The sequence below is a fragment of the Sturnus vulgaris genome, chromosome 18 (assembly GCF_052056855.1).
Source record: "Sturnus vulgaris isolate bStuVul1 chromosome 18, bStuVul1.hap1, whole genome shotgun sequence".
Classification (NCBI taxonomy): domain Eukaryota; kingdom Metazoa; phylum Chordata; class Aves; order Passeriformes; family Sturnidae; genus Sturnus; species Sturnus vulgaris.
Window position 1 is genome coordinate 9,204,196 of NC_142260.1, and position 104,318 is coordinate 9,308,513.

The window sequence follows — 104,318 nt, forward strand, 5'->3', positions numbered from 1 at the left end:
CTCTTTCCTACATTTTCTTCAACAATGCAGTGGAATGCGTGCCCCTACAATCTTCCACCTGTCAGGCGTGATGAACTCTAAGGAAATATTTGACATATAATTAATATATATTAATTTAATAGATAAAATATATTTAAGATATAACTGTATATAAATAATATAGATGATAGTTAATAAACAATTACTATAATTATATAAATATATTATTTATATAATTTAATAATCTATAAAACGTAGCCCTTGTAACCTTAAATGCTGCCTGGTTTCACAGCTCTGATACATCAAGGCATGCAGCATAAAGAAGTTGGTCTGCTAGCCAGCCTTGGAGCTGCTGTATCAATTAACAGCTCACATTTCCTGAAAAGCTCTTCCATAGCCCTCAAACCTCTGGTTTGCTTAATTTATTACAAATTATTCCTGAACAAGCAACCCAAAGATCTGAGGACTTACAAAGAGAATTAACTTACATATTCTTCTACATTAACATTTTACCTTAATACCACTGCTTTGGGGCTTTATTTAACTCTCCCCCACCTACAAAAGGCAGAATATTACCAAATTTCTTCTTAGCAATACTGTGTAAAGCGGAACATTTATTAATTTATTGTGCTACTTTCCAGGCAAGCCAATATAATAGACAATGTTTGGGACTAGGTAATTTGTATTGTAGTTACCACATGTATTACCACCTAAAAATTCAGATACAGCAAATGGAACAAGACACTAATCTCAAACTTCGAGTATCAAATCTTTGAAAACAATAGCTTGTGTTTTTCTGGCGTTTTTCAGCTTCAAGTTTATTCCACATCTGTTACAGCAGAAAGTGGGATCTGGCCCAAGGACAACTTCTAATAAATCCTTTCCTTTGTTAGTAGAAACAATGTTATTCATCATACAACATATGCTCCTCTAATTATGTTTTTGAGCTAAAGTATTAATGACATTTTGGCCATATGTCTAGTTATCCTTCTCTGAATATGTTTGGGGATTTTTGATACATTTACATTATATAATGGTCAGCAAATATAATTAAAAGTTTGGGATTTCAATATCTCTTCTTTGCAGTAAAAAAGAAGCCAAATGTAGACCCATCCAATGATTTTGAGCAGTACTCAGCTACTTAAAATGATTTTTATGATTCTCCAATATTCCAACATTATGTATGTTTTTGAAGAATCAATTTTCCAATGGTGCACCTTTCTCAGGATAAGAACGAACAGAAATTTAAATGTTCACCTCTGTCTACCCTTGTAATTCTGACACAAATCCTTAGAGCATGGAGAAGTAAAATGGGATGGGACTCTGAAACAGAACATTTCAGTGGTTTTGAGGGAGAAGTAGATTTTGTAATCTGGTCAAAGCCAACAATGTCTTTGCAAATTCTTCCATGACTGAAGCGTGATATTGAAAAAGGAAATGCTCCTAATTATTTCCATGTTTCTTCTGAAAATTTCTAGTCAAGCAACACGAGTTTCAAGAGCCAAGAAACTACCAAGATATTCTATGGAATCTGCACATATGGATCATAATATAAATTTGGATTAGTATCACTCTAGCAATGAAAATAAATAGGCCATACTAAAAACATGTATAAAGCAAAAATTCAGCTTTTCCTTAAACCATCTGAGATGTGTATTGTGCTCGTTGCCTGCTTTTCTATTACATCCTCTGAATAAGCAGGGGGAACAATGTTACCTCTCTTCTTTCTTTTAGGGCTTTGTATTTAGCATGTGTGAAAAGTACTGGCTTTCAAGTCCTCAAAAATGAAATCTATTTGTTTGTGGGTCAGGTAGACACAAATGCTTCTGGAATTAATACGTGATAAAAGCTGCATCATGGCAGGTTTGCATTTGTCTTATGAGTGCCACTGCAAAGATTAGAAGCACCTCATTCCCCTGTGTCTTTCAAGTGTGCTCCCAACTAGCCCTGAAATACACAGTGAAAGCCAAACTCTTTTAAAATGCTTTCTGGAAAATAAATTGAGTTAAACACAAGTGTTAACACTTCTAGATTAAAGGATAGTGACCCACAAATGGGATCACTGCTGATTAAACCAGCGAGACCCACTTATAACCAGAATTCTCATCCACTAGGAAGAGGAGAAATTAGTTCCATACAGCCTAGTAAAAAAAAATAGCTTCTGACTCATAACAGTGTGGGTGGGATTTGAATGTGATCAATAGCACATTCCATCCCCAATAACCTGGATTATTTCATTTCCTTAAACAATCTCTCAATTTTCTGCTGCAGGCTAGCCCTTGAATTATCTTCCTCTTTAAAGCAGGATGCTTTTCCATTTTCTTTGAAAGGCAGACTTGTCGTGCTGCCAGGATGAGTGAGGGAGGAGGCTCCTGGAGCACATCACAGGCTGTGTGTGAGCAGGAGGTGAGAGCCATGCTCTGTCTCCTTTTTAACCAAAGAGAGAGGCAATGATGGGGGTGTGCTGACCTGCAGCAGCCAAAACAACCTCGAGGGTTTGAAGCTGCCTCTCCGGAGCTGAGCCACGCTGCTGGCCCCGTGCTCATCCTCACAGCACCCAGAGGCTGTGTCACAGTGGGGACAGCAGGCTCTGAAAAGGAACAAAATCGGCTGCTTTGCTTTTGTTCCCTTGCAGTCCATGCGAGGAGAGAGCAGGATCCAGCAGTTATCATCACCTGGCTTCACTCTCCCAATTCCTTTTATATCCACAGCTTCCTTCCTTCCTTCACCAGTGTTAGAAAATGTGTTCAAAGGCACCAAAATAAGCAATGCTGAGGGTGAGTTCGTGTTTGCAGGCTGTGCTGTGAATTGCTGAAGAAGAACTGAAGAAGAAAAGAACTGCACCAATAAAAATCCCTAGCTAGATTAAAGAACAAATTAAACACTCAGGTCATGCTTTCCAGTTTGGTAAAGTTTAAACATAAGAATTCTGATATCTCTGAACATTAAATCCAACACCTTGAGCTTGCAGACTAAACTTGCAGACTAAACCTGCCTTAATCCTGGAAGTGCAAAGTGACCACCTGTCAGTAAAACCACATCTTAAGCGTGGTGGATTTTGAGAAATTGAAAGAAAGAGTAAGAATTTTTTTTGTGCTCAGCATAAAAACTTCCAAGAGAATGAAAATACAAGACTTTCAATATTTTCTTGTTAAAGTATTATTGCACACCAACCAATATTTCCTTGAAATAATAACAGTTGTTACCCAGAATAGCAAAGTACATCTTCATTACTATAAGTATAAAAGAGGCATTTCTCCAGGCACTCATGAAAAATGCTTTTCTGATTTAAAAATGAAAATGGTCTTGTCAGTGGAATATCTGAAAAAAGTTATAAAGCAACCATATGAATTAGAAAGCATTATTCTTCAGCTCACAACTAGTGCTGTAAAATCAAAATCAAAATGGTAATAAAAAAACAAACAGAAAAGCATCTATATCCTTGGGAAGCTCAACTTTGTCCAAACAACACAGTGAAGATTCCTGTATTTCCAAGCTTTTTATTCCTGATGGGTAAGGCCAAACTGGGAGACCTATTTTCAGAATCAGAAACAAACTTGACCTAATTCTGTTAGCAGTCGATCAGTGCTGCCCTGAAATAAAATAAAGGTGTTGCCCAGACTTAACTGAAGGCCAGTGTTTCTAATGGTTCAAACAGCAGCTCTTTCATCACTCCTGATTATTTATGTGGAGAGGGAAAAATAAAACTCCCACTTTAATGACCTTTCTTTTTTGCTGTTTCTGTGTCCTTACCCTGAAATTCTGACTGAGCCATTGACTTCAGGGTGAGCAGGATCAAGCCTGGAATGAACAAAACCACTCAGTGGGCATGGAGGGAAACCTGTGGGAGTCTGAAACTCAATTTCTGTAGGATACTTCTGCTTAATGCATTTGAAACAATCAAATGTTGCTGCTGAAATCTCAGGAAATCTACAGTATTAACGAGAGTCACAATAATAATGACATCGTTTCGGTACAATTCATAATTTTCATCATAAACAAGGCAGCAGATGAATGGAACCCATCCAGACCCGTGCCCCATGCTAATCTGCAAGTTCAGGTAACACAAATGAGCACAGTTTCTTTCACATACTGGATAAAATGGAAATATTCAGATGTTCTTATCCTGAGATGTCCAGAATTTATTTCATACACTGATAAAATGGAAATATTCAGATGTCCATGTCCTCAGACGTGCAGAGCTTCTTTCACATACTGGATAAAATGGAAATATTCACATGTCCAGCGTTTCCTGGCTGGTGCAGGTGATGTTATTCCCTGAAGTGATGCTGCCATCTTGTGAGGGAAAGGCTTAAATCCACTTTTATTTTCGTTCCCAAGAAGTATCCACAGTGCCTGGAGGTGTGGGATACACAGGCCAGGAATGGCCAGGGATGGGAGCTGGACATTTGCCCTCCCTCCCCAAACCCAGCTCTGTTCACTGAGTGCAGAGGACAAGCAATCCTGTCCAGGAACTGGGAATTCCTCAGAGCAAACTCAGCCTTGGTGCAGCACAACATTCACATTGCAGTGGGACATTCAGAGCTGAGGGAACTTGCATTTCAGGTGGAAATGAAAGCAAAGGAACCACAGGCAGCTCATGTTAAAAGTTGGTGAACTCCAACTCCAACTTTCTTCTAAATTCCACTGTGCAGCTGGTACCTTGTGCTGCTAGATTGGAAAACCCAAGAAATTTTAAAATAATGTGTTTTGCATGGCCAGATATTCCAGCCATCCAGCAGTCCTTGATATTAGGGATCAAGGGACAGAGTACAGCTAAAGGGAACAAAGTAATTTCTCAAATTTTTCACCAAATAACAGACTAGATATTAATATAATAATAACAATATAATTAATATAATTTTATAACATTCCAATTATTATTCGAATTCCAATATAATAGCTTACATTTTTCTAAATCTCTATATTCTAATTCCCCATACTCTCATGCCAATGCACACACATCAGATTTCAAGACAAGAACTAGGACCACCTACAGCTGGGCTGAATTTAATAGCATGGGCTAAAGAGTCACTGACTGCTATTAAATCTAGAGTGAAATTTTCCAACAATGCTTTTACAGCTGAAAATGCCACTGCAAGTGTTGCATGCACTCAGCATGAATCTGTTTTGGAAAAGAATTAAAGTAGCTTTAATATGATCAAAATATTCTGACTTCATATTTGTGAATGGAATATTTAAATCTTCTATTTCCATGTTTATGATATGTAATGCAGAAAATACAATTTTATAATGCTTCATTTCTTGAAAGCAACTAGAAAACATATGGTATTCTAGAGTCTATGAGAAATGTCCTAAAATTAATTTTATTAGCATGCCTAAAGTTTTCCTGTCGCTAGAAAGAATCACCTGCTCTTCCTGGCTGTAAAATCCACGTCTTCCACATCAGGAACAGCCTCCTGCTATTGGGGTTTAGAGCTGTAGCTGTAAGCAGTGACCTCTCTGCTCTCCCAGTGTGTAAATTTGTCATGCTCCAAGAATTTATTTTAACAATCCCTTCATTCCAGGTGTTACTGCAATGAATCTGTTACTCTGCAGCTGGAGCAGCTGGTGAGGAGACAGTGCCCACCACTGCTGTCAGATTTTATTCCTGCTCTGTCCCAGTCTGCCACAGCTCTGGTTCTTCATTTATTCCTTTGGAAAAAGAGGATAAACCTCTGAGTAGCACAGCTATTCACACAAAAGTAAAATGTTTTGGTATCTCTGGAGGAAAGGACTACAGGCTCAATTATTGGACATTTTGGCACTTAGCAGTTGCAGAGTGTGTAATGTGTTCATCAGCTTGCATCACCACCCCAGCATGCATGTGTGAGCCAAAACCACCTTTCCCTCTCTCCCTCCCCTTCAGAAGGGGGGAAATTCTACTCCAGGCTTTCCAAAGAACAGTTCTTCACTGAGAAACTGTAAACCAGGCAATCTGAAAAGATATAGAATTACAAAATGTTTTTGTTGCTTGGTTTACCAGCGAGATCTGCTCCTTGGAATTGCTGGAGTGCACAGAATCAAGAGATATATTCTATTGCCTCCTCTGTAACACACGTTGCCTTTTATTCACTACAACAGTGTCCCTGAATTTTATTTTTAATTCAATATACTTAGAGAGCCTGGAGTCTCTAAACTCTATATTCAGTTATTTAATCTGAAATAAAAAGCCTAAAATAAATTGTGTTTAAGCAGAGATTAGAATATGTTGCGCTTCTCCATCTGCAAAACTGTTGTGGACTTGTGGGCAACAGCATCTGGATCCTTTGATGCTGCACAGGCTTGTGTTAATTCCTGTAAAGATGAATATTTCTGGCTGAGAAAGAAGTAGGTAAGGGCAGGGGAAAGGGTGATGTGACCCACATGTACAGGAGAGGGGACAGGATGATGTGACCCACATGTAGAGGCAAAATCAGCTCATTGTGTTTCCTGGTGCTGGTTACCCAGCTGACAAATCAAGCTTTTTTATTTGCTGGAGTCTGAGAATTCTTTGAAAAATGAACTCAGGAGATGCACCTCTTCCACTTGGAAAACAACTTCCCACTGCCAGCATTCCAATGTCCCTTCAAAGCCAAGGAGCTCTTGTTTTAATGTGATTTCTCTGTGTCTCACCTCAGAATGTTAATTTGCCCTCGGGCATTTCCCCTCTCCTACACACCTGAACTTATTTTGCTGCCTATTAAAAACCAAAGCAGCTGCATTAGAGCTGTGGAATAGAGAGGTCAGCTTTGTGAGGATGGTGTGTGCACACTGTTCTTCCTCCAAAACGTGAAAAGCCACAACACCCATCCAGCTGGGCAAGCAAGGACATCTCCAGAGGCAGCAAATGCCAATGGGGACTCAGGGACAGAGTCTGGGGTCACTGTGTCCCCACACCCAGCAGCCTCCTGCAAGGGCCAGGAACAGCTCTGATGACCTGGACAACACAAATCCTGCTCCAAACAATTCCAGAAGTTTGGGCACCACAACAAGAACCAAGAGGTCTGAACCCCTGAGCTGATCTGAGCTTCCTGTAAGAATTCCCATGTCAGAAAAACCTTTTCTTGGCAAGCAGTGAACATTCACAACTGTTTGAAGTGCAAAGGGACTGAAAAGACTCAGGTACTTCCAGAGTTACAAAACTCTACTTACTTTTTTGTTTTTTTCCTTCAAAGCCTTTTTTTCCTTTCTTTTGAAGGAGTGTCAGTCATGGCTACACGTTCATGGGGAAGATCTACAAAATATCTCCAGCTGAGCTGAGCCAAGAGTCCAAAATACCTGCAGGGAGATGATCATTCTCAGTATCTGCAACCAGCATGAATATTCAGATTTTAACTGCCTGAGTCATATTCTAACTGGACTTCTTTGTGCAAAAGTTCCACCAGCAAAATGAAAGATCACTTTCTCAAACCAGAGGAGTTCTTACCAAAAATTAAAAAAAATTTAGAATGAGGATGTTTCTAAGCATTTTTGAGTAATGCAATTCAGCAATAAAAATATCCATTTAAGTTAAGATATAGCTCCTGCTCAGCCAAACCATGACAAAATAGAGACATCTTGTTCCATCAGATTCACAGAGCACATCTTGAGAATATTGTGGTAAAAACTTTCTGTGCATTTATTATCTGATGTGTTATACATGATGAAACTGTTTTCAGCTGTTTATACGAGTATGGTAAAGGATGCAGAGTTCTAAGGATTTCCAGGACAGTTTCTGGAAAAAAAGATTATTTTCTGAAGGTAAGGATTTGGACCTGTGCAGGGTACAGTTGGCCCTCCCTCAAAAAAATTTAACCAAAATAATAAGAGCTTCACATGCAGGCATAGTTTAATGTATTGCAAACATCAATTAAAGAATGACTGCTTACTTGAACTGAGGTTTTAAAAGAGATATTTTCCTTTATAATGTCTACAATTGTCAATGCTACACACAACCAATATCACTACTTAAAAGAACATTATTGTCCAAAATGAGATTTAAGAAAAGCAACAGACGTAAAAGAAAGCAAAATACAAAGAAAAGTTGCCAAAATCAGACAATTTTTTTAACCACTAGGCTGCTCAAAAACATTGATTTCTAAAATAAATTAGCTTCACCTGAACTATTCATCATACTTAAGCTTGGACTGGACATTAAGCTACTTTCTCTTTATTAATTTCTTCTTTGGTTACCCTTCCTGGCTGCAGTAATTGTTTCTGCACAGCAAATAAACACAGGACAACACACACAGTGAAATAATCACAGAGGAGCCAAAAATTAATGAAGCTTTTTCATCACAAAAGTAAAGGAAAAAGGAATCCCAGATTGCTTGGAATTTTGGGGAATGCAGGATATCACTTGCAGAACTTCTCTGTAACAACAGGAAAACTTTATAAAGTGTAAGGCCCTCCATGCAGCAGGTCAGGAGACCAAAGCAGCAGTGCTGAGATGTTTTCTAGAATATCTGAATACCAAGTCCTTCAGTGCAAAGCAAAGCACTTTGAGCAGTTCACTAGGACCTAGAAAAGAGAGGGCAAAGTTAAGAGAAGAGCAGCCTGCCACTGCTCTCTGGGAGCTGGGCCTTCAGTATTTAAGGAGGTTACATCTGAAGGTTTAAAAATGAATATATTGGTGGTGCAGATTGCTAGATGAAGGACAAGGATCACGTTCCCTGCACACAAATGCAATATTGAATTTTAAACTAACATAGGGCTTTCTAGAAAATACCCAAGCAGAACTAAATAACTTTATTTCAATAACTGCATTATTTAAATCGAAACCTACTAGGAATTCTTTTGATGAAAAAGAAACTAAAAGAAACTTGCCATAAAAGATTATCAAGTAAAATATTTTCATAATACTTACATTCTTTTTGGACTAGTGTTATGTTTTTTAGTAGCCAGAACACACAGCATTTCTTTGACATACTCTGAACTCCTTTCAATCTGACAGACCCAAATCCCACGTCCAGTTCAACCTCCTGCCTCTCCTTTTCTCCTTTCCCAACACAACTGCACAAACAGAGATTTGCTTGGTGTTCCTTGAAAATAAAGACATTTTCAAAACATTCTAAACATAACCTACAGTAAATTATTGTAGGATTTCCCAGATGCCCAGAATGAACATGTCATGATACCAAGGACAATTCCTGCAGTATCAGAAAAGAACAGCACAGAGGTTTTCTATAATGCTGCCAAAATCCTTGCCTGTTTAGCTGACCTGTCTCTCCAATGACAGAACCTAACATTAACATTAAAACATACATGGTTGTTGAGCTTGAGTTACTCAGCTAGAACCTAATTAAACTATTCCCAGCTCAGAAATTAGAAAAAAGTGTATTTTTGTAAGACATCCTACCTGGCTGATGTTGTACCATGGAGCACAGAGGTCCCTGGGTGTTATTGTGCAGAAAGCTTGGGGATTTATCAGTGAGATAAATCAAGCATTCTTTATCTCTGCTACAGGTGTAATAATTTCAATATAAGGAGCACACTTCTTTACAATCCACTCACTACTGCACTGAAATAAATCAGCCCAAACAACTGCCAGTGAATCCATGTAAATTCATCCTTGTAGTTTGCTCAGCAGTGGAACACAAAGATGTTTTAGTCTTATTAAATTCCTGGTGGATTTGGGTTTTTTCCCACCTTGTTTTCTGGCACTGGATTCACGTCTGGTGTTCTGGAAAACTCAGCATCTGAATCACCTTTGCCTGTAAAGAAACAAAATTAATGTAGCAGAATCTGATCATAATATTAAATATTTATTACTTGGTGAAATCACGTTTTTCCCTCTCCTGTGTAAATACTACACTTGCAGGAAGATGTTTAACTGGTCCAAATATTTACACATGCTTAGAAAATAGGTGAAAATATCACCAGTAGCTTCTAGTGAGGAAAGCACTCATTATCATCACTTTTGAATTCAGCAAGGCAAACTGAGGCATTTCCCTGCTCAGTGAGGAGGTGGCTGAGGCTGCAGGATGTGAATGGTCTCTGCTTGCATTGCTCACTCTCCTGCTGAGCAATTTCCCTTCCCCATCTCACTGTCAGGTGCACTGAGAAACCTGACTTTTTTTTATAATTTTGAATATTGTGTTGATAATTTTTATTTTTTTTTGTTGGATATACTGAAGTAGATATAAATATTATTATGATGATGAGAATTAATATATATGTTTATTTTTAAAAGATTTTTTATAATGGTGTGAGATATATATAAAACACTTTTTTAGTTGTTTTACTTATTAGTGGTTAGTTTTGTTGGCTTTTTTTTGCTTTTACTTAGAATTGAAGTATTAGAGACAGATTTTTGTGTTTGGACTTAGTTGCTTATTCATTTCTATTTAAATTACAGAGAGTTTTCAGCACTTTTAGCTAACAAGCAAAAAGCGAGAAAATATTGGTGGATTTAGTTAGTTACCAGGTCTTTTAAAGTTTAATTATTTAATTAAAAACTAACAGCTACATTATTTATATTTTTGACCTAATGATTAAACATGTGACCTGCACTGAGGCATTTATTATCCAATTAAAAAAACTACTGCCTAAAACCAAGAAGAAGAAGGAGCAAGAAGGAAGAAGAGGCAATGCCTCCATCTTGTCCCACACCTATTCCTATATTCTAAAACCCCAAATTCCAAACCCTTCACCATGTGATATTACACACTTCTATTCAACTACACACCAGTGAATTCTGACTCCATCACTTAATTTTGGAAGCCTTTTACAATAGATTTTTTTAATCAAGCTCTCTCAATTATCACTGTCTAGTGCAGTACTAGGAAGAAGGTTTATTGCTTTTGCTTTCTGTCCTATAAAAGCACCTGGGGAAATGTTTTGGTTCTTCCCAGAAGGTCTTTGGGTACAAAAACAAAACCAAAAAGCAGCTGGACAGTGTCATGCCTGTTCTTTTAAAGATGATTTTCCTTCTATGATTAACACCAGGACTAGCCATGCATCTCCTCAGGCACACAGATTTTCTTTTATTTGTAGAGATCACATTTCATTTTCTCTTTTTCTCACTTTGTCTCTCATTATTTTCCAAACCTTTTGGATTTGTCTTTCACCTTGCCGTGTCCTTTTCTGGGAAGTTCTAACCTTCAAATTTAAATAATTTAAGCAAGTTTAGTTCCTTCTTCCAGGTTTAACTGGGAGGGCTCAGGAAAAGTGAGAAGTCTTGAAATTATTGTGAAAAATATCTAGTATACACAGATTTGCAAAATTTGCAAAATTAGAAGTGTCACAAATTGCATCATGCATGGTAAAGACTAATGTTCACATGCATCTATGTCATGCTGTTCCCACACTTCCCACACTTGAAATTTCCATATTTTCACGTGCTTGCTGACTATATGATCACTGAGCACAAGGAAACATAGTTAATGCACTGTTAGAGCATACTATTAAAATAAAAATGGTCTCCCTGCAGACCTTAAGAGATGTGAATCTGTTCACATCAACCCTCTTAGCATAGTGATAGAGGAAGGTCTAATTATGCTCTCAAGAAAACCTTAAGTTTCTGGTTGTTTTAATGAAATTAAGGCTTGTTATAAATTCAAAGGAGAAAGAACATCAACCTGCAGTTAACATTTCACAAAAGGATTCTAATGTCTAACTTCTTCTAATGTACAGATATATGCAGTGTACTGCCTGGGTTACTCTCAGTTTTGAAAACCAGAAATTTCCTTCTCTAGGTTCAAAAGAGCAGCACTCATCACTACTCTAATTATCTCAGGATTTGTACACTGGATACAAAACTCAACTATTTCAGCTGTAACAGTTGTGGACTTAGATGTTTGCTAAGCAGAAATAAACAATGCAAATAAGTAAAGGCACTTCCCTTTTAGAAATGTAAGAAAATGTAAAATGCTAATGAAATGTAAGTGGATAGTTCCAAATGATAAACCTCAGCTATTTCCAAGATTCAAGGCTGCAGCAACACTCAGATACACTGAAAACACCTCATGTACCTAAACATAAATTACAGACTGCTGCCATGTACTGAAGCAAATAGTCAAGGGAACAACAGGACCAAATATAACCATGGATTCAAAATATCAAACTGCTCACACCTCGGGGCTTTAGACAGATGAGGTGAGTACTGCAGAAGAAATAAGAATACTGCCTTCGGTTTGTATTTTACATCTCTCTTTAGTTCTGCCTGTGAATGTCCCCCAGGTATTGCAGTTTTAACCAGATTTTTTCACTCTGCATATTAGTACCAAACTAACTCTGGTTGAAACACCACCTTAGCTAACTAAAGTTTTACAACACAGCCCAGAAAAAAGGCATTCAGCAATCCAAGTGCACTGAGTGGCACCACTCTCACCCTTATGATGGACTTTAAATAACCAGTGCAGCACTAGTAACTACTCGGAAATCTCCATAAATAATCACTTTGATTGGAAATTTTTTAAAAATTGCACACCCACTTTAATTCTTTTCCCCTTCCTCAATTAAAAGAAAAAAAAAAAAACAGCTAAATATTTCATCCTGAGGCAGTGCCATGGTTTAAGCAGCCAAAGGACCAGAATCAGACTAACAGTGAGGCTTTGAGAATCGTTTCTCACAACGATTCTCACAAATTTATTTCCAAACATTAAATCACACAAGCATCTTCAAAACACCATTGCATGAACGTTATTTTTATTCAATACAACATAGGAATTCTTGGTTTCATGACCTGTTCAGGAAAAACTGCCCTGTCAGCGTTCAAGAGGCACTGTAAGAGTGCTGCTGCAGCCAAGGACAGTACAAAAGGACTCCCCTGTTAAATCTACTTTGGCTGTACAGAAACGTGGCAGTCAAAGGGGATAAATTCCTTGCATGTGGCAAGAACCACCATCCCAAGGCTGCTAAGAACATGGGTGTTATCATGAGGCACTCAGTGCAAGCTTCATTAACCTCTTCATGTCTGAAACGTGTACTACATGAGTGCTATCCTGGGTAAATTCGAAGACATGAAAATAAATAGCATGGGGATACAAAAAGCAGATTAACAAAATACAAACTACCCTGTCGGCCTGGCTCTGAAGGAAGAGGCTGAGGGAGTAGCCATAAAATAAGGAAGAACAGACTGAAGAATGGTCAGGGTATTAGCAGAAAATTTGCAGTTAGAAAAGAATGTTATCATCATGCTTTCATTTTTCTTAGAATTCAGAGGTCAGAAGAGATAAAAACCCCAAAAGACAAATGCAACTGCTTTTATTATCTTTGTTTATAACTTCTTAGGCAGTAGGGACAATAAGTCTCTGATGGTCTGAGGCTTGCATTTTCCCCATTTGAGAAACCCTCCCAGACTTAACAAGGAGAAATCTGCCACAGAGCCCAGAATCTGGGGTGCAGAGCAGGACAGGAGCTTTATTGTGTATGTAAATTTTCTTGTAGGTAAAAACAAACACAAAAAGTTTATGGATAACTCTTATCCTAGTAAAGAGCATTCCCATCAGCCAATCTGGGAGTTGGTATCCTGTGAGTATTTGCATTGCTGGTGGTATCAAAAGCACAGCTCTGTGTGCCTGTAAGAATTTAAAATTCTGGGCTGCACAACATCCCTCTTCTATTCCCATGAGGAACACAAAGGCAGCACCTATGCAAAGGCACACATTTCCAGCACAAGGAAGGGCACAGCCAATTCCCCCTGCCCAGCACTGTGGTAAATCCTGCAGTAGGCAGCCCCTGATGACATCCCTGAGCTGGCACTGAGACCCTGCTGATTCATGCATTCCATGGGTGCTCACCTTGTTAGTAACCAGCCAACCCCACAGCCCCAAGGAGCCTCTTCCTTTAACAGCTGCCTACAAAAGAACACTCTGCTGGAGACTTCAGCCTCAGGAGAGGGTTTGGATTCAGTCCAGATCATCTGGAATTCATCCCTACCTATGTGGACACCTCTGGAAGATGTGCTTACATCCAACAGGCCCAATTAGGAAGCCTGGCTTAAATCACAGATGAGAGGAAAATGGGTATGCACCTAACTCAAAACAGCCAGCACAATCCGTTGCAAAGAAGCAACAATATTGAGAGAAATCTACTTCCCATACTAACAGCAAACATGAGATTCAAATTGTGCAGCCAAGCCTTCCAAACCAAATGAAGAAACAACTGCTCTCCAGACACATCTATTCACAAAGGCAATGACAAGAAGCAGAGACAGTAGTTACAAATCTTTTTATTATTTATCCCAGGTTAATTCAGTTCAATCAGTAGATAAATTACAAACATTTGAAAGAAAAACTCCTTTAAAGAGAATTAAAATGTAACCAAAATTTTTGCATTTAGGAACTGCATTCTCTCAACACTCTCACCACCCATGCTTTGCCCTATTCTTTCACCCAGAGGAGCGACTCCCAGCACCACAGGATTACTTTATCAGTGTACACCCCACTGACAACTACTTACAGTCAGGCTGAATACAAACCACAACAGCCAGGAGCCAGCAGCATTTCCTTATATATGACCCAAGCAACACCAGAGCCAACTTGCTGGGAGATTTCCAAGAGCATTTCACCCACGTCAGGATGCTCTGTACACAAGTCCCTGCCCTGCCTGACTCAGCTGTGTCCACACTGGCATTCCCTGCATTTGTCCTGTGACAACATTCCCCCTGCCAGGGCTCTAGGGCTGGCAGCTGCTCTGGATTGGCAGCTGACATTTCAAATGCTATGTAAGACCTCTGGCAGCTCCCTTTGCTGCTGCCAAAGATAAAGCTGCATTCATTACTGCAAGGAAGAGCTCAGCAACTCCCTGAGCAAAGTGGCCCTCGGAGCCCCAGAAGGCTGCAGATGTTCAGGACACAGCACATTGCAAAACAAGGACAAAGTTGAGCCTGGAGAACCACAGAGCCAGCAGCTGGGTTCAGACCAAGCCTCCCCCAGCTCTGCACAGACTGCCTAAAAGATGCTTTAGGAAGGTCTCAGCACAGGCCCTGGCACAAGGAATGGCCCTCAGCAGTCCTAAAGCAGCTATAAAATAACCAGGTCCAACCCAGTACTCCTCAAAACAAAGTTCCTCCCATCATCAATGGAAGAAAATTACCCGAGAGCACAGAGCAGAGCAGAGAGGGGCGTCAAGCACTGAGAACAAGCACCGAGCAAGCAGAGATGGGGAGATGGGGACAGTCCCCTCCTGCTTGCCAGCCCTGCCCAGGAGAGGCTGGCAGGTATGCCCTGCTGGGCACTGCCGAGCCCAAAGGCACATCACATCAACATCCTGCTGCTACTCCATGCCATGACACTTGAGGCTTCCAAAAGGTGCCTTTTCTTCCCTCCTCTCAGTGCAGAATGGAGTGCAGCCCAGGCAGCTGTGAGCAACCTCTTCTCACTGATTATCATGACACCTTACAAAGAAAAGGTGATGAAAACATATTTCATCCAGGGGAAGGCCACCTAGGAACTTAAATGTGGGAGGATGGAATGTTCTCTATGTGCTAGGGCATGTTGAGGATGGGAAACCACTTCCTGCTTGCCCATAGAGCTGCAAGCAGCATAATGAGCACCCAGTGGAATACTAAATGCCACCAGGTGTAATCTGAAGGGTCACTGGGAACCCCTGGTGCAAACCGAACTGTTAAAACTGCCCAGGAGCCAAGGGCAGCTGTGAACACCTGACTGTCCCTACTGAGAGCTCCTGAGGGTGTCCTGAACCCAGGCTGCTCTGTGACTCCTGCACAGCCTCTTGTTCACTGCTGCCTTTGTGCAGGCAGTGTTAATTCAGTGTTTTTAATATACTGGCTGAGTCACTGCCACCTCTTTTGAACCTCTGAAGTAACTGAACCATGCTGGTGACTTCATTCCTGTCACGGTATGCATTCAAGGCAGCTCTCCTTCCTTGCTGCTTTCCCACAGGCAATCCTCTGCTGTGCAGAGATTCCTCACCCCCTGCCACCTCCCAGCCTTGGGTAACAGGGGAGCCCACACTCCAGAGAGGATGCATGCACTCCAGCAGGCTGCACATTTAAAAAGACAGCAGATTCCCAAGCTGCTGCACATGGTTCAGGTCCAGCAGTGCCAGCCTGGCCCCGTGACCAAGCCAGCAAATTCCATGTGAGATGCACTTGGAACTCACCAACCCCACATCTCTTTCCAAACTCATCACATGAAGTGGAACTTGGCCTGCTACCACACACATTGTGCTCCCAGTGGCACCAGGAAGGTTCTGACAAGTGCATCAAGAGGTCAAACACCCTGGAACTGTGTTTTGTTTAGGCTACTAATGCCAGAAACTGCTCTGCAGTCACAAGCACACAATGCTGAAAATTTTGAGCCAAGCTGGTAAAAGAACTCAGTGTTAATAAAGGAATACACGATCCTGCAAAACTCTCCACAGTACTTCTCTTTAAAACTGTAATTTGAGCTCCAACTCCTGTGGGAATTCATACATAAGATTAGTGCTATCATGGAAAAGAAAACTAACTTCCTAAGCTAGTATCTGAACACTCAGTGTCTTGAAACGAGAGTAATAAGATAATCTTTAACAAAAATGTCAATGAACCTTGGCTGCTGATTTATAATTAATTAAAAGAATCCTCTACTGGTTTTGATCAAAAAGATCTTGGCAAGAGATACCATGTCAGAGGAGAGAAAACAACTTGCCTGTTCATAAAGATTATGGCAGAAAACACTGCTTAAGAACTGTAGAACACAATGTTCAGCACTGAACATAAACAATTTTTTCCCTGATCTCATTATGTTTAATTTCACAGGGCTGCTTACCTACCTATTACAACCACAAGACCTGCAACATTGGTCCCTCTAAAACAAAATAATACTTTTTCTATAGTATATTCCCCACTTAATGTTTTAATTTTCCACTCCCTTCTCAACTCTTTGAAATTAATTCTTTACTTTCTAAAATTCTGCTTCAAAATACACATCTTCAGACACAAAAGTCTATATGGGGGTTTTAAAATATATGTCATAGAAAATAATTTTAAAATTTTTTATCTTTCAATTAGTATCTTGATTCCAGTACTTAATACATTCAAGAAACAGTCTAAAATACTAAAATATAAAGGCCTCTTAACAGATATATAAGAATTAAAAATAATCAGTGTTCTTTTTTCAAATACCTTAATTTGCTCTTTAGCATTTCATTATCTGTTTCATACTTAAGGAGCAAGGATCAAAGAGATTATTATCTAGTAAAAAGGGCATTTCAAGATGCAGAATTCCATAATTTTCTCTTTTTTACTTCTACTAATTCTATTTGTTCTTCCTATTAGCTCTTCCCTCCATCCATATAAAGGCTGAATTTACTCTTTTTTTTTTTTAGTTTTCCTTATAGAAAGGACTGAATGATGCAGGCAGATTTTCAGAGAAATACTCCAAAATTTGCTGTGAATTGGGGAAAAGTTCCCTGAGGAGGCTCAAACAGCAAAGCAGGCAGCAGCACAACGACCTGCTGGACTGTGACACGCTGAACTTTCACACAGCTCCCTCCCCTTCTGCCAGTGGATGTGGAATTGCCAAAGACTGAAGAGGGAAGAGCCCTGAGCTGTGCAGGGGAGCTCTGAGCCAACGCTGCATCAGCACTGGCTGCACTGCTGGCAAACCCTCAGTGCTGGGACTGAGCATGATGCTCAGCAGCTTGCCAAGGACTGCAAACTTCAGCTTTGGGGCTTTTGAGGGTTTGGGGATTTGGGGGCTTTTTAAGTTGGTTGGTGAGAGGGTTGGTTTTTTGGGTTTTTTTGTGTGTGTGGTCAGATTTTTCTGCTTGTTTTTTTGTTGTTGCTTTTTTTTTTTTTTTTTTTGTGGTTTTGTTTGGTTGGGTGTTTTCAGCAGGGCAGTACAGAAAAAATAACTAGCACTGCAATGCTGGCTCTACCTCTGAAACAAGACATGGATCTCCCACCGACAGCCTATTTGAAAAATCAAAACCAGGTGTTTCAGAGAAGACATCCCAAATCCATGGCATTAATCTACACCATCCTCTTTCCTTAGGCTTCCCATTTCAAACAGGTAGGGTAACATGACTTCAGGAAAGGCATCTGTTTACAGCATCTAACTGCACATGTGAAAGAGCTAGATGGCAGCAGTCCATTTCATTCTTCAAACTTTCTCCAAAACTTTATTAATCATTTGTCAAATCCTGGGACAAGATTCAGTGACTCCTTTCAGAGAAGGAGAAATGATTAGAGCACAACCTTTAAAGAGGTATCCCATTCCTACAGACTAATTTACAAGCTCAGCATGCTTTAAAATAGAGGTTTGCTATTTATTTTAGCACTCTGACAGGGCATAACTGTATTTCCATTAACCCAGTGCCTACATTAGTGTGACAAGCACTGTACTGACTGAAAACTGACACACTGCAGCACTTGTGACTGTCACTAATGTATCTCTGAGCAAGTTTGACAATCAACAGCCCAACAAATTTACCTGTACCTGTAAATCCAGCCTCAACTGTAGTCTGAGACATCAGTTTTTCTCCTTCACACTAAAAACAAGTTAAACCTGTGCTGTACTAAATCAGCCTTTATGTAAGGCCAGGATTCCCTTCATGAAACTCAAATACTGACTATTCCTCTTTAAGAAGTCTCACATAAAGAGATTAAATACTGTAGCATCCACAATTTACAAAAGCTCCTGGAGATTTAATTATTAACTAGAGATTATTACTCCATTAAAGATGTTTTATGCACACATGCTACAGTGGATGTTTGCACAGTTTTAAAGGTTGGCAGGAAGATCTAACAAAGTATTTCTTTAAAAAACAAACTCCTGATTCTTATCTAGTAGGCACATATTTGTGGTAGCTACCTCTTTATGTTAATAGAACAACATATTTCAAATAAAGTCATTGGGTTCTGTAGCTTTTCCCCTTGTTATGCACAAACAGCAGCAAAAAATAACCTATAAGAACATAACATTTTAGAGAATCAAAAAACTTTCCAGAGTAACATTTCTGAAAGTATCTTTCATGTATCTGCACATGTTGACATCATTTCTCACTTGTGTAGTTATACCTTCTCTCACACCTAGATGCTTACAAAAGTCCCCCTCAAAAAAAGCCTCAACTAAATCCCAAACCTTTTACTGCACAACACAGCTTATAAGTGTGACCAAAATACCTCTTTTCAGAAAGACACGAGTTCATTCATTTAATACTGCCTTTCCTATTAAAAACCCCACTATTTTAGGTATTTTTCTTCCTCTTGTAGAGGGGTAGCTCTACAACACCCTGTGCTTAACATAAACTAACATTAACAGCAAGGGACTCGCAGGTTCCTGTCTCAGTACTTGATTTTATCATATTAGAGCTCAAAGGTCTAAGATGAGGGGCTTTCAGGGGAAAAATATTCCAAACCCACGGGGCAAGAGCTCCTGTGCCAAAGAACCCTCTGACCTTACAAGATAAACAACTTGAACCCATTAAGTTATATAATGCAACACAGGTTAAAAATGCATTTAAAAACTGCTTTAAGTTTTTCAATGAGAGGGTTTCTGTGCTTGATTCAAGGAGCAAAAATTTTAAAGGACAAAAACAAACCACAACAAAGCCAGAATCATAGCATTTCCATAGTGTACTTGAAAGATGAGAACAACACTGATGTTATTCACAGAAATTAACATTTTGAAGCCTTTTTAGAAAGCATTAATATATCGTACTAATAGAAAAAACTAATAACATATCCTGATTCCAAAGCTGCCATTTATCTCTGACAAAGCAGAGAGGAACCTGAGAAGTTACATGCTTTGAACATGAAAATGGAGAAGAGATCACTTAATTTTATCGACTCTTCAGTAGTACAACGGGTTTCAAAAATTATCCCAAACCCCAAAACTTCATGGACACAAAACCAAAAACTATCCTCAGTACTGCATTTTTCCACAAGGGGACACCAAAATAGTAAAAAAAAAAAAGTTGTGCAGAAATGTACAGCTACCATATAGCATCGTTCATTAGCCAAGTAGAATGTTTTTCACCAACAAACTATTTTACAGTGAAGTAGGTATTAACTACTTTTCCTCCCGTGTGCGTTTTAGTCACTCTAGTGGTCTGGCTTTTGGTGTGTTTCAGTTGGCACAAAAAAACAGATATAGTTCAGCTTGTTGTGGACAAAAATCAGCAATGAAGCAACGCCACAGAAATAGCCTTTCTGCACTGCGTTTGGAAACGAGCTATTAATCTCGGATTTACAGCGAGCACACGCTGAACGTCATGGCATGACTTCAGTGAACAAACAGCTCCTGGGCACCAGGGAGGGCTCACAGGACAGCGGGGCCGCTCCAGCCTGGCACCAGCGCTACACAGGAGCGAGTGAATCCAGTGCACAGCCCCGTGTCCCTGCAGCCCGGGGCTGAGCGAGTGAATCCACTGCACAGGAGCGAATGAATCCCACCGCACAGTCCTGTGTCCCTGCAGCCCGGGCTGGGCAAGGGCGGCGGGGACAGTGCTGCGAGAGAACGGAGCCGTGCGATGGAGCCTGGCGTTCCGAGCGCACCCACGGCCGGCAACTACGAGCTCCGAGCCCCGCTCCGAGCGCACCCATGGCCGGGCGCTACGAGCTCCGAACCCTGCTCCGAGCGCACCCAGGGCCGGGCCGGCTCCGAGGCGCACCTGCGGCAGTGACCCGGGCGCGCTGCCTCCCTGCTCGCCCCCTGCTGCTCCATTTGTACGGACTTAATTAGCTCAGAAAACACATCTGAGACCATCCAGTCCGCCCCATGACCGAACACCACCGTGGCACGTCCAGTCTTTCCCTGAACTCTCCCACAGACGGTGCCCATTGCATTTATTGAGTCCCACTGCCCCGCAGGCCCGGCCGCCGCACGCCGCTCCGCATGGCAGGATAACGTGACAGGGAGCGCCGGCAGCCCGGCGCTACGGACGCCCCATGCGCGGCGCGGCTCTGGCCCGGCCGCCCGCCGAGGTTCCGCGCTGCGGCTCTGACACCGCCCCGCGTGCTCGGTGAGCACCGCGGGGCGGGGCTCGACTCGGTTCGGTTCGGTTCGGTTCAGTGTGGCCCGGCAGCAGCGGCTGCAGCAGGCCCAGGCCCGGCCCCAGAACGGCCAAGGCCGAAGGCGATGAGCGCGGCCGCACGCAGCCAGCCCGGGGTGGGGCGGATCTCGCGAGAACCGCGCCGGCGGCCATTTTGCCATGGATTGGCGGCGGGGCGGAGCCGCGGCGCTGCCCGCGGGAGCGGAGGAGGTGGAAGTGGAGGAAGAGGAGGAGGAGGTAGAAGAGGAAGAAGAGGAAAAGGAGGAGGAGAAGGGGGAGGATGAGCCGCGGGCGTCCCCCCGCCTCCCGCTGCTGCTGACGACGGCGCTCGGTTCAGCCTGCTGCGGGCTCCGTGCCGCGCCACCGGCCATGGTGCCCAGCGAGGAGAACCAGCTCGTCCCCAAAGAGGTGAGGCGGGAGGCGGAGGTGGCGGGTGCCAGGCCCGGGGCGCCGGCGCCGGTCGAGGAGGGAGTGGAGGAGGCCCGGGCCGGCCCGGCCTGGCTCGGCTCTGCTCACTCCCTGCGCGGCCCGGCGGGCCGGGCCCGTCTTTGTGCGGGGCCGGGGGTGTGATGGTGGTGCGCGGCTGACGGGGCCGGCCGGGGAGGAGGAGGAGGAGGAGGAGACCGGGGCTGAGCTGAGCCCGGGCGGCCCGAGGGCTGCACCTGTCCGTGCCGCGGCATGCGGGCAGCCCGGCCTGCGCGGCGGTGGGGCCGGGCCGGGCCGCTCCGGTGTCACCGGGCCGGAGGCAGCGCGGCCGCTCCTGCGGGGCTGCGGCCGAGGCCCCGCGCCGAGGGGCACTGCAGGGAGCCGGCCCGGCCGCCGGGCGAGTCTCGGCCTTGGGGCAGCGGCCGGGGCCGGCTGTGGGGCGGCTCTGGCAGGGCCCGCCGTGCGTGCCGGAGGGAATGGGTTGAGCGGCGGCTTGTTTCCTTTATTCTGGGCCCCTCATCTCTCCACTGCTGTAGGGAGAAGGGGACAGGCTTGTTTTTGGCCATAGGCTAGAGATAAGAGCCCGAGTGAAAGAGGAAGGCGAAGCCTCTGTCCTGCAGCGATAGGCGAATGACACGTGTCAAGTTGGAGCGATACTTGCAGGGGAAAGAGTTCGAGTGATGGCATGGAATGTTTGGAAACAGCTACTGGTAGAGGTAGTGTCAGCAGAAACTTTGTTTCCTGAGCAGGTACACTTACCCGTTTCGCCAACTTTCCTGATAGTTTTGCAGTTCTGCTAAATTTCTCAAACCCCTTCCGTTGTTTTTCATCAAACGTCGGTGTTTTGTTACATTTACCTGTCGTGTGTTCTCAGAGGAAGCTTTATCAGTAAGGGCTTCGTTTTTGTGGAGCTTAGCAAAATGAGGTGCTGGTCCTTAAATGGTATTCTTGAGTAGAGCTAGGAAGGCAATAACAGCAGTGAATATTAGAAACGTTTTTTGTGCAGGTAGTTGTGCGTGTAAACACAGGATATATGTAAGAAAAAGATAACTTCAACTTTACCTCGTTTCCTTTCTTAAAATACTAAGGTTTAAAGGACTACATTTTGTCCTTTTTGCAGGGAAGTGAAATCTCCAGAAACTTTAACAAAGAGATGGAATGTAGCAGCTCATATGGTTAAATATTAGCTTTTAACAAAAGTCTTCAAAAATATAAAACCAGGGACAGAAGATAGAGTAGCTGATATACTCAAAAATGCCATTTTAAAATAGTGGCAGCAGAAACATTGTGGCAGTAGCTGTAGTTAAGTAGAATAGACAAGGTATTAATAAAAGCAGCTAGCCAAGGCTGTGTCTTTAGTTATATGTATTAATAGTATCCCCCTTGGCTTTAGTGTTGTATTCAGAATATACTTATGATTCAGATGTGTATTTTTAACTGACTCACTGGACGAGGCTTTTGAATGCACTTTTATCTGTAGGGGGGGAAGTATGGGGAAAGGAAGATGAATATATGTGATTAGAGATACGGGTATCTTAAACAAACAGTGTGAAATCTATAAACTTTGTACATTGATAATGCTAGTGGGAGTTGTTTTTTCTCAGCAAGTTTTTTCAAGTTCTTTATTGTGTCTCTATGCAAAGTAAGTGAAACTGAACAGGATATTAATGAAATCAAATTGAGAAAGAAAACAGATGAACTATTTGTGTTAAGCCCATCTGGTTATATCTATATATATGTTGTAACAGAAGTTTATCTTCAACTTTTCCAGTGTTTTTCAGTATATCTCTTTTTTTTTAGCGATGGGGAGTTTTAATGACTGTTACACTGCAGCATTCCCATTAAGTCCTTCTGAGATTCATTAATAGTCCCATTGCAGAGAACACTGAGTTGTGGGTAAACAGAATTCTCCAGCTCTCTGAGTTTTCAACAGCCTGCTCCTAAATATTCCTATTATGCCCCTAGGAGCAGTTGGAGGCAAAGCAGATCGTTTGGAGTTTCAGCTGTGGCCTCCAGGGATGGATGAAGGAGCACAGTTGAGGGATAAGTCCCCTCCCGGTGGGCTGGGGGGTATCACTGCTACAGCTCACTGTCTGCTGCTGCTGCAGAGATTCCAGCTGGGCTCTGAACCAGCCAAAGATGAGCACACAACCAGATCTTCCTTGGCATTCCAGTGAGAGAGAACAAGAAGAAATGGAATGATGTTTGCTTTAGGCTGGTTTAGGGCATGACTAATCATCCAAAGGAGTGGATGGGGAAAAGGATTTTGGTTCTTGTCTCCCAAGTCTGTGATGCCTTGGTAGATAAGTGGTAGGAGGTGTCTCCAGCACTACCAGCCTGTGTGTGGTGGAGTGGAAGGATGGGTATTTAGTTGATTATGAGTCTTAAGTTTGTGTTTGTATCCATGTTTTTGTGTGTGTTAACAGGAGTTCACATTGCTCTTTGCAAAGTGGAATTGGTGGGATTTTTTTCATTAGCTTTTGTAAGGAGTAATACCATGTTTTCGTGGATACAAAGTTTTACCACTGCACTTCAAATAACTTTTCATAAGAGACTAATAAAAGATTTCTTTTGGACATTGCATAGCTTCAGCTCCTTCTCTGAAGTCCAGGTAATCAAGACCTTGTTATCTTCTGTTGCTCATAACTTTGGGCTAAAGTTCTTTTTCCTTTGGAAGTGATGTATTAAAGCAGTTTCTAATAAACCAGTGTTGGGATTTCTTTTTGCATGAAGGTTTTTGCCTGGGCTGTGCAGGCACTCAGTAAGTTCATTCTTGTATCTCTACTGGTCCTTTCCCAGCTGCTGCTGTTATGCTGGGGGCAGTGAGAATCCCTGTTCACTGGAGCTGGGCTTCAGTGTAAAGTATTCCCTGTTCCTTTTCCTTCCCATCCACAATTACTTTGCTTTCTTCATCTAAAAGATGAAAAAATTCAATTCAGTTTTCTTTTATATCAAATAAACAGAAGGCACTGAGTAAAACACAGTTCATTGATGCACGCTGGTAGCAAAACTTGAGCATATTCTATAAAAATTGCTGTATTAATAAAAGTGTGGATTTTTGCCCAGTAACCCTGGGAAGGGAGAGTGAATAAATAGTATGAGTAAGATAATTATGGAAATAAGAAGAAAGTGATGCTATCAGAAGGGAAAACATTTATATGGCTTTCAGTGTTTCTTACAGGAAAAGTTGACTTGAAACTTGTTTTGGGATAATCTACCTCAAATAGAAAATAATAAAATATTCTTATCAACACAGTTGGTGAGAAAGATGCCTATGTGTGCTTACTGGTAATATAAGTGAACTTTACAAAGACTTATCTTGAAAATCAAGATGTATGAGAACTTAGTGAGTATTGGTCAGAATATGAGAAGTGTGTTCTGCTATGAGGTTTCTGAAGTGTTTGTGCTACTGATTAAATAAATGCTGTGCAGATGCTTTTCCAACATGTTCCAGCATGAGCTATCCAAAGCACACCTGTCAGAATAAACGTGTGTATAAATACATCCTTGCTGCCATTAAATCGAGCAAGGTGGTGTGAGTTCTCTCTCAGCTCACTAATGTGAGTCTTTTCATCCCTGCACTAATGAACCCATTTTCATCTTCTGCACTGAGCAAATCAAATGTGTCTCTTGATGGATATCATTCTGACTTCCTCATTAGGAGAGCGGGAATCTGATTAAGATATTTTGCAATTCTCTTAAGTAAAGGGATGCTGTTCTTTTCAATGCTGATGACATCCTTGTTTTTTTCATTCCCATGTATTAAAAGATTCTACAAGTGGTTACAGCTTGCATAATTTATCAGTTTTTCCTGCTTTCCTTCTCCCGTGCTCCATTAGAAAACATAAAGGTAGGATTGTGACAGCTAGAGAAACTGACTAATTCATTGACTGAGAAGGTATTTTGGAAATCGGATTTCGGAAACAAACAAATTCCACGTGGAATTCCACCAAATAATTTGTTGCAAACCGATGCTTCCTGAAGGATGTTCATGTAGTTACTGAGTTTGGTGAGTAAAGCTTAGTAGAATTCAAGAGCTTTCCCTGCTTTTTTCCAGCCATTGGGCCTCCCAGTCACCATTTACTTTCCCTTGCTGTCATTTGAGTATTCAATCTGCAGCATATAAAGATGATCATGATAATGAAGTATCAGCGCCTCCAGATCATCTGATGAAATGGTTTTGCTTTAGAGGTACCAGCTGCCTGCTGGGCAGCACTTGGTGCTGGAGCCTCAGACTGGAAATGCTGGCAAGGGTTACTACTCAGGAGAATAATCTGACAACTACATAACTAAACCCTTCTTTTTCTCCTGCACTGATACCTTTTGAACATCGCCACAAACAATAAATGCTGTTTTCTCTACTGTTTTGTGATTTTAATCACTGTTGATTAAAATTTTGCGATCAAAAGCATCAGTAGTGAATGTATAAGCCCTTTTCTAAAATTATTTTTTGTGCAGCTACACACTTTCTCAGACTTAGAGAATACTTCAGAGATTTGTTAGTGTTACATTCTGCACTCTTTTGAGCTCAGTGTCAGTATGCGACAAAAAAGTTTCCAGTGCTTTGTTTGTAGCCATTATGAAATAAAGTCCTCAAATGACATTTTCTGTTATTTTTAAGACATGTGGATATAACCAATACAGCCTTGCATCACAGTTTTAAAATGTTAGTTGTACAAACACACATTTACCGATGAAAATTTTTACTGTGCTGCCTCTTTCTCATGGAATGTATTGATGTCAATATAATATGAAAACTTGTGAAATAAACCACTGCCTTGAATTTGTGCTACCTTTGAATTACATGTTTTAGTCTTGTCAGAATTAAATGGGAATGGGGCAGGGTTTTATTCTAAGCTCTTTCCCCCCCACTACATTAGTTGGTACTGCACTGCACTATATTATGTACAAATGTTCATATATCCAGTCACAGCTTCACTCTTGTTATTGTATTTGAAAATATATTGGGTTTTATCTAAGAAAATAAAGGTGAAAGTTTTGTCTGTAGAAAATGGAGTGATTGAGTTCCATGTACATATTCAGCCTTTTTATTCAGTTTGAAAAAGTTTTTACTTCTTTTATGAACATTTAAAGCTGCTATTTTACACTTTGCCCTTTAAGATTTAATGTGGTGTTTCTTTGGGTGAGCTGCTATTTAGCATTTTGTTATATTTTTCTTGTCTTGCACGAAGTATTTTCAAAACAATGCCACTAGTTACTAAAGAATTGATAATTGTGAGTACTAGTAAGTCACAGATTTTTTTTTTTTTTTTTGGAGTTCTGATAAAGTAACAATGAACTTGACCACAGTTTCAGGCACTGTGAAATGCCAGGATTTTTATTTTCTTTGATTTTTGCAATGCTTGGCATTTAGTCAGCTTGCACTGAGCAAATGCTCTTGCACAGCATTGGCAGATGAAATAATTTCTAAAAAGGATGTTGTGCATGTTCTAAAAATACTAAAGGGTGAAATTGGTACAGATCACTTGATTCAATGTAATTGTTGAGAGTGTGATCACAAGGATGCTTTAGGTGCTTCTGAAAAAATGGCAACAGATTATTTTTAGATTGGCATTTCTGTGAATAGCTTAGAGCTGGTTATCGTGCTGCAGTTCAGGTGTAGCTTCTCCATAAGCACATGTGACGAGAGCTGCCTCAGTAACCTGAGCCGGTGTGCCTGAATTCCTGAGGATTGGTGAATGCTCTGCTTCCGCAGCTTCATGAGAAATAGATTTGAGACAGTGTGGAAGTTTTCCCAGTAAACAGTGTCTGAACGTGTAAACAGCATTTTCCTGAGAAGTTTGGCAGTGTACTACAGGAGCTGAAGGAATGGAGGGCAGCCATGCTCACTGATTTGTGTAGCTATTGGATTGAGATCAGTAACAGTGAAGGAAAAGAACAGCAGACTCAGAAACTCCTACGTAGTACCTGGGTGTTTTTGTAAATAAAATGTTTCCATCAGTTTATATATGGAAAAATTGTCTAGGTCCTTTCTCACATAGGCATTGTCCTCCCTGTTCCTTCTGCGGGGACACGGCTCCAAAGCTCTGTGTTCTCCCTGGAGCCCCTTGTGGCAGTGGCAGCAGGTGCTTCCACTCGGAGCTGGACCCTTCGTTCTGTGCAGAATTCCCAGAGAGCTGCACAAAGCATCCCTGCTAACACACCTCACTGTGCAGCTTCTCTTTTCCCTTCCCCTGCAGCAGCTGGACAGCTTAAAATCAGTGAGTTGTTAAAGAATTAAAAACTATGCCTGTAGTCATGTTTTAACGTCTGAACTGTTCAGGAGTTTAATTTTTTAGCATATATATCTATTGGTGATTTTGTAGGGAAGTAAACCTTCATTTCAAAATTGTCCATGAAGAGAAAACTTCTGAGTACTGGTTTTGCTCAGACTCCTAATTTATTTTAATTCTAATGTTGCATTTGTAATTCAATCCAGCCAAAAGTTCTTCAGAATAGGAGCAGCAAAGGAAAATGTTTCCATAAAATTCATACTTGTAGAAATGGAAGGCAAGTCCATCCACTACTTCTGTGACTCTCCGTAGGAGACAAATGTTGCAAGTATTGAGTAATATATAAAAGTATAGTATATTATATATATATATATATATATGTAGTATATAATATATAAGTATATATATTATAAGTATATAATATATAAAAGTATAGTGTCTTGTGGTGTTCTCACATCCCCTTTTTTAACTTTTATGGAGTTTTGGTTTTTTTAAGGAAAACCAAGGAATATGCTGATTAGGAACGTGGAGAGAAGTTACAAGCAAAGGAAGCTGTATGAAGACGAGGCTGTTTCAGATCTGAATGTAAAGGTTTTACTGTAATGAATGTAGGGAGTCTGGGCAGATAGTTTGTGAATGTAGAGAACTTCATTGACATTTAATTCAATTATTTTAATGTGGTTACAAAACCCTTTGCAAGTTCAACAGCTTTAGGTCAGAGGAAGAAAGAAAATGGAATCAGCTAAAATTAAAATCTTTGAGAGTAAGAGAGTGAAATACTCACAATGTCCAGTGGTTAAGAGATAACTATAGATATTTAAATTATTCTTCATTACCCCTGAAGGAAACTTTGTTAGTTCTTGTGTGATCTGCAGGCATGACCAGGAATTACTTGCACTCTTTTGTTATTGACAGCTGCTTTGTTTGACTTTTTTTAAGGGAAGTAATTAATCTTGAATCACTTTAATTTACTGTATTTAAAGGGCTATAAGGAGATAAGTGTGAGAAGACTGGTTCTTCAAGATGTCCTTAGTAAGACATATTTAAAGTCTTCTAAAATATGAAAAGTACCTTCTGTAAAACTGAAAAGTGGATATTTTGGTCTCTAGTTCAGCTCTCCCAGACATGTGTCACCTCACACTATAGCTTTTTCTGTAGTCTGTGGAACAAACTCCAGGCTTGTACTTATTTCTTGCCCCATCCGAACTTTTTTTGTTGTTCCTATTCTTTTGTTAGTGTTTTTTACAAATGACCTGGTAATACACAGCAGTAGGAACAAATTCTCAAAGGGAAACACCAGCCTCATAGCACACTCTTTATTTCTGAGGCATAGCGTTATTTTTGGACATGTTTGGAAAGTTGGAAGTAGTAGACTTAGAATGTTTATGTATTATAATTTGTCTCTGTGCATTTTCCAGGAGTGACAGATGACAGCTAGCATGCAGCTGGTTCAGTGAGGTGGCACTTCCAATTCTTTTTAACTAAAATTCTGTTCCTAAGGAAGTATTTCTGAGAAGGTGCCTTGAAAACAGTAATAATCTACAAAAGGCAGAGGAGAGAGTAAAATATACACCCCATTTTCCAAAGGGAACAAGATCACAGAGGCTCTACTACAGAACTGATTTTGTACCTCCTCCTTGAATCAGGGCATCCCCCATAGGAGAGCATTTGTAGGGTTCACTTGGCACGGGTGTCAGTGTGGCCCACCTTTGCTCTGGGCCCTGGCCAGCCCTTGGCTTGTTGTAAAGCCATTTTTTCCTTACTTGTAAAAGGACCTCTGTTTAGTTTCACTAGATTCAGAACATTGTTGGATTTTGCCTGAAGTCTCCCTAGGTATAATGAAGAACTCATAGGTGAGGATAAAGTATGTTATTGAGATACTCAGAAGCCTGATACTTTAAAGTCAGTCAGATTGAAAATTAAATGATTGTGTCTGAAGGTTGATCAGAATTTTTTTTTGCCTCAGGAAGCGTTCCAACACAAGATCTATCAAGTTAACAGCTCAAAATTACTCTGTTTAAGACCTCCTGGGATCTGTGTTTTAAAAGGTGTATTCAGTTTGCCACAAGTGTGCTATAAAATACGTCTTTGTAAGTGTTTTGATTCAGGCATTTGTAACAGGATTCTAAGTGCACTGTTCTCTCATTAACTCAGACTGCGCTGCAGCAAAGCACCTGTGTTGAGTAACACCTCAGTGCTCTGACAGGATTAGTTTAGTAACCTGGATTTAAAAAAGAAGGTGTCTTTCCTCTAAAATAAAGCCAGATGTGAGTCTGAGAGCACCTGCTCAGTGCTTCCCTCATTCTGAGGGCCTTTATCAGCCTTGTATTCACCTCCCATACGGGGACCCTGCTCACCTGGCTGTACCAGGGAAGTTGGCCTCTGAAAAGAGCTTCCTTGGGCTTGAAAAAAAACATGGTGCATGAGTAGCTGTGCTGGAGGTAAAAGGGGGTCATGGGTTGTAAGGACTCTCTGGAGTCCATGGTTCAAAAGCACAGGGTAGGGGGAGGGGAAATGGTTGAACGAGTGGGAATCATACCCCAGTGCTCACTGACTGTTCTCTCCTTATTCGCTATTGGAAAGGTCTTTGATCTTTGCATTTCCTGCAAAAAGCAGTGCTGTCAACATTTATCCAGCATGGCATTTAATGGATTGGGTCTCTTGAAATAGGTGAAAAAATTCCTGTATTATGGTTGTGGCTTCTAAGGAGCTGATTTGATAGTAGTTTGTCATTGCTGAGAGAGAAAGAAACATTCAGACACTGAAGTGGTTCCACTGGACAGAACTATGTTTTAACTATGTGATGATACTTCAGAAGTAAGAGGTACAGATGCAGACTGCTTGTGTGTCATTGGAGCTCCAGATTTCATTTATCCTTGTAATTGCTGGAAATGTGGATCCAGTCACTTCCACAGAGCTGGAATGTGCACCCCAGAGTTTGGCTAGCAGTGAGTGACAGGCAGTGTCACTTGAGTGTGCTTCCTATGGGAGGCTGAAGTTGCTGAAGCTACTTTAGATTTGAGAATTGCTGTCTTAGGCTTAATCTTCCAAGTAATTCTGTGAGTATGAGCTTGATGTCTGCCACTTGCTACTGATCTCTTTGTCTTTCCTCTGTACTGCACTGATTTGTGAGAATTATTTACAGGATGTGGACATTTAGAATCTTCTCTAGTGGTGATCCTTTTAAGTCTCAACAGGCCATTAACTTTACTTGGCAGTAAGACTTCACACATCTGTTGGTTCAACTCTTCACCTGGAATTTGGAAATATTGGGTAGAATCTGCATGAGGTTTGACCTTAGCTTTAGGTTTTGCTTTCAATCGCTGAAAATAATTTTATAAAAGTGAAGCAGGAGTTAAAATAGTGAAATGCTGCTGTAGAATTTTAATTAACTCAGTCATTCAAGGCTGAAAAACAGTAAGCCACATCTAAATGCAGTGTTAAAACCACTGCAGTTCTACATTTATTGTTGTGACAGATCTAGTAACACTCTATTTTTATTGTTCCTTTATTTTCAACAAATACAGAATCTATATGGTCAAAGCAAATGTCTGTCTTGCAGATGGCATAAATAACAACACTGCCTTTGTATATACAGAAATACAGCTTGAATTGCTTCAGTGCAACAATATGCTTTATGCTCTGCAACTTGCAGGTGCAGATCTTTAATGGAACAAAGATGAAATATTTTTTAGAGAGGTACATGGGGTGTAAATTCTTGTGTAGCATGGCCCCAGCATGGACCCTACCCATGTCCACCCAGGTCAGATCTGTGTGTTGATTGTATGTTTGTTTTGTAACGAATCTTTTGTAAGCCTGGTCTAATAGTCAGAAATCTTCAGTTATATCATCATCACCTTTCTAGAAATGGAACAATGTAAAGGGCCATAAAATGGTTTGGGTTGGGAGGGACCTTTATCATCCAGTTCCACCCCCCTGCTAGATCAGGCTGCTCAGAGCCCCATCCAGCCTGTCTGTGAACACTTGTAGGGATGAGGCACTCCTCAAATTCCCTGGCTAACCTGTGCCAGTGCCTCACTACCCCCAGGTAAAGAATTTCTTCCATATATCTAGTCTGAATTTCCCCTTTCAGTGTGAACCCATTAGTCCTCGTCATGCCACTACAGTTCCTGATGAGCAGTTGCTGTCTGGCTTCCTTGTAGGCCCTTCAGGTGCTGCTGTGAGGTGTCCGTGCAACTTTCCCTGCTGCAGGCTGAGCAGCCCCAGCTCTGTCAGCCTGTCTCTGTAGGAGAGGACGCCAGTGCCCTGATCAGCTTCATGGCCCTGCTCTGCACTTGCCCCAACAGTTCTGTGTCCTCCTTACGCTGTGGGCACCAGGAATGTCCCCAGCACTTGGCTGGGGGCTCATGAGGGCAGAGTGGAGGAGCAGAATCCCCTCCCCTGAGCTGCTGGTCACGCTCCCCTTGGTGCAGCCCAGGACACATTTGGCTTTCTGGGCTGCCAGCTCATGGTGAGGTTTTTATCAGCCATCACCCCCAAGTGCTTCTCCTCAGGGCTGCTCTCAGTCACTGCTCTGCACAGCCTGAGGGTGTGTTTGGCATTGTAACAGCTCAGGTGTAGGACCTTGCACTTTGCTTTATTGAACTTCAGCAGGGTCACACAGCCCCACCTCTCAAGCTGTCAGTGTCCCTCAGGATGGCGTCTTTCGTCCAACATGTTGTCACCAGCACACAGCTTGTTGTCACCAGCAACTTGCTGAGGTGCTCTCCATCCCACCTTCAGCAAGATGGAGTGACTTGGGGTGAAAGGGTCAGTGTTTCACTATGTTTTTTAAATTACAGCTAACAGTTGAAATTACAATTTCAAGTATCTGTTGGCCAAAATACCAGCCTGAGAAGACTTCTGTGCTAAAATAATTGTAGGATGATTTTGTGAATTGTAGCCTTAATTAGCAGTCTGCATTTGCCTTTTTAGGTGCTTATGCAGTTGAGGGTCTGCAACTTGTTTTCCTAAGCCACTGGTGTACTGTGTCACGCTTTGGCAAAGTAGCAGCATGGAACTTTGAGGACTTCTCCCAAGCAGTGGATAGATGTGCTTGCCACCTGAGTAGTTGCTCTTATTTCTTCTGAGGAAAAGACTGTAAGGTGTTTCTGCATTTGCCTGGGAATAGTGTGTATGTTAATTTGAAAGCCTTGAACTGTGTAATTAATGTGGCTATTGATTTTGTGAGGTGTAATAAATAATTGGCTTGGTGCACTCCAGAGTAACTTTTATGAGGGTAAAATTAAGCAACTTTGTAGAAGACCTTTGGTCTCTTAATTGTACCTTAAATATGTTTCCATGCTGAGAGGAGCTTTTTGTAAAATGTAGAATTGCACTAGTGGTTATTATAAAGTTTATTTGGAGCGTTTGAGTGAACACTTTAATTGACAAATAGAGAATGCTGCATCTGCATTTGAGAGATGGACACATCCCTGCGATTTCAACAAGGTCAGGTGCTGTGTCCTGCACTTGGGCCACAACAACCCCATCCTTTGCTACAGGCTGGGGGAGAGTGGCTGGAATGGGGCCCAGTGGAAAAGGACCTGGGGGTGCTGATTGACAGCAACTGAAAGTGGCCAAAGTGGCCCACGACCCCCTGGCCTGTATCAGCCATGGTGTGGCCAGCAGGAGCAGGGCAGGGACTGTCCCCTGTGCTGGGCACTGCTGGGGACACACCTCGAGTGCTGTGTCCAGTTCTGGGCCCCTCAGCTCAGGGAGGACATGGAGGGGCTGGAGCCAGCCCAGAGAAGGGCAATAAAACTTATAGAGGGTCTGGAGGAGCAGCTGAGGGAGCTGGGGTTGTTTATCCTGGAGAAAAGGAGGCTCAGGGGACACCTCATGACTCTCCAGAACTGCCTGACAGGAGTGGGGAGCCAGGAAATTTGGGATACTCTTCACTAAGGAGAGCCTGGACCAAAGGAGGCTCAGGGGACACCTCATCACTGTCCAGAACTGCCTGACAGGAGGGGGGGAGCCAGGGGGGATCGGCCTCTTCTCATAGGAAACAGTGACAGGATGAGAGGACACGGCCTCCAGCTGTGCCAGGGGAGGCTCAGGTTGGACACCAGGAGGAATTTCCTCACTGAAAGGATTGTTGAGCACTGGAAGGGGCTGCCCAGGGAGGTGCTGGAGTCCCCATCCCTGCAGGTGTTCACTAAACAAGTAGATGTGGTGCTTGGTGCCATGGCCTAGTTGACATGATAATAGTCAGTTAAAGGTTGGACTCAATGATCTTGGAAGTCTCTTCCAACCCACATGGTTTTGTGATTCTGTGAGTTGTGATTTGTCTGTCAGAGAAGATCTCAGTTATTTCTAACTTTTCTGAACATCATATAAACAGTGTAATTCATAAGTCTGATTTGTTTGATCTGTTACATGGAATTTGTTTAGTGAACTAAAATGAAAATCTTCCAGCAGACCTTAAATGAAAAAAAACTAGGAACTGAGAAGCCAGCCCAGGAATATTTCTATAAAAGAAGGAACCTGTAGATAGTTCTGTGCTGGTGATCCCTGGAGCCTCTCCTCCCCTTCCACCCTGCAGTGTGTACACCAGGTCGAATAGCACACTACAAAATTACACATGTCCCTGTGTGTACCAGATTTGGCTTGCCTGTCTCTGGAGAGAAGGAATTCAGGCTAAAGTTAGGGTTCTTTGGAGTCCCTGATTAGGAGGAAAATTGCAAGTCTTAATTAAGTCTTTGACACAGTGTTTTGATTTGAAAAGACAGGTGTCTGCTAAGGAAGGCAGGAGCCTCTCTTGGAATGGAAAATGTAAGCCCTTTCCTTTTGAATTATTATGATTTTGAAATTAAGGGGCTCTCAGGCAATGATATGAGAATAGGAATAACAGTTCTTTACTAGTATGTATAGAAAAAAACAAAACCAAAAAACTACAACTTAATAGAAAACTTAAAATGTAGTAATACAAAACCACAGCCAGAGTGAGAATCCCAGCTGCCCCCGTCAGTCAGTCAGGGTTGGTGCAGTCCCATTCCATGGTGGCTGCATCCTCCTGCAGTGACAGATGTGGTTCTGCTGGAGCAGGGCTCCTGCACAAGGTGCAGTTTTCCTCCAAAGCTCCAGAGATGATGTGGAAAGGTCTGGTTTTCCTCTGGGATCCAGTGGCAAAAGGCTGCTCTGATCTTCCAAATCTCAGATCATGTCTAGGTAGGAATGCTTGGCTCCTCCCTCTGGGAGCAATTTTATCAGTTCCACAGTGAGACTCAGTGGCTCGTTAACAGAAGAAATCTCCTAGAGGGAGGATGGGTCCTGGAAGAGATCAAGAACACTGCCCCACCTGGATTTAACAGCTGGCCTGTTAATGAAGGATATCCTCCTGCAGTTATGAGGGATGGGTCATGGAAGAGATAAAGAACACTGCCCCACCTGGATTTAAGAGCTGGTAATAGAATACATACCTCTGGTTACATCTTATATTGCAACCTAAGGCACACACGGCAATGAATTTGATAGCAGTGATAATATTGCAAATCAACAGTTTCAGATTTGTGGTTCTGGGACTCCATTAACCTTTGGGTCATTTTAACAAAATGTACATGACTTTCAATTAAGAGCAGTTAAAACCAGTAAGCAGCAAACATTTACATTGTGTGATTTAAATCTGAAATCTCTCAAATCTGGAATTATAGACTGGTGTGTAAAGGAAACTGCTAGACAGAGTCTTGTCAGATTAAAACTTCCAAAACTGGATCTTTCTTGCCTTATGTGTCATCCTGCTGGGAAATTAAATGCAGTAGTCTAAATTGGGCTATTTTTGTAGGTCATTTGGTGGGGCAAATAGGGCATGTCAGTAAAGATGGTGTCAGTGGTTTTTGTTTTGATAATCGTTACTGAGGGCACAGCTGAAGGAATTTGGAGAAGAGCAGTGATGTTATGAGCATCTTCATTGTCACTTCCTCTTTTTCCTTTCTGGAAAAATACAAAGTGCACCACTTGAGATTCAGAAGCTGGTTAATTTGATGTTTAGTCAGAAAACAATTTTGTGCAGTTAATGTTTGTTGTTGAATTTTTGATGATACATCAGAGATACCAAGGCAGGTTTTCTTTAAGAGTGGTAGGAAAAGTCAGGAGCTTGATCTCTTTACTACCTTCGACTGCATACTTCAAAATGGGCTCATATTAATAAAACTTCCTTACAGGAAATAATTCAGGCATGAAAGAACAGTTTCATATGAAACTGGACAGCTTCATAATTTATAAATACAATAATAAATTGAATTACAGGGGTATATGCTAATCTTATCCTTGAACCATGTGAGGTAAAATATTTACCTGTTTTTGTGGCATGTTTTAAAGATAATCAAGGAAAGTGTTAGTATGGATTTATATCTGGAATTGTTCTTTACATTTTCTTATCCATTCACTTCTTACTCTGTGAAATGTAGTCTGTGTATTACAACTTAACTGACATTGTCTGTAACACTGCTTCTATGATAATTTAAATATTAAAACAGGCTATTCCTTCTCGAGTTATTCTGTGAATGGTGTCTCCAAACTCAGTAGTAATATTTGTTTATATTATAAAACTGGCTTCATATAAAATGAAAGTCAATTACAACTCCCAATTATTATGACTTGTTAATTTTGTTTTCATATACTATAGGATATGTTTTGGAGTTGCAGACAGAGTATCTTTGCTGAAATGAAGAAGAAATTTTCACAGGTAGACAGATGAAATCAACTTTATGACATGATAACCAAGAAACATAATAAGAGCATGATGCTGTAGCTTCTGTTTATTTTAACATGAGCATGAGCTATTGACATTGAACTCTGTGCATGTTCTTGAATACAAAGATCGTGTACGTATTGAATTCAGTCTTAATGGCAGCTTCAGACTGAGAATGTGTTTCCATGCTTTTACACTGGTCTGTGAAGCTTTGGCTCTCTATCTCTGCATTAAAAAAAGGGATTGGTCAGAGTAGCTGAGGGATCTCTCACTGGTCAGTCTTGTTTTTCACACTATTTCTGCAGTAAAGGAGCCCCAGACAAGGTTGTTGTTGTCTCTAGTTCAGCTGGTGTGTGTGAATGCTCTCCATGAGTAGAGTTGGGCTGAGGTTATTTTTGCTTTATCTATTTACTGCTCACAACTTGAAGTGGTGGCAGTGTGAATGAATGACAGCTTAATAGCCTTTGCTATCCTGGCCCTGAGTTAAACCAGTTCAGTCTGTCAGAATTAGATCTGTGAGCAAGGAGGAGAGCATTTGTGTGACGTGTAACATGCAGCAACCCAACCAGCAAATCTTCTGTAACCGTCTGTAATTTGTTCCCTTCGTGTTATTTCCATCCCTCAGATACTGCGTGCCTAATTATTTTCAGTAGCAGCTCTAATGCGAGTCAGAAGTGCTTCCCCATCCCGAGGAGCAGGGAAAGTGGGAGTGGGAGGAGTTGGCTTTGCAGGGAACTCCTGCAGGGAGGAGAGGAGTCAGTGCTGGTTATGTCAAGGCAGTAGCACCAGGAATTGAGTGTCAGTGGAGAGCTGCCCTCGGGGATAATTGAATCCGAATTTACTCCTGTTTGCCGAGATGAGCCTCTGTGAATAGCAATAAACGCCTCTTAACCTCCCTGCAGTGTTCTGTAGAGGAGGGTGGGCTCCCACCCAGAGCAAGCCTTTAGCACTGCTGAGGGACCTGCATGCAAATATAGCTTTATCTTTGTTGGCTCTTAGCTGCTGCTCACCTCAAAAAAAAAAAAAAAATCAGGAAAGAAGACCACTGAACAAGCTTTACCTTCTCTTTTCTAACCACACAGTGAAAAGAGAAGGCTTGCTTCTTCGGCAAAAAAAAACAAAAACAAAAAAGAAAACAAGAAAAAAAGATGCTGTGCTGGGAAATTTCAAGGAAAGAGCCCAGGAGAAGTAATCACTGGTGAAATTTAATTTTAGTCTGCTTAAGTACAACCCTGTGTGTCTCTGTGGGTGTGTAGATGAAAGTGAGGATATAATATGTCAAAATTACTTTGACTTCCAAATTGTGTTTTCATCTTAATGTGTGGCTAATGTTTCAGGAATAGCTTTGTGTATCTTCTTGGAAAGTAGTTCATAAATTTAAAATTCTCCCATAAAGATGAAATGTTACAGATTTGCTGCAAATGGTGCTTTGAATCTTTTTGAGAATGCAGTTAATTAAGGCTTCCACACAGGATATTTCATTTAATAAACCTAAAGAAATTGGACTCCAAAGCGTTAAAAAAAATCCCAATCAAAAGCAAATTAATGCCGTACAGGTTGGGTCGAGGGTGATTTTATTTGCCTTTCTCTAACAACTTTTTTGTGATGCTGCTAGGAATAGAGGCTGCAGTCAGTTAACATTTTATTCTACCCTTGTGTGCACACTGCCAGCAGATCCTGCAGTCCCCTGTAATGAAGGCATGAAGGAATGCTGTGTTCCTTTTGCCAGGGTTTGGTGATGGAAGAGCTCCCAAAAGGGGCTGTAGCACTTTGGTGGTGCTCATCTGTGCTGTGAGGCCGGTTGTGTAGGAATACAGGGGATTCTGAAGGTGTTCAGGTCTTTGTGGTTCTGTGTTCTCTGGAAGCTGCTTGTGATGTGGCTGAGAGTTTGAGCATGAACATAATTATTGCCGTTTGTTGTTCTTATCCACTGAGAATCATCCCAGCACTGCATGTGGTTTTTTGCCTTTTTGGATGCTGTGGCCTTTATCCATGGACTGAGATTTGGGCACTCTGACAATGCATTTTACTAATGCTTCTGTGTGTTACAGCTTGAAAAGGCTGAGTCCCTGAAGGACTAATTCCTTATACTTACTTGATCTTCTCCTCTGAGATATGTATTTAAGTTATTCCTTCTTGTTCTACAGTTTTGGATAATTAAGAGAATTAATTGATTGTGCTTAGATCTTTGACTTCCTGGGTTTTTAGTGTTGGAAAAATGCCATTTTTCTTGGCTTCCCTGGGTCCAGAAACTTTTATTATTATTCCATTGCCACTTTCACTCACAATCACTATTGTTCTGATTTCAGATACACTGAAGTTTCTATTTAAGCTCTCTTTACTTCATCCAGTAGCCTTTTGTCGATGCTAATTTTCTTACTTTGTTCAGGCAGAAGAACATTTCCAACAACTCAGACAGCAGTGGAGTTAGTGGTTTGATTATGAGACTTTTTGTTTAGTGCTCAGCTTCCAAGGTTGCTTGGAAGCTTGCAAGTTTTCTGGGTTGCATTCCTGAAAGTCACAAAAGGTATATTCTGCCTCAGCAGGATTTATGATTGTGTCAAAGCAAAATATGGGCTGGAAGTGATGACTTTGAAATCTGTTCCCAATTTTGAAGCAGTCTTCTTTGTGCTTGCTGGCTGAAATTCTGTGTGGAGCCTGAGCACTTTCTCTGTCCCCACACCCATACAAATTCCTTCTTGTTCTATAAAAATTGAGCTTCTTTTTAGAGATTTTTCAAAACTGGCAGGTTCTTATTTTTCTCATGCTTGCTTTGTTAAAAAAAAGTCCACTTTTAGAAATCTTAGGTTTTAAAAGTATACTATAGTGGTGAAGTTTTGTTTTGATTTTTCAGTTCAGCTCCTAACTGTTCCTCCTTGTGCTCCTGGATGGCTGTGTCTGTCCTTGCAGGCAGAGTGTGCTGCTGAGGAGCCGCGGGTGCTGTGTATAATCCAGGACACCACCAACGCCAGGACAGTGAACGAGCGTGTCACCCTGAACCTGCCGGCCTCCACCCCCCTGCGACAGCTCTTCCAGGACGTGGCTGCCAAAGTGGGCTACGAGAATGGCTCCTTCGAGCTGCTCTGGGGCAACGGGGACAGTGCCACTGACACGGTAATGGCTCCTTCGAGCTGCTCTGGGGCAGCAACGGGGACAGTGCCACTGACACGGTCATGGCTCCTTCGAGCTGCTCTGGGGCAACAACGGGGACAGTGCCACTGACACTTCTCTGGAGCAGTGGGGACAGTGCCACTGACACTTCTCTGGGGCAGTGGGGACAGTGCCACTGACACTGTATGCAGCACTGCCTGCTGTTCCTGCACTGACACTGCCCAGCACGGAAAACTTCCTTCTGTGTCCCTGGTGCTCACCTGATTCCTCTCATCCTGTGCTGCACCACAGCAGGCTGATGCCACTGGTTGATTTGGCTGAATTTTAGTCTCCAAGTGTGCTCTCTAATGATGCATCTGCTTAATCATTAAACAAAAACTAATATGATCGTTCAGATACAATGTTAGTTTTTGTTATCAGTAAGTATTTTTAATAATAATACCCATGATAAATAGTCTCAGTTTCCTGTGGTCTTGTTTGAGAAATGTTTTCTTCTCAGCTGCAGTATGTTGGGTATTGAGTCCTGATGTTTCTTAGACCTATTTGAATAGACTATATTAAAAAAAAATATTCATATCAGTCCTATGCTTTATTGTTAATCAGTGTTGATTTTAGCTAATATTATTTCTGTGGACGCACCTAGAAAACTCCCTAAGATTTGTTAAGAAATAGACATTAGTTTATTTCAGGTCATGTTTATGCCTGCTGAAAGTAATTTTCTTTTTTTTTTAAAGAAAAAAGTGTCTGTAATGGTTCTAGAGGACTCTGGATAATGTGATGTTCACAAGAAATTTACAGACCAGTGTTTGACTCCTGAATAGATTAACCAACTATTAAGATTAACTAACTCCATTAGACTGTAATGTTTCTTAAACTGTTCCCAAGTTATTTCAGTACTGTGTGTGTTGTTTACTGGATAATTATTTATTTTCATGTGGCCTTACTGTGTTAGCAGCCACATCAAACAATGTACTTGGATGGAATCTATTATTTGCATATAGATCTGTTTCTAGAAAGCATTGTTTCTGTTGTTTTCATCTTTTTTAGCAGACTCCAATAGATCAGAACAGTGACAAAACCATTCTTGATGCTGGTTTTGAGCCAGGGAAGAAGAACTTTCTGCATTTGGCAGACAAGGATGGTGAGCAGCCTCACGTAATGCAGGTGAGTAAAATCTTCACTCAGCTACATAAGCCAGTGTTGGGGGAGGGGTGTGTGTTCTTTGTAGTACTTGTGTAAGATCAGAACATGAAATAAAAGTGGGCTGAGTATTTCATCCTAAGCTTCTTTGGGAACCTTCTCAGCAGACTTTGACTATATTGACATCTATATTCACATTTCTCCCGAGTGGGAACAATTCCTTTAGTAATGGTTTGCTGTCATTCTGTTCATGCTCGTCAAATATTTATGTGATATTTGCTGCAAGGGATTTTCTAAGGTTATATAATTAATCTTTGACAAATTCAGAGATAAGTCTTAACAATACATATTTAATCATATATCCAGTCCCTTTCCCCTGGGTGTTAGAAAGCAATATTAGACCTTTCTGGCAGAATTCTCAGAAATGGCAGCCCTGCATCGACAGCAGTTAGCTGCTTCCATATTTACCTTTATGGGAAAATAAATAAATAAAAAAGCAGAGTTGGCAGTGTTGCTAGAAGCCACTGTTAGCCATAACAAATACTTTGAAATTTTCTGTTTCTCAAATACATGATACATGCAGCTGCAATATATTCAAATCAAGGATTGGATAACCCAGTGATATATTAAGTTTTATTACTTAGCTCTTGTATCAGCATAATGCTGGCTTACTTAGCCCTTGTTGTGAAGTTTAATTACCTGAAAAAGGGGGAAAAGCCCCACATGTAAATATTTGTGCTCAAGATCAGAATTTAAGAATAATTCTGAAAAGAGTAATGGAGTGAAATTTGTATCTCTGGAAAAAATCTTATTTTATATTTCAGTGCAGGAAACTTGAGGCACAGGAGATGCTAAATTGCCACCTTGCTTGTTTTGTGGATTGTAATACTGTATTTGGTTGTGCAGTGTTTCAGAGGACCTTTCCTAAGAGCAGTGTGTCAAGGGCTTAAGAATTTGGAGGGTAGAACTAAAGTTACACTGTGTATCTGTAATTCTGAAAAAATTGTGTGATGTGCCTAGAAAATTGGTTTGTTAGCCATGAGAGAAATCTCACAGGTACCTCAATCCAAACGTGTTGTCTAACTCTGCACATGGGGCTGTGTTTGTGTTTCCAGGAGGAGACAGGTACAGCAGAGGATGGTGCACAGGAGAGGTTTATAGGCCCCCTTCCCAGAGAAGGCTCCATGGCATGTACCAATGACTATGTCACTCAAAGCTACTCTTACTCTTCAGTCCTGAGCAAATCAGAGACAGGTATTGTGTTCTCTCTTGTCAAGGCAATGCTACTTCGTAATTATTTTAGCACATTTTCAAATAGCAGCACCTCAGGTTTTTTTTTTAAATAAACTGCAATTTATTTTAAAATTCCCACATCACTGCTACATTTTTTATTCATGTTTTTTATGATATTCTCCCATCACTTTAGAAGTGGAAGAACTGTATTCCATCCTGTCCTTACTTGGGACAGGGTTGGATCAGCAGAGTGCCCAGCTCAGGCTGTGTTCACTCCAGCTGAAGGAGGACTGGACACTCTGTTCTGGAGGGGCTCCTGCCACATCTCTGCTTGGCCTGGGAATTCCTGCCAGGGGCTGCAATTCCTCCTGCATCCCCCAGGCTGCAGGGCTCCCCTGGGGTGCTGGGGCTGCTCAGCAGGGCAGGAGGAGATGGCACATCACAGCTGCCAGCACAGAAACTCCTCAGGGGAGAGGAACTGAGCAGCCACAGAGCTGTCATTCATCCTGCAGCACTTCTCACCTGCTTCAGGCTTCTGGCAAATCAGAAAGATTGTCTGCCTTTTTTTGTCATCTAATATAACTGAAAAGATTATCCACATAGTGTAGAGTAATAAATAAAGTACAAATGTTCTGACTCAGTCTCTTCACAGAAAATGCCTGTGTGCAGCTAGCTGCCTTTTCATTACTAGTATGGTACTGAGATTATTTTTTTCAATAATTTTTGGAGTATAAATAGGTATTTTTAATTTCTTTATTATACTGAGCTTCAGTATATGCTCCTCGCTTATCAGTTGTTGCTAATATTGCATATTTTGGAGAAAATCTTAAAATCACAGCTTAGATTAATATAAGTTAATAATTTCATTTTCAGCTAGAAAAAATGACAGTGTTCTAATAGTTCAGTTAGTTTTTTTAATTAGTTATTTAAGGGGGAAGGGTTTAGAATAGTAGTGTTGTGTGGGCACTTGAGACTTAGTTTTTTTTATTCCAGATTCAAAAACAATAATAAAACCAGTGCCAGTACAAATTATATTAACATTATTACTGGGATACTTTTAGCAGACATCAAGCAATAAGTAAGCTGGTGCACACTTGTTTCTTAGAAAATTCTAGTTTCTTCTGTAAAATATTTAAATCTGCTATTATTTATAGTTACCTACATCCCCACTGGTGTAGTATTCAGCATTAAATATTACTTTTTGTTGTGATCAAAAAACCAGCTTCATGTCATTCAGGAGAATTATTTTTGTTATGGAAACTGTTATTCTCTATTGCTCTCAGAAATTATAATATTCCCTCAATTTTTAGTGTAAATAATAAATATCAGACGAATGCAGTTCTTAAACACTATCACAGAATTGTTTTCTAGTCAAGTGTTTTAACTCTTGAAGTGATTTGCCATCTCTTTGCATTATATCCATCTCATTATTCTCATATTTTTAGGTTATGTGGGGCTGGTAAATCAAGCAATGACTTGCTACTTGAACAGCCTTCTGCAAACACTTTTCATGACTCCTGAATTTAGAAATGCATTGTATAAGTGAGTATACAGAATCAAAAATTTCTTAAATTTCTTCTGGTTCATATTGGTAGGACACTCTTTAGAATTGCACTTGTCAAAATTTCCTTGTTTGGATACTGGAAATTGTAATGGAAGTCAAGCTGGATAGAGTTATAAATTATATCTGCTTAAAAGCTAAGTTAGAACTGCTTAAAAGCTTCAGCTTTGCAGTAAAATATAAGTCACTGGTTGTGACATGGATGAGCTTTTTGAAGAATCTTGAGAACATCAAACTTCAATTTGATGCTAAGTGCAGTTCATGTCTGTACAATGAATGACTTCAGAATTTTCATTTGTTTTCATGTTTATACATTTGAAGAGTATAATTGCCATTGACTGCAGAAGTGGAAAGCAATTGCATTTGACTTCTGCCAAGAAACAGAGCTGCAGTTAACCTGTGACATGGCAGTCCTGAAATGTAGTAAATGTTGATTTAATGCCTTTTTGACTAACGTTTGCAAAGCAGTTTTATTTGTCAAATATTTTGTGTTGCAAATAGGTGGGAATTTGAGGAATCTGAAGAGGATCCTGAGAGGAGTATCCCCTACCAGCTTCAAAGACTGTTTGTTTTACTGCAAACCAGCAAAAAAAGGGCAATTGAAACCACAGATGTCACTCGGAGTTTTGGATGGGACAGCAGTGAAGGTAACGTGCAGCTCTTAAACTGCTCTGATTTGCTTCAGCTGCTGCTGCTGGCACGGGCTAAAGAGCCTGGTCTGGGGGAGAACACCAGAATAATTCTGAGCAATTAACAGAAACAACTTTTTCAATGGAAACAAAATTGCCTACGTGGATACTTTGTTGTGGGGTGTGTCTGATGATAAAGAAGTGGTATCTGTGAGTTTTGGGCTGTTAAAGGAATAAGCGTTAAATTTTTGTAATTAAATTTCCATTACACATGTTGTTTCTAAAAAAGTAACTCTTTATAGGAAACTCACTTCAGTTTAGAATCATGGATGTCAGATGCCCATGTTACATTTATAGAATTACCCATATTATTGTCTTACTTCAAATCAAACACTTTGTTTGTCATTTTTACATTTGTATGGTGTAATTTTGCCCCATAACCTGTTGATTTTTCTATTATCACATGATGATAAGGAGTTGGAAGTTGGGTTTTGGGCAATTGGCATGAAGTGGGACAGAAATCAGCAGCAGTTTGTTTAATACCAGTGTATGTTAGCAGCTCTGTATTTTTCATATATTTTTGCTTGTGTACACAGTTCTTGTTTATGTATAAACATTGTGAGCAAGCTGGCTGCTTATTTTTCTGACTTAGATTGTGAGGCAGCTGCCTATGGAATTGAACACTGGCCCAGTAGTGAATAATGCAGGCACAAACTAATGACTAGTTTTTCAGGGAGCATTCTCAGGCTACAGTCAGTATTGGGACTAATAACATCTTCTGTTTTAACTAATAATAGTTTCAATTTCTAACAGCGTGGCAGCAGCATGATGTGCAGGAACTTTGTAGGGTCATGTTTGATGCTTTGGAGCAGAAATGGAAGCAAACGGAGCAGGTAAGCTTGGAAAAATTGTCTTCATTTGGTGGAGTAGTATTGTGGCTGTTTGTTGGGTTTTTTAAGGATTGTAAAAATCATTTAGTAAATTTTAAATACCAGCTTACTGAAAATCTGTGGTAGTTTCCAGTTTTCTTGTTCAATGCAATGGTTAAGCTACTGTGATGTATGACTTTCAAGAGTGTTGCATCTGTTTTCCTCTCCCAGTTAAAAGTGGAATATTCTGCACTCTGGATACTCAGTCTTTATTTGAAACACAGAAAGTGATTGTGTAACTCCCACAGTAATTTCCTTGCTGTCAGTATTTATTAGGCTTTGTTGTGGCCTCAAGCTCCCCCTTCTTAATGCAGGAGAAAATTAGGAATATATTCATGGCACAGGATACATTCTGATAAATGGCCACCTTCTTAGCAGTTTTGGCAAATAGGAGTAATTGGGAAGTAGTCTCTGGAGGCACAGGAAAGGACTGCAGGGTCAGTCTGTTAACAATGTGTGTGAGATCAGTTTTAGAACTTCAGTTTGATGCTTTTGTAGCCACTTAAGGCATAACTGTAGGTTTATGTAACGTGATTTGAGAAGCTCGTTTGATACGTGCTTTGGGCAGGGGAAGATGAGAAATCAGGGGATGGATGTTCTGCTGGGGAATGGGATTTTAAAGGTGTAGCCATGCAATTAAGACTTAATTGACAAAAAGGTATTTTCTTGTAAAACTAAAGAAATACAGTATTGGTCATTATTTAAAAAATCCCCGTTGTGAATGTGTTTGTTTCAGGCTGATCTCATAAACCAGCTGTACCAAGGCAAACTGAAGGACTATGTGAGGTGCCTGGAGTGTGGCTATGAAGGCTGGAGAATCGACACGTACCTGGATATCCCTCTGGTCATCCGGCCCTATGGCTCCAGCCAGGCCTTTGCTAGCGTGGTGTGTACTATTATGGTCCTAATAGTGCATCCATACACACATAGAATACATAATGCCCCAGTGGTAGAATTGGTTCCCTGGTAAGTATCATCCTAGATACTCCATCTTGGGGTGTTCGTCTTTGTGCAGTGAACCAGCTAGCAAGTTCTAGAAGATTTTTCTTTTTTTTTTTTTTTTTTTGGCTTTTTAGTTTATTTTTTTGGTTTGGTTTTTTTTTCTTTTACCCTTCAATGAGTCCTACTGGTGCATGTATAAGGGGAGGGGAAATGCAACTTGATTGCCTTAGCGCTGCAGTAATCAATTATTTTCTTCCTGATAAAATCTTCAGCATTTATTTGAGAGATTTTTATGAGATCACAAAGTTTTATTTGGGTGGTTCTTTTTATTGGCACATCTGCTAAATTTTCATAGCATAATTGAAAGTCTTAGTGAAAGAAGAGGACATTGACATAAAATTTTTACTTTAATTGCCATGTTGTTGCTGTGCTTTTTAAAGATCACATCTTAAATACCATATCCTTTTAATAAGCAATTTGATGATGATTCAAAAATCCTGTTCTACATCAGTGTTGGTGGTCTCTTTTGCTCCAGCTTTACTGATGCTGGCAAGCATAACTATTGCTTAGTAAATCTGTGGAAGTTCTTTTGTTTGAGTTTTTCGATCCCCCTGAAAAAATTACAAACTGAAATTCCACAGTATACTATGGATAGAGTTGTGAGAAAGAATAAGAATAAATGAAACAACTCTTTCAGTAAAGGTTGTTTGAAACAAACACTTGTGTAATTGGCTTGTTTATTGTAGGCTAAGTATTTCTTCTTCTGTATTTAGTATGCTGGCAAGATTTTTAAAGCACTAACAGTTCATAATTCTTAACAGTAATTCTGTTAAGAATTGTTAGAATAAATTTAAACTGAAGCATAGCTTCAAAGTACTTCATACTTTGAAACTTTAAATACCAGTCTTGAGAAGCAGTAAAGGTGAGGGACATTGATCTTGGAAAAAGGATTCAATTTAGTAACATCCTTTGAATTCTTTTTAAGACTGCATTAAAATTTTCTGGAACTATCCAGCTAATTGAAGCTGTCTTAATACAGATTGATGTTTTATACAGATGGCTTCCCTTTTCACCTTTTAACCCTAATTTCTAGTAGCAGTATTCCCTGAACCAAATTTTATTTGTTGTAATTTTTATTCAATTATTAGATTTTTCTGATCTATTAAAAGTAATGAAAACTATTCAATTCACATAGTTTAATTCTGCATTTAAGAATGCATTGTTCGTGTGTCTCAGATGAAAAATTGTTTTCCTTAGTGGACAAGTCTGTAGTGCAATACTACAAAAAAAGACTTTGTCGATTTGTAAAAAAATAAAATTTGAATTAATAAGGACTTAAATATCAGATTACTTTTAATAGTATTTGATATTTTCCCTTTCAGTCAACATTTACTGGGTTTACTACATTGAGGAAAATAGTTTAAGATTTTTGTTACACAAACTTACATGGTTGCAACTTGTATTGATGCTTCAATTTTTGAGCTTTTTCAATTCCTACTCTGATTATATTCAGTTGATTCTCCTCCCTGCATATGTACGATGGATAGCAGATGTAATTTTTAGTTCTGTAGTCTGCAGCAGTGGGGAGATATGGAGGATACTTGCTTTTGGAGAAGGGAAAAATCGCCTGTTTCTAAATGGAATTCTCTGAAGGTAGTATCCTCCATTGATCCATAGATTTGTATTAGATGTGATTTAGTAGGTGTAGGCAAAAGGGTCTGAGAGATCAAAACCTTCACACATGCGCTAATAGGGCTTATGGAAGGGAATGGAAAACTTTTTAGACCTTGCTAGTCAGCTCCTGAGGGAACTTGCAGCAGGCGACACAACCCAAGATAGGGGATCTAAGGAGGATACTACCTTCAAAGAACTCTAGTTAGAGGTAAGTGATTTTCCATTACTTTCAAATGAGAGAATGGATGGATGAGCCTCAAGTAAGGGTAATTTATAGAATGCAATTTAAAGGGCATTATCCCACTGTTTGACACTGTGTACTACCAAAGAAATGCAGACACTTGAAATGTTGCATTTATTTATATGTGTATTACTTCTTAATACATGGGAACATTGAAGAACTGGGAAGGATAATGTCATGCTTGCTTTATTTCCTACTATAACCTAATTCTGAAATTCTTCAGTGTGGTCTTAAGGTTTGCATTTGCAATTTTTCTGGTTGCCCACTCTATCCCCCAACCCCACATAGGATAGCTGCCAACTCACTGGGGCAGCTCTGGGGCCTGGAGATGTTGTCAGTGTGAAACTCGAGATGGGATCTGAAAAAGTACTTATGTAATCTGCAATGTTCAAGGGTATGGTGTCAAAAAAACCCTGAATCAGGCTTTTCTTGAAGTCAGTAGAAATCTAGGCACAAAAACATTTGGCTTATTTCAGGGAGGTAAACAGGAGTAACAATTCACATTCTGATTTTTGTAGGTACTAGTGTCTTTTGTATAGATGCCTGAATTTAACAGCACTAGGCATAAGTTGAAATGTTTTGCAGTCAAAAGAAAATATTTTGCCAGATGAAGAGTGGAGAGAAAGGTAGATGCAACTAGGAACTAGCAGTGATACTGAAATTATGTTACTAGAATACGCAGTGAGAGTTGATTTGTAAAAAAACTAATAATGATCCAAGTATTCTGGATGTGTAGCAAATACAGTTGTGTTTTGTTTAGTGCTGTTAGTTTTCAAGATCTTTTGTACCACAGCTTTTCTTTTGAGAGTGTAAGTATGTGTACAAGTAGTCCTTCTTAGGGTAGAAATTAATTTGAACTTTATGTGAACTTACTTTGTGGTGTCCTTGCCAGACTGTTGAAGGCAGAGTATGGATGATGTGATAATTCCTTTTTGTTTTTAAAGCTAGATCAGAAACAAGGTCTTGTACTTTGCATTGAACGTTCTCTTTGAACACAGGGAAACTGATGAGCTCTGAAAACCTGAGATGGCAGTTAGTTTCTAGCTTTTTCCAAGAGCAGTTTTGCCTAAATGCCATTTGTTGTGGAACTTTTCATAAAGGTCCTACTGCTCCTGTTCAGAGGTTTTACAAATGTACACATGTACAAATGCTTGCAGTATGGCACCTGTCAAACTGCTGACTAGATCATGATGCATTTTTATAGAGGGAAGGTTCCCTGCACTGTCTCTCTTGAGCCAGACAATAATTAGGTTGAACTGTTACAGCATTTTAGTAGTGCTAAGTGATAGAAATCTCAGAGTATTAAAAACTGGATGCACTCAGAACTTGGCTGCACAAGGCTCTGAGCAACATGCTTTAAGTTGGACTTGATATGAGCAAGGGATTAGGATCAGATGATCTGCAGAAATTTCTTTCAGCCTGTATTGTTCTTTTGATTCTTTGAACTAGAAGGAAGTTTAAATAGCTTTTGTCATCTTAATCTGTAGCTTGATCACTTATGCTTTGTTTTGAAGTATGTGTGTAGGGGAATTTGGAAATGCTCAGTAACTCCAAGGGTAGATAATAGCTGCCACTTTGAAGGTAACTCCTAAGGTGACACTGGCTTCTGGTGGCACTGCAGGGCAGGGGCTGTGTGCTGTGACAGGCTGTGCAGCTTGGCAGTTTTGTCCCTGCTTTTGCTGAGTAAACTCAGAGCAGTGAGCTGCACTAGAATAGAAATTGGATTAAGAAACCTCCTAATCAGCAGAACTAACCTCAGTGTAAAGATCGTGTAGGAGGCAAAAGAGTCAGCCTGGTCATTATCCAGGGATTGAAAAATACATGGCTATTTATATAGCTCAAAAGTTATGGAGGTCCCAGGAGCTTCAATCAGGCCTTTCAGAGCACGGCTCACTGTGTGTGGTAAGCAGTGAAACCTCAGGAGTGATGTCATAATGCTTCATTGCCTTCTCAGGGGTCCAAAGCATCATCACTTCTTGCCTTATGTAAAAATTTATAGGGTGTTCCCTTGTTAAATTGCACATCACATAAGTCTACATAAGCATTATAAATCACTTGTGTCCCATCCCTCATATATTTCCGTTTATATTCATGTTGATACATGAGCTGCAACTTTTTTCTTACACTTGAAATATATTTTTCTTGCCTTAATTGGCATTTAGCTCACAAGGGAGGGTTCTGTCACTGTGATTATGATGTCATTATATGATGTTTTCTGATTCATGTTTTCTGTGTTGGCCATTAATTTTTTGCTTTCCCTGAAATAGTTCTGAATAATAGTCAAAATACAGCAATGCAGTTCTTCTGCTTTCTTTTAAAGCACGTTCTAACTTGTTTAGTCTTTTTTCTTACAGTTTAGAATGAGATTCCTTACATTTCAGTACATAATCATTAGCTGTCTGTGGCCTTGGCATAAACAGCAACTCAGCCTCCGTAGCATTTTGGAAATAAAGATATAGACAGCAGTTCACTTCTGACTCTAAAAGGTTTTCACATGTCTGGAGAGTCTCTGCCTAAGAGCTGTGGTTTCAGGGCTGTTCAAAGGCCTTTCTGGCTGGCTCAGAAATGGGAAATTGAGATGACTGCCTTCACTGTATGGTTGTTCTGTGGTGTTTGGCAGCTCTTTCATTTGTGAATAATTGTCACCTGGAACAGAGTCCTTTTTTAAAAATTCTTTCTCCTAGAGCTGCCATAGAGCTTTTGTAAAATATTTGCTTTGTTGTTCTTGCTGCTTGCCTCCATTCTTGGAAAGAGAGAAGGGAAGAACTGGGGGCTTTTGTGAAGAACTTGGCATATCCTTGGTTTGTTCCCAAAGTGGGATTTGCCAAACACCACAATTTAGATACCAGTCTTAAGTTCCTTTGTCAGCCATGTTAGGACTGCTGAGTTTACCCTGCCCAGTTAAGCCCCTTCTTACTTACTCAGACTTCTGGCTTGCAAGCTGATTGGGTTATAGATTTTAACCTGGAAAACCTCTGGGTAAAATTCTTCAATGAACCCATCTCAATGTTCGTAGTGAATTCTGTTTGAACAAGTTTATTCTCAAGTATTTGCACCTTAATGTGCAGTGTCATTGCTGCAAATTGTGTTAGGGAGAAGAATTATGATCAATTTGGTTGTATTTTGAATATTCTTTGTTGTAGTGAGGAGCAAAGTAGAAATCATTGAAGTCCCAGGTGTAAGCATTAGTAACAGAACTTTTGGGGTTTTTTGAACTACCCCAAACTAGGCAGCTATCAGAAGACAAAATTCCAGTTATTGCTTTGTTACCTCATGAGGTTTAGCTAGGAAACTACTTGAGTCTTTATAGGAGATGGCCATATCTGATTCTCACTCCTTTGGGAGCAAAACTCAAATACTCTCCCCTCTGTCCTTTCCCCAGCTTTCACTTAAAAATAAGATCTTCAAATGTAGTTTCCTAAGACCCTTGGTAGAACAGGACTATGTTCATGCAGGACAATGAGAAACCCAGTAACGTTTTTTTTCCTGCCACTTCCTCTTTCCCCCTCTAAATATCAGGTTGGATCTCTTGAGAGAATCTCCTTTAGAAATGCAGAAGAACTTTCTCAAAATTCTGGGAGAACAATGACAAGGCAGGGTTTAAAAATAAGCTAATTTGCACAGCAGATGACTCTACAGACATGACTAAATGTGATGTGCAAGGTAACAGGAGTAAATGTAACTATTAAACCAAAGACAATTGAGATTCATCAAATACTGAAAATACTGAAGCAGAAACAGTTAGCAGTAATTGTGGATTTACTGTTTACCTTGGGCTGGGTAAAAAAGCTGATTTCTGGTCATGTTTACCTGAATATTGTGTCTGTACCAAAGTTTTTTAATCAAATTTTGGTGGTAGATTTAAATGAAGTATTTGTCTATGTTTGCAATCTCATTGTAAATGTATAGCTGCATAGTAAACACTTTTTAAAAATGGGGTAACATGTTTTTATTCTTAGGAAGAAGCCCTGCATGCTTTCATTCAGCCTGAGATCCTCGATGGCCCAAATCAGTACTTTTGTGAGCGATGTAAGAAGAAATGTGATGCACGGAAGGTAAAAACTGGTGAAATGATTTTCAAAAATTCCTTTTAATAAATAGCAATCCTGCTAACAGGGGCATAATGTTGTCCTTGTTTCATTTAGGGTCTGCGGTTCTTGCACTTTCCATACCTGCTGACATTACAGCTGAAGAGATTTGACTTTGATTACACCACAATGCACAGAATTAAACTCAATGATCGCATGACTTTTCCAGAGGAGTTGGACATGAGTGTCTTTATTGACGTTGAAGATGAGGTAAAGTATTTGGTTTCAGAGAAAAGCATTTAACTTCCTTCAAGTTTCTCTTCAAGAAAACCAAAATTCCAGTCTTATAAACCCATTTTAACAACATTATTTGTCTACATAAAATGTTCTTTAGCCATGCTAATGCTATAATTTGAAGATTTTAAATCTGTCCACGTGGATTTTTTTTTTTTTTAATATTGCAAACAAAACGTGTTCTCTGTAGTTGGGGTTCCTGCTTCCATAAAGAAGCTGTTTCAGATTTCTTACATCTTCACTCGACAGATTTTAAGACAAGAGTCTCAGGGCTCCTAAATATATACTGCAATTCCAGAATGGAAGATTTATCTGAAACTTGTGTCTGAATCGTGTTGGTCATAAGAGGTGAATTTACTGTGCTTTTTGCATTGAAGACCAAAGTAATTCCTCTCATTTCGTTCCTGAAAATATTTGCTGGCTTGCACTGGTATCAGAGAAATACTGCCTGGATGTGCATATGGAGAGGCTTTTCTGGCTCTCTGCAAACCCTTGTCTTAGGAAGGATGCCATGTAGACAATTTGATTGTCTACACCTCTCCAAGTGTCTCTAGGCACAGAGCATGAATGACAACGAAGATTGATCTGGGAGAATAGAACTCAGATAAAATTAACAATTGTCAGAAAATCAAAACCATTATCCAGAGGCAAGAGGATCAGGTGAGAGATGAATATACTGTGGGCTGCATTCACAGTGTTGGTGACACCGTGCTGTTAAGCTAACAGAACACTAATCAGTCTTACTGTAATACCTGGGCTCGGTCCAGTGAGTTGAAATGGAAAAAAAAGTCTTTGATTGTGACTGAAAATATTTTCAGTCAGTTCTGACTAAACAGGGCCATGTCACAACAGATTTGTTGCTTGGTATCAGACTTGGAGGTATTGATTGGGATAGCTAGTGCATGGAACAGGCTGGTAACAAATAAAACCTTGCCAAGTCTGAAAGCTGCTAATTACCCTTCAGTTGCACACAGAGCCCAGGAATACTGAAGAAGTGGACTGAAGACACAACAGAAACAAGTCTGTTCTTGGTGCTGAATTGCAGAGGTCTCTAGTTTTTGAGGAATTTAATTGCTTCATAGAGTGGATTTTTTAATTTCACAAACTGTTATTTCTAGTTCCATGTAACTTTTAATGTTGTATAATATTAATGTGTATGTCTTATTTTTAAGAAGTCTCCTCAGACCGAGAGTTGCACTGATAGCGGAGCTGAAAACGAAGGCAGTTGTCACAGTGATCAGATGAGCAATGATTTTTCTAATGATGATGGAGTTGATGAAGGAATCTGCCTTGAAAGCAATAGTGCAGCAGAGAGGATCTCTAAAGCTGGCAGTGAGAAGGTATGATAACACTGGGGTGTGAGAAGGGTGGGCAGGAGGCTGGGAGGAAGGACACAGCTGGCAAGACTGACCTGGATTCACCACCAGGATATTCCATGCCAGATTCCCTGCTGTGCACCACCATGCTCAGCAGGAAAAACTGAGGGCTTTCCAAACTTGCTGTTGCTCAGAGGCTGGCTGGGCATTGGTCTGCTGGGGGTGGGTGCTGAGTAATGCCTTTGCATCACTACACTAGTAATTTTTTTGTGTTTCCTTTATTTATTAAACTGTCTCCATCCATGAGTGTTCCCACTTTTGCTATTCCGATTTTCTCCACCAGCCCATTTGAGGGGAGTAGTGACTGACTGGCTGGAGGGGTCCTTTGTTCTTGGCCAGGGTCAACCCACCACAAATGTAAATTATAGAAATATGATTAATTCTGACATTGGAGGTGAGCTGAGAGGTTGGGAGTGTGTGAGTTTATTGAAATTTTTAAAAATTGACATTACAACAAAGGAAATAATCAACTGATTTGGAGGTCACCTGGGAGTAAAGGTCTTCCCAGCTTGTCAGGCTGAGAATTTCCAGCAACTTTCTTTGGCAGCAGACCCTCAAAGTGAGCAGCTGTCCTGTCTTGTGAGCAGTGTTTTTACTTGTGGCCAGCTGCCAAATGCCCACCAGATTTAGCTGCTAAAGCATCTTGCAGATTAGTAGGAGAAGATTGGGAAGTTTTTGATCAGTGATATGAGTGAAGCCAAGGGTCTAAACGTTAAATATTCCTTCAGTCCTCTCAATGTAAAGGGATTAAATAGCAAGTCAGTCCAGGACAGCAGCCATCCTACCTGGGACATCAAGGTTGGTAGAGATCACTGATAAACTTGGTTGAGTTTTCATCAAATCTGGAATTTTATGGTAATGTCTACAATGTGTACTTCATGTATTGTTCAGTGAACTCGTGTGAAATTAGGCCAGTAGCTTCCCTCCAGCCTTGTTAGGACACTGCTTGGCTTCAGCTGGTACTTCTTTTTTGAACTTTCAGTTTTAAAGGCTGACTTGCAGGTTAATCTCCACGTCTGGCCCTGTTTGTAGTTACCTTGAACTATTTGAGAGGGGTTTTTGGTGTATGTTCTGAATATTGTCAGTCTTAGTTGGAAATGATGAAAAAATGAATTCCAGTCACTTGACTGGAGCAGGACCAGAATATTTTAATGTGTCTGTAATGCAAGTGGGATGTCCAAGTATTGACAGTAGCTTTGGCCAGTTATTTCATACTACTTGTTCTCAAGGCAAACAAGCTGTCAAGCCAAGCTTTTTGGTTTGGATATCTTAGTAGTGGATGTGAGATGGACTGTATGTTCTCAGCATTTGTTCTACATAGTCTAAAAATATCCTTGTAACGCTTGTGAGTCAGTATGGTTCAGTTTTATTTTGTAGTTTAGATGCAACACTGAAGGCATGTGCTTAGTGCCCTGTGTTTCCATCCATTTCTCTATGACAAAAAAAGTGTATCACAGCAAGTGTAGAGATGGATGACAGCAAATAGAGCTCAGCTTTGTAGCTGCAAACTCCTTTGTAAAGTTCAGCATAGCAGAGCTCTGGTTTTGTTCAGTTCCTGTTGCATTAATTAATTTCTATTACACAAATCCACTCTTTGCATCCAACTATTTACATACCCGAGTTTGTGTCCTTGTTTTGCAACTTTCTTAAATTACCATTTGCTTAGCTTTTTTTCACTGGATGCATATAACACCTTTTTCTTCTCTCCACAGAGTTCTTTACTGTATGAGCTCTTTTCTGTCATGGTTCATTCTGGAAGTGCTGCTGGTGGCCATTATTATGCCTGTATAAAATCTTTTAGTGATGATCAGTGGTACAGCTTTAATGATCAGCATGTTAGCAAGGTAAAAATAGTATTTTTAGTTATGTTTTCTACTCATAAATGGACTGATAAGTTTCTGTTTTGTGGTTTTCCACTCAGCTGCCCATAAAACCAGCTTCATTATATGTATTTCAGGTATTGCCTTGATTTCATCCTCTCATCCTGATGTCCTGCCATATGCATACATTCCACTCATTAGCTTAACTGACTTCTAGGGGTTTGAAGATTTTTTATTTATTTGTCTATGTATTTTTGTGGGGTGGGGAAAGGAGTCTTTGTCCTTGGCAGTGAGGGTGGGATGGTTCCTAAAGAAACCTTTATTCATGTACAGGCCAGGCTGGATGTAGAATTTTGCCTTCTGTACATGTAAAGAACACTTCTTAGAAAAGTGTTTGTAGGTCTGTTACAGCCCAAGCTGTGCAGCTGATGGAGGTGTCCCAGCTATCATCCATAGGTACTATTGCAATCAGGAACCTGGCTCTTTTTCTCCAAGAACTTCCTGCTTTGAAAACTAAAAAAGTATGTTTGTATTCATTGTGAAACGGAGAAGCAAATCACAAGTTTCTCAAATAATCATTACATTGATTTTCTGTTAGATAACTCAGGAAGATATTAAGAAAACATATGGAGGATCTTCTGGAAGCAGAGGCTATTATTCCAGTGCTTTTGCTAGGTTAGTAGTACTATAATGTTACTTTTCTTTCTAGTAGTGTTTTAGTGTAATCAAATGAATGGCCACGGTGCATGGCCTAACATGTTACTTTAAAATTAATAGCAGATGCTTCAGGTAGTTGTAAGAACTACCCTGACTGCTGTTTCAGATCATTAAAATAATGTGATACTTATTTTTGAAAATCCTTCTTGGTTAGTGTATTACTTAGATATGGCATAGCTTCTTACTGAAAGATAAAGAAACCAGAGCAATATTGTCTCCAGAGTGATAAATTCAGCTGTCTCTTCTCATCCCCCAGCTCCACAAATGCTTACATGCTGATATACAGACTGAAAGATCCAACAAGAAATGCAAGTAAGTTAGACAGCTGTATTTGCAAAAGTTGGGGGTTTTTTAAACTTAAGTGTTGCATGTTGTGGTTTTGTTTCTTGGTATGAAACAGTGTCATAAAGCACACTAATCTGCATGAAGTGCAGTATTTATTTTATCACAATATAGATGATATCTTGAGACTCTTACTATCAATTAATTCCCCTTCTAGAAGAGTATTTGCATTTATTGTAAAAACAATCAATGCAGTCATCAGCTTTAGTGTATTTCTTTACTGCAGACAGCAAAGCTTTCCATACTGATACTGGAATCTTCTGCTACTGTCACTTTCTTGTGTTGCTGGTAGCATAAGTAAGGGGAATAAGAGGCTGACTTCAGTTTAATTTAAATAATGACAAAGAGAACAGGGCATGGTATAGTGGGAAATTTGTGTGGAAAAAAGGGGTGAAAAGGGAAGAAAGGTAACTCAAATATACCTGTAGTGCCTAAAGGGTTGCCTGCTGCAGAAAAACTCTATTTATTTAAACTATTGCTTTATTTTTACTGGTAGAGTTTCTTGAGGCACATGAATATCCAGAGCACATTAAACAATTGGTACAGAAAGAGAGAGAATTAGAAGAACAAGAAAAGAGGCAGCGTGAGATTGAACGCAACACGTGCAAGGTAAGAATTTCTGCTGGACCGAGTAACAATACATTGCTACTGGGAAATGTTTCTACAGTAAACAGTGGGTTTTCTACAATACAAGGACTCCTTTGTGAAAAATGTTTGCACTAACAATTCTTTTAAATGAATTGCACACCTGTTGGAAACCTGTACATAGTGCAGGCGAGGGATTCACCAGACATTTTTGTTGAATTCATGTATTGCGTGTGGATTTGAATTGATATTAAAAGCAAAACAAAATTAGTTAATCTGGCATCACTTTTTCTCAACAAAATTACTTCTAAAGAATGTGTAATGCTGCATATTAGGTGTTTTGTACAGTTAAATCTTTTCATATTGGGATCCTTGACTTTGTGCAATGTTGTTTCTTAAACTAATTCTAAATAGTCACTTGGCAGAAAGAGCAGAATTTTTTCCAGCTCTGGAGTCAATAGTAACAAACAAAATGGGACCTCAGTGCCTTAAAGCATGGCAGTCAGCTGCTTTATCTGTGAATCAAGTGATTGTTTCATGAGGAAGTTCTCTCATTGCAAAATGTGTAACTTTGTGTGAAAAAGGAATTTCACATTCATTGTTCTTATGTGCATTTTGCTTTGGAGCATTTGCTCACTGCCTGTGGCTACAAGACAGTGTGGTTATAGAAGGTGTACCCTAGCTGGGAGAAAGATTCAGATACACACATTTACCTCGTGTGCCTTTCACATTTTCTGTCTGCAGCCGTGTAACAGCTGGGAGGAAACTGTCCCACAGCTGAAGCAGAGCTGAAGGTTTATTTCATATTAGATGGCTTGAATATGGGGTTTGCAACTTAAAAGCAAAGACATTTGAAAATGCCTTCATGATCATTTTTCTTCCTTTTGTATTTCATAGATTAAATTATTTTGCATGCATCCTACAAAGCAAATAATGATGGAGAACAAATTGGAAGTTCATAAGGACAGAACACTGAAGGAAGCTGTGGAAATAGCTTACAAGGTATGCCATGCATAACAGGATAATTAAATTGTTAGATGTAGTGTTTTCTGCCGTGTGTCTTCAGATTTTAAATTTGTAATACTGTGGGAGTGTTTGAGAGGGCTTGGCTGTGGGGTTTTTTGGGGGGTTGGTTTTAGGGGCTGGTTCTTGAGAAGTTCTGTATGATGGCATTTTTTTGTTCTGGTTCTTTTTAAGGGTGTTCTAGTTTGCCATTGTTGCCTAAGTTTTCTGCCAGTAGCCATCAGGTAATTGGAGTGATGCAGCCTGCCCTTATAAAAGGCAGTATTGACTGGCATACCCTTATTTTAAAATCAGACAATGAGAGCTGCTGTTAGACCCACCATGGCCTCAGAAATTGAGAGAATTCTGAACACTTTCATTTATGTGGCAGTAAAAACCTTGTATTAGATATGTAATAACAGAGTTCTTGAGAATCTTCCTGGGCAGCTAATTCAGTAACAGAAGTGAGCAGCAAGGCATCTGTTATCTCTGCCTCCCACAAACAGGTGGGAGCTGAGGACATCAATTCTTGCTCACCTCTTCTGCTCTTTGGTTCTTGCCATATGTGTTTTCGGCTGGGAGAGGACCAGCAAGGCACTTAGAGATTTGGGATGTGCTAACATCTCTTTGAGATGCACTGAGAGTAATAATTAGTGGATGTGACTCTCTCAGACCTCTAAGATGCCATCTGGTATAAGTGCTAGGCACTCTATTCCTCTGAGGATACTTCTAGGACCTGTCTTCATGTGCCTGTGTCCATACTTTTCAAAATTCCCTCTCTTCTGCATTTTCATGCAGGCTTCTATGTGATTTTGGAAACATGTCTATATATTGCATGAGTATAAAATATCTACAGTGTGTTTTCTAAACCCGAATTGATGGTTGTGCATTCGGGGGTGTTCCTGGATGTGCACACATCCAGAGCACACAGTGAGGTATCTGTAGCTTGCAGGTTAGCACAGAGCTCACAGCTGAGGGTGTTACTGATGCTGGGGGCTGTGTGTGTGCCCGTTGCAGCTGATGGATTTGGAGGAGGCTGTTCCCTTGGACTGCTGCCGCCTTGTCAAGTACGATGAGTTCCATGACTACCTGGAGCGCTCCTACGAAGGGGAGGAGGACACGCCCATGGGTTTGTTACTCGGAGGGGTCAAGTCGACATACATGTTCGACTTACTGCTGGAAACGAGGAGGCCTGACCAGATTTTCCAGTGCTATAAACCTGGGGGTAAGACATGCACTTACATACATGCTTTTGGTTTGTCCTTGTCTATATTGTGTGGTGGCACAAGCACAGAGCTGTAAAACAGCTTCAGTATGAGGTGTTGAAAGAAGAAAACCTACATTTTACATTATGTGCTATGCTGCTGACTTGCTTCTAGTTGAAGCAGGTCTAAGGTATACTAAAATCTGTCAAACTGGAAGGTTTTTTTCTTTTTTGGCATTAAATTTGATCAGAAAATGTAATTCTGAAATTGGACTGCTTTTCAAGTTCTTAATGTTTGTGTTTAATGCAACCCCTTAATTATTGCATCAGACGAGCATACGTGTGTTTTCTTTGCCTGATGAATTTTCTCTGTGTATATATGTGACTTTGTTTGCTTTTTTCTCCTCCCTGCAGAGGTCATGGTAAAGGTTCACATAGTTGACCTGAAGACTGAATCTGTTGCTCCTCCAATAAGTGTGCGAGCCTATTTGAACCAGACAGTTTCAGAGTTTAAACAGCTAATTTCAAAGGTAATTTACAGTCCTTAAGGACTTGTCTTAAAGAGTTTTCATTTGTTGTGACTGTGAAATGTGTCATAATTTGCATACCTAAAATGAGAGCCCTTCACTCATGCTGTGAGTCCTGTCCAGTAGGGTACAGTTAGATGCCACAGTTGAGTTTGTCCACTTGTTCACTCCTGAAAGCAGTAGGCTGCTTCTTGCTTCCATCCAGAGTTAATATCTGTAACAGCCTCACTCAAAGTCCAGCTGGTGACAGAACTAGTGAACTGTTACCATGCAACTGGATCAAAGTGTAACTTCCCTGTCAGCTTTAGCATTTGACATCTAACATCCAAAGCTGTTGTCCACATTTCTTGTACAATCTCTTTTTTTCATCCCAGCACCCACTTTTTACTAAGATGTAAATTGATTTTTGCATGGCTTTAAACCAAGGAACATTACTGCTTCCATTGCATTGGAAGACAGAGATTGCATTTACTCATTCCTTTGTAAAATAATTCACTGGTTGATGTAACTCCATAATATTTGTTATAAAATATTATTCCAGCAATTTGAGTTCAGTCTAAGAATTAAGTGAACACTGTGCAAAACCTGTTGTTCGAGAATATTTTTAATTTTCAGTTGGTTCATACATGAAAGATAGGACCATTGTCATAAATGATTTTCCAGCTCTCTGCAAAGCCAGCTCATTTTATGCCTCTGACCTTTTGGAAAAACTGACACTTGCTATATATTAAAGGGTGGAAGAAAGGCACTGGGACTGAACAGATTTGGGGGGCTCCCCCTGTGTTCTCTTTTGCAATTTCCAAGCTGATGAACAAACCTGCTGTTTTCCCTGTGAACAATCCCAGAAAGGAAGCACTTTTTTTCATTTGGAAGGTGTGTGTGATGCACATGTAATGTCCCTGTCCTGTTGCAGGCCACACACCTGCCTGCCGAGACCATGAGGGTGGTGTTGGAGCGCTGCTACAATGACCTGCGGCTGCTCAACGTGTCCAGCAAAACACTGAAAGCTGAAGGCTTCTTTAGGAGCAACAAGGTACATGCTCTGGCTTTTAAATCCTTCATTCCTTGGGTTTGTGTTTGCCTCTTGTGTTGTAAAAGGCATAGAAGAGCTGTGGAGTTGATACTGGCTAAGTGTCACATGTTTTGCTCTGTAGTGTGGGGGGTTTCTGGGCCCAGTGCAGTGGTGCTGATAAATACTCCAGGCTATGTAGGAAACCAAGTGTGGAGAGAGTGGATTGAGAATCAGACATCTGGCTGTTACTCTGGTTCAGATGATGCTGAGCTTAACAGCCTTGTGATGAAGACTGTTAAAAGTCAAGCATTCTTAGGGAGCAAAGATTGATGTATTACTATGAAGCCTGTCTGGATGTGTTGCTAAGCCACCTGAGCAACTGTACCTGCTGTGAGTATTAAACTTATTCAAAAAAATATATCAAAACTAAAAGCAAGTTTTTGGTGGGTTTCTATCTTAAATTCAGTAGTTTTCACTATGAAGATTCCCCCTGGACAATTTCCATTATTTTTTCAAAAAAGACTTCTAATATTTATTTCCAATAATAATTGTGTAATGCATTCAGAAAAAGAGTACCTTAGTACTCAAATAACTAACATTTTAAATGCATACATTGCCCTTTTTTACTACAGTAGAAATAGCACATCTTTTAGTACATTTTGCACATCCTCTGTCTCTGAAGTTGAAGCTCAGTATTAAATCTTCTTGATGAAGAAAGAGTAAGGAAGGCTTTGATGGCTCACAGCCGAGCAAAACAGTGGCACTGAGTTGTTATTCAGTTATTTAGAGGCGTTTTGTGCCCTTTGACAAAGGGAAGAGAGACATTTGATTTGCACTATTGCTTGCACATGTATACATTTAAAGCCTCCTTATGGCACTGTACTAGAAAATAAAGACAGTCTGCTGCAGTAATGGGGCTCATTGCTATCATAACAGTGCTGTGCACAGGTGAAGGGTGCACATGGAGTGATTGATGAATCCACTTCTGAATGTGTTCCTGTAGCTGGTCAGTCTGCTTACAGTTCACTGCAGTCTTCACGTGGTTATGAAAACAAGGAAAAGTGAAATCATTATTATAATTACAAACTCCTCGCTCTATCTTTTTCTAAGCATGTGTTTTAACACTTTGATAAAGGTGATATTTCTCAATAGCCTTATTTGTCACGTGTGCTTACCCTGGCTTTGCTGTTGTTGCATTTATTTGAAATAACACTACATGATACAGCACGTCTTTCCTGTTCAGGTGTTTGTGGAAAGCTCCGAGTCTCTGGACCGCCATGTGACGTACACAGACTCTCAGCTGTGGAGGCTTTTGGATCGCCATGCAAACACCATCAGGCTCTATGTCTCCTTGCCAGAGCAAGCTCCTGGCTCTCAGCTCAGGAGGGCTCTTTATCAGAAGTCTGCTGGGGCTGCGGGCAACTTGGAGGAACCTTGTGAAAGAGTAAAAGGACCTGTAGGCAATATGAAATCCGTAGAGGCAATTTTGGAAGAAAGCACTGAAAAACTTAAAAGCTTATCCCTGCAGCAACAGCAGCAGCAGGAGGGAGATAATGGAGACAGCAGCAAAAGCACAGAAGCCAGTGATTTTGAAAACATTGAGTCACCTTTAAATGAAATAGACTCTTCAGCATCAGCAGAAAACAGAGAACTTGACAACCAGATTCAGATTTCTGACCCGGAGAACCTGCAGTCGGAGGAGCGGTCGGACTCGGACGTCAATAACGACAGGAGCACGAGTTCCGTGGACAGTGACATCCTCAGCTCCAGCCACAGCAGTGACACTCTGTGCAACGTGGACAATGCCCCCCTCCCCCTGGCCAATGGGCTGGATTCTCACAGCATCACCAGCAGCAGGCGATCAAAAGCCAACCAGGGCAAGAAGGAAACCTGGGACACAGCAGAAGAGGATTCTGGAACAGACAGTGAATATGATGAAAGTGGCAAGAGCAGAGGAGAAGCACAGTATATGTACTTTAAATCAGAGCCCTACACTGCAGAGGAGGGTTCAGGAGAAGGGCAAAAATGTATGTATTCTTTTTGAAGTGCCTTAAAATAATTCTGTGGGTTTTCCTAAGTCTAATGGCAGTATTGAAAAACTTGATTATAATGTCAAATTAAAGCTAGTGAAAGTGCAGACAGGATGTGCTGTTCAGCAAAAATCTTGCCTAATTTTCATCTTGTAATAAGTGATTACATGTTTGAAAAGTGTCTTGCTCTTTTGTTTCCAAGAAAATGAACATCTACTTATGCTCATTGATAGTGTTCCCTGGAGAGCAACCTGTGTTGTCTTCCAGTGAAAGGATCATAGCTGCATCTGCTGCTCATGATTCACCTGTTTCAGAATGCACTTATTGGATGTGGTTAAAAGAGCATATTTCTGTTAACCATTGAGACTAACAAACCTAGTCATTTGACTGTAAAGAAAATTCAAATTTACTTGATATTGACCATTCACTAACTGAAATACAGTGGGTACAGTGAGGCATATGACTGACATGAAAGTGTCGAAACAAGTTCAGTATAAGAGCCTAAGTGGTATAGAATTGTCATAAAAATAAATAATTTCGTTAATGCTACATACCTGCATGTGCTTTATAACTAATAGAATAATAATTAAATAATAGCAGGATGCAAGATAAATATTTTGAAAGGCAAAGGCCTTCATGTCAATCCAGAAACTCTGTTTGTAATAGTAATAGATAAAGAAGAATTTCTCACAGAAAAATTGATTTGCATCTACTAAAGCTTTGATAAAATTACTCCTTTGGCTTGGAATGGTCTTTTTTGGGGCCTAACTCTGAACTGCTTTAATTTTTCCCCGTTTGTTTTGGTAGGTCTAGTTGGATTCAGGAATTACTTGTTTGCAGTAATTTTGATGTTACCATAGTACACTGTGTAAACGACTGTCCTGAGGGGAAAGCTTTTATTTATTCTTAGTATAATTCAAATAATTTATTTGTTCACTTCAGTATTCTGAATAGTTTATTCTAGAGTGTCATGATGTTCTATAATCACAACATAGTTTGTAGTGTAGTACAAATTACATGTATTAAGAAACACAGTTTCTAAAGATAAATTATTCCCTTTACTTTCCAGAATTTCATGTTACTACAGTTTTTCCTTAATTACAACATTATTGCATGAAAAAGCCCCTTAATCTGGATTTGAGTTTGTCTTGATACCTTGTGGCCTTCCAGAGCATGGAATTAACCTTTTCAGTGCTGAAAGCCAGGAAGAAAAATAGAAGTGGTTGGGTGACCTGTGCCTGGCCAGTGCCAACACCGAGACAATTCCCTCTCCATTGAGGGGAAGCTGTAGGATGATTTCCCTGTACAGCAGGGAAAGCTGTAGGAGAATTATCTGCAATTGCTCCATGGAATTCAGTTTGTTTTCTTTCTGAACAGACAGGTACTGCTCTGCTGTGCTGTGTCACTGAATGCAAACAAGGGCATTGGAACTGCCTGTCCTCCAGAAATATCTACCCATAAACACTTAAAATACAGCAGAGCTTTTAAAGGTTATGATTACATAACCTTTAACATAACATAGATAAAATGTGCATGTAGCAGTAACCATCATTCTGCCTTTTCAGTACTGTTTTGTTAAGTGCTAACTCTGAATATATGGAAATTGTATGTGAAAGTGCTTTTTCATACCATTTTTATTTTTATTTTTGCTTAGGGCTGATGGTGCATGTTGATAAGAGAATTACACTGTCTGCCTTCAAGCAACACTTGGAGCCTTTTGTTGGAGTTCCATCTTCTCACTTCAAAGTCTTTAGAGTCTATGCCAGCAATCAAGAGTTTGAGAGTGTTCGGCTGAATGAGACCCTTTCATCATTTTCTGATGACAATAAGGTTGTTTAGAAGTTATTTTGGATCATTGAAAGTGTACTGGTACAATATAGATAAAGTTAATTTACAGCAAGTGAAATAATTATTTCGGTCTTGGTAGCGTGTTACAAAATACAATCCTGATTTTGATAGCAGTTCTAACAGATATTCCTTTTGCATTCTAGATAACTATTAGACTTGGGAGAGCCCTTAAAAAGGGTGAATACAGAGTTAAAGTCTATCAACTCTTGGTAAATGAGCCTGAGGTAAGGCATTGAATGTTTCAAGACTGATTCATGAAAATATTAATATGTGCCTTGGCCAAGGTTTTGCTTTGAAATCTTGGGATAAAATGAAACTCCTTTTCTTTGCATTTCTCTGCAAGTTTTCCTGGATTTAGAAAGGGAGTTTGAGATGATTTCTTTTCCAAATAGGCAATTGGAATGTGATTTACACTGTCTCTCAAGTGTCTTTATTTCTGTAGTGTAAATGGAGGACAAGTGAATTGTTTCTTTGTTTCCCTTAAATGCATGACAGTCACGTAGCATTCTCTCCACAGAAGAAACTGTGTTTGCTCGTGGCTGTGGTTTTCAGTGATGCTGAACTGATCTAATTCATCCCATTCATGTGCTGCAGATTGTGCTTGTCAGGGGGGTTATCTGGGTAATGGGCCCCTCTGCATAAGGCAAGCCTGAAACAGAAATGCCTCTGGTGCAGTAAAGCAGCTCATAAGCTTGTTACATCTTCTGGGACATGAAAAATACAGAAGTGGGTATATAGACTGTAAACTGGATAGATTGCAGTCTTTGGAAGTTGACTTTTATTTTATTTTTTGGACAAAACTGTAGAATATGTATTAGTAATGGATAAGAGATTAAGCTGAACTGCTAAAACAGGGAATAAGATAAATTTAAAAGCAATTTCCATGTAGTTATGGAGTTGTGTCTGATCCATGAAAGCCAAGAAAGTGGCATTTTTATGATGATGTGGCTTATTTAATTGGAAAGCTCCTTTGCCATTGTGTGGATTGTGAATGTAATGGTAGCAGTTAGCAGCCCAGCACAGGCAGTCAGAGGATTGGAGTGCCCTGCCAAAGGGCTGTGCTACAAAAATTAGTTACACCCCATTTTAGTGAATTCATTGTCCATTTTGTTAATGAGAAACCTTCTACTGATCTTGTTCCCAGGTGGATGGGACTGGTCACAAAGCATAAACAGAGTAAAAACAGAGGTTTGTGTTCAAAATAATTCTGTCTTTAATCTCTTTCTGTTTATGTTCACAGCCATGCAAGTTTCTTCTAGATGCAGTTTTTGCTAAAGGAATGACTGTCCGACAGTCCAAAGAGGAGCTGCTTCCTCAGCTTCGAGAACAATGTGGCCTAGACCTGACAATTGACAGGTAAACTTAATTAAATATCATTTTAAAATATGTATTTGGGGATTTCCTTCCTCTTGTGGAGAAAGAAAGCAATGAAAGAAAGAGAAATTGCTGTGGTCTTTGAATCAGTTTGTCAATACAAACACTAATTCAGCAATTCTTGGCTTTCAACTCATGCAGAATGAATTCTATAGGGGATAATATTTCCATGGAATTGCCTGTGTGCAACATGTCTGCAGCTTTAGATCTCTCTATTGATGATTTCCTTCAGAAAGGCAAACATTAGGTAAATCAACTCTTAGAAAAGCCACCTGCTCTCTACATGCAAGCCCAGCACAGATCACTGCGGCAAACTGCTTGTGCAGCATCATCCTGTGTGCACAGCACTGGTCTGGGCTGTCTGCCCGCTGCCATAATTGGGTAATCCCCAATTAGGAAACTGTTTTCTTCCCTTAAATCCCTACATATTTCCTGCATTGACCAAGTGGAATACAGACTTGTTTCCCTTGTGCTTATGAATGGTTCAGCACTGAGCCAGCAGTGACACCCTGCTGTCAGGACTGTTTCAGAACATGAAACTTGTTCCTGTTAAACTTCATCAAGCCTTGAATCAATGAGTTGGAGTATTTCAGTTTTGTCAGAAAACACTCAGTTTTGATCTCTGCCAGTGCTAAGTGTTCATGTGCAGATAAAACTCAGTGGGGGTTTTTGTGATGTGTTTCTAGGTTTCGCCTACGAAAGAAAACCTGGAAGAATCCAGGCACTGTATTTCTGGATTATCATATCTATGAAGAAGATATCAATATTTCCAGCAACTGGGAGGTCTTCTTAGAAATACTTGATGGTAATGATTTATTTTTTAATTAGTATTGGTGATGACTAGGTGCAGATACATTACACATCTGTATAATTTAAGTTGGCACAGCAGTTCAGTCTTTTAGTAGTTTTCAGACAGGAATGAGAAAACACTTCTGTCATGAAGGAATTTGGAACAGAAACTTAGTTCATCAAAACAATTTTGGAATCAAATATTAGAGAGCAGAATGTTTCTGAAATTCTGCTTAAATATAATTTAAATTATGCCATTTCTTAAGTATTCCTTTGCATATACACTTAAAATTTTGATTCTGAATGCAAAAGCATAATTTAAGGGTAAGAAAAGTAGGCCGTGCTCTTTGGCCTACTGCAGTTAATGTGCAGATGAAGAATGTCAGTTCCATTCACTCAGGAATTTTCTTCCCAAGCATATCCAGTTTAAGAAGTCTTACTTAGCTATTAGTTGAGTATTTTGGCAGCTGTGTTCAATTCTGGTATTTTCAGTTTTAACAGAATTGTGCAATCCAGGTATCAGAATTTGAAATGAACCTTGGAGGTTCCAGAGGCCTGCAGATTCCTATGGACATATGTATCAGTTCCCACTACAGTTCAAACTTAAAAATTTTAAACTGTGATTATTTATTATTAGAATTAGATAATTGCTGTACTTTTCCTGTAGTGAGTAAGCCTTGGAGATACAGCTTTAGACACTGCAGCCCACCTAACTCACAGATTGTAGATTACAGGACTTCCAAGTGTTCTGCAACAGTTTAATGCAAAACAAGAATATAATGTGAGATGTAAATGTCTAAGCCACACATTTTGCATGCTAGATGATAAAATTATAGACTAATTAAAAATAAAACTAGCCCTTGGATATCACTTCTGCTTATCTAATTGTAATATAAACAATATTGCTCCATCAGCCAGAGACAGCTCTGGAACCTGGAGCAAGGCATAAAAAGGCTGGAGGCAGCACATACTAAAACTCTTGAAGGTGGTGGGTGGGAAGATTTCAATAACAAGTGTGGGGTTGATGAGGGAAATGTAGAAGTTACAAGGGAAAAGCTGGTTTTGGTGAAGGAAGTGAAGCACACGAATCAAGAGCAGATGGCTGAGGAAGGTGTCATGCAGGTGCTGGATCTGGAGTCAGCCTCTGCTTGGGTGGATAGATGTGCTGTGATGGCTGAGCTGGGCCTTATGGAAAACTGCCCTGTGCCTTCAAGGAGATCCTGTCCATGAAAAATTCCTTTAAAGGAGCTGATAACAGAAAACTTCAACTAAATCATAGTCCTTTCCTCTTCCCCTTTTCTATAAGTGAACTGCTTGCAGCACACTGGGTTACTTAATTTGTGCATTTATGTCTAGGGCAGTCTTCTGCATTAGAGTGTCTTTGGGCTATGGACAAACCCTAGATTAAAAGAGGATATTTTGTGATATTAATACAAAAATTTCTCTTTCTTTGCTAGGAGTAGAAAAGATGAAATCCATGTCACAACTTGCTGTTTTATCAAGACGATGGAGGCCGTCAGAGATGAAATTAGATTCTTTCCAGGAAGTAGTACTAGAAAGCAGCAGTGTTGAAGAATTAAAAGAGAAGGTAAAATGTGTAGCATGATTCAAGTTTTTTGTCATGACCAAGAGCCTTATTGAGTTCGCTGGTGGGAAGCACAAACATGTCATAGCTCAAAAAATCCTGTGTGTGGTTATTGTATTTCCCCAGGAACTGATAACCTATCCCATCCCATCACCAAACCACATGAATTACCAGTTGTACTTCTTAGTTTCACATAATGGTCTTGTCTGAAAGTATTCAGGTGAATACATGAAGAAAAAGTCACATCTTGAAGTCTAAGCAGCTTAATAGTACCTGTGTCCCTTATGCTCAAAAAACACACAGGAAAGAAAAGCTAAGTTATTGCCTCTTGGTGTTTTTTCAAGCTAATGCTTTGTTATTCCAAAGTACCAAACCTTTCAGCCTCCCCGTATTTGAATTTGAGAGCTGTTACTGAGGAGTGGTGTTGCTGTAATCAAGTAGGTTGAAGTATGTTTAGGTTGAAAGAAGTGTGGCAGTGTTATGGTTTGGTTTTACTTGAGGCCAGGATGCTCTAACAGGTAAGCAGAGCTGTGTGATGCCAGCAGAAATCTGGAGTAGGAGTGTCTCCTGTTGAGGCTGTTCTGTTATTTCAGTGTATCACTGAAATGTTTATTTATACGTGGCAATACCCAGTTGTTAGGAGGCCACCTGAGATGTTGAGGCCAGTAAAAATGCTGGTGTCAGTGACCCTGAGAAATGATAAATTAGGGGTGTTAGTTCACAGGCTGGGTTTGTGTTTTACACAGGTCAAGCTATGGGCTGCTTTCTTGCATTCCTCAGGTAGAAATGAAGTTATAACTACAGGTTCTTGCATGCAGTCAAGAATTCCTCCTCACTTGTACCTGAAGAAAGAGTTGACTGCCTTTGTTTTCTTGCCTTAAGAATTTCCCGATGTGCAGGGAGCAATTTTATTCTTTGAAGTTCTAGGAAGTGCAGGTGTGTGGAGGTGGGTCTTAGTCATGCGTATTTTGCAGCTGTGCCTGCTCCCAGGGTGACTGGATAACAGCTTCCATGTCACACAGGGTTTAACACGAGGCACTTGGTCTCTGTGTCTTGGAATTTGAATATTATTAATTAATTGTTTCTATGAAGTCTTTTTTGTCTCCCCTTCAGTATTAAGAGAAGTGTGATGAAATGTTGTCACAGCAAGCGTCACTTGTGACACGCACTGGTAACTTGAGAAATGTTAACAATGTGTCCCTGTCACTGTGATTTTGTACACTGGAGGACTTGCAGATAATTGGACTTCTGGATTTGGCAGCTATTGACTTTATGTAGACACTGTGTAATGTTGCTTTGGAACAGTATTAAATCCACCATTTCTCTTCACAGCTAAGTGAAATAAGTGGAATACCCTTAGAAAACATCGAATTTGCAAAGGTAAGTAAGATTCTGGGTATTTTTATCTTAAATGGCACAGATGTATGATGATGAGTTTTATTGTATTCACTAAGTAATTGCTTTCTTCAGGGGAGAGGAACTTTTCCATGTGACATTTCCATACTAGAGATTCATCAAGACTTGGACTGGAATCCGAAAGTATCTACACTGAATGTCTGGCCCCTGTACATTTGTGATGATGGTGCAGTAATATTTTATAGGTATGTATTTTGTTACAGTATAATAAACCACACCAAAAAAAAGCTGTGGTTAACATTTGTGGGGTGATGTAATGGATAAGAACATAAAATACTCTTGACCTTAAAGACATTCAGCTGAAATATTTGTGCTCCTCAGCTTCCTAAAAGTCTGAATATTAATTAACTTTTAAGAAAATGAGCACTGCACCTTTTTACTCAATACTCCCTCCTAAAGCACTGAAAGTAAAGGTAGTTGTTATACTTGAGTGTGGATCTGGATTTAATTTCTTAAGATAGAGCCATATCCCACGTGGAGTTAGTGAGAGTCTTCCTGTAGGTTGTGGAGAGCAAGAATTTTATTGTCTGAGCTTATTCCTTTGAGAAATTAGTACGGATTCTTTCTAAAAAGCCTGTTATGCTAAAAATTCTGTTAATGTGAAAGATGTTGATCAGCTGGTGGCAGTAGCCCATGGCAGGAGTTGAGGACTGAGAGCTTCAGTATTGTAATTTCTCCTAAACTGGGTGGCTGGGACATGGACACATTGCTGTGGCATTTCGCATAATGGCATGTGAGCTGAGGCAAAACAGCTGGTTAATAATGTGCTGGTCATGATGAAAATGACTTGGGAGAACATCTGGTAAGGACTGGCTGACACACTGCTTCCAGATGTTGGCACTGAGACCAAAACAGAGCAGAGCTGTGGTTGTCTGTAAAGAAGAGTGAGAAGGATTGAGGAGCATGGGCTTGTTTCTTGTCCTGTCTGTAGTCAGGCAGAACACTGAATGTTTCTGCTGGAAAAGCAGGTTTAGACACGTTGCCTGTTCCTGCAGAGTAAAGCAATCCCTGAGAAGTATTATGTTTAGCTGTGGTTTTTACTAAACCACAAAGCAAACAACTAAGAAAAAAAAAAGCAGAAGTCTACTTGTGGTTACTGTATTGATCTGAATTTGAACCTGTGTTTACATTTTAGGGATAAAACTGAAGAATTAATGGAATTAACAGATGAGCAAAGAAATGAACTGATGAAAAAAGAAAGCAGCAGACTCCAGAAAACTGGACACCGGGTAACCTACTCTCCCCGTAAAGAAAAAGCACTAAAAATTTATCTGGATGGAGCACCAAATAAAGATTTGACTCAAGACTGATACTCGCTGTAGCATTTTCCCTGGGGAATTTTTTTTGTTTCCAATGCAAAGGTTCACTCCGGCCGTGTAGTGCCATTAGGCAGGACATTCATTAGGTGTAACGCTGACAGCAGCACGGGCGGGCGGCGCCGGCCGCGCGGGGCCCGGGCACCGCCGGACTGGAATCATGTTGTGCACTAGAGTCACATGTACTGTAAAGCTCCAAGGGATGTGCAAATAAACGATTAGAGCTCAAACCTGGGTGGGGAGGGAAACGAGTGCAAATTGTTGAGGACAGTGTGCACATAGTAGCTAGTGAAACTAGCTTCCAACAGGATACTCATAGCTTAATAATAAAAGCTGTGCAAAGGCCATGAAAGAATCCTTTTCTCTGTTTGTTTCACTGATACACGCATTACCTCATCAGAGAGTAAATGTTCACACGTTGGTTCTAGGAGAGCAGCGGGAAGGGCTGGGCGGGGGAGTGCTGCACGTGTCAGGATTTCAAGTATTCTTCCATAAAGCAGGGGTCTGAGAGGTGTCTGCAGGAAGCTGCTGGCAGGCAGCTGTTGTTGTTTGGGAAGTGCTGTTGTAAGGTAAAGTGGTTTTTAATAGGATACCGATGAGCAGCTCTAGTGTATTGCGTTCGATGTGTAAATAAAATCTGCCCTATCCATTTACCAGAACTGCAGTTCAGCTATTTACCATGCTATTTCTTTACACATATCGACATGCATTGTGTACATTTGGAAGTATAGTTGCCTATTTAAATTTGTATTCATTTTATGTTTGATGATGCTGGGTACTTTAGGGTTGTACTTCCCTTGTTAATGAAGTTTTTTGTTCTGTTCTGCTACTTTTTGTACATTTTGTTTTTAAGACTATTACAAGTTTGCATCTTCTTCACCTGCTGAAAGTCAGTTTGTTTTTCCCAGAGTTGATTCCATAGCTATATGTAGTCAAATATTGGGGCAACCTCTTAACACCTCAATGTACGAACTCGGTAGTTCAGGCTGTGGTGCAAAGACTGATGCAGTCAACATGATTTCATTGCAAAGCCTAGGAACAGCAATTCTTTGCTTTGGTCCATAAAGATCAATAGAGAACAATTCTCCATAGTTTTTGGAAAAAAAACACCTAATTTATAACAAAAGATTTTGGTAAACTTTTTCATGCCAGATGCTGTTTACAACAATGAACATGCCAATAAAACATTTGTTCATTCTGTTGTGTTACTTTAATCATTAAATGCTGTGGTTTTTATTTTAAAAAAGTATGGAATTGTTTCATGGAAATACAGACTTCCCCAAGGCAGTGCTGGAATTGCAAGGCTGTGTGTTTGTGTGTATGTGCACACCCCCTCCATGTACACAGTGTTACAGGAACTGGTTTAGAGCCTGGCTGCTGCTCCTCTTTACATTCACACCAATGTTTTCTTCAACTGTGAGCTTCCTTTTCTAGAACTGAATTTCTCACCCATGAAGCCTCCAAGTTCCAAGTATGAGTGGCAGCTAAATTCCCCTCCAGAGGCAAAGGGGTGTTCAATAACAGAACCTTCAGTTCTTCCTTGCATGCTGGCCCACAGCACCCTGGAAATGCTGAGGAATCTGGCAGCCTGAGAAGCAGGCATTGCACAGAGACATTCCCTCATTATTCCTCTTTTGACTGTTCTCTCTACCTCGGCCAACATCTGTGAGGTTGGAAGTGGGGGCAAAGGGAGCAGGGAGGGAAATGCCATCCCCTAGGTAGGGTACTTCATTAAACTTCCATTTACCACAGACAGAGACTTCTAAAGCATTCTTAGAGCTTTTGGAAGAGAGAAGAAATTACTTATCAAATGGATCATGACTTTTCTTCAAACTCAGACGTTTGGAAAGGCAAAAATGTAGAGATTAAAGCTGGGGGTGGCAGCACCAAGAACTTGGGAGGAGAATACTGTCCTTAAGAGGGCAGTATTTACAGACAATTGCTGCTCTCCTGGATAGGCTTTTAAACAGAAAAATTGCAGTGGCACTTAATTCCTTCACTTTGTGTAGATGGGGCTGTCACTAAAGCACAGTAATTTTATTAGGAATAGAAAGGAAGGGTAGACTCAATGAACTCTCAGAAGCAATGTCTGTGTGTGTGTGTTGGTGTGAGAATGGCTCACAGAATCCTTACACCAAAACTCAGTTACAATGAAATATCCTCCCTGTTTACAATGACAGTGGCTACTAATTAGTACTTCTGGTACCCAAGGAATTCACTGAGAAGCCTTCACACACCAGAAGTGGTGAAAATGTGCAGAGTGGTAGCACAGTCCTACACCTGCTCCTGTTGTTGGTGCTCTGCTCTTCCAAACTAGACATGAGCAGTAGGGATTATTTGGGGAGAAGCACCATGAAAAGTTACTTGGCTGAAACCTCACATCTTGTTTTACCATGTGCAACAAGAGATGGTGAAATCTGTATGCCAGAAAACCATTTATAGTGGAGGACCCATGGTAGCAAACTGGTGAGACAGCTGGGGAGTTTGGGGGGGTCAGTTTTACCCTTAGCTTGCTATTGACTCTTTTTAATCAATGACCTTTTAAGATGGCAAAAATAATCACATCTTGTGACATGCACAGATTTATGCCTACGAAGTGTATTAAAAGCACAAACCAATTCTAAAGAAAAAATTAAAATTCCCTTAAAAATTCCTTAAAATCTATGACTGCAATAGTGTCAGAGTAGATGGTTCTTACCCTAAAGAAATAAAGCAACTCTGAACGTCAGTACTCAAAGGTCACTTCTGTAGCTCCTAGTAACTTAAAATTATTTATGCTTGTGTGTATTTTTTAATGAGTACAAGTACTAGGAAGTTTATTTCCGACATACAAGGGGAAAGTACAAATCCAGAAGAGCACTGCCATGGTTCCCATTAGGCAGAAGGTTTGCTCCAGGGCCTGAATGAGTGCCACAGTAGCTGGGACATGCAGGTTTGCTGCACAAAGATGCTCCTTGAAGACCTTGTTTATTGCACTTCTATCCAGCAGTGTGTGTTCAGGGTTCAGAGAAGCAAGACACTAAACAAAAAAATCTAGAAAGAACTAACTAAACTGGTGCTTGGGCTTTAGATTTCATCTCCCAAAAGCAGCTCCTGAGCTGAGTCAGGCTCAGGCTTCAAACCTGCTTGGTCCTCCAGGCTTTCCAATTCCCTGCGCACTTCCTGAATGACACTGCTTTCCTCATAGTCAGAGAGGAGATCCTGGGGGAGCAAGCTCAGGAAGGGCATCTCATCCATGACTAAGGGATCTTCTTCTTTTTCAGTGTGCTGGGTTTCATTGGCAGGCAGCTGACACACAGATGTAGTGCTGTGGCTGTTGGGAAAAGGCACATCTGGTCATACAGAACATACAGTACATCATTCTGTGTTCTTCTGCCAGTCTGTGGAATTCTCCTTTCCCTCCCCACAGGAAAACATGTTAAATGCACCATGGAGCTACCCTAGCTGACTTCACAAGCACTTGAGTCTTACATGCCTGACAGCTGAGATTTATAAATGTGATTTCCACATACAGCCATCCTAACAGCACAAAATGTTTGATCCTGGTAAACAAGAGAGCAGTGGCCCTCAAAAAAACAGGTAACAAAAACCTGTTACTTGAATCTTCAAATTCAGATAGAAAATTCGGGACAGTTCAGCTATATTCACACCCTAATTAATTTCTGTGTTTCTGTACCCTCATCTGAAATGTTGTTGTTCTGACTAGCCCTGACATTTGCTGACAGACCTCCCTGAGGTTAATGGCACATTAACAAAGATTTTGGTGCTGAAAGGATGGGATCAGCTCTGCTTGCTTCCTCAGATGACGTTTATGAAACAAAATGTGACCCAATTCCTTTTCAAGCATGAAGAAACATAGAGTTGGACACAGAAGAGAGAAATATTAATCTGCATCTCTATCCCAGCTATGATGTTTTGTTGGCAGTTAATATGATGCTGGTAGTGTAGGAGCAAACTTGGAGAATTTATTTCACAGAAAACGTAGGTTTTCTGAAACAAAACCGAAATGATCTCACTTTCTGCCAGTGAAACTGCTGACGATGCAAATAACTGCTTTTAAAGAAGTATTAGAAGCATGACCTATGAAAAGTTTGTATTAAAATTTCTTTAACATATCTTACACTCTAAAGCAAGCAGAACTCTGACAGAAGCCCAGTCTCACATAGAGTTGGTGGACAGGGACTGTATGCAGAGAATGAAATTGGAATGATACATCTCAACAGCTGGCAGCACTGACTGATTAAAAAGCAGTAGCAGCCTCATTAATTCACACACTTCATTCACACTGCAGTAATGTGTTGCCAAACTCCATTAGGCACATCTGTGTGGGGCAAAGCAGGGGCTTCCAATGCTGCTGATGAGAAAAGCTGTCCAAACCTTTTCTAGTGAGGCAGAACCTGCGAGTTCTGTAGCTCTTGACCCCAGAAATAAACCCCCCAAAGCTCCAGGCTGCTTGGTGCTCACCTGTGGGGCTGGCAGCTCAAGCCGCTGGCACAGGGGCAGTGCTCCAGCACTCCATCAGGCTCCAGCTCCCAGCTGATGAGGTTGAGCAGCCTGTTGGAAGGGTCATGGCAGGGCTCCCCTTCCTCGGGGAGGGGTGTGCACACAGGAAACAGCAGCTCTGCAGGCCAAGGAAAGGCATTTTAGGAGAAATTTTAGCTGTCTGCCCAGCTGGGGTGACCCCGTGTTTAATTCTGTATGCAGGATATAAAAAACAAGCTCCATCCCTAAGTCCCCTTACAGATAGGGAGCCATGACCAAGTTTTTCCCACTAGGTGGGAGTAAGACATCTGAAATTCATCCCCAACGAGCAGCATCAGCAGGACTCAGAGACTGCTGTGAAGGCAGCACAGCACAGCTCCAGCCCTTGGAGATCCCAAACACTTCTAATCCCAACAAAACTAAGATCACACGGAATCCTTTGCAATGAGCAGCATTAATGGTTTGAAATCTGCATAGAGACAATCCTCTCGTTCTTAAACTCTGTTATTTTTTTTCTATTTCTTTGCAGAGGCTGCAGATACAGAGCAACTGTTCAGAAATTGATGAGGTTACAAGAAATACAACTCAGATATTTAATTTATTTTATCAGTTCTGCTGTGGGCAAAGCTGTCTGATGGCATCTAGGGCTTGGCACCCTCGTTTCTACACAGGAATGAATTTCAGCCTGTGTAAGAAATTATTTAAGAAGGCTGTGTGTCCTTTGGGTTTCCTCATGTCAGTAACTGCCAGTCTCAGTCTGGAATTCAGCTCTTCCAGATGTTCCTATAAAACCTCCCTTCCTCCTCTTGTCTTCAGTCACCTCATATAGCAGGATAAAATATGAGAAGAATTCAAAATCTAAGGTTTTAAACCAGATTTGGTCAAAGGACAGATACGTGTGTGTGTATGCACAGACACGTGTGCTTTAATGTACAAGAGTTCCCAATTTCAAAACATTATATACTGAGCAGCAGTACTCCACAGTTTACTACAGTTTTATATAAAAATACACATCTTTATAAGGATATTCATTTGCAATACTCCAGAGGAAGGCCTGACCTGAAAAACCCTAAAGCCCTGCTAAAGCAGACAGCCATAGGGAAAAAAATTCATTGCTATTAATCAATAGCACTATTTTATGTTTTAATAGGAGTATTGTGTCAATAGTCATCAATGTTCTTACCTATTGATTGTATTATATATATATATATATAATTTTCTCAATATCTTGTTCCTTCCTAACCAAACTCACTCAGCATTGAAGATGCACAATGCAATGCTCAACATCCACATGGGGAAGCTGAGCAGATCCTCTTCCCTTTGCAACGGTGCTGGAGCTTTCTGCTTTGTTTTCCTGGGATGCCCTGGTCCACCAGCAGGCTGAGAGTGGGGCAGACCCAGCCATCAGCACACGGTCTGCTCTGGCTCACAGCAAGGAAAAAATGCTCGGGAAATATGGACGTGGTGCAGGGAGCTGGAATTGTGTCCTGTCACTGCTGAAAGAAGGTGAACTGTGATAAATGCAGTGAGGGACTGGTGGGTATAAAGCAGTGCAAGAAACTGGACCCAAAGCAGACAGGGCTGGGGATTGATTTCAGGCCTGAGACCTTCTCCTCTGTGCTCCCTTCTGTAAATCAAGTTTCACATTCCCATGTGGGCTGAACATGATCTGGACATCATTCCCCTGTGCCTCTGGCTCAGCACTGCAGGGTGTGATGCCCTGGGAGGCTCACATGGATTATGGAATTATCTGCAGCCTGATTCTGATGGGCTGGCAGGAAGGAGAGGCCACTTTCAGCCACCTCACTCATTTCTTCTGCACATTTTTAATTCTCCCATTGTTGCTCTGTTATGTGTAAGGGAACTCTGCTGTTTTTAAATGCCTAAGACTCCCCTTTAGAAATGCACATTTCTGGTCTCCTCTCTAGTGTGCAGCAGGCTTTGCTTTCAGCATGCCCCCATCAGGCTGTTTCTCACTCCCAGTTTATCAGATTTTCCTAGTGGAGTCATCCCAGGATATTCCACAGGCCAGGGGAGAATAACTGCTGACTCTGTAGAGACTGAGCCAAGATCAGTGCTCTGCAGGCTGGGATGAGCAGGATGAAGGGATGGAGGTGTCCCTGGTACCTTTGTGGAAGGCACAGCAGGTCCCAGGCTGGCAGTCGTGCTGGCTCTCACAGATGGTGCCATTCTCCCCTCTGGCCCTGGAGCTGCTGCACTGGCCCCACACACAGAGCTGCTCCCCACAGCACTCCACGTCCCTGGAGCAGGGCTGCCAAGGCAAAGCAGGGCACAGAAATGACACTGGGCACTCAGGACATGCTGTAATTTTTATATATAAATATATATATATATACACACACATATATAAATATTTATTTATTTTTTTATATTTTTGTATTTCCATATATAGTTATATATTCTATTCTATTTATTATTATATTATATTATTATACTATTATATTATTTTATATTATATATTATATATTATATATTATATATTATATATTATATATTATATATTATATATTATATATTATATATTATATATTATATATTATATTATCTTATATTATATATTCTATATTATATTGTATATTGTATATTGTATATATTGTATATATTAAATATGCATTATACATCATTATATATGGTATTATATATTATACATTATATTACATATAGCAACATATATATTGAAATACATGTCACATTGCCACTGCTGGAGCAGAAGTGCTGCATTTCCCAGCTGAAGCACACATGGAATTATTGGCAGGCAGGAACCTGCAGAGCAGAGCAGCAGCATCCATCCACCCCATGCCAGGGATCCAGGGGCAGCCACAGCTGCTCTGGGCACCCTGTGCCAGCCCTGCCCACCCTGCCAGGGAACAATTCCTGCCCAAGATCCCAGCCAGCCCTGCCCTCTCCCAGTTTAAGGCCATTCCCCCTTCTCCTGGCACTACATGCACTTGCATGTCCCTCTCCAGCTCTCCTGTAGCCCTTTTTGGTACTTTAGGAAATGCTGCTCTAAGCTCTCCCTGGAGCCCTCTCTTCTGCAATCAAAAATTAATTAATGAAACCTCATCGATAGAGAACATTACTGATTTTTTCCATTGTCAAATGCAGTCAGGAATTTACAATTTGTTCAGAAGAATTGTTTTCAAAGAGCAAAGCGAAAAAAAAAAGTCTTACTAAAATCCGTTTTTTAGTTGTAATAAGAACCAGACCTCGTTGGTAACCAAGAATCTTTGAAAAAATCTCTCTAAAAAAATCTCTTTGCAAATCAGAAATGCAAACCTCTAGCTGAAGGTTGCTTTGTATGACAATTGCCCCCGTGTTTCAACTACACACACGCAAGAAATTAACCTAATAAAAGCCATGTGTGCCACTTTGTTTCCTTTTTCAGGTAGTTTGATTAACACTCTGCAGGACTCCTAGCAGGTCAGTGTTTCAGCAGCTTTTTCCTGTCTGTGGAAAGCCCGGGCAGGGCAGCCACACAAAACCTGGATTTCTTTTCCACAGATCCCACAGGCAGTGCCTAACACAGGGACTCCAGTGGCACTGCTGACACCTGCTCATTAAGGAGAAAAATGTTCTGTAATTGTTGAGGTTCTAGGTCAGGGAATTGATCCCACCTCCTTCAGCCTGAGCCCACTTTACAGCCTGAGAGCAGCAAGGATCCAGTTTTAATTTCTTTATCCTACAGCTGTTCTGCTGAGAGCTGCAAAGAAAATGTGTGGGGGGGGGTAGGTGTTGAGCCATCCCAATCTTGATTTTTAGTTACTCCCTGTTGACCTGAACATGGTTTTACCCTCATGCAGAAAGCTCTGCAGCTTCTTTTCTGTCCATTCTGACTTGCTGACATTAGCAATAACGAGCTGAGTCTCTAAAGATCCCATGAAATCCCATCTCAGTCAGGACTCACTGTGTGCTGGGGCTTGCAGAGCTCACATTTGTATTCCAAGGGGGAGAACTGGCAGTATTTCCCTGGTTCACAGTCTTCATCAATGATACACTCCTGGAGGAAAGACAAAAGTGTGATTTGCCAAAATTCAGGCCTCTCTTTGAAATACCAGCAGCTCTTCATTGATCATATTTCTGATTTGGGAGCCAAGACAAAAAGCTTTTCTTTCCTGGGGTTCTTTGTGCAAGCACAGCTCTGTGACAGAGCAGTGCCCTGTCCCTGGCTCATCTCAACCCTGTGGCCCCAAATTTCTGGGTGGCTTCACCCCCTGAGCCCGTGGCAGTGAGAGAACAGAGACTGAGAGTGCTGTGTCTGCTCACAGGGAGGGGCTGTTTCCATCTTACCTCTCAAAAACTGTGTGACTAACCCTCGTCTCTAAAATGCCATGTATTTGTGCTGTTTTCTCCAGGCTGGAGAGAAGAATTATACAGGAGAAGAATAAATCATAGTTCTGAGTCACCTGTACTCCAGCACTGGTTTGTACCATTGTTGGTGGAAAGGAAAAAGGGGGGGAAAAAGGAAAAGGAAAAGGAAAAGGAAAAGGAAAAGGAAAAGGAAAAGGAAAAGGAAAAGGAAAAGGGATTACACAAGAATGCCTGAATTCTCTGAAGCAAGCACTTGGCTGCTCTGTGGCAGACACTAATCTCACTTGCTGGGGCAGATCATCTGTGCAGCCCCCACTGAAAGCTGTTTTCTTCAGATCTTGCCCAGATTCAGCCTTTTTGGGGTTCTTGCCCTGTGTGAGGCAAGGCTGCCCTGCAGGAGTCAGCCTGGTCTGAGTTCCTCATCCTGGCCACCTCAGAGGTTCTCACAGTTTGATTGCCCAGAACACAGAACAGAAGCCAAACACATTCTGAGGCCTTCTCACATCCTCCACTCAACATCCAGGTTATGTGTTTATAATTCAGAAGAAGTCATTTTAGCTGCTTCAAGGAATTAGTATCACCATGCCTAGGCTGCTATAAATTATCACAATGTTTTTCAACTTCGTTATCCCAGTACTGTGTGTATTCTGGGGTTTTTTGTTTTGTTTTATTTTGTTTTACTTTGTTTTCTGTTGCTACATAATCAGGTGGATCAAAATCCAAATATCCCATGTTATACAGTATGTTGGAGGTTTTGTGGCTCCAAGTGAGTAGCCAGCCACTTCTCCTCAGCAGCTCTGCTCCTCTAGGCCAACTTCTGTTTGTGCCTTTGTCAGCTGCTTTTATGAGTGCCCTGTGTAAACCATCCCAGAACAGACTATACTGTTTCATTCCTGCTCCATCCCCTTTCAGGCAAACAGCCAGGTCTGGCTGCAGTCAGGTTTTCCAACTGTCCTTCTGCACAAAGGAGAAATCCAGCCAGGATTGCTTTAAGCTCATGGAATAACTCACTCCAGCTCTAAAACCACCTACCACCAAAGCTGCAATTCTCCAGTTGCTGCTTTCTCCTGAATTAATGAGCCCCACACCACAAAACTTTTTCCTCTTACTGAATTGTGTCCCACCAGTTCAGACGTTCAGTTTAATGAGGATTTCCAGTCAGGGGGAAAAAAAATCCCTTTGTGGTTTTCTTTTCTGGCGTGGCAAAGGCTTCCTTTCATGTGTGCTCTGTGAAACTGTGCCACAGTCCACAGCAATTTACCTCACCAGACACCCACAGCACTGCAGAACTCAGTAGTGCTCACATGCAGATGTGTTACCATATCATTCTTTTATGATTCATTTTTTCTTATTTAATCAGGCAACAGACCTTTTCCAATTCAGCTACCTTTGGATAGAATAGTTGCTGGGCAAGGAGCGAATCTGAACACCTTCATCAGCTGCAGCAGATTCTGAACAATCCGTTTTTTTCTTGGAATTGTGCAAACTAAATTATTTCTCAGAATATTTTGTCATTGCAGGAGCAGCTGAGTGAACTGAGGAGAGGGAGTGCTGGCTTGATGAGCAGCAGAGAATACCAGGTATGCTCACAGGCAGAATGAGCCACCCTGATAATGATGCACACCTCTCTGAAATCCATCTGGTGTGACACCAATGCTGTGGCAAAGGAATTGCTGTTTGGAAGTGCTAAAGAACAACACAGAGTGAAAGCAGAACTGCTTTATAGCTGTGCTATATATAGGCTATATAGATATAGATATACATATGCCTGCTAAATATAGATATATTTATTAGTGGGTGTGCTGGGACCCACCAACCACAGAGGCCAGGATGGGGAATCTCAGGCCATGCACACAAGGACACACTCAGCATCCTGAGGACTCTCATTATAATATTGTGCTCTGCAGTGAACACCCTGCAGCACCTGGAAGCTATTTGAGATCTGGTCCAAAACCAACAGGCAAAAAAAACCAACAAAAACCCACCCAACAAAAACCCACTCAACAGAAAAATGAAGATCATGGAAAAGGTTCCTAAGTCTGCTGAAACAACTGCTGCTGAAAGAAACTTCAGGTTTCTTGTCTTTGGTAGATCATGCCAAAGATGATTGCTTTCCTAGAGAATGGTGAGTGTCCATTTTATTTGCAAATAAAGCAGTGAGTGATGCTGGTGATGGCTGGAGGTGGCAGCTCCCAGACTGTGCAGGTCAGAGCTGCTGGGACCAGCTTTGACACGAGCACAGGGCACAAAAGAAAAGAGTTTTGTGTCAGGGTGAGGTGCCAGCCTGCAGCCCCAGCAGCCCTGCAGGAGGCTGGGCACTGCCTCCATCCCACCCCTGCCCAAATAACACCCATCAGGAAAAGCAGGGACAAGCAAAGCATTTCCCTTTTCAGGGTCTGAAAGCAGGACAACAGGCCAGGGTTAAGCTGCTTTCACACAGAAATCCCTGTCTCTGGCAGTGTCCAGCTGGTTTCTGTACCTCACTCTTGCAGTACTTTTAATGCTGTTTTGCTGGTGATACAGTGGGTCCTGTAACACTCATTCTGCTTTGCCCATATTCCCCTTAATCCGTATTTAAAACCCTAAAGGTAGACTAAAAAATATCCTGAGATGTCTAACCTTTGAAAAGGACCCATTGATTTTAAATTCACAACTGGCATTCGATTGATCCATTTGATTTATCCATTCCCTCTCCCCACTCACACTCACCCTGCCTCCACATCCTCAGAAAGTTCTTCTTCAAAGATAACTTTAAACAAAACTCTCTCTTCACTGCTCATATCTTCAGCCAATATTTGTCAGGGCCTGTCTTGAGTGAGGCTTTCTCTGCTGGGATCTTTACTCTTTAGTTTAGAACCCAAGAAAGCAGAGGAATACACAACTTTTCTGTAATTCTTTGCCATGGGAACAATGAGATTCAAGCAGGAGAAGCCCTTCTCCCCTCCTTGTGCCATCTACATGTAATCCCACTTTGCTGGCTCGCTGTGGTCCAGGGAAGGGCTGTGCCTACAAACTTCTGCAGGAGCTGAGGGGAGAGGCAGAGTTGTTTTCTGCACAGCTGGAAAGCCAGAACAGCCCTTCCAAAGTGTTCATTGCTAACCCTCTGTGCATTTCGGGTATAGAGACAAAAATCAGTGACTTTGGACAGGTGAGGAAGCTCTCAAAGGCAGCAAACACAGCACAGCAAGCAATGCCACTAAAGCCATTGGTGTGACAATTAGGAAATGAGCTTTAGGATAACCTTGGAAATGAATGGGAGCACCTCTCACTGCATTTCAGGCCAACTGTGCTCCCAAAGCCCCTTTACACGTTTAGTAAAAACTCCTCACACGAAGCAATTCCCTTTTCAAAAACCTGCAACTCAGGTAAAACCCAGCATTAACCTGCACCAACCATGGCTGCAGATCCTCCCCCAGCAGGGCAGAGCTCACCTGTGAAAAAACAATTCCCTGGCTGCAGTGCCCTGCCCACACTGGAGCTGGCATCTCTCAGCAATCAGCCAGCCAAGAGTTAACGTTTCTGTGTTTACTAATCCCCCTCTAGGTTTTGTTTCAATTTCTGCAAGTTGTTTCACGCAGGGCTGCTCTCCATTACTGCAGCAGATGGCAAAAACTGCTGAGTAGTAAGGAAAAAAAAAAAGAAGCATAAAACGTGTTTTATATGCTATATGTACTAAAAAAAAGGCAGAATTACACAGAATGGAATATTGTTTTAGGGAAACTACTGCCTTAATTTGAAATGCACTAGCATTCCAGTTCCTAATCTCTCAGTTGTCTAGACAGGGCACATAATGCATTTGTTTTTAATGAGATATGAATTAATTTGCCCTGAAATAGCTCAAAACCTCTGTAATACTTTCCAGCAGTGCAAACCTCTCACTGCTGTCCTGCCAAGCACACGGCACTCGTAAAATGAGGAACTTCTGCTAAAAAAGACATCCCAAACAAAGCAGACATGAGCTGCAGGCTGTGCTGGGGGTCCCATCCCAGCTCTTTGGGTGGCTGTCCAACAGGAATGTCACTGCTGAGCTCCAAACCCATAAACAACAGAACACAAGGGCCTTGGCTTTGTCTTGAACTCCTCCACAGAGCTAATCTCATCTGATTCCTTTTCCCCCCTTTCCCAGAAACATTTTATTTGGGAAAATTTCATTCCTGGTTCTCCATGTGACACAACATAAACAGAGGCAAAATATAAACGGAGGCAATATAAACAGAGGCAAAATATGTGCACATGACAGAACTGAAGGTGGCCTGAAGGCATTTAAGCCTGGCTTTAGGTACCCAAATCAGCACAGCCAGGTTAGCCTTGACATGCTGTCAAAAAGGGAATTACTGAGGCAGGCTGTGACCCATAACCTGCTCAGCACCAGTGTAAGAATTGCAGCCCATCCTACACCTCCTGCTTATTCCCAACACACAAACTGGGATCCTCTCACTGACCAGAGCCTTATGCAGCTCATGCTTAATGTCAAAAGAGGAAATAAATATCATCTTATCCGCAGCTTCAAGGAACTGACTCCAATGAAAGAGGAAACTACACCCAAAAAAACCACAAAGAAACAAAACCAACAAAATTCCTGGCAAAGGCCTCAGAATAATGAGGAAAATAGTGCCTAGATGCTCTCTCAGATCATGCTCTGTTCACTCTTGGTCAAAATCTCTCTCTAAGCCTTGCAATAATTTAATAGCAGCTCACTCTGCAGAAGCAGCCACTTCATTTTCTTCCCTCACCCTTTTCTTTTCTCAGTAATAATAACATGCTCCTGGCAGGACTGCAGCTTCTGCAAATGCTCCCGTGTAGGAAACACAGTGCCAAGCACTCATTCCAACCTGTTTTGCAGTGGCATCAAAGTGGGCAGGTGAGAACTATTCAAATTTAGTAGAAAATCCCCATAAATTATATATCTGACAAGTAATTAACTTAGTCTGGAAACTAAGAGCTATCTAAGTAGGAAAGGAGAAAAGGACTGTGTCTATGTGTGTGTTTATTTATTTGTTTGTTTGCTTATGTGAGGTCAAAATACTGATGCATGTTTATAAACAGAGTTTTCCTAATGAGTTTGCAATTAATGGTCCTAACAGAGAAATGCTTTTACCTGTGGGTGTGTTGATGGGAGAACTGCAACTCTTTGGTCTGTGCTAACCAGGAGATGTGTCCTAGCACTCTGAGAGATCCTGAGTTCCATCCTGAGCTCCAGGAGCCTCTGCAGGTCTGAAGGGTCACAATTTGTGAGCAGCAGAGGCCACAGACACAGCTCTGGGGCAGGGATGCTCCCGGGAGCTGGATTTTAATGCAGGCTGCTCCCGACAATTGGCAGCCACAAAGCTCCTGTGATTCAGCACAGAACTATGTCAGCTCTGCTAATTCCTAAAGGAAAACAATGCAGAGTAGCTGTGCACAGCGAGGATGTGAAACAGCTGGGTGGAAAGAAAAACCTCTGAAAACAAGATTTCTGCAGTTAATAGCTGCTGGCTAATCTTCATCACTAAATTAAGAGTAGCACACTGAGAGGAAAACATTGACCTGTGCCCCATCACTGAACTGATTTCAAACTTATGGACTGAATCTTGTGAGCTTTGTTCCTATATAATGTACTTTTTTGGGTAGTCTATGGTTTCAACAGATGTATTAATTCTGTTTAAGGTGCCAGCCAAAGATAATAATACTGGAACAGAAGTACATTGGAGAGGATCCACATTCAATGAGTTTTGCCCATGGCAGAGTTGCCAGTGTGAGATTGTTTTTACTACAGAAGAAATGGAATAGTTTATTTTCCATGAGCTGTAGAGTTACAGCAACAGCATTGGAATAAATCATCTCCAGCACTCAAGGATTTTGGGAACATTTTGAGATCCATGCCTGCCTAAGGATGGAGCAGGCATTGGGTCATAGCTGTTGGCTCTTTGCAGCTTTGTCAAGACCTCCTCTTTGGGGCATTTGTTGGGATTACAAAAGAGCCTCTTTTATTTTAACATTCTTTTAATTTAATTTTCCATCTGAAATCATGTGCCTAGAGGATATAAACGTGAGAGGATGATTGTTCATGAATTTTCATCCCTTTTCCTAAACAAACATAAATGAGGAAGAAATGAAAAAGTCTTCAGCACACTCTTTTTGTCCTCCAAAAGGGACACAAGCATATGAATGTTTCAGATTTCAAACACCTACCAGGGGACCAAAACTCTCTCTTGCTGGCAGCTGTGAGATATCCTGGACCCAGGAAAACCACTAGGGCTGCCCTTTCCCTGACACCATGATGTCAAACCCCCCCACACACCCTAAGATATTCCTTCTCCCCCTGGACTTCCTAAAGGAAGAAGTTTGAGGGATTCCTCATGTGATATAAATCCATGATAAATGACTCAGGCTCTGAGTCATTTCCAGACAGAATAAGGAGTAATCAGCCCCAGAATTCCCACCCACCCTGTGCAGCTTTAGTGCAATCCTGCTGTATTATAATGCATTGCTGGCTGGAGGGGAGAAGGGAACCTTGTGAAGGGGAGGATGAGGACAGGCAGGAGGGGAGGATGAGGACAGGATTGGAGGTTGAGGACAGGCAGGAGGGGATGGAGGATCAGGACAGGACAGGAGAGGATAGGAGGTTCAGGACAGGCAGGATGGGATGGAGGGTCAGGACAGGACAGGAGGTTCAGGACAGGCAGGATGGGTGAGGGGGGCTCTCTGTAGCTGCAGAGGGGGAGAGCCATGAGCTGGCAGGGATGCAGTCACCAGTGGTGTCCCCCAGTGCTGCCAGTGACTGAGCCCCTCAGGCCAGGCAGACACTGACTCCACAAAAGCCAAAATGCTCTTTGTGAGTCACATGGACAGAGCTGAGACTCAGCTGACACAGAAATGCATTTCTCCAGGCACTGCATTTCAGACCACCATCCCACAGAGCTTCTTTTCTTTCTTTCTTACATTTCCAAACCCTTGATGAAACAGAACTAAACAGAAACAACTTCAATTCATCACTTTCCTTCTATTTCCATGGTTTAACTTAATAAATCATAGCAGAACACCATCAAGCTGGGCTGGGAGCATCTCACACCTCCTCCTGCCTCTACACAAGTGCACAGGAGGCTGAGCAATCACCCAGCACACTCATTCTCTCCTCTCCTACTCACTGGTATAAAACCAGAGTCATTCCACAGATTCTGTAGAATCTAACCCTCCCCAAGTCTAGGCAAAGGTTGGATAAGACTCAGGCTCATCACATTTGGAATGATGTGTTATTGCAAATTCTGCCACCTTACCTATGACAACACAGATGTAACCAGCTTTAACCATTTATCTGCATCCTCTGCATCTGTATCTGATTAGCCAAGATTATAACAGATGCAAATAGAAGATGAAAAAACAAAATATCCCTGCTATACATCCAGTGCTGTATTTCCTAAAGACTTGGCTACTGTAGTTACCCTTCCAGCTAAGGCTTGCTGCTTAATTAGATACCATGGTTTCAGCTAAAACCCCAAACAAGCAGCTGCTGCAGCCAATGGATTAAGTCATGTAATCAAAACCAGTGGAAAAAAATTCTCATTTGCCTTAAAGCTTTTCCTCTCATGATTAATTTGCTACACATGTATGGCAAGAAGAAAGAAACACTGCTGATAAACCTTCAATAAAGGAAATCCATACCATGGTCTCTTAACACACATCACTAGATCACGAAATTACCACCAGCCCACATAAACGATTCACTCTCCTGAATGGATGTTACATTAAAGAGAAGAGGTTTACAATCTGCTCTCACTAACCATGCCCACAACACCAGATCTCTTCTGGGCACTGTCACTGCATTACAGCCAGAGCTCATTTTTGGGGAGAGGAAATTTATCACAAGAAAAGCTTTCTCTCTTTGGCATCGAGCTACTCAAAGGGTAATAGTCCAGAGAGACAAAAACAGTGAGGTGGCTCCTCAGCCACCTTGATAAAAATATTCTTTTTCTTTGAGGTTTAGCTGGAATAGAAATTAAATATATATGAAATAGAAATAGAAATACAACACATGAGGATCTGGCAAGTTTCTTAATAGTTCTAAAATCCAGGCATAGACTGGAATTGCTAATGAAGACCTTTGGTATATCCATTAGTACTATATATTTTTGTTTCCCAAACTCGACAGTAAAAACCCAAACTTAAACTAAGCTAGACTAACAGGAAATACGAGAGGAATCCTGGTCACTCTCGTAGTATTTTTTTCATTACTAACCAAGTAAATTTACAAAACCTATCTGAACTGCTTGAGACTCCTGCTGATACAAATGAGAGCAGGACTTGATACCTTTAATTAGGAGTAACCCTTTTGTTGTTACATCAGTTTGCTTGCCTGGAAATCTAAGCCACCATTTAGGAGGGGGGAAAAAAAAAGAAAAAAAAAAAGGAAAATAAAGAAAAGGTGATGGTGGTCTGTGTTCTTGCCCGTGTCTGGCTGTGTTTCCAGCAGAACACCTGCCTGCCTTGCCTCCCCTCCCAGCAGAAGGCTCCTGTGAGGTGTGGCAGCTGCTCCCAGGATGTTTGCTCACCAGATGACTGCCAAAACCACTGGGCTTAGACACCCTGTGGCTGACAGTAAGGCCATCCTGCCACCCATGACCTCAATTAAATCCCCTCATCATTCTGCATCACCTGGGAGCATTTGCTGCTTGTGGAGCTGTCTAGGAGGAGTCAGAGATAAAGCACAGAGCCCATCACACCTTTCATACAAGAATGAGTCCCTCTCTAAAGAGCCACAGCCTGAAAACACTCCAGACTAATAAAGCAACTCAGAATGCTGATTGAACAATACTTCTCATCTTTAGTTAAATCCTCTTTCCCTTTGCACCCTTCTCCAGACCATTTCCTACTCATACAAACACAGGCTGCTTGTCCTCATGAGCTACTCACACTTGCCCCAGAGCTTCATGTTCTACATTGCCAAGACCAAAATTGAAAAGGGAACCAAAAAAGGGGGTTCAATAAAACATTAAGAATTGGTTAAGGATATCTAACCATGCCATGGCTCTCTAAAACAAGCAAAATTTGCTTTATCTGCTCCTCCACCAAGGATTGCCTAAAGTGTGAGTGCTGTGCAGAACAACTGCTCTGGTCCAAGGATGAATGGAGCAGAGCAGGCTGCACAGCTAACAGAAAAGCAAACTTACCAGGGAATTAAATAATTGAATATAAAAAGCCTACCAGACTTGGATATTACATGATTTTTGGCTAGACAGAGACCTGGATTTCAACCCAGGAATGCACTTAGTGTGTCTATTGATAGTTTAAGGTTGTTGAGTCCAGGTCATCAGGGACTCAAAGCTCTGTGAAAAAAGCAGCAGAGGAACTGGGCCCAAAACAAGTGTCCTCCCTGAGACATCAGGCAGCACAAGTCACCACCAAGATGCTGCATTTTCACATTTCTGCCATTGACTCCTCTTCTGCAGTGCTGCTGATGGAAAAATTGCAATTTCCATTCCATGGACTCTTCCTTCTCAATTTCCAAATCTTCCTTTCTACAGAGCACTGACAGGAACTCCCCCCCCGAGCAGAATGAGCCTCAGAGAGAGCAGCTCCTGCACATGTGGCTGAGCACGTTTGGTAAAATCACACACAGGGTGCCCAAACAGGAACCAAGGGGTCACTTTGACAGCTCTGGATACCAGTGCAGAAGTGGGAGCTTGAAGAGCTGCAGCTTCACCATTCAAACCACTGCTTTTTGTCGGAGAAGGGAGACACGGACACCAGGTGGTCGACAGCAAAGTCTCCTTTATTGGTACAAAGAGTGGCGCTTAAGTACAATGCTTAATTAGCTCATGCATAGTGCAAAATCTTAGCTCTTCATTGGTCGACTTGCCATTTGCGTTACTGTGCTGCTTGGCTAAGCACTTTTGTAATCTTGTGGTTAGCCTTCTGTAATCTTGTGGCTAGCAGAGCTCTTTTAGTTCCTTTTCTGCAGCCTGTCTTTCTCAATCCTACGTGCCTTCCCCTATTCAAGGACACTATGCCCTTGAGGCTGAGGCCTACTTTGCTAGCCTCACCAAGTTGGTCTGACTATGGCCTTTCTCTTCTAGCCATTCCTGCACCAGGCTCTCTACACTTCCCCCGTTTTCTTTTTAAGCTAAAAGAGTGGCATGCCAAGCTTTGCTAACAGTCTTTTGAATAAAATTTTGTAAGTAAGTTATCAAGCAAGGTAGCACAAACAGTCCTACAATGGAGCTTGAAGAGCGTCCCACTATTAGTCCTCCAAAAGCTTGTCCTTTGATGATCACCGGGCCACGAACTCCAGTTGGGATTTTGGTGGGGCGTGCTGTCAGCAAAGATGTCTTTACAGCGGCTGCCAGGTCGAGTCCCAGGCTCCCTATTGTGGCTGGCTGGAGACAGGAGATGGCGCTGATGTCACGGCGGCTACTTGTGTCTGGGCGCGGTCCGCCGGGAGTTTCCCGACTTGCGGCGGCAAGCTGACGTGTTGTGCGTGTTGCTTTGGCAGTTTTGGCACCACACTCCTGAGGCTCGGCAGTCCCGTCGGAAGTGGCCTCCGCTTCCGCATCTATAGCATCGCGCTGAAGGGGGCCGGTGGTTGCTTGCTGCGGCCGGGGCTGCTGTAGAAGCACGGAGCAGAGCAAGAGCGGCTAGCACCTGTGACTGTGTGGACTGCAGCTCTGAGCTAATTTCTTTTAGCGCATTAACTAAGAAGACCTGTGTCCCTGACGGCTGCAGCGCCATCCTTTCTAATGCCTCTTCTATCGTCCAATTAGCCCCCAAAGTTGACAATACCCTCTTTGTTGCCTCATTGCTATTCTGCAACGCACATTGCTTTAACATCGCCCCTCTCATATACTCTGGAACTCCTGCCTTTTCAATAGCAGCAGCAGCCTTATCTACAAAGTCTCCAAAGTATTCATCCCTTCCCTGCTTTATTCCCATATACATGGGTATGCCTGAGCTATCCTTGACCTGATCGATGGCACTCCTTACTAGACGCATGGCTTCCCTGACCTTATCGGGTCCTGAAATCATTTGAGCCTCTGTTCTACGGTATTGTCCTAGTCCCATTAACTCATCTATTGTAATTCCAGTTAGTGGATCTCCCGGGCCCCTCTGTACTGCAACTGACTCCTGAACAAGAGCCTGCCAATGGGCGTTAAAGAGCAGCTGCTGATGTTGCGTGAAAATCAGCTTCACTATGCTCCGTAAATCATTTGGCAGCAACAAATATGTGTCGAACAAGAAATCTAGCATTTGCTTGGCTGGCTCGCTCCGAAACCCGAACTGACTCACTGTCTGTCGCAACTGCGCTAGCAGCTTCCAATCAAGCGGTTCATACTCTCCCACTTGCACAACTTGTCCCTGCTGGTTTACTCCCTGTGTGTACGTTACAGGAATGGTCCAGACTTTTGCTGCGCTCACAGCGGCTTCATCCCTGGTCTCCAAGCCATGTTTAGCTAGCATATTCCACGCCTCCCTCCGCTGCCTTGCCACTTCCCCCCGCAGGTCGCTTTCCGCCCCAGGGACAGGATCTGGCTCACTGGCAGGTTTAGGGGTACTAGGCTCAGACCGGCAAGGGGATTCTACGCCGCAAGGCTGAGGTATTTCGCCCTCTGCGACCGCCTCTGCTGCTTCAGCAGCATTATCCCCCAGTTCTTCTAAGGTGGGTGCAGAGGGCCAGGCGCAACTAGTCCCATCGGCTATTCCTGCCGCGTCCCTAGAAATAGGTATTTCAACTCTTCTTGTGCTTGGTGCAAGGGGCTCGTTATCACCATACTGAGCATTTCTTTTATATGCCTCTACTGCCTGCTGTGCCGCCCTTCTCTCCGCCTGCTGCTTCAGTAGCGCGTTATGAACTACCTGCCAGATCTTTCCCAGCTTTTTTGGTGTTTTATCATCCTCTAATACCGCCTCCCACAGTGCATCCCCTAACTTACGCCACTCATTCAAATCATGCACGCTATGAGGGTTAGTGAATAAGCCTTTAGCATAACCCCAGGCTAACAACCCCGGTATGTCCTTCCTGGGATTAAGCTCTTTCAGCCCTAACTTATCTATATGTGCTATAAATAAATCATATGCTGCTTGCCTGTCCATTTTTTGTCGTCGGCGCCGTTGCAACTCTCCGGCTTCGGCAGCACGTATGGCCCAGGACCACCTCTGTAGCTCCTGAGGGTGTCTTTCCTACGTCGTTTGACACCGACCCGGTTGCAGCAGGCCCCAAGCTCAACTTCACCGATCGTGGCGCGTTCTCCCCCGTTTTTCTTTTTAGTCACGGAGGGACAGCGTCGGGGTCACCATTTGTCGGAGAAGGGAGACACGGACACCAGGTGGTCGACAGCAAAGTCTCCTTTATTGGTACAAAGAGTGGCGCTTAAGTACAATGCTTAATTAGCTCATGCATAGTGCAAAATCTTAGCTCTTCATTGGTCGACTTGCCATTTGCGTTACTGTGCTGCTTGGCTAAGCACTTTTGTAATCTTGTGGTTAGCCTTCTGTAATCTTGTGGCTAGCAGAGCTCTTTTAGTTCCTTTTCTGCAGCCTGTCTTTCTCAATCCTATGTGCCTTCCCCTATTCAAGGACACTATGCCCTTGAGGCTGAGGCCTACTTTGCTAGCCTCACCAAGTTGATCTGACTATGGCCTTTCTCTTCTAGCCATTCCTGCACCAGGCTCTCTACAGCTTTTCTCTAAAAAAAGGGGAAATTGAATTGTGTTCTCTCCTTCTGCTACTTTACTGCTAAAGATAAAGGCTGAGAAAAGGTTAAAATGAGGCTGTTACAAAGGGGATGCCACCTGTTCTGTCTGTCCAGATAAACCAGAACCTGCCAGGTCAGCTTGTAAAAGCTCTTTCACAGTGACACTGCCTGCCCAGAGCTCCAGGGCTGCAAACAGCACCTTTCACCATGGAAAGGAAATGGAAATAAATGACCCTGGGTATGCCAGGGTCTCCTCCTGAGGACGTGCTGGTGCTTGGAAGCCCTGGGAGAGCAGGGCTGCTCTCTTCTGCTGTGTTTGCAGAAGGTGTGTGCCCAGCAGGAGCATGAACAGGAGCACTGCCACCTGCACACAGCCACACCTCACCCTCCCCAAAGAGACTTTGACCTGTGCTGTGTCTCCAGGGAGAAGGCACAGCACTGCCCTCAGCAGCCTCTGCCACCAGGGGCAAGCAAACAAAAGGAATCTGCTCCACAGTGCCAAAGTGGAAGGAGAAATGCATTATATTCTTCCAGACACAGGCATCATTAAAAATCTCTTCCAAAAAGGAGAATTGAAAGTTAACAGATATACTTCTATTAAAATTTGGAAAAAAAAAAAAAAGCCCACAAAAACAACCTAGGTTAAAAGAGGTATTGCTTTTTTTTATTATTTATCATATTACTAGAGACAAGAAAAAACTTCAGGTACAGCAGCTTTGAATTAGAAGAGAGAGCTTGTAATGGAAGAGAGAATAAAGTACTGCTCTGAATGGAAGTGAGAAGAAATGCAACTGATCTTTGTGCAGCCAACCTTACCAGTACTAATTCTGTTTCCTTTTATTTTCCATCCTTGCTTTCCCTTGGTTAGGCTAATGTATCACAAGTGAAACAGGTCTAGCCAGCAAGCTAGAAAAGATTTTGATTTTCATAGCATAATAGAGAATTCTGGGGAATTTTTGCTGTGCTTTGTGCTTGAACTTTTGACTGAAAATACTCTAATAATTTGCAAGCCATCTGATGCTCCCCGGAGAAGTAAATTACAGAGTATTTGAGCCTTAAATCCAGGAACAAATGGATGTGGAGCCCTCCACAGTTTTTATGCCCATCCAGCTGCCTCCTGGCTGTTCTGGCCTCTGTAGAGACACAAAGCTTCTGGATTGAAGCCTGACATCTGCAGGGGTGACTGCCAGCCCCAGTGACATCTGAGAGAGTGAGTGTGAGTCTGGGAATGTCCTGGGGGCCTCCCAGCCATGCAGCACCTCTGAGGAGCTGGATTGCATTGCCAGGGATGGCCAGGAGCCCAGCTCCCCTTCTGGAGATCAACACAGCACAGCAGAACTGCCCTAGGAGCCAGCAAAACCCAGAGCACTCTGAGAGAGCTGCTGCCATGCCCAGCCAGGGGAAATGGTCTGAAAGGAAAAGTCTGTGTGTGTGTGTGTGTGTGTGGAGGATTTTCCCTGCTGTTTCTGTAATGCCTACACTTTATGTAGGTGTAAATGCTTATACACATTAATTTCCGTGCACTATTTGTCTGTGCATTGATACTAGCACTGTGATTTAAAATGCAGGCACAACCTGTTTTCCACCAAGCTGCTTCTCCATTGCTGGATTTCTCATTCCAGCCAATAATGGATAATAATAATAATGGATTTATTATTGCAATGCAGACACATCTTTGCCTTCTTGAGAGGCTCTTGTGTCACCTCTCAAAGCCCAAAAACGTCATGTGAAAAGCTTTCCAGTGATTTCAGAGGGTCATAACTCAGCACAGAAAATAAATGCAAACTGAGGAGGTGTAGGGTTCCAGTTATCACAAATTACTGCAGTAATAAATTGCACAGTTTGAATTCAGAGCGGGTGGGTTTTGACGGCGCTTGGAAAATTCTTCTTTTTCCCACCCAAATTTGTACCTAAAGGGCAGGAGCTGTGGGAATCCTTAATTTTCATAAGGTTTCACATGAAACAATTCTTCCACCCTGTTGGTCTGTGCAGCCTGTGGCTGCAGCGTGACCAGGACACATCACAATGTCACACAAAACGCCAGGCATGAAAATGCAGGTACATAAAAACAACCTCAGGGCCCAGTGCAAAGCTTTCTGCAACTCATTTCCCAATACTTTTGCCTTAACTTTACAGATCTAAACAACAGTGCCTTTTAATTTGGACAAAATTTTCCTTCTACTTCACAGATCTCTCCACAGCCCCACTTTTTTCCTTGCTGTAACCCAACCCTTCCAATTCTTTATTGCATTACTCCTACAACATTTCTTTGCCCTTCCAATAGCAAAAAGGGATTCATATTCCTTCTCAGTGTTTAAAGCTTGCAAGCATTTCCAGGTTTAGTGCTCTTAGGCATCTCTGGGTCACACTCACTTCATCTCTGCCTAAATAAAGACCAAGAACATCTGTGGGCTGCTTTTCCTCCCAGCTGGCAACCTCTAAATCAGGTGTTTGTGCCGTGGGTGTGCTGAAAGCTCAGGATGGGTGTAGGGGGGGAATAAGCATTAACAACTGCAGCTCTGTTCCAGGGGGTGTTGGGGAGTGATGGGACCAGCTCGGGCTGTTCCTGCTCCAGAGCTGCAGGAAATCTGAGCTGTCACCACGAAATCTGTCAAAAATCCATGCCCAGCCCTCAAATCCCTCAGCTGGAGCACCAGGAACAGTGTGAGTTCTGGGTGCAGCAGAACTTGGTCAAAATTCCCACCTGGAAAACACAGCTGTACCTTGATACATGAAACCTATAAGGAACTTTGTATGAACCCTGGAGAAAGTTAATTTAGAAATAATTTTTACAGCTGTGAAGAATGATTAGACACCACAGGCAAGCCAAATGCATTATGAAACACCACTGGTGTTGTGCTGCAGTGCTAAGAAGGTTAAAAAGTTTGCCTTTGTACACTGGGTTTGAAGATGATGATCACGTTTGCTTGGAAAAAAAAATCCATTTGGATTGTCTTCATTACACTTAATTTAAAAAGCGCTGTGTAGGATGTTAATACTTTGCATAAAATCAGTTGCAGTTTGGAATAGTTACAATTTATTTCATACCTCTAGTTTTCACTTAAGCTACAAGCTTTGCCAAATAGTCAAAAAAAAAAAGTAAAGTTGCTTGTGTGTGCTATATTTTGCTACTTGCCATTTTCAAACTTAAATAGCAGCACAAAAATATGAGCTGCAGGAAGGAAAACTTTAGAAAAGAGGCACTAATTTCAGGGTCTGTGTCCATTAAAAATCGGAACTACTGACATAGTTTTTCCATGATTATATTTATAAAATAATTTCCAAAGTTATATTTATAAAATAGTTACAGAGCTGCTTCTGTGAAAGAACTGGAGGTAAGCTACTCTAAAAAAAGCCAGGGCATGTTGAAGTAAATCAAACCACAAACCATTAGTCAGATGAAGCCAGCTATCAGAGGAAACCTGGCAAGCCCAGTCTTAGTAAGGGCAGGAAAAAGAGTCCATTTTGGGAAGGCTGTGACCAAAGAAACCCCTATTTTTTTAATTAGTGCTATGTGCTGAATTTCTCATGTGACTACTGATATTTGGTAAATGTACCTGTGCTTGCAAGACTGGGGTAAAGAATATTCTTGACCTTTTAAACTCCTTTGAGATTCCTTAACCAGCATATTTTGAGGGGAGGGGGATTTATTGTCCCGTGTCTCTCCCTTCTCCCCAAAGTGACATTTCAGACCCAGCTGTCCATCACTGTGTTAGGCTGAAAAGCAAATAGAGCCATATGTTCTTCCAAATATTCCTCACAAATAAATGATCTGGGGTTATTTTCAGCTGTTAAAATCCATAAAGCAGCTCTTTAATGGCAGACAAGATCACTGTTGCATTAAGGATTTCCCCACACTCACTGCAAGGGGCTGTGTAACTCTCTGTGCTATTTAACATTTACATTTGACAAACAAATTGAATCTTCAAACAAGTCGATTAACCACAACACTGAAACTCTTTGCCCTTGACTTGGAAACTGTTTCCAAGTCATAATGTTCTCAAGTTAAACTAATTAAACAACACAAACATTTTTGACTGCTTACCCCAATGGCTTTGTGTGTTTCAAAACATTCCAAAATTTTGCGAACTAACACCTAACAAAAGATCTTCTGAATAAGGAAGCCAAAGGATTTGATAGATTTTCAAAAGGAAAGGAATGTGCTCACTTACATGATTCCTTTTGTTTTCTCCATCTCTTATGGATGTAATAACTGTCTCAGAAAAAACTGTTGATCCAGTTTTGTTGTCTGTAACCTGATACAGGAAAGGAACAAAATATCAAACTACAGCTCTTATTAGTCCTTTGTTACTCTCAGTCCTACATCCTGCAATAATTATCCCGCTCCCACCCCCTCTTTTTTCCCCATTTTGCTGTCACTCTTAATAAATCCTACTCTGAGGGGGAAAGCAGATGACAGAGCTCCCTCCTTGTCTGTTTAAAATGACACTGTAAAGAAGCCAACAGAACAGGAGATGGCTGGGGTTTTGTGCCCCGTGTAATAGCTGGAGCTGTGTCCTATTTTTAGCAGCCTCTTTTCCAAAATAAATTGTTGTTTCACAGTAACCTTTCATGGCAGGTGTCCTTAACACCGTGACTGGTCAAGCACAGAAGGTACAATCAAACCCCAAAGTAATTATCACCAGGAAAATTCACACTCCAAATTATTTTGTGAATAAACATGTAACACTGGGGTTGGGGATTTTTTTTAAGAAAAGGTGTGTAAGAATGGAGAGCTCCCCATATCCAAGTTTTCCCATACCTTATCAATTTCTTGATGAGTGTGAACAGTTCTGTTGCCCACTCTGGTTTCTGTGTTGGACTCATTGTGGTAGTTGGGAGGTAAGTCTTCCAAGCTGACTCCTGACAGCTTTTTTGCCCCTTCCTCTTCAGCTTCCATCTGCCAAATTAAAACAAACAAATAAACAACTGAAAATTAGCAAAAATGTCACAAAAGTGACCAAACCATGCTTCTCGTGCCAGACACTGCCTGCAGCAGCTCTTTCAATGGGCCAGAAAAACAGGGCTGAGCTAAACCCTGGAGCTCTGGGCTGGTGAAACCAAAGTTTCCCTGCGAGGGAAAAAGGGATGCAGGCCATGGGCAATTTGGTGTCTGCACAGGCTGGGGTCGGTGAGAGCACAGAAAACCACTGGAAACTTCAGACAGACTTTCCATTCTGACAAAGAAGAGAAAATATCCTGGCAAGAGAGAGAAACAAAAAACCCCATGCAGTCAACAGAGGCAGCCCTATAGAGGAGAGTGCACACATCCAGAATTTAATTCTTTATTTCAGTTCCTACTGTCTTTGTGGGAGGAGGAAGGGCGTGGATCTTGTAAACACACCAGAATAAATCGTGTCCTTTTGTTTTTTTGTAACTGCTGTAACAGAGCTAGGAGGCCACAAGTTCAACCAGGATGAACAACAGGATTTTTCCCAAGACAAAACCTCTTTTTGGAGTGTCTGTTTTATTTTAAGTAACAGCTGCAAATCTTTCTAAGAGCAAACCATTTGTCCCCTAAGACTGTGTTCTAACAATTCACACTTTGTGCTGCATGAAGATCATTCCTCAGTGCAGAGCCGACTACAGAGTAAAACAGGCAGAAACGCTGATTACATCCTTGAGCATCTTCGCAGCACTGAAATGAATGGCTGGTCTCGATGTGTCTGAATGAAGTGCATGACAGAGGTAGATTTCAGCAACGTTCCAGATGACAGAGAAAGTCCAGAAATCACCTAATTATAGTAAACCAAGGTCTGTTTCTCCAGCAGGTTGTCAGTTACAGGCTTTTGTAGACTAAGAATTTTTGAATGAGAGGAAAAGAGAACCTGAAAGAAGATTCCTAACAGGAAGGGGAATACAAAGCACACAAGAACGGGGAGTGCAGGGGCGAGGTGTTTTGACAGCCGTCTGAGACGATGGCTTTGGGTCTGGTCTCAGCTCCTGGGCCAGCAATTTGAGACCGAGACACGCACTTACATCACAAGCAAGCTGCTTCTCCGCATTTTCAGGACACTGACAGCCCTCAGTCCTGGTTTGGGATACCTGAACTCTCCCCCGCACTCTTGCCCTGGCCCCTGGGCTCCACCTGGACCATGTCCCGCACCTCTTCCCATCCCGGGATGCTCACGGGACGAGCCCCGGGGGATGCAGGCAGCGAGCCGGGGGCTGCTCGGAGGATGCAGAGGGGAGATCCCCGCTGCCCATCCCTCCTGCACGGCCCGGGGGATGCAGAGGGGACAGCCCCGCTCCTCCTCACCTCCTGCACGGCGTTGCGCAGCTTGTGCTGCGTGTCCTCCATCAGCGCCTCCACCTCCCGCAGCATCTCTCCCAGGCTGGCCGCCCGCCGCCGCCCGCCGCTCGCCACGGGCCCGCACAGTGCGGCCACCAGCGCGGCCACCAGCGCGGCCACCAGCGCCCAGCCACGCATCCCGCTGGCCCCGCGGTCCCTCTGTCCCTCCGCGGTCCCTGCGCTGTCCCCGCGGTCCGTCCGCGCTCAGCGCCGGCGGGCGGGGCGGGACCGGGGCGGAACCGGGGCGGGCAGAGAGGGAGGAGCGAGAGGAGCGGGAGCGGGGCGAGGACCGGAGCGGGAGGAGCGGGACCGGAGCGGGAACAGGAGCGGGAGAAGCGGGGACAGGAGCGGGAGAAGCGGGGACAGGAGCGGGACCGGAGCGGGAGGAGCCGCGGCCCCCGCCCTGCAAGGGGGAGGATGCTCAGAGACGCGGGGAGATGCTGAGGGAAAGGAGCAGCGCGAGTTCGCCGTTCGGACCCGAGACCTTCGTTTTCTCGCTGCTTTTGGGCAGGTTTGATGGGAAGAGCTGCGTGGCACCTCCGGCACGGGCTTTGCTTTCCAGCGAAGGCTCTCAGAAGATGCTCTCGACTCAGACGGATGACATGACCTGTATGCGCCTGGCCAGCGCCCCACTCTGACTGACTGATCCCCTTTTTTTCCACAAAATATTCAGGCAACATCTTAATTTTGCATCTGCGCGTGTCTTCCCCAGTTTCCAAGTCGTTTTTCTTCTTTGTGCTGTGCCCTAGGAATTTCACGCACATTTTTTGCTGCAGTCAGCTCACAGCTCCAGGACAGCACTGTTGTGCCACCTTAGAACTGTCCTCTAAGTCTCATTTTATTTTGGAGCCTGGGTGAGAGGTAATGGTGGGCAAACTATTAAAATCCTGAGAATTTCCTGCCAGTGCATTATTACAATAATCACCAGTATAATCCCAGTGCCCCCGGCAGGCTAAGGCAGCTTCAGGCAGCTCTGAACGCCGGCAGGGCTGGGAATGTCCCTGTTCCCAGAGGGAAAGCCTTCCTCAGTCTCCCAGCTGAACACGTCATGTTTCTGTTCACTGCCACACAAGGCTTTGTCCTGGACACACCATGAATCTTAGTTCACTGTACAACAGTTTGACTTTTCCTTTTTTCTGATGCAAACCTCCTGGACCAGGCAATGTAAGGAATAAGGAATGTTAGCAATTATCAGGAATCACTTAGGAATTCGCCTGTGTTCCAGCACGTTGCAGGAAGCATGGCATACGAAACTGTATTGGCAGAGAAATATTTAGACAAGATATTCTCTGTTCCACCTCTGCATTTGTGGTTAGGTTTCCAGTTCATCCTCTGCCTCAAATCAGCTTAATAATATTGACAATGTATAGGTGACACTTGGGTAACATCTAGAATTTAAACTCGGCTTTGAGCACCACCTGAATAATGGATCAGGTACAATGAAGACATTAAAAAGTGCCTGAGGCCCAGATTCCCAAAGGTCATCAGTCTCCAAGGAAATAGCCTAGGATCTAGATACTTCTTTGTAATGTCTTTGTGAATTTGGGCCTCAAATCCCCAAAAATTCCAGAGGGACTTACACTCTAAACAGAGTAACTGAGGATCAGGAGGAGTTTGTAGTATTGGTCACCTCTTCTGGTCATTTGTCCTACTGTTTTTATCCTGTATGATTAAAGCAACAAAGACAACCTCTCCAGTAAATAAGAAAAAAATCTCACCAAAAAACAAAACAAAACAACAAAAACAACAACCACCCCCCCCCCCAAAACAAAAATAAAAACTAATCTGTACTTAATTTAAAGAAACCCTTGTGATCAGGCTCTCTCAACTGTTTTTTTACAGTGGGAAAAAAGTAATGTCTATTGCAAATACTTCAAACAATGAATAGTAGGTTCTTACATTGGACTGGAGCAAAGTCTTGTCCAAAATGATGTTAGGTAAAGGATGTCAGACAATATGTTTAGAATGATAACAAATTTTTATAGGTAAGGTGCAGCCCAGAGAGCTGAACTTTTTCTGAGGCAAACTACCACAGCTAAAAAGCATCTCATATATAGCACAAAAAACATAAATCGCACAAAACCACACATGATCTTTTCATCAAGGTGTAATTTATTCTTAGGCCTTAATTTATTAATTTAGAAAGAACATAATGAGACAGAATAATCTAAGAATATATACACACATAGTTAGAAAAAGCACATTTCATAGCCATTACATAAAAGGAATTTGTAAGACTTAGATCAGTGTCAATACCAGCCCCTGGAGGTGGATTTGAGGCAAAACCAGCCCTTGTCATGGGGAATGCACTCTTGTCAAAGGCATCATGTGAATCAGTGATTCTGGAGAATAGAAATCACCTTCTGCTTGGATGAGCCTGGAGACAAAAGACCACGTTCCTGAAAGCAGCAGGGAAGGGAGCTGTACATCTTTGATTTATTTTGTTCCCACACATTGTTTATTCATTTAGACACAGTATATTATATTCTGCTTTCCATTTTTCAAACATCTGGTTTTTTGCATGTCCATTTACCAATTTAATTAACAGTTCTCTTCCCTCTCCAACGATTTTACTCTGGACAATCAATCAGTCAGTCAGCTGCAGAAAAAAAAAAGAATAGCAAGATATTGTAAGAATGCTTTTCTACTCACACGAGGCTTTGCAATAGGGAAACTTGTAAATGCTGGGACAGGAGCTTTGAGTTGCTGGAGTACTGTAAAATGTTCCAGGGGTTGGATTATTCTGTGTCAGGGCCCTACCAGCACACAGTGTGGCTTTGAGGGTTTCCTCAAACACAGCCCTCGTGTGGCAGCTGTGCTTTACTCAGGAAAAACAGAAGTGTGCAAATACAAATATTGCTCATTTTAAGGGCTCGTTATTTAGCAAGGTGGCAGCTGTACATCTGAACTATGAACATGCTTTAACCTCATTTTTATTGCTTTGTGGCTGCATTTTCCTTTCAAGGTACTCCAGGTTTGGACTGGTGAAGACCTAACAAACCCCCAGTGCTTTTCCCTTAGTGTGCCTTGCATTTGACCTGAAGCCTTAAAAAAGGCTTCCGAATTTGAATAAAAAAGTTAAAGTCACAAGTGTGTAGTTAAATAAAAGTGCATAATTTCACATAGTAAAAAGTTTCAAATTTAAAGTTTTTATGATACAATAATAAATATGAAACAAAATGAAAAATTTTCAGTAGTATCTCTTTCAGTATTCTTCCTCCTTCTTCTTCATAGTTTCAATAATAATTTCTAATTAAACAATTAGAAATTCACTAAAAATCACAAAAAATTAATTATTAAATTAAAAATGTAAAAATATTAATATTATTTCTCTTTTAAACTATTTAGCTTTTAAACAATCTTATAACTAAGTAAATCACTCTCAATTTTTCTTGCTTCTAGCTAATGGCTAGAAGTGTTACTAAACTTTCTATACTTTAAATAAAATTTAATAAACAACCAAACCCAAACACAAAAAAATTTCTTTCCTTCATACATTTTTTAATCCTAACTCTAAAAACAAAACAAAAAAACCCCCTTCAGACAAACCACTAATTAAATAATACAAAACACCACCACCATTACACTTTGCCTCCATTTAAAAATAACGTGGTGTGGCAATAAGACCTTGAAAAGTATAAGAAATAATTCTTTTTTTTTTTTGTAATGAATAAGTCGATGGACAGAAATCTTTTTGCTTCTCAAATGTATGGTCCATGTGCACTCAGACGTGTGGGTGTGGCAGCTGGGGATGTGATTTAGTGCACTTTAAATGACCTTAAAGATCTTTTCCCTTTCCAGCAATTCTGGGATTCCACACAATCAGTTTACACTTTCAAACTCCTGCACGCCACTTTCTTTGCAGCTTCCCAGCAAGTGCAGTATTGTCTGCTGAATGGAAATGTTAATTCTTTTTACAGAAGGGTGCAGAGGTTTTTCCTGGAGAGGGGGGAGAGCATCCCCTGACAATCCCCACTGCAAACATCCTCTGAGGACTGTGGCAGTATTTCATGCTGTTGAGAAAACAGAGTGAAATACAGAAATACAGAAGCTGTGCCTCCTGCTGTTTAACAATATCATAAGAATTTATGAAGTCAGGAGGAATTCAAAATTATATATTAAATCATCAAAAACATAAGTTATAATTCATTATACACTGTGAGTGTTGTTATTCAAATTTGTTTATTACATAGTCAAAACTCAGTTTAATATTATTGTCATTTCAAAATAAAGAAAAATGGAAACGAATTGATAAAACCTCTTTAAAAAGTCATCCATATACTTTGATTTCCAAATTGCTATTTTAAACGTTTTGAACATATTTCATGTGTGTATATCTGACATCACAATGTTAATTTCACAGAAGTCAGAACAGAACCCAAGCCAAAATTAGGAAATTGGACTTTCACAGATTTTAGCAGATTTGCCATTACTTATTACGTAAGAGGAACAGCTCCAACATTTCCTGTGTAAAATTGCCTGCCTTTCTGAATTATGGCATTTTGTACATCTTTCCATTATGGAGCTGAAGCTGGCTGGAATTATTATTCCTTCAAGGATGGGTATTGCTGCCTTTTTTTTTGTTTGTTTTTATTGTTTCATGCCATGCAGTTTTTAGTGGTTGTTATGGTGAGTAAGTTCGTGTCTCACATGAAAGAGAACAGAAATCCCACAATAAAGGTTAGCCAGTCACAGCTGGCTGCTTCCCCCAGGCTACAACAACACATGAATCCTTCATTTGGAAATATCTGGCTTTTAAAATCCATAAATCAGAGATGCTCTAATCCCTTTGCTCAGGCCAGCACAAGCCAGTGCTCTCAGCTGACTGTGGCTCTCCAGGGCTGTACAAAGTCACTGCCACACTGATATAAACTCCCACATGGTCTTTGTCAAAGTGCACAACAAGAAGCTTTGTTCTGCATGGTTCAGAACAAAGAAAGGCATTTCATTAAGGAAATCTTGCTGCCCCCTCCATCCCAGCTTTCTTGACTTTGTGAATCATTATATAATCCTTTTTGGTTTTACATTAATATGTTTTTTTTACTTTAGCACTTCGCTGTTTATTTGGCTGCCTTTTTCCAACTTTTTTTTTCAATATTTTCCTGGCAAGATGCTTCCATAAGTTGAAATATGAAAGGCAAAGTTCATAATCCATATGGAACACCATCTGCAAAAAAGCAGCCATGAAGCACATCCCTCTCTAAGTTCACATTATCTACAACCTATTGGAACTGTTATTCTTCTTTACCTTTAACACATGTTTTCATGGAAAAAAAAAAATTAAAGCAATTTTCTTTTAAATTCAGGATTTTTTAAAACTGAAAGCAACAGACTGTGGTATCCTTTGTGGTTTTGGCATAAAATTTTGTTTATACAAAAAATCCCCATAAATCTACTAAAATAACAGAATTGAGACTGAGTCATCTACAGGGAAAGGTTTTCATAAGCATCCTGATTTTTTTTTAATAAATTATTTCTGCATAGTTCAGTACAAGGGAGGATTCCACTTTTGATGGAGGGCTGAATCCTGTGTTTAGGGATCAGAAAGGATCTATGAAAATGAAAACAAGTTATTTTGAAATGCTTGGGTAC

General features: G+C 41.4%; 2 protein-coding genes across 9 annotated transcripts; one reads left to right on the plus strand and one right to left on the minus strand.

Moving 5' to 3' along the window:
- Positions 1–21,027: 21,027 nt before the first annotated feature.
- On the plus strand, positions 21,028–71,314 carry USP47 (ubiquitin specific peptidase 47). Of its 8 annotated transcripts, none has more exons than XM_088175504.1 (30): positions 21,028–21,291; positions 36,169–36,228; positions 39,145–39,297; positions 39,351–39,404; positions 40,393–40,509; positions 41,601–41,739; positions 43,164–43,260; positions 43,781–43,926; positions 44,722–44,801; positions 45,574–45,723; positions 51,654–51,749; positions 51,840–51,992; positions 53,189–53,356; positions 55,105–55,236; positions 55,811–55,887; positions 56,186–56,241; positions 56,768–56,880; positions 57,754–57,858; positions 58,876–59,083; positions 59,477–59,592; positions 60,503–60,622; positions 61,845–62,628; positions 64,286–64,461; positions 64,623–64,703; positions 65,720–65,835; positions 66,540–66,658; positions 68,100–68,230; positions 69,560–69,607; positions 69,698–69,828; positions 70,779–71,314. In XM_088175504.1, the coding sequence occupies exons 1-30, from the start codon at positions 21,043–21,045 to the stop codon at positions 70,951–70,953; spliced, it is 4,350 nt and encodes a 1,449-aa protein (XP_088031630.1). In that variant the 5' UTR covers positions 21,028–21,042; the 3' UTR covers positions 70,954–71,314. The 8 variants fall into 8 exon arrangements, with proteins under 8 accessions (XP_088031630.1, XP_088031633.1, XP_088031632.1 ...); XM_088175507.1 differs by having other exon boundaries at positions 53,192–53,356; XM_088175506.1 differs by having other exon boundaries at positions 40,396–40,509.
- A 2,386-nt stretch (positions 71,315–73,700) lies between these two features.
- DKK3 (dickkopf Wnt signaling pathway inhibitor 3) lies at positions 73,701–98,961 on the minus strand. Its single transcript, XM_014882500.2, has 7 exons — positions 98,694–98,961; positions 97,197–97,334; positions 96,607–96,690; positions 79,367–79,459; positions 77,569–77,713; positions 75,424–75,580; positions 73,701–74,272 (listed from the first exon to the last, which is right to left on the minus strand). The coding sequence occupies exons 1-7, from the start codon at positions 98,862–98,864 to the stop codon at positions 74,026–74,028; spliced, it is 1,035 nt and encodes a 344-aa protein (XP_014737986.2). The 5' UTR covers positions 98,865–98,961; the 3' UTR covers positions 73,701–74,025.
- Positions 98,962–104,318: the final 5,357 nt, after the last annotated feature.

Coding starts and splice junctions, on each gene's coding strand:
- USP47 (XM_088175504.1), top strand. CDS start 21,043: ATGGATTGGCGGCGGGGCGGAGCCGCGGCGCTGCCCGCGGGAGCGGAG. Junction 43,261..43,780: donor TTTAGAAATGCATTGTATAA/GTGAGTATACAG, acceptor TGTTGCAAATAG/GTGGGAATTTGAGGAATCTG. Junction 51,750..51,839: donor AGAAATGTGATGCACGGAAG/GTAAAAACTGGT, acceptor TGTTTCATTTAG/GGTCTGCGGTTCTTGCACTT.
- DKK3 (XM_014882500.2), bottom strand. CDS start 98,864: ATGCGTGGCTGGGCGCTGGTGGCCGCGCTGGTGGCCGCGCTGGTGGCC. Junction 97,335..98,693: donor TGCGCAACGCCGTGCAGGAG/GTGAGGAGGAGC, acceptor TTAATTTGGCAG/ATGGAAGCTGAAGAGGAAGG. Junction 75,581..77,568: donor CTGCTGTGCCTTCCACAAAG/GTACCAGGGACA, acceptor CTTGGCCTGCAG/AGCTGCTGTTTCCTGTGTGC.